This window comes from Pyrus communis, chromosome 14 (assembly GCF_041283825.1).
Source record: "Pyrus communis isolate YQ-2024b chromosome 14, ASM4128382v1, whole genome shotgun sequence".
Lineage (NCBI taxonomy): Eukaryota > Viridiplantae > Streptophyta > Magnoliopsida > Rosales > Rosaceae > Pyrus > Pyrus communis.
The window spans coordinates 23002109-23120240 of record NC_142578.1 but is presented as its reverse complement, the minus strand read 5'-3'; the positions used below and the strand labels follow the sequence as shown (position 1 = coordinate 23120240).

The following is a 118132-nucleotide window of genomic DNA, read 5'->3' as shown; positions in this document are numbered from 1 at the left end:
GATTTTATAGGATTTTGATGATTTGGAGGAATTTCATAATCCACTCTCCCTTGAGATTTTGAAGGATTTCTCTCAAGTTAACACATAATAAAGTTCACTAAATGTTGTGTATTCAATTTGGAGTTTAAATAGTTTTAAAAGAGTTTTACAAAATGTTGTGTAATCAAGATTTAGTTTTAAAGTTCACACTAAATGTTGTGTAATCAAGAATTTTTTTTTTGAGAAAAAAGTACGATATTCACTAATAATGAGGGAATGCGTCCAATGCTAAGAATATGGTGCATGTTAGAGCATCTTCAACCGATGATGTGTAACTGTGAAAAATGACATTTCATTTCATTCCAACCCATCACCCAAAAGTTGATGTGGATTGAAGGCTTGGTGGGATGTGTCAAAAGTGCTGCCACAAAATTCATATGGCAAATAATTATTTTGGTTTTTTTTTTTTTTTTTTTTTTTTTTTCATTAAATGCTTGGTCTAAGTGTAGCTATTTATATTTCTTTTAGCACTTATTATGATTTGAAAAATTAATATATTAAAATACAAAATAGTATATTAGACATATTGGTTGGAGACGTAATTTTACCATGATGTCAAACTACCATGTAGATCATCAAATTAAAATTTGGTGTTCAAGATTTGACGCCTCCTTTGGAGATGCTCTTAAGGGCCTCAATAAAAACCTTGTTGGGGATTTCAACCCGGTCTAAGGGAAAAAGAGCGTCCTGCACCAAATTACAAGATGGAGTTGCTATCCTCAAATAAAGAATCTAAGATAAAATCTGGCGGTTATTCAAACCACATCAAATGATTAGTTACTATCAAGCTATATCTTGCAAAGCAATGTGCAACATTGTTGGCCTTGAGATTGATAAACGAGACCTTCCCCTTAAGAAAAGTTCTTCAACATCAGACGAGTATCATCTATAACATGTCCAAACTGACCCATGTTTGTTGTGGAATCTTGTTGGAAAGCTGCAACCACCATTTAAATGTCTCCTTCTAGTTCCACTTACGAACCGACCCACAATTGCGCAAAGGCAGCAACCTCATGAGTAGTCATGCACTCTACCGACGTCAGGGATTTGATCCCTTCAGCGTTCAATGTTATTGCTGCCACAAAAGGACCACCACTCCAATCTCACCCTGATCATGTCGCTCGTCAAAAGCCTTATCAAAGTTGACCTTCAGCCACCCTATCATCAAGATTTTAAATGAATCTATGGAAGTCCATATGGCTATTCAATTGAGATTCTAAAGGAGTTCATAAATTCCAGAGAAATATGAGGGTATTCAATCAATTAGATTTTAAAGTAGTCTATAAAACTTTATGTGCAGTCAATTATGATTTTAATTTAAAAGTTAAGGAGTTTGATAAATTTGTAGGGATTATAATATGTTTTAGGCTTAGGAAATAAAGCCAAACCCCATCAAACTTCATGTATTTGCACATTGATATATTACATTGCATGTATTTATAACTATATTAAAAGAGTAATGCTAGGATTACCAATTATTTTTACCATATTTCTACTACCACCTTATGTGGCAACTGAGTTGGACATCTACGTCAATTATAATCTTTACTAATTAATAAAACACTTATTGTCAACCAAAATCCTATGAAATTACCAGTTTAACCCTCTAACAATATTAACAAACTCCACTACTCAGATAATGCCATGTGACATTTTTGTTATTACTCCCCCCCTCAAACGAAGCTTGGAGTATCCAAGTGAAGTTTGAATCAGTGAGTTGTCTGAAGTTAATCTGGAACTGCAAGGCCAAGATGCCTGCAATGCTTCAAAAATATTAGACTATGCAGCCCTTTTGTAAAGACATCTGCAATTTGATCTTCAGTGGATATATATTGAACAAGTAGATCTCCTATTTGTACCTTTTCTAGAACAAACTGGTAGTCAGTGTCGAGATGTTTGATTTTTTAATGAAAAACAGGATTTGAGCTCAAAGCTAATGCACTCAAGTTGTCACAATGAAGTAATGGAGGAGTTGAAATCCCTTGATGCATGTCTTTAAAAAGAGATCTAATCCAACATAAATCTGTTGCAGAGTAAGCTAAAGCCTTGTACTCGGCCTCTGTAGAACTTCGTGAAACTGTAGACTGCTTTTTAGATTTCCATGAGATCGGATTATCTCCCAACTAAATCACAAAACCAGTTATTGATCTTCGAGTGTTATTATCAACTGCCCAATCTGAGTCTGAGTAAGCAGTTAGACTGAAAGGGCAGTACCTTGTTGTTCAAGCAATTGTGTATGTGGTTTTGATGGTGTGGTGGTTGGTTTACATGTCTCCATAGCTGCATTTTTCAATAGATATCTTGCATACTTCTATTGATTGATGAATAAAGAACCATCTTCCTTGTATTATATATGTAATCCTAGAAAGAATGTTAATTTTCCCATATCTTTAAGATCAAATACTCCTGCAAGATCACTAATAACTTCTTGAACTTTTGTGGGATTAGAACCAGTGACTATGATATCATCTACATATAGTAGAAGAAGAATAATATCCTCATCATCCACTTTAACAAATAGGCTAGTATTAGATAAAGAGACTTTAAAACCAAAAGAAGGCATATAACTCGTGAATTTTGAATTCCAAGCTCTTGGTGCTTGCTTCAAGCCATAAAGAGATTTGATAAGTTTACACACATAACTTGGACAAGTAGGATCCACAAACCCTAGAGGCTACTTCATATAGACTTCTTCCTCAAGATCACCATGTAAAAATGCATTTTTAGCATCCAATTGTCTCATATTCCATCCATATTGGACAGCTAAAGCTAAGACAATTCTTACAGAAGTGTGTCACACAATCGGACTGAAAGTCTCAAAGTAATCCAAACCTTGTTCCTGAGTGAAACCTTGGGTTATTAACCTAGCCTTGTATCTGGACACTGATCCATCAGGATGCTTCTTAACTTTGTACACCCATTTACTCCCTACAATAGTTCTGTTAGGTGGAGGTGGAACCAAAACTCATGTCCCTTGTGTCTTCAATGCATCATACTCTTCTTACATAGCCAATTTCCATTCAACTTTAGAAGATGCAACTTTGAATGTCTTAGGTTCCTCAACTTCTGTTATATCAGCTAGAAAGGAAAAAAACCCTATAGATTGTACCAGCGAATTCACTTGGACAAGAATCAACTGAGTTAGCATCAAATAATTGTAGTGAACTCAATTCAGGTAAAGCAGCTAGATAAGTTGCATAATTCTTTCTTGAAATTGCACATGTTTGTAGCTTAGTTTGCATTCCATGATGTCTTTGTTGTTGAACAGGTGAGACAGAGATATCAGTACCAGAAGACATTTCAGAGATAGGTAATATTACCTGAAGTTGTGCTGAATCGAGGACATGAAGTAAAGGAGGTGTGAGTGGTGTATCACTAGAAGCTCAAAGAGTGGAATCATGATTTGCTGTTGATGCAGAACCAGAACTCTAAAGCTGGGGTGTATTACTAGCATGTGTGCATGAACTGGAAGATGATATCTCAACCTCTGACGTATCATACGCAAAATGATTTGTTGCAATTGTATTATTAGTCCCGGATGTAGAACTTGTATGATTTATCCAGATCGGAAATGATACAATCACAGAATTAAGTAGGAGTACATGGTTTCCTCACAAATTGATCCCTTATCTGAGACATTCCTGATTTTGCAGGAAAAAATGACTCTTCAAAAACATGTCTTGATGTAATACATTTCCTAGACTATGTATCATAACAAATAACTCTCTTATACCCCATTGCATAGCCTAGAAAAATGTACATCTTTGATCTTAACTGCAACTTATTAGTATTATAGGGTCTTATCCAAGGGAACACTAATGACCCAAAAATTATGAGGGATTGTAAGTCAAGTACCTTTTTATATAGAAGAAAGTATGGAGAGCTAAAGGACAAGATTTTACATGGCATCTTGTTTATCAGAAAAACTGCACGAGCACATGCAAAGTACCAGAACTCCCTATTTAAACCAGCAACATGTAATAAAGTACTTGCAGTATCCACAATATGTCTATGCTTCCTCTCAGATATGCCATTTTGTTGAGGAGTGTAGGGACATGAAATGAATTGCATAATACCCTTTGTAGCCAAAATGATGCAAATCTCTTGCGAGTATATTCTCCCCTACCATCTGTTTGCAATCCTTTAATTGATATCCCAAACTGAGTTTGAATCAAAGTGTAGAATTTGACAAAGATTTCATATACATCAGGTTTATTGCACATGGAAAATATCGAACTAAATCTTGTATATTCATCAACAAACAGTACATAGTATCAGTATCCTTCTAAGGATTTTACAGGTGTTGGACCACAAATGTCACTATGAACTTTCTCAAAATGAACATCTGTCATTTCTAACAAGAAAAGGTAACCTAGACATCTTTCCTTGAATACAAGAAATACAAATAGTATGTATATCATCTAACTTGTATACAACTCTAGACTCTTTTTGCATAACACTCATGGTATCATTAGCAGGATGTCCCAACCTTTGGTGCCAAATACTGGATTTCACCATTTTTCCCAAGTAAGCAACTGGACCTCTTGCAATAGACTGTAACCCTTTTGTCTTCTGCAGAACAGGTATCTGAAATAACTCTTATAGTTTACTATTTCCATGTCTTCTTGTCCTACACAAAAAATTCACATTTATTGCATATAACCATCTATTATTATCTGCACATAATTGTTTAACGGAAAGTAAACTTCTGGCAATATTTGGAATATGAAGTACTTTACTAAGAATAAGTGAATGATTATTGGTTTGAATAGTAGTAGAACCAATATTTTGAATTGCTAAACTAGAACCATTACCAATGGTTATATTCTCAGAACCTTGAAAATGAATAACTTGACTTAATGAAGTGACATCTGCAGTCATATGGTGAGAAGCACCTGAGTCTACAATCCACGAGTCCTGAGGTAGCACTTGGGTTGTTTGTTGTGCTTGCATGGAAGAGAAAGATGATGGTGGTGGCTAACCTTGAAAGGCATAATTCCCTCTATGAAAACAGTTTAGTGCAGAATGCCCCCTTCTTCCACAAATCTGACACTCCATAAGAAAACCAGCAGAAGGATTATTTGTGTTTCTGTGAAAACAGTTCACAACTGTGTGACCTTTTTTATTACAGATCTGACATTCAACAACAACATATGTTCTTGTTTCTATATTGCCTATCCATGAAGTAGTTCCATTATGTGCTTGTTTAGACCATGTAGAATAAGAATTGTTGCTGTCATAGGTATACCACCTTCCTCTGAAGTTATTACTCCTGTAATTGTTGTTGTGATGCTTGAATTGATTACCATTGTTAAACCTGGAACCAAAATTCTGAAATTTGAACCTTTGCTGATGTCCTGAGTTAGACCACCCCACAAAATCATAGCCATAAATGTCAAGAAATCCTGAACCAAATGACCGAGGCTCAAAAGAAGCAGTTCCTTGACCATGAGGGCTAGAAAAAGAATTCTGTGGTTGATGAAGGATTGTACCCTCTGTAGTAGCTGATATATGACCAGAATTAGAAGAAGATGCCCCATGTAAAGATCCAGATCCTTGACCATATGTAAGAAAACTCGAACCAGAAATCTGACCAGAATTAGGACCTTGCATTAAAAGAGCAAACATATTTTGAGACAACATATTCATTTCCCCTTCAATTTCTTTTTCAGCACCAAGTAATTGTGCCTAGAATTCTCTCAGAGTAATCGAAGACTTTCTAGCCAAGATAATAGTCTTAATAACAACATACTTTTTAGGTAACCCTGCTAACTCAGCAATCATTATATCATTATCAGAAATTGTTTCCCCTGCAACAATCAACTGATCCCTAATATTCTTCAATCTCAACTAATGCTTATCAATACTATCTGTGCCTTTTTGCATTGTATGCAATTCTATCTTTAAATGATTAATTCTGGACTTTGAAACAGACGCATATCTTTCAACAAGATTTGTCCATGCTTCAAAAACGGTCTTACAACCAAGAACATATTCCATCGCTTCATCTATTAAAGTAGCAAGTAACAAACTGATAAGGGCTAAATCAGTAGATTCCCATTCAAGAAATTCTGCAGAAACTTCCTTCGTGATCCCATTTTCTTGACTTACAACATATCTTGATGGACACACAACCGTACCATCAAAATGACCAAAAAGTTTATACCCTCTTAGCACAAACTGAAATTGAAACACCCATTTGGTGAAATTGTCATCCCTGAGTTTTATAGTCAACATACCCAACAAATTCTCTATTTTAAATGAAGAGGACGCCATTGATAAGTACTCAACATAAATCACAACAGAATACACTAATCCCAAAGATTGATACTCCAAGAAAGATACAAATCTCAGCAAAAATCCCCTTCTGAAATCTTAATTCATAATCTTTAGAGACTAATACTCCAAGATTCACAGAAAGAATGACATTTTCTTTCGTCGCATCCACAAATCGTAATCTTGAATCAAGAAATCCAACTCCTAGAGAATAAAACTTCGAGATCTACACAGAAAGAATGACACTTCCTGTCTTCATCTCTACAAATCGTAATCTTCAAATAATGCCATGTGACATTTCTGTTATTAAAACAGAACATGAATACGAAATATGGGGTAGAAATGTAATTTCATACAACCAAATTTTGTTGTTTTTTTTTTTCAAAACCTCACCTACATGTAATCCTATTATATCTCTAATTAAAAAATTGAAAAAATGAAAAATAAAAATAAAAAAACACTTCCCACTCCCACATTCTCTATCATTCTCTTCCTTTCTCCTTCTATTTCAAAAACAAAAATAAAAAATTTTCTCACACACTTGTATGCCCATATGCTAGTTTATTTAATTAAAACACTGAAAAAAAGAAAAAAAAAACCTATCAAACCCCAACCCAAATCTACGTCGGGGCCATTAATTGGTACTCGAATTGAAACCAACAGAACAATCGGGTTGGATTTGAGTGTCGAAGAGTCGTAAATGGGGTAAGATTTTTGCGTGTTGGAGAGAACGGCGGCCATAGTGGAGAGAGCAACGTAGGTAGTAAGGAGGATAGAGATGAAGATGCCAGTGGTGCTGGGTTTATGATAAGGGGAGGAAGATAGGATTGGAGAGGCGGAGTAGTCGGGTGTGAAAGAAAGCAGCACTGTCGCTGGTTTTGATAAGTCTTCGCCATGGGTTGGGACCATAATAGCTTCCTATTGTCTGCAAGTCTGAAATCATCTGATTGATTCTGGTTTATGGGTTTGGTGTATTGAAGGATTTGGGATGTTGGTTTTGGTGGCAAGGTGTGTGACATGTGTTGAGAGAGAGAAAGTTACTTAGGTTTTGCTTTTTTATTTTTTATTTTATTTTTTTTAATTGAACTAAAATTCAGAATTATCGTAGGGAAAGGGATTCTCTCTATATCCCTCTCTCATAATCCACCAAATCAAGAAATCCAAGCTATTGAAATTTAATCGAACGACTACAAATAGGGGCCCATTTTAAAAGTTATAATAACTTCAGCAGTTAGATCAATTTTCAATGGCACGGATTTCCTAATTTGGTGTCCTCTCGTATTAAATAGTCGTCAGATTAATTTAGTCAGTCTGCTTATTTAGTAGGTTATACACCTGCATAATAAACCCTTCCAAAATGAGTGGATTATTAGTCTGGTTCCCTTCCGTCTCTCTCGCACTTCATTCTCCACAACACCTCCTCTCGCCGTCGTCATTCTTGCCATCACCGTCAACGCCTACGGCCGCCACATCTTCCTCTGCTACAAGAGCCCCGAGGCTTAGCCCTCACGCGTCGAAGGCTCTGAGTCCGATCCACTGCCTAAGTTCTTCGCCTACACTCTCAAAGCTCGCAAGAACGACATCACCGTTAAGATCCCATCTTGCAACTCAATTCCCCTTCGGTTGTGTCGAAGACTCTTGCAGCTCAATTTCCCTTTCCCCCTTTTTTGTTTTCTAATAGTAATTAAGTTTCCTTATTTTTGGGTAATTTGGGATTCGTTTCAGATGTATAGAGGGGGAAAATTTGCTTGAATTGGTAAGGAGAAGGGAGTGAGGGTGTCTGGGGGCGGTATGGTGGAGAAGATTTGGGGAAGAAAAGATTTTTTATTTGTTTTTTTTATTTTTTATTTTTTATAAGTTGGTTTAAATAAAGGACAAATAGAAAATGGAATATCAAAGTTCAAAAATGACAAACAAGATTATTTTTATTTTATTTTTTAATTTGATGCATTTGGTTGTTGTGAATTTTTGTCAAAAAAAAAATAGAAAATCCCTTTTTGTCATTAGTCATCAAAATTTTTAATCCGATCTCTTATCTGGAACAGTACCAAACACATTATAAATAATATGGTCATTAGTATGTTATTGCACCAAACGCCGGACTAATTTAGTCAATACAATGCAATGGCAGATTATCTTATCCGATTGAAATAGTCAGTAAAGTTCGAATTGACAAATGAGACCTAAGAGTATAATTAGTCGTATTAAAAATCCCAATTAATTGAATGCTCATTTGCAAAAGATAAATGAACACTTCCAACTAAATACAGTATGAACCAAATAATGGAACGCTCATTCGTTTCCATCGTTGATTAAAATAAGTGAAGGCTACTATATTCGAACCCAAAACTTCAAACGCAAAATGTGAATACTCTTAAACATTTCTTTTACTCCTCAAAATAGTATAAATTAACCCAAACAAGATAACATTTTCAAATTCAAACCACTCCTAATCAAAATATGATCCTAACTCGCACTAACAGTTATATAATTAAATGATCTATTACTCCAGTCAGTGTAAGAGTGGGTGAGATTTCACCCTATCAGAAAGAAAACTGGTAGTCTTCTGTCTTGAGCCATATATATGGACAACCTATTAAGTTGATAGCAATAGTTTATACAGAATCCAAATTAACCAAAAAAAATAAGGCACCTGAACTTTGGGTAAATTTAAGCCACATTTAAAATTGCAAATCACTGTATTTTCCCTACCGCCCACCTAGGGCGGAGCTAGGATTTGTTTCTTGGGTTGGCTAGCTGAAATCAGTACCACAAAATTATATGTTCATTCTTTTTGCCTATATAAAATTATATAATAATCAATATGAAACAACAACGATCAAATATAAACTTTTCTCAAAATCGTAATCTAATCGACAAATTAAAGGACCATATAATAATTAGCCTACTAATTAGATCAAGAATAGTAAATAAAGAGATTAAGAACAGACCAAATGTGACATTCAATGGAAAATCTCAATGGAAAGTAAGGAAATTGCGGAGCTAGGGGTTTAATGGTTGATTAAAAAAATATTTTTCTTTTTTTGAGTAAGCACAATGGATAGATTGCATAGGGTAAAAAGTCTTTTTTTTTTTTTGGTCAAACGATAAATTTGTTAGATTACAGAGCCAACGGGGTTCAAATCCATGAGTATACATTAAATATTAACTTGTATTAAAATTGTGTGAGCTATATAATTAAACTACATGCATTAACATAAGCAATTAAAGCATGAATTTACAAAAAAAACCTTTCTAAGCTACAGCCCACCTAAATCTTGTGGGTGACTCTGCCACTGCCGCCCACGTGTAATAATGTTTAACATGGCATGATTAAATTAGGGTTTTGGTCTTCCCTCAACAAGTAGAAAAAAAATTACGCATCACTTTGACCGCAACCATGCAATGCAAGTTGCTGATCAATTGGAGTTAAAACTTAAATCTTTCTTCTTTGGCATGGACTGTTGTGATTGCAAAAGGAACAGATAATTAAGAAAACGGAAAATGGGGAATTAATGCATGCATGATGCTGATGGTGGCGGCTGTGATATGTAGTTGATGTATCTTCATCATGCATGATCGGTATACATGATGGTGATGGTGGTAGCCACGGATTAGTGGGAATCAGGATAAAAGTGGTAGCCACGGACGGATGCGATGCATCATCATGCATTACTTGACTCAAAGATAGAGTATTCTTCTTCTTACCTCAGTGTATTATCTTCTCATCCATTTTTTAATAAAAATTTTAATTATAAGTTTTCTTCTTTGTTAAATAATTGATAAGGATCTTAAAAAGTACATAATAGTAATAAATTGGGCACGAAAAGGTAGCATAAGCCATAAACTTCTATTGGGTTGTGAAAGGAATGGGCAATATGTAAGTCGAATTCACAAAAAAGACATAAATGGCGATGGTAAAAAGAATTTTGGAAAAGTGCATATGAGCTAGCAACTGATGATTTAAATTAATATTGATAATAGTTATTGGAGTGCATAATCTCACGACAGCAACAAAGTATTTGAAGCATCATTCATTTGCTAATAGATTATCGTCAGAGGATAGGGAAATAGCATTTCAATTTTCTAAGAATAATAGTGGATATGGAAATAGTATTTAGAGGTTATTAGGAATAATAGTGGGTGGGAAAATAACATTTCAATTTTTTGACTTTTTATGGTAGGTGGGATTATAATGTGGGTTTGAAAAAATGACATTGGGGTGGGTCTAGCAGCTCTCAAAATAAATACCACCCTCACTATGAGTTCATAAATTTCTTCTTATTATATTGTATTGTGTTTTATGTGTGAAAATTGAGTGTTGTTTCACATCGAAAAAAATATGGGATGTTACATGTGATTATAACAAATTAAATTATTATAACCAATTAATTTTATAATAAAACTTCAATTCATGATGATCAAAATTACGTCAATTCTAAATTCTAAGTAATTTTTTTTTGGCATAAAAACACTTTTATATAATAAAAAATGTATTTGACAATGATTGACCAAAAAAGTTAAACCTAATACTACTTCTCAATTATAAAAACATTGTTTTAGAGCTTTCAAGAAAACCACCTATCTAGTGGCGGAACCAAGATGACGAATTAAGTTGCTTGAAAACTTAGGCTGATCGGGCTATAGCTTATCCAGCCCTTCATGTTATTCCGCCTCTGCATCTAAATACTTTTCTAAGATTCAAAAGAGATTTTTGAACACTGTTTTTGTCTTTGTGAGCTCTTTTTTGTTTATGTACCTTAATTTTCTTTTAAATTTATTCAACTCAAAGGTCGAAAAAAATAAAAAATAAAAAACAGAAAGGAGTATATGTAAAGAAAAAAAAGATTATGAAAACCAGTAACTCCCTAAGTAGAGAATTCTATTTTACAATTACTAGTGTTAATTCAAATACTATATTAGCAACGCATGGTATATACGTGCATGCTTATGCTTCTAATAAGTCTAAGCAACGAGAAACTATTGTATAGTACAATACTGGAATGGTATTATACAATTGTACTATACTGGAATATAGCTATGTGATATAACAAATCCGCTCATACATATGAATTTGTAATTATTACTATAACCATAAAGCATAACCTCATCGTTCATCCGTATTAAACCATGGTTGCAAATAACCCAAAAGCCAGTGCTGAGTGCCTAACACATATTCCCTAGTTGGTTGAAGCTCTCGTGATGTCAAAGTAGCAAGGGTCGCCATTGTTCAAAGCTAGGCTCCGTACCCCAATTTGCAGGAGCAATCCTGCGTTTTGTTTGTGTGCTTTATGTATGCTGTCTATCACAATACTTAATGCCCAAATCATAGGTCGGCCACATTTTTCATCGCTTGCGTATGGATTGTGCATGACCTATGTTGACAGTGCATCGATAACATATCCTCACTTTATTAATAATATATAAATAAATATTAATTGTCAATTTACTGTCAATATGTTGTTGTGATATATTATCAATACGAATCATGAATAACTCATGCGCACAACCTGTGTGCACAGGAGATGCTTCGTCAAATTTTTATCTGCTTGTTTGGCTTGGAAAACTACAAGTGGACCCCATTTCAACATAATCCCTGGTTGAATGATGTTAACGAGAGGGATAAAATATTATGAGTAGGTAATTGCCTATTCCTTGTTGGGTAGTCTATGAAATTGAGAATCCTTGGATTCATTTGTTGTTTAGGATTTGATTGGAATAAATAACTAATTAGATTCAATGCATGTTAAAGGAAGAATGAAAACAAAGTGTGCAATGTTGATAGAAGATGAATTACTCATCAAAGAAACTTATTCCTTCCGATCCTTCCAAATTGGTAGGATTAAAACGAATAAGTTTCCTTCATGTCTACATGTTGTATTAACTTGGTGGACCGAGTTTTCCTCTTTAAACTACCGTATCCTAGATTCAAACATTTCCCCTTGCCTATTTTGGTTACGTAATTGCCTATTTTTTGTTGGGTAATTGCCTATTTGTTTAGAAGAGATCCAATGTCCAAACTTCCCTTCCCCAATTGATTAAAAGAAATATATCAATTAAAATTCTAAAAGAACAACTACATGATAATGTGCTACAACTACCCAAAGCTTTTTTTTTTTTTTTTTTTTTTCCTTCTAACCGAACTACTGTAGATCAATGTGTAGCCTAATTGAAAGCAGCATACTCTTTCTTTACAGTTTAAGTAGCCTTACATGCAGTCTCGATTAGATTGCAATATCGTTCGAGTACAGTAAGTTTTAGGTATAACATAGTGAGATAGTACAATCGTTGTACCTAAGGCCTAACTCCTCTAGGTGCTAGATTCTATCAATTATTGCCTCCAATTTAAGAGTCATGAGGATCATGAGGATCAAAAACTTTTTAAAGGAAAAAAACAAAACACTTTTATTCAAATCCCATACGAATCTTACCGAAGTTCTATTTTCCCCCACTCTTGTTTTGGCAGTTTCAAATATCTTCGTTAACTTCTAATCCATGTCTCCCGGCAAATGCATTGAACCATATTAGAAATTTATAGCCTACCCTAATCGAGCCATGAGACATCTATTCCATTGGCCATTCTTTCATAAAATTATATGGACAAGCCTAGCGACTGACTTTGAGTTTACAGTTAAAGATTGATTGTCTTTCCGCCCGAGATTCTGTGTTCAAATTCCCCTCCCCCTATATTGGTTGCACAAGAAAAGCAAAAGTTCGACATGAATTAAATAGTTTAATCGGAAGACATTATAGAAGGAACAAATGGAACAAAGAATAGAAGAATGAAACTTAGGGAAACAACATAAGTTTGTATCTCCAGTAAAAACAGAAAAAAAAAAAAAAAAAAAAAAAAAACAGGTTTCGACTTCAAAAAATGTGATCACATCACATCCCATCTAAACTTTCTTTACTACCAGCATACAACTTTCTTTACTACATGTTTGGATTAATATTTGAATATTGGGCTAGATCGAAAGAAGGCTCAAAGGTGTCAAAACAAGGTGAATCTACCCGAAGCTCAACATCAAGCCTAGAAGCAAACTGAAGCCTTCTCAACCAAAACATAAGCCACGTGTCTATGATGGAAGTGAACCACCAGTCCTGGTTGGTGGTTGCACTTACTGCGGCAGTGAGAAGCACATCCACGATAATTGCTTTCAGTTGCCCGGCTCTCCTGACTGGTGGGAATCATTAAAGCTTTAGAAACAAAGGAAACGAGACGAGCAAGCTAATCTTGCAACCTCAGTATCCCAACTATCTTTGATATCTAAGGATGATCCTCCTCCTGTTTCAAGTTCTTCTGATATGTCTTCGATGTCCTCAGGTAACTGTGGTTATGCTTTTAATATGAATAGTGATGATACTCAGTCTGGTTGGATCATTGACTCCGATGCCACGGACCATATGACCTATGACCCCTCTGATTTAGCATATGATATTGTTCCACTCAGATGTAATATTACCAATGCTAATGGTGTCACCTCATCGGTGACTGGCGATGGCACTGTATGCCTCACGCCTACTCTCTTTTTTACTTATACATTACTTGTACCCTCACTAAAGCTTAAATTGATGTCTCCTGGCCAAGCTACTGAGCAATTGAATTGTTGTGTACTAATGTATCTGAAGCTTTGACTTGTTCAGGATATTCTCACGAATGAGATAATTGGTCGTGGTACTAAAAAGGGGGATCTCTATTTTGTGGATTATGTCAGTACAGGATGGGTCAATCTCGCCCAAGGAGCTGTCAATCACAAGCGGCATCAGATATGGTCGTGGCATCACTGTTTCGATCATCCGTCTTTCAGTTACTTACAACATATATTTCCGAATTTATTTGTTGGTTGTTGTGTTTCAAACTTTAAATGTGACACTTGCGTACTTGCAAAGAGTCATCGTGTTTCTTATCCGTTGAATTCTAATAAAAGTGTTACTCTTTTTGGTCTTGTTCATTCGGATGTTTGGGGACTATCTCCGATTACTACTTTATCCGGTATTAGACGGTTTGTGACTTTAATAAATGATTGCACACGTATGACATGGTTATACCTTCTTAAGCATAAAAGTGATGTGTGTTTGGCTTTTAAGACATTCCACACCATGGTTTAGAAACAGTTTTCCACTAAAATCCATATTTTGCGTTCTGATAATGGCGATGAATATGTTAATAATGATTTTACACATTATTTTACTAATCACGGAATCCTCCACGTAACTACTTGTCCTTAAACTCCCAATGAAATAGGGTAGCTGAGCGCAAAAATCGCCATCTATTAGAAACGGCTCGATCTTTATTGATTGGGGTACAGATGAAACTTGACCCATGTGCTCTTTGTTGTATTTTTATAGGGTATGGACTACATCAGAAAAGGTATTGTTGCTACCACCCCCCTTCGCGACGGATGTAGGCATAACTGTGTCATCAACACCCACGACAACGGCGCTGCTACTTGCTGATTTTGGGACTTCTACTAATACTACTCCCCCTTCGTCTCCAAATATAGTACACTAGATAACCATACTCCTGATAATATTCCTAAGGTAAGCTCTACTATCCCTGTTGATGTATCCGATCTTTCGAATTATCAGTTACCTTTCAGGCACAACTAAGGAAATCCACCTAACCGATATTCACCGGAAACAACAAAAGGCTCTAAATATCCCATTGCCAACTATGTACTCACATAAATTATCAGAACCCGGCAAAACCTTTGTACAACAAATATCCAATGATAGCACACCAAGTTCATTGAAGAAGGCACTATCTGACTATCGATGGACCAAGGCAATGGTGGAAGAAATGGATGCACTTTAGAAAAATCAAACATGGAATTTGGTTTCGCTACCTTGAAGAAAGAAGAGAGTCGGATGTAGATAGGTTTACACCATCAAGTATAAAGTCAATGGTAAGAGTGTTACTTTTTTTGGTTTCGCTACCCCAAGGGATACACTTAGATGTATAATGTTGATTATACACCCCCAATAGCGAAGATTAATACGGTAAGAGTGTTACTTTTTTTGGCGGCTAACTTAGATTGGCCATTATAGCAATTCGATGTGAAAAATGCTTTCTTACATGGCAATCTTAAAGAATAAGTGTATATGGATATTCTAACACACCCCGACCTCGATATCCCTAAATATCAGGATAGGCACGTGCTAGCCGACACCCGAGGGTGACGAAGTCATTTTAAACTTGCATACAAATAAAATATGTAATTAAAAAGAAATATACCGATGCAGAACCGTGTTCAGAGCATACAACTAATCAAGAATAATTTGAAAGAATCAATATAAAATGATACGAACAAAGGAGTGGGTTCTACTCTGAAAAGAATCGAAGATACCTATGTGGAAGTGTCCTAACGTCGGGATCGTGTGCCTTGAGTCTAAATCCTGAAGGGGACGCAAAACCAAAAGAGTGAGTGGACTAAAGTTTATAATAATAGTACTAATAATAAGAAAACCATCTTCTTTATGAACATACTAACCCCTTGTTTTGAAAACACATATAATACTACATAATAGGTTTTCTGAAAACTCTAGCATGCCATGAAAAATGTTCGTAAAACATGTAGGTGTAAACCAGTGCTCAAAAATGGTAATATAGCCGTCTGAAGGCAAATTCGTAAATCTCCTCAGTGATGTACTCAACTAGGGGTATCATGGTGGCCCAAAGGCATAACATCACCAAAAGTGAAGTTGTACGACATTGGGTTACTCCAGTGAAGAAATCATGGTCTATCACCCAAAAGTGAAACTGTACGACTCTGGGTTACGCCAGAGAAGAGATATATATGTGTGTGTGGGTCCATCACCCGAAGGTGAAGCTGTATGACATATATATATATATATATATGTATATGCAGTGGGTCCATCACCCGAAGGTGAAGCTGTACGACTCCAGGTTACGCCAAAGAAGAAACATAAGGTTCATCACCCGAAGGTGAAGTTGTATGACTCTAGGTTACGCTAAAGAAGAAACATATACATATAACATATCACACCGACACTAGCCCTGGGCTATTGAAGCTAAGGGTATGTCATAAATGTCATCAACTGTGTCCTATGGCCATAGATGTCTACATACCCGATTGTGTGTATGTGTTGTATGATAACCCACTAGATAAGAACCGAAAATGTATCTCAAAAATCTCATATCAAATCCCCAGAGCTCAAAAGCTCAAAGCCTCTTCTCATAAATCCATGATAATTCATATTCATAAATCCATAAAATAAATCATATATGTAAATCCATAGAATTTCATATACAAAAATCCAATAATTCATAACCTTTTGTAAAATGCAAATTTGATAAATCATAAATAATGCATAAAACGTAAAATCATGAAATCATGCTTTTCGTGAATGCAATCCTAATATTTTATAATAAAAAATGCAAGTTAAGAAGGGGTCCACTCACAGTATTCCATTGTTGATGAGCCACTCGAACTAGAGAGGATGGTGTCGCTTCCCACCAACGCACATAAATGATAGGATTAAATGCACACCACAAAGTAGCACACAAATGTCCTATTGATTTTCCTTATTAACACTAAGATTTGTCAATTGTAGCATATGAAAATAAGGGTCTTTCCCGCAAAAGATTGTTTTCTCTAACTAGTTAAAATGTCACAAAAACTGGGCTACTGTTCCTATTGACCAGCCACCGAAAAATAATTATTAGACTGACTTACACTTATCTAAAGTCTACGAAATTTAATATGCAAATACTAAACACACAGAGCTACACTCATACAAATTTTTGGGATTTTTAGAGTTGATTTGCTATTTAAATTAAATCGAACAAAAACAGAACAGAAACAGATTTTAAGTAGTTCACAAATTAAGAAAAACGAGTTAGGGGAATTGCTATCCACCACCAAATAATCATGCAAACATGTTATGTTTCATTCAAATTCCTTTTATTTCTGGATGAAGATGCTTAAGTTGGCTCAATGTTAGAACTCAGCCTATTTCTCTTTCTTATGTAGTATGTTAAGAGAATGGCATTTTCAACTTAACTTAGTCCCTAGCATGCAACCTAGAATGGTGTTTTCATAGATTTAACAAGTAGATATCATTAAGAATGAAAAGAGTTTGAGTCATCACAAGGCATCGTAAGTACTAACGTTGTCTTACTTATCCTATAAATTGGTTCACATGTTAACCACAATTAACAAGTACTACTCTAGAACATATGTAAGTCCTCATTCAACAAGGGCAGGCACACACATATTCATAGCATTAGAATCCTAGATATGCTTACTAAGTATGCATCCGTAGAAAACATATAAATAATTCATCAATGAGACAAGTAGTGAACCAATTTTCATCCATTCATAAAGTAATTCAAACGAAATGTCATAACAAACTTGCAATCATATTCGGGGCTTCAAAACAGCCCCTAACTACTAAAAATTAGTTACACATAACCTTAAATAAAACCAAAAGAAAGACATGAGTTTGAGAAGATAAAACTGAAAGAAGAGAATGCCAAGATTTCCTCCTTCCTTTCCTTCCTTCCCAACGCTGCCTTCTCCTTTTTTCTTTCTTTCCACTACCACCTGCAGCCTTCTTTTTTTCTTTCTTTTCTTTTCTATCTTTTTTTTCCTATCTTTGCCGCTGGGCATTCTCTTCCTTTTCCATAACTCACCAAACTTAATAGCCACTTTATTGTCATAAAAGAGAAGAAATGGAAATACAATTTTAACTCCTTGCTAGCCTTTTAGTAGTTCACCTGCCATAGCCTTTATGTCAATTAATCCTCCACCTAATCCTCATCTTTATTTCCAATTTAACTTTGCTAAAACTTCTCTTTCTCTTGATTTGTGTGACCGGCCGACCATGGAAAATGGGAAAGAATTATGTAGCTTTTTCTTCCTTGTCGGTTCAATCACATAAGCTTGTAATTCTACAAATTGGCATGTGCTGGTGACTTCACCAAGTAATTCCAACAAGTTAAATGCAGGCAAGTTAAATGAAAATGATTTAAGCCACCTGTAACTTCTATAGTCAAGTAGTCTATACTTCAACCAAAGGCTATGGGCATAAAGATTTAAATTATAAGAAATCACCTGATTAAATTAGAACCAAGGAATTATAACATGATTTTTCTCCAACTCATTAATTTAATTATATAATCACCAAACCATGCAATTCCTTTTATTTAAATCCAAAATTTAACTAGAAAATGTAGCTTTCGGGATAAAAATATATTTGAAAATATGCACTCATCAATAAACACAATTTGAGACCATTTAGTAAAACTCTACCAAAATGATAGAATTTGGGAAAACGGACAACGGATTCAAATTCGGCACTTTAAAAAACCTAAGGAGGGACCTCAGTTTCCCCCATGCACCGCCACGAGGCGGCGGCCCAGGGGGCCACAGGCCACCGCACGCGTTGCCACGCATCGAGATAGGTTGCCGTCATGGACGATGGAGGTGCGTGTGCTCCATGTGCCAGCCATAACAGCCCCCTACACACACTGACCCATGGAACTAGGCTTAGGTGGTTATTGGATTGGATCCGGGTCGAATGGGCTTACTTGCTGGATTGGGCCAGGGGTTACTGGGTTGGATTTGGGTTAAGGTTAATAGGTTGGGCCAGTTTTGGGTCAGGTTTTTGGCTCATGGGTCGGGTCGATCCGGTTTCAGGTCGTGGGTCAGCCAGATTCCAAGAAAAAGAAAGCCGAAGCTTCCTAAACTACGATCATCCCGAAAACTCGACTAAAACCAATTATTCAATATACCAAATTGACGCCCAAAGAACAAGGAGTCGGAATATACCTTTGGTTTCCTCAACCATGGTCGGAGTTGGCTGGAAAATGACTCAAAAACTGTCGAACCTCGTCGGAAAATCTGGAAAACGCTTTTCCGAGTTATTTTCATGTTTAAACCTTCACCAAAACCATTTTTATTCAACAACTAAATAATCTAGACCACGAGGGAAGAAGATCGAAAGGTGGTTCATGACTTACCTTCGTCGAGGATGGCGATAACTCATTAGATTCGGTATTGCTCAAAGATAATACTGTGCAGCGAGGGAGGGAGGGAAAATAAGGGATTTCTCAGCCTGGCTTGTGTTCGTGAGTCCATCATTGATCGTCGGGGAAAGAGTCTGTGAAGTTTGGGTGCTCGCGGAACAGCGAATGGTGGTGGTGGTGGCGTGCCAGTTTAAAGAGAATGAGAGAAAGAGGTAGCTAAGAGAGTTAGAATGAGAGAGAGAACTGGGAGTTGAGGTAGTGGTCTGTGGGGTGGCTCGCCAGAGAAAGGTGTGTAGGTGCTGCTCGAAAATGAGAGAATGATCGAGAAAAATGAGGGAAATAGAGTTCCAGAGATTTAAGGACGGAAGACACATGGCATAATGAGAAGTGGGGTGTGGGCCCCAATGACAGAAATTATTAAAATAATAAAAATATCTAACCCTAATATCTAGAATAATGAATTGACTATTTTGCCCTTTTACTTCGTAGTTCCGTAAAACGTTTATTGCAGCTCCAAATTCAATTCTATTTGTGCCTATGCATCCATAACGTCAAGTACTAGAAGGATACACTAAGGAAACAAATCTTACGTGACACAACAAGGCAGTCAACAAAATTCAACGTTTTTGCCTCATAAGGCATTTTCATAAATTCACGCTTTAAAATTATAAAAACTGTAATATTTGGGGACGGGTCGTTATATATTCCACCTGGCTATGCATAGGTTTCACAACTCGAAGTAGTGTGCAAGTTGAATAGGGCATTGTATGGATTGAAACAATCACCTAGGGCATGGTTTGGTAAGTTCCGGACTGTTATGAGGAAGTATGGGTTCAGGCAGAGTAATTTTGATCATACACTTTTTTTGAAATGTCAAATGGGTAAATTGACGACACTCATTATCTATGTAGACGATATGATTGTTACAAGTGATGATAAAGAGGAAATCTCAAGGCTAAAAGATTATTCAACAACCGAGTTCAAGATGAAAGATCTTGGTGGATTGAAATATTTCTTGGGAATAAAAGTAGCTCGATCTAAACAAGGTATATTTCTATCTCAAAGAAAGTATGTTTTAGACTTGTTAGCAGAAATTGGAATGCTGGATTGTAAACCGACCAACACCCCTATAGTCCAAAATCATCATTTTGTCGTGCACCCTGATCAAGTTCCCACTAACAAAGATCGTTATCAAAGGCTAGTTGGAAGGCTAATTTATTTATCTTACACCAGGCCTATATTGCATATGCAATGAGTGTTGTTAGTCAGCTTATGCATTCCTCGAGTGATACTCATATAGGTGCGGTTGAACGCATCCTACAATACCTAAAGTCCTTTCCGGGTAGAGGTATCATGTTTTCCAAGAATGGTCATTGCTGGATAAAAGGTTATACTGATGCAGATTGGGTAGGGAATATTACTGATTGACAGTCCACATCTGGCTACTTTACATTTGTGGGAGGTAATTTAGTGACATGACGGAGTAAGAAACAGAAAGTGGTTGCTTTATCAAGTGTAGAGCGGAATACAGCGGTATGGCAAAAGGAGTATGTGAATTATTGTGGCTTTGGAGGTTACTCGCAAAACTCGGGTGTCCTTCAATGTCGGCGTCAGGTTTGTTCTGTGATAATAAAGCGACCATTGATATCTCACACAATCCATTACAGCATGATTGTACGAAACATGTGGAAGTTGACAGGCACTTCATTAAGGAAAAGCTGGATGGGAACATTATTCAATTCCCATTCGTAAAATCAGATAATCAATTAGCAGACATCTTAACTAAAGTTGTTGCGTCTCAAGCGTTCTACAACTCTCTCGTCAAGTTGGGCATAAACGACATTTATGGACCAACTTGAGGGGGAGTGTTGGAGAGAGTTGACCTTTGTAATTAGTTTAGTTGCCTGTTTGGGTCCTTGTAATCAGGATGTGATTAGGGTAGATATTATTTTATATTTCTTCCTTTGTAAAACAATATTGTACAATATATGTTTCCCTCCTTGGTGAGAAGAATAATAACATAGAAATTAAACAGCAAGATAAGTCCTAATTAGCACCATTAATGGAAGTGAATAAGCAGCCATATATTTTATGATGCATAAATAAAATAGCAAGGAGGACAAGAATGTACAAGCCAAGAACGTACAGCTATATGACAAGTTACTTGCTGTTTTTCTTTGTAATAAGTTCCCTAATTTTGATGCCAATTAAGTGATAGAAGTTCTAATTGCAAAAGGTGCGACCGTGCGACTTTGTATTAAGTAGAATTGAAACAAAAGAAAGTAGAATTGGAACAAAAGAAAATTGTAAGTGCCTATAAAGGATACCAGGAGATAATTTACCAACCACAAAACCACTACTCTACTACTACAAGATCGGGATGTTCTCCTCTCAATAAATGTAATTAGCCAAAATTAAATTTTAAAATAAAAAGCAAATGACAGTCAAGATGTAAAGAAGGGACCTAAACCTGTGCCTATAGATTCGAACATCAAAGTTGTAGTTTCAGGCAAATTCTTCCCATTCGCAACGTTGATAGCCCTCACTTGAACCTCATCCAGTAGTTCAACCCTTGAAACCTAATGGTTATGAAGAAGACATCTGTGAAGAAACTGAAAATATGAATTTAAATATGTAATATGCGGTTAAAGCTCTACCTGAATTCCCGACAGCATATAAGCTATAGAAACATCTGCTGCATCCTTGGTTGAAGGGAGATTACACATAGCAACCTACAATTTAAATTTTGATTAATAATATAATGAAATCACAAAAGTATACCCTGTAAACAGAACTGTGATTTGTGATCATAAACGGCTAGAAGTAATCAGCTGAAACAAAAATTATGCAAGAGTCCATAGAAGTAGACGTATCAACTTACCACAGAGTGTTACGGAATTTTCTGAAGCCGCAGAGTGACTTCTGTTATTACACCAAGCGTTCTTCACTTCCAATCACCAGGCGGGTCAAATCATACCAGTTACGTGCAAAGTTTTTAATGTTCACAACACGCCTAACTACCTAGAAGATTAACCACATAGTTCTAAAAGATAAAATAGAATAGGAAACAAACCCTGCAGCACTCTTTCTAGCACGAGAGATGCAATCTTAACAATATCTCCATTTGCAAGTACTACCTGGAAGATGAACAACATAAGAAATACAACATTACAAATTTGAGTCGAGTATCAATTAGAGATTGGTGACATTATCACGCATGGTTCCATACCTACATGCTAAAAACAAAATCATGAAAATCAATATTAAACTAGACCAACGAAACTAAAGTTTACATGAATATCGTTGATAGAATAAAAAACCAATAGTGCAACAAGATAATCAAACTATTAATTGTATATGAGTTTTAAATGCTACCAATTGGTGACAAACACTTAAACAACTAAAAATGAAAGGGTTTGGTTAGCCGGTCATGATTCCATTGAGCAAGGAAGAACAGACATGCAAGTCATCGTCTTGAAGAGGAGACCTCAAACGTTAAGAGGGAGAGAGATCTTAATGTGATCAAAACTAAGTGGTAAGCAGGATCAAGAAAGATTGGAAAACACGTGTAAAAATCTTTGATTCATCTTCACAACTTTCCAGGTCTTTTCGATATCATTCTGAGATTTCTTACGTATTGTGTGTTTATATTAAGAGAGTTGCTAAGGAAACTTTCTTAAAGTGAGACTCTTCATGGACCCTTACCTTACAGTTTAACATTAATTCTCATGCAAACACTATCAATCATCACATGTTGAAGAGTTTTCAATCTAAAGTTGGCAGTCATGAAGCATAAACAGATTAATTTTTTTTTTAAATTATATTTTAATTTATGCATAATTAATTGTCCCATCTTCTTCCCAAATCTGGAACCCATTAAAGTTATTTCATCGCCTCTGGCTTCCTCCGTCGTCATCCACACCCGCTCCCCTTCTCCTCCTCCCATGTCAGATTATCTCTACCCAGAAAAATGTCCACAGAGAGAGAGGGGTGGGACGGGGGAAGAAGAAAGAGAGGATAAAGGGAAGAAAATAGCCGGCGGCAAAGAGGTGATATTTGAAATTTTCTATTTTCATTTTTGAGATATCTGAAATGTTAACTAGAGAAATGTGGCGAGCATCCCCATCATTAATTGTAGGTCTAGCAAACGGGTCTATTTTGTCATTTTCATGTCATACTCGTTATCTTAACGGGTTCTTAAAATATGATTTGATAATGACATGATTAGTTAACGGGTCATTTCATGTCGGGTTAATGGGTCATACAAGAAATTGACACGCCTAATGTCTAGATTTAGCAAACAATATTTTTGTTAAGAATGAGTCTCACATTGATAGAGGTTGGGCTACTCCTCATATTGCCAATTGGTTTTATAGTGGGTTGTACCATGTGTGAAGCCAAACGGTCACACGACACGTGCTCCACGTTACCCCGTTGTGTTGTCCACGTGTTAAACTTGAAAATTCTGAGGGGGCATGTTGAGAATGAATCCCACATTGATGAGAGAATGAATCTCACATTGATGAGAGGGATCTTGCATGGGCTTATAAGTAAGTTGGACTACTCCCCATATTGTCAATTGGTTTTATGGTGGAACCTTAACTTTCTTCATAGTATTAGAGCAGATTGTCCCACGTGTAAAGCCAAACGGCCACACGTGCTCCACATCACCCTGTTGTGTTGTCCACGTGTTAGACTTGAAAATTCGTCACACGTAAAAGGGCGTGTGGAGAATGAGTCTCACATGGATGGGAGGAGGGACCTTTGCATGGACTTATAAGTAAGTTGGACTACTCCCTATATTGCCAATTGATTTTATGGTGGAACCTCAACTTTCTTCATGGTATCAAAGCAGGTTGTCTCATGTGTGAAGCCAAACGGCCACACGCACTCCATGTCACCCGGTTATGTTGTCCACGTGTTAGGCTTGAAAATTCGCCACACGTGAGGGGGCGTGTTAAGAACGAGTTCCACATTGATGGGAGGAGGGACATTGCATGGGCTTATAAGAGGTTGAGTTACTTCCCATATTGCCAATTGGTTTTAGGGTAGAACCCCAACTTTCTTCAATTTTATCGGAGTTCTTAAAGGGTGACCCATTAACGGCCCGACTAGTTAACAGATTGACCCGAAACCCATTATTTTGTATGATTTTGTGTTGGGTTAACAAGTCATGCAAAAAATTGCTAAGTCTAGTTAATGGTGGTGAGCAAAAATAATCTTTCAAAACAATTGCTAAGCCTAGTTACAAGCTTCAAAGAATGATCTTGTAAAGCGATGAATTTGCATCATTAAACAATTTATTGGCTAGATCACGGGAGATTCTCGGTTGTCTCCCAGATATACCATTCTCTCCCTATATTTCTCGTCACGTGATTATAGATATGGGGCCTCTGCCTCCTCTATCTATCAATCAATACACCGCGTATTTGGCTTGCATATCCCAGAACTCCTTAGTTTGCTTCACTATCTCTGTGCGTTCGGCGTTATACCTCTCTTTCCAATAGTCTTTGCACCTGGTAGGGTGTTAGGAGTCAGAAAAGGGTAGCTCTCTCACAATAAGTTAAAAACCATTGAAGACTTTCAATTTTCTGACCTTGTTTTCAAGAGCAGATCTAATTCCAACATGTGCACTGCTTTAGCAAACACTCCAGCCTGCATTCGAGGAGGATACGAACTTAGGATCAAACGATATATGATATGAAATTTTAATCTTTTCTTTCAAATTTTATATAAGATTATCACCAGTTTCTTCAAAAACTAGCTACATACCTCTCTGCATAGTGGGCACTTTGCATCCAGGCCTGCAGATTTAGGGCCTTGGAAAATAAACACAGAAGCAGCTGCGCAAGCACAAGGCTTGCAGAACAGGTGGCCGCAGCACAAAGCATATGGATTGAAAACAGTTTCCTGTGAGTCATACACATCAGAATTCAGAACAGTTACGTACAAATGCCAACATTTTCTCATTCTGAATGCAAGTGAAAGGACCTTACCAAGCATACAGCACAAGTCAGATCATATTCCATCTTTAAGTTGTCAGGAAGCATCAATGTCATTGTAGGTGGTGCCGCATCGAGATCACAGGAAAAGCGACCAGAAACCTCATTGAGCTCTTCATCATCTAATCCATCAAGATTCAAATAAAAAGCACCCAATTCTATAAGCCAAGGTGATTGTAAAATCTCAATATGTTGAGCCCGCATCTTGGATTTGAAAAGCTTGCCATTCTCAGAGCTATGTATCTGTAGTTTTAGATTTTGAACAAAAGAACACTGTTAGTTACAGAACACCCTCAACCAAGTTAGCAAGGAAAAAAAAATGACCAGTTGCGTGCATACTTTATCATATTTCTCAAGGATTTTTCTGATAGCAATTGCGTTCATTGTAACATACTCAATCAACATCCGCCCTTTTTCTACCATGGCTTGTTGATCATTCACGAAACACTGACGGAACCACAGCAAGTATCTTTGCGCTCCGGTAGCAACATGCAGATGGAGGAGATGTCTGACTCTCAAACTAAAACATAGGGCTATGTCCGAAACCTCCTTCATTAACTCTGTGAAAAAGGCCTGATCACACACTACAATATAGAAAATTGATAGCAGATGAGTGAGACAACGGAATATGGTTATAACTTATAAGTAAGCAACAATGCTAACACCGAGAAGAAATAACAAATAACTTTACAGATAAGCTCAGTCTACAGAAATATATTAGTCATGATATGTCACTTCTTTAACAAAATTCCCAAATGTCGACATCCTTCTAAGAAACAAGGAAAGTAGGAAAGCACGATTGGGGCAGCATCTCGCATTCGTTAGGAAAGTTGGAATAAGTCCTTTTTGTTATTTGAAAATACCTGCACACTCGGTTCTACAAAGTAAAACTAAACCCGAAAAGGGGCAAAAATGCTAAAACGGCATGGTTTATGCCTATGATTTCTTCAAATCCTTTGAGAAGAATGTAGCTTACCTGGAAACCAATTGGGTAAATCTTAATCTTAAACCCCGAAACCTTGATCATACCAAAAATCAAAACCCATGTTTCCCGGCTTCTTTAGAGATAGGCCCTTGTAACTCTTGTTTACTAAAATTAAACCTATCTATCTTTAAACATTTAAATAAAATCCAAAATTTAAGCTTGTTGACATGTGAAAAAATAAGTAACCTATTATTAATTTATGCCACAATACTGTAATTATGTTAATGAATTTTATTATTACCTATAATAATGATGAATTTTGTTGAGTATTAATAGACATGATTTGAGAGTTTTTTTTTTTTACTTTCCGTGAAATCCTTATTTCCATCTAGCTTTTTTTTAAGCAATCCAACCTTTTAAAATTCAAATGGTGGTGCAGTATTGTGTGCGTAAAATAATTTACCTACATTTATTTATAAAGCATAATTTTTGTGACATTCATTAAGCCAATATTATTACATATATCAGGCATATTTTATTGTTATTATACATTGCTATGAATTTATAACATTAATTTTTTTTTGTAAAACTACTAATTCTTTCTTACAACCCGCATGAAATTAATTGTGTACATTAAAACATTCAAATAATGGTATTTTAAGCATCCGAAAAATTTTAAATATGTAAAGTCAGACATAATTAATGAATTTACTTATGTGAAACCTAAGTCAATGAGCTTTATTAAAGTCAAAAACTTATGTCGAGTTTTATATGCAAAAGATTGAATTTCACGAGCTAAAGTTACATTTTCAGTAAAACACCAATTGATAACAAGCTTATTAAAATAAATTAAATGATTGGGGAGTAAATTCTTACAAGGGCAAGATTGGCATTGGCACAACTGCTGATTTTGATTAGAAGCACCTTCTTGTCCTTGAGCAGCCGAAGATTCCTGCAATGCCTTGCAACTCTGACAAGTCTTGAGAACGTTCTTCAGCCGCTTGTACTCGACATGCGAGCAATTCTCCGAGAATCGTATCTTTTCCTTGTGCAAAAACTCGGTGTAAGTCTCTCCAAATTTCATATTTCCCGATGAATCCAATGCAAATCAGTCCGGCTTCTGAAACCCTAGAAACCGGGGAAAGCCGGAGGAAAATGAAAAATGAACGATTTGGAGTGAGATGAGAATAAGGGGGAGGCGGCGGAGGTGGGAGAAGGTTTTCAGAGCCGAGCTCCCACCCAAGGCTCGATTCCTTCTCAATTTTCTCAGGAAACAAACGAAGGTTTTTAAAGGAAAATGAGTGGTGGCGACGGAGCACACGCGGAAGTCGAAGCGAGTTTAAACGGGAAAATAGCGCGCGCTTTTTAAGGGTTACCGTTACGCGTTTACTGAGTTCAACCAAGTTTAAGAGAATAGCTTAGGTTGAAAGACAAGACACAGACGTCGATGGTTAACGCATATTCTTGGAGTAATTTTAGGAAATAACTTAGGTGAAATGGGTAGACGCAGTCCCCGATAGTTGACGCATATACATCGAATTTCTTCCCAAAAAAAACAAATTATACGAAATATATTACCATATCACGTAAGTCATAAGGTAATTCTATTCTAAGCTTTTAACAACTACCTAATTTTTTGTTTATTTATTTATTTTGTTTTGAACAACAACAACTACGCAGTTTGAAGAAAGGTTTTACAAAAACAACTACGTATGACCCGTCACACAACATGCATATATGGTTTGAAGAAATTCAACCCCCCAAATATCGCTTGTCTTTTTCTTTTCTTTTCTCAACTTTTGCATATTCGCTGAGTTTCTTTTGGTCACCACAAACCACCAAATAATTTATTCAGAGTCATTTTTATGTATTTCGTGTACACGATAATCATTCCCTAAATTTGGACGCTAATTGTAAATTTTTTACTGATTTTAATATTTCGTTTAAATTTGTTTAATTACTTAGAATAATAAAATTGTGCTGGACTGTTTTTTTTTTTTTTTTCTTTGAGATGCAACGGTAGATATTCATTAGTGGCAAAAGTCAAGTCACTTCAAAAACCAGCAAAGGATTACAAAAATATGAGTGGTCTAAAAAAAGTACAACCAGTTACATAAGGTCCTCAAAAAGGAGGTCAGTGATTAAAGACGAAGGGCAATCGATTCATTCACTTTTATCCTCAATACTCAAACTATAACAAGGCATACGATGAGCCACGGTGTTGGCTTGACGACAAATATGGGTACAAAATCCTTCAGTGATTGTAGGAAGCCAAAACTTAGAATCTTCTATAATGTTGCCAATGGATAGTGATATTCAAGAGAAATTAGATTTTATTGTTGTGACTGATCCTTCAGTTTGTGATAATCCAAAACTCCTAGGTGGGTCTGATTATGCTCCCTCGCTCCCTTCAGTAAAGTCAAGCAACCCTTTTTCTATCTTGGCAGAGGAGGAACAATTTGACTCTAATCATTACTTGGCCAATACGGCAACTCAGGGCGTCCCAATGACCTCATTGAATTCAAGGTAAAAATATTGATGCTTTGCCAATGCTCAGTTTATCCTATTCAAAGAAAAAAAAAAAAAAAACCTCTTTGAACAATAAAGCTACAGATACCCAGGTCGACACGCCTATTGCCCCTATCCAATGATCAATATCCGGTGTTGGAAAATTCGGGGCCTAAATGGCCCCACTAAACATATGGAGGTTAGGAATTCGGTTGCTTTTCATAAACTCGATCTTTTGTATCTTATGGAAACTAAGATTAATTCTGGAAATGTTGAGGGTATCTCCAGTTCTTTTTTTGGAGAGTGGATTTTGATCAATAACTATTGCAGCCACTATTATGGAAGAATTTGGGTTAGTTGGAACCCTTCAAAGCTTTCAGTATCCAAGTTGGAAGCTACTGATCAAGTAATACATTGTAACATCAAGCTTTTAGAACTTGGACTAGTTCTTTTTGCCTCCTTCATCTATGCCTCTAATGACGTTGTTATGAGGAGTCTTTGGGTCTAATTTAGTTTCCTTTGCTAGTGTTTTTTCTATCTCCCCTTGGATTGTTTTAGGAGATTTTAATATCACTAGAAGGTGTAATGAGACTGCTGGTGGTTCTCAATGCTTCACCAGTGTAATGGAAGATTTTGCTTCTTGCCTCTTCAACACTAAATTTGACAATCTCAATGCCACTGGAATTTTCTACTCTTGGAGCAACAAGCAGTTGAGAAAATTAGATCGTGTTCTGATGAATGAAAGGTGGACTGAAACTTTGCCAAACTGCTCTGCTGAATTTTTTTCCCGATAGCATCTCTAATCATTCTCCCATGGTAGTCAACTTAGGGCTCCCTTTCTGAAACTGAAAATTTCTTTTTAAATTCTTTAACTTTATGGTTGACAGGGATGATTTTATTCCCACAATTTTTAATGTATGGTTTATTGTAGTGCAGGGCTCTAAACAATTTCAGGTTTGCAAAAAGCTCAAACTTATTAGGCAGCATCTCAAGCGCCTCAACAAGGATCATGTTGGAAATGTCTATAATGTTGTTGTTAAGCCCAAGGTTGATTTAGATATGTGCCAAAGGCTTCTTGACTCTAACCCTTTTGACAACTCTTTGCGAGCACAAGAAAAAATCATTTATGATGCCTATGTTTCAGCTTTGATTGTGGAGGAAATGTTCTTGAGGCAAAAATCTAGAGTTCAATGGCTAAAGGCAGGGGATAAAAATTCTTCATTTTTCTTCAAGTCTATATCAAAGAGCAGAAGTAGGAATCGTTTAGTTTCTATTACTAGCGTTGATGGGTATATTGTCAATTCGGAAGAGGAAGTCAAGTAGGACGCTATCAATTTCTTTCAATCCCTTGTCTCCCTACTTATTTGTCATTGCTATGGAGATGTTGTCTCGTCAATTTAATGTTGAAGTTAGATCCTTTCTTCTTTTTCGATGTCATTGGTATGTGAGAGAATTGGTTAACTCACCTTTGCCTTGAGGATGATCTTCTTATGGTCTGCTTTGGGGATGAAGAGTCTGCTCGGGTTCTCTATCAATCTCTATGTGATTTTCATTTGCCTTCTAGGGTTCGCACTAGTGCCTCTAAAAGCCAAATTTTTATTGCTGGAATGAATGACATCTCTAAACATCAAATTTTGCAATTGTTTAGTTTTCCCTTAGGATCTTTACTGGTTTGTTACTTAGGATTTCCCCTAATCACTTCCAAGCTTAAGCTTTGTGATTGCTCTCCTTTAATTGACAAAACTGAAGTAAGGATTAAAAGCTGGCAGAATAATATTCTCTCTTTTGTTGCGAGATTGCAACTCATCCAATCTGTGTTTTCCACTATCCAAGTTTTTTGGTGCTCACATCTAATACTCCCCAAAAAGTGCCTTTTAGGTGTTTAGAGAAGACTTCACTCTTTCTTATGGTCTGGTACTTGCTTAGGGCGTTATGCAGCTAAAGTGTCTTGGTCTGACAATTTTCTCCCTAAGGCTGTGGAGGGCTTTGGCTTAAAGAGATTACAGTGTTAGAATAAAGCTCTTATGATCCGCCATATTTGGAGCTTAATTTCTGGTGCTTCTAATTTATGTCTAATAGGTGGCTTATTTATTTCAAGGTAATTCTTTTTGGAATGCCCATTTTCCTTCCATTTGCTCTTGGAATTGGAGGAAATTTCTTCACCTCAGAGGGCTAGTTAGACTCTTCTTCTTTCATGTCATTGGTGATGGGCGCTCCACCTCTTTATGGTTTGACAATTGGCACCTGCTCAGGCCCCTTACCCTTAGATAACCTTCTAGTATCATTGATGAATCAGGGCTCTAACCAAATTCTTTGGTCAGTGAGATTATTAATGAGAATGGTTCCGGATGGAGGTGGAATTTTTCTTCCTCTAAAGATTTATTGGAAATTCGAGTTTCTATGTTCCACCTTTCTCCGAACCAGTTTAGGCGTGATTTTATTACTTGGACATTGTCACCCAATGGAAGCTACTCTGCCTCATCTACTTGGAATGTTATTAGGGAATCTCATTCGAAGGTCTCATGGGCTATTCTCTTATGGTTTGGTAAGCATGTCCCAAGGTGGAGCTTCATTCTTTGGCTTGCTATAAGGGGTAAGTTATATACTATGGATCGGGTGATGGTCTTTACCCCTCATGCCTCGCCTATTTGCTCTTTTTGCTTGATTGATAATGAGTCTCACAATCACTTGTTCTTTGAGTGTCCGTATAGTGTTAATATTGGGTCTCATGTGCTTTCTGAGTGTGGTTGTGATCCTCATCCTTTGGATTGACATGAGTTTATCACTTGGGCTACTAATAATTAGACGTGTAAGTCGTTGGATGTTAGCATTAAGAAGTTGTGCCTCCAAGTTGTTGTCTATGCTATTTGGAAAGAAAGGAATAACTGTAAGTTCAGAAATGAACACCTCCACTATATTGCTATCTTTGAAGCCATTATTATACGCTTATGGTTAAGTTCTTTGCATATTCCGGTTTTTATTGCAAATGTACCTATTTTTCAAGAATGGTGAATTCCTATGCAGTTCTCCTTTTGGTGTTGGTTGTTAGGTTTGGGTTGTCGCTGTTTTTTAAAGCCTCTTGTTTTTTTTGTTTTTTTTTATGGGTTGTTTTAGCTTGGCTTTTGTTGTGACATCCCACATCGCCTAGGGGAGTGATCCTTAAATATATATTCCCATCTCTACCTAGTACGAGGCCTTTTGGGAGCTCACTGGCTTCGGGTTCCGTAGGAACTCCGAAGTTAAGCGAGAAGGGGGCTAGAGCAATCCCATGATGGGTGACCCACTGGGAAGTTGCTTGTGAGTTCCCAAAAACAAAACCGTGAGGGCGTGGTCGACGCCCAAAGCGGACAATATCGTGCTACGGTGGTGGAGCGGGCCCAGGAAGTGGTCCGCCCCAGGCCGGGATGTGACAAATTGGTATCAGAGCCTATCCCTGGCCGGAAATGTGCCGACGAGGACGTCGGGCCCCTAAGGGGGGTGGATTGTGACATCCCACATCGCCCAGGGGAGTGATCCTTAAATATATATTCCCATCTTTACCTAGTACGAGGCCTTTTGGGAGTTCACTGGCTTCGGGTTCCGTAGGAACTCCGAAGTTAAGCGAGAAGGGGGCTAGAGCAATCCCATGATGGGTGACCCACTGGGAAGTTGCTCGTGAGTTCCCAAAAACAAAACCGTGAGGGCGTGGTCGGGGTCCAAAGCGGACAATATCGTGCTACGGTGGTGGAGCGGGCCCGGGAAGTGGTCCGCCCCAGGCGGGGATGTGACATTTGTTGCCATTGTTGTGTTGTAGTTTGTTGCTTCTTTTGGTTCTCTTTTAATATAATCATTCATTTACCCCAAAAAAATTTAAAAAATAATAAAAAAAATTTGGGACCCCGAACAAAAAAAAAAAAAAAGAAAAAAACTATTGTGGAACAAACCCCCTAACATATTGTTTGAATGAGGAAAAAAAACTTGGATTTAAGTCATAATTTATAAATTGACATGCATCAATTCCCTTATTTGAATTCATAATCATAGAAATTTAGAATGTCCTCGTAGAAAAAAATTGAAATTTGGGACCACCAAATTCAAATTCTATATAAACATGTGTCATTTCTAAATTTCTGTGAATGAAAGTTTAAAAATAACAAATTCAATAATAAAATTTCATTATTCTTTTAGGCTAACCAAACAAGAAATTTACAAATTCTAGAAAATAAAATTTCGTCATTCCAATTTCCGTCATTTTAAAATTCTTTAGTAATCTTCCACTTAGTACTATAGTCTAGTGGTATTTCTCTTCACTTGTAAGTGAGAGGTCTTAGGTTCAATTCTTGCTAAAAACGAATCTGAACCACATTATTGCTAGCCCATTATGAGGCTAAGTCTCATCATCCTCCCTTTAGTGCATATAATACCGTTTGTCCAAAAAAAAAAAAAAAAACCCTTAGTAATTTTAAATTTCTCATCCAAACAAAGTGTAATGTTCATGGAATCCTGGGGTAAATTTGTGATAAACCCTTTTTGACCAATTTTTATAAAAAAAAAAATAAATAAAAAAATAAATTATACTTATAGAATTTGACTCAATTGAGAAGGTGTAACAAAATTTGTGGCGTAATTGAGCAATAAACAATATGTGGGTTAAATATCAACAAAAACATATATGTGGGGTAAATTTGAACTGTTCAGTTGACAATTGTTCCTCCATCAACTCGATTCGATTAGCACCCGGTGTCCGTCGGCTGCAGTCGGCAGAGGATAGACAGCCTCTCTTCTCCTAAACCAAAAGATTCAGGTTTCAGCTGCGAACCCTACTGAAACCGATACCCACCCCCGCACCCGACCCAAACCCGTTTGATCTGAGATTCTGAGATCCACCGCCCAGAAGCCGTCCCCGAATCAACAACCACCGACCCATCACGCCTCCTCCTCCAGCAGCTTCCTACTGGTAAATTTCCCCATTTGGATTTTCTTGTTTGCTCTTTAATCTTTGCTTGTGTAAGCATGACTCTTTGCTTCATTAGCTTCTGGGATTGTTTGGGTTCTTGAAAATGCATGAATTTATTTGAAACTTTAATCCAGTTAAAATTATTCAGTTTTGTTTGATGTACAACAAGACTCTCTCTTTCATTCAATCCAAAATTATTAAATTTTGTATAATTTTGCACAAATAACCGTCCATTTGTTCGATCTCCAAATCCAATGAATTTTTGTAGATATGATATTTAGATGAACATAAAAATTTGGATGCTTTAATTCCATCTGAAAAGAAAAGTCCGTGCATATACCAAAAGTTTCGATTTTGTTTGTTGCACTCATTACTCATTAGTAGCTCAATAATCGCAGTGTTTTCGTCGGACTTCGTTTCTGAATTTTGATAGAAACCTACTGTAAAGTTTTTTACTGGGTAAAACCTTTGCATTCTGAAGTATTCGTTGTATCGTGTTAAATCGCTTAAGATACGGAGGCGAATTTCAAGTCGGCAATGATCTCATTGTTTCTGATCCAGTGAACATTTGATTTCACGAGCAGGTTCTCTGCTGATGGCAAAGAAAAGGCAAACGCAGCTTGGGGTTGCCCAGCACAAGAATAATACCTCCACTGGTGGTCTAATTGAGTCTTCAAACTCCGATAATGATCCTGATCTGCAAGATAATTGGGTGATAGTTAAGAAGCAGAGAGTCAAAATTCTGATACCTCCCCTGCCTGTTGCTAATAAATCTCCACCGCCAAATCCAGGACCAGTCCAGCTGCAACCTGTGGCCGGAGAAGCGGAAGGAAACAAATCACAGTTTCCTGTCGAGACTGAGACATGTCCTAAGACGACTTCAGTTCAGGAGCAAAAGAGGATTAAATCTATTGCTCATAAAAGGGTTGTTCAAGTTAGTAGAAAATCTCCTCCTGCTGACTACGTTTCAACATTTGGGAAGTCAATCAAGCGAGATGTAAGAATGGAATTACGAAATCCAGATCAGATTGCTACTTCACAGTCTCGTAGAACACCGGGGGTATTTAAAACATCAAAAGCCATCATTCAGCCAAGAAAATTACGACATGGCCCGAGTATTTTCCTTGATCAGGGAATGCTGCTGAATCAAAAGCTGAGAGCTCTGAATCTTGAGAGGAAGCTTCAGAAAGCTGGCGGGTTAAGCAGGTGGTTAGCATCACTAGGACTGGGGCAGTTTGTTAGGATTTTCCAGAGGAAAGGTCTGAGTAAGTTCCAGTTGGTGAATCTGACCATGAAGAAGCTCAAAGACATGGGTGCCAATGCAGTAGGGCCCCGGAGGAAACTGATGCATGCAATCGACTGCTTTTGCCAGCCGTGCTTCTTTTAAAAGCATTCCGGAATTCATTTAGGATCAAGTTGAGAAACAAAACCTAAAACCAACATCTTTTTCTGCGAGTAACATCAGAAGCAGCGAGGTACGTTGTTCCCATTTCGATGTGTGCAGTTTTCGGATTGGTGCATTTTATGAAAAGAAAATGTCTACAAACTACGGCAATGTCATGTGAATGCTGGTTGTATGGATAAGCCTTGTGTCAGTTTTCTACGAGCATTCAGAATGCTACATGAAGTATGGGTGTAAATAATTGTGTCCATTAGATCACACGCATTAGTGGATCTGTCAAATTATATGTTTCTGATCCACCGCATGATATTTTCATAAGAGGACATAATGTGGTGGCGATGCTCACCATTTTACGGTGATGGATAACGTATTATTTCGCCGGTGGTCGATGTTTGAGTGACACAAAAAGAGAAACGAACTTCTTACTCCTTCCTGTAAGTACTTCATTTCGGCATGGGAGAGAGGTTGGCCGGTACCACACTGATTCTAATTTCAAGTGAATCCATACAATAATAAACAATATTTCACACATTACCCATAAAAATTGAATTACTCATTTTGTTTGGGAGTTGGTAGTGTTTTTATATAAAACTAAAAATAAACCAATTACGAAATTTGGTTTAGAGTCTATCTGGCACTTTATTTGAATTTAACATTTTAGATGTAAAAATACTTTCTGCGTGTTACACTTTTGAATACTTGTTTAGTTGGACTATTTGAAAAAACTGAAGTCAAAATAACTTAAAAATTAGTCTACTTTAAAAAAACACAAAAAGTGAGTTTTAAAGGGTTTTTGAATTCCAAATCAGTATTTTCTCTCTCCTATCCTCTCTTCTCTCATTTATGATCTTCCTCGTTTTTATCTCTTTCATATCTTTCTCTTTCCTCTCCTAATCCCCTCTCCTTTCTTTCTATCTCCTCCCTTCCAAACCACTCTCTTATTTATCTCTCATCTCCTCTCCTCACTCATTTATGATATTTCTCATTTTTATCTCTTTCATATCTTTCTATTTCCTCTTCTGATCCCCTCTCTCCTTTCTTTCTATCTCCTCCCTTCCAAATCGCGCTCTTATTTCTCTCTCCTCTCCTTCATCTCTCTCTCCTTTGACGCTCTCTTTGGATATCTTTGTCTATCCAATTGGTACTAGTTTTTGAATTCACCCGCAGGGGGGGATAGGGTTTTTTTTTTCCTTTTAATTATTGAAATTAAAGACAATTTTGAGTATCAACAAGTTTTTAAATCTTAAATAAAATTCTTTTTAAAGAACTTTTTAAGAAATGTTTTGAAAAATTCTAAATTTTTTTAATACGCTATCAAACAGGTCCTTAGTTTTTAGAAATTCGAGAATAGTAACTCAATGGATCGAAAATAGGTCGAATCTTTATCTACAAAGTTGGGAAGTATAAAAAAAAATGATTGCAATTGTTGTCGGTATGACTTTTTCACGAGAGAGAGATTTGGATGCACCAAAGCTTAATGATGCGGCCACTCACCTTGGGTTGGCATGAACACTCAACCAACTCTGCTTTTGGTATGACATTATAAAGTGGGAAATGAAAGTGAAAGGAAACAAAATAGACACTCGGATTCTCATTCTTTTCCATTGTAAAAATCAAGCTAAAAGGAACATGTTTCGAATTTACAAAATGTTTTTTGCATGCAAGTGGTCGATCATTCTAGTAGATAGAGTATTCATTTTTAATTCGATGTGTTTCAGGTTTAAATATTTTCTCTTCTCTCTAGTCTAGTTTAGGCCTTTCGCATGGTGCACCGGAAAATCTGAGTTCTAAGAGAGTGATTCTAATTCTTGTAGTTCAATATAAGGTGGTAATCTTCATCCGTTTTACCTCTCACATATCTTTTCAATATAGAACTAGTAACAGTTTTTTAGGGTGTGTGCCAGTAAAATGCAATGTGTGAAAATCATCACCCTATATATTAATTACATTAACGTTATTAAACAATTGAAAAGTTACGTGTGAACTAAGATGAGATGTGTAAAAAGTATAAATTAGATAAGTCAAGTGTATCAATTGTCTTATAAGAATGAGAGGACATCCTAATTGACAAATAATAGTATGAATTTGTGAGGGTCCTACCTCAACAATCAATCATGCGGTCACACTCGATCATGCGACATTCGATTTGTCATTTCAACTACATTTATTGGGTTGTGAGGTTGTCCAATTTCAATTATGTGCCGCTTGCTGACATCTAGTTTCCATTGATAGTGTGAGGGATCAGTCTCAAGACATGATTCGTATATATATAAAATTAAAGTAGCAATATTGTTTATAATAATAATAAAAAAAATTATAACAAATCCTTTTATGAGAGTTTTAACGTAAAGTTTGCGGTACTGTTCAATTTAATAAAAAAATCATATTTTTACACTAAAAAGTCAAACTTAGTACTATTCATTTTATCTTTTATTTTACCTTTATCATTAAAACTCAAAGTTTTCAAAACCATTTTCATTAGTTTTCCTTAAAAATATGCATGGGAAGTAAAGTGCTCCACTTTTTCATGTCTCGTCTTCACTTTAAAACCCAATTATCAGCAGTATGGCTGTCTTGGTGCAACCCCTTTTTCGTTTAGGTGGAAAGGTATGGAATAGTTGGTTTTTGCTTCTATTTTTTATTTTTTATTTTTTTTTCTTTTGAATAAACGATATTATCTACATTAAAAAAAAAATAAATGATTTAGTTTCACAATAAGCTAGAATCAAACCTAAGATTTCTCACTTACAAGTGAAGAAATACCATTAGATGGTAATACTAACTGACAGTTCGTGCATCAACTTTTTAAAGAGGGATAGAGGTAGTGTTTTCTTTGGGAATGATAAATACTTTTTTTTTTCTTCTTACAAATTTGTTTTTATTTGATTTATTTAATTTGAGGAAAAAATTGTATATGAGGCCAAAAAAAATGTGAAAATTTGATTTTTTTTTTTCTTCATCTATATAGGTATCAGATTGTGATTTGTAATTAAAAAAATAATTTCTTTATGTAATGTCGTCACTCTTTCTTTTCTTTTCTTTTTTAAAAAAAGGGACTGGTAAATGACACACCCCGACCGAGATCAGGGCGTGCTGGCCGTCACACGAAGGTGACGTAGCCATGTGCGCGTGCGGAAGCTATGAAGATAGTAATATAAAAGTACGAATAATTAAAAACCTACTAGCATACAAAGGACTAGTGTATGTGAGACACAATTTCAGAGCAAGTCTATAGCAGTCAAAAAGGAAAATGCGACATATATACACCCGAAGGTGACCCTACAATGGTGAATGTCTGTCAGAAATGCCAGGACGCCCTCTGGGATAAACCACCGAACTTGCTAGACCACTAGAACCTGGAGGGGCGCAAAAACAAAAGCGTGAGTGGGCAAAAACAAAGTTCTTTGAAAACTCTTTAGCAAAATACATTTTAACCCCTCGCCGTAAAACCTGTATACTTCCCAGAAAATGAACATATATACGTATGTATAGGTATGCCAATCATGCTCCACCATATGCCATTCATGCTCACAATATGCCATTCATGCTCACAATATGCCATTCATGCTCGAGAATATGCCACAACAGAATCTCATAATCAAATGTAAATGCTCAAGTATAATTCACATCAATAACATATAATCTGGCAGCCGGGAGTCACCTAACGTGACATGTACCGCTGCATATAGAGCTCCAATCTCAACTCAACATCTGAATCTGCACACGAGTCGGAACCACCTAACGTGGTCTGTACGACAGGACTGGGTGTGATATATACGCTCTAGTGCTACGATCACGTGAAGACTATGCGAATAATCGCGGGTCACCTACGAGTTGGAACCACCTAATGTGGTCTGCACGACAAGGCTTGCACCTAACTTGGATCCAAGGCGAGCGTGTGGTGCGGGTGAACATCACGTGAAGGACTATGCCCTGGCCCTGGGCGGGAGCACTAACACCGGGGGTGCAGATTATGAGCTCTCTAAGCATTTCAAACTACTATTACATAACAACATGAATACCGCTTACCTGGCACTTACCTGTGCGTCCACAGCACCAATACACATATATAAATGTATGCCACTACCAATGCATGTGATGATGCGTAAACGTCATTCATATGATGCATGGCATAAAACAAATAACCTTTTCTATTTAATTTATGGGAATATAAATGTATATAGGTATATACGGAAAACAAAAGCCCACTCACTGGTAATTAGAAGGGTCGTAGCCCCCCTGCCTCGAGTGTGTACGTTCGTCCTCGGAATACGAATCACCTATACGCGACAAAGTTACGAAAACGTTAATTTAAAAGCACCTAAGCAACTTCTCGTAATAACTTCTCATACATTGCTCAAATTGGACAATTGAATATACCAACGTGACCTACACAACCTCAGGATCACACTCATATTTTTAGAATAATTTTTTGGACCCCGCACGCGCCCCCACCCGCCGGCCAAGGCACGGCCCTACGCGCCCCCCACGCGCGGCCACGTGCCATGCACACTGACGGTGTCAACAGACGCCGTCAGGAATATTCCGTCAACTAACGGAATATTCCGTTAAATCTAACCAGATGTCGTTAACGGCGTCAGGAATATTCCGTCTCCTTCTCCAGTCTATCCCCGACGCCAGCGCCGTCGCCGTCGCCGGAAAACCTGCAACTCACTATATCTCTCTCGTTTTTCCACCTTTTTCCACGTTTCTTGCACCAAAATCAACCTTAAAGCTAGTAGAACATGACCCAACGAATTTTAAGGCCTAAAAACCATGGAATCTCACCTGCAACAACGATCCAAGTTCGGCCAACTTCGAACCTAGCCTTCCCGACGTCCAAATTCGTCCAACGAACTACTCCCAAGCTCCTGGGAACCTCACAAACACAACTACAAGCTTAGAATCTCCTAAAACAAGCTAGATTAGGTTTGCATGAACAGTGCATAATTCGGCCATTGTTGAAACGACGTGAAAACGTTCGAATTCTTACCTGGAATTGATATGGTTGTGCTCCTCACAACCTCACGAGTTCAATGGTGTAATTGGTTCCTTGATTGGTGAAGGTTTGAGTTGGTTTGTGTGTGTGTCCGTATGTAGAATGAAGAAGAAGAAGAAGATGAACTCGGGGAGGAAGAGAGAGAGAGAGAGAGAGAGAGACAGAGTGACAGAAAGTGAGGGAAAGAGAGAGGGAATCCCGGGAAGAAAAAGAAAATGTATGAGTGTGTGTGGTCCCACAACCCACACAACACAACACTAAGCGTAAACGAACAAATTAGGGGTAAAATCGTAAATTCACACGTACGTTAAAATGAAATTTGGGACGGGATGTTACAGTAAATGTGAAACAAGTTACCACATATGCTATTATGTGTACGAGGCCTCATACCTTATACTCAAAACTTATACGCGTACCTTGAACTCTAAACGTAAAAACCAACTAACAATCATATGCACAAACCCCGTGTGACATCCCACATCGCCCAGGTGAGTGATCCTTAAATGTATATTCCCATCCCTACCTAGCACGAGGCCTTTTGGGAGCTCACTGGCTTCGGGTTTCGTAGGAACTCCGAAGTTAAGCGAGAAGGGGGCTAGAGCAATCCCATGATGGGTGACCCACTGGGAAGTTACTCGTGAGTTCCCAAAAACAAAACCGTGAGGGAATGGTAAGCCCAAAGCGGACAATATCGTGCTACGGTGGTGGAACGGGCCCGGGAAGTGATCCGCCCCGGGCTGGGATGTGACACCCCGAGTTTCATACTTGAACTTAAAAATCAAAACCTAGATTGGAGGTAAACTAGTGCTAGTCCAAAGACTCCAAAACCCTAAAGCAATTAGACACATATGAATCTATGATATTGGACTAAACTTTTCCAATCACATTCATTAATCCACATTTAAGTTTTTTTTTATTAGGGAAGAAATTTGTAAATTATGATAAAATTGCAATTTAATAAAAATTTGTAATTCAAGTAATTAAAAATATCCACTCTTATTTTAACGTCTATTTTTATTTAAAAAAATCTAAATAAAAAGTCCCTATTATAGTTTTCAAGTAGAAACTTTTTGGGTGCTTTGAAACATAAAATATTTTGTACTTTTTTTAATAGATCGATATAATTTTACATTAAGACGAGGGAAAATTCGGATAAGTCACATAATGAGCAATCTAGTTTGGTATCGAATTCGTAATTCACAAGGTTTAAACCTAAGACTTTTCAATTCTAAATGAAAAAGAATATCACAATATCATAATACTAAGTGATAATATTCCGTACTTTTTTAACTGTGACATACGCACACACTGCCACCATACACATTCCCCTCACTCAGTTGCCCGAGAAAAAGAAGGATTCCCTTCCTTTTTAACTGTGACATATTCTAATCTCAACACTTTTGCTTTTACTTTTGCTTGTTCTAGGAAAAATCGGTGGGCCATGAACCCAAATTATATTAAAAGATTTAGTGGGCCAACATCACATCTCCAATCGCCTCGACAGCGTCTCTCCTTGATTTGCACATCTCAAACCCATCTTGTCGACACCCTTTCGGTCCTTGGCTTGTCTTCGACTGTCGTTGCCATGAAATAATTTGGTTTATAGATTTTCAGAGTTGTAGTATAATGTTGTGCATCAAAATGTTGATTCTACTCTGCATTACTCGTGTTAGAAATATAAATTCATCAGATATAGGTTGCTGAAGTATTGGACATTTTGATACATCAACATGTTTTGGACATGTTCTGAACACAATTTAAAGACAATCAACGATTTAGACACAATTAAGACATAACAAGAGTTTTTTTTTTTTTTTTTTAATTAAAAAACATTTTGAGGCTGTTTTGGAAATATTGAAGCTAAAATTTAAAAAAGTTACCGATCTCAACTTAACTTAAATCCTCATTTTTTCTATAAGTTGTGCCTCCCTCTTTAATTCTCTTTCTTTCTACAGTTCTTGAGTCACTTAGTTCCACATCCTATGCGCAACAATTAACATCTAGCACGAGTATTTTGTTTTATGAAAAAAAGAAAACTATTCCATTTTAATATGAAATAGTAACTCCCACCGAAACTCATAACTGTTAGGCCAGCAGCCTAAAAGTCCCAAACCCCCCATTGAAACTACCACCCTCATCTCTCTCTCCTCCTAGGCTCCTCCCCCCAACTCTCTCTCTCTCTCTCCCCTAAACGTAACTTTCTCTCTCCTCTCCATAACCAGTATAGACTGTGAAAAAGTCAAAATGGGTCAGCTCCTCCCCAGCTCCACCACTCTCTTCGCTTCAAAGCCATCACCCACGTGCACCTTCCTCTCCCTCCTCATCATCGGCATTCTGGGTTTTTATACCCTGCATTTCCCCCACCCTCTACTCTCCTCCTCAAATTCCCATTCTGCCCTCCGATTCCGCCAGATTTTCCTCTCCCATGCCACCAACGCCACCCTCTCCTCCTACCTCCGCGCCCTTACCCTCCATCCCCACCTAGCCGGCACCCCGCCATCCTTGGACACCGCCAGCTTCGTCCAGGCCCATTTCCTGGGCCTGGGCCTTGTCACCCGCTCGGCCCACTATAACGCCCTCCTCTCCTACCCACTCCACTCCTCACTCTCTGCACATTTTATCAACGGCTCCCGCGTGGACATCCCCTTAACCGAACCCGGCCTCAACAGTAATCGCGACGGCGTCGTTCCACCGTACCACGCGTACTCCCCCTCCGGGTCGGCGCACGCCAAGCTCGCCTTCGCCAACCACGGCACGGACGAGGACTATCGTGCGCTGGGGGAGCTCGGGGTGAACGTTAGCGGGTGCGTGGTGATTATTAGAAGAGGCGATGACGTGTCCAGAGGCGAAGTCGTTAGGAAGGCCGAGAAAAACGGTGCGCTGGCTGTGCTATTGTACACCGAGGGGGCCGGTGGTCAAGCGAATGGGGGGTTTAAGAAGGGTTTTGAGAGAGGGTTTGTTATGAACGGCGTGGGGGACCCACTGAGCCCCGGGTGGGCCGGGGTCGACGGAGCCGAGAGGCTGGACCTGGACGACCCTGAGGTACTGAAAAGGTTTCCGAAAATTCCATCCATGCCCCTGTCCGCGGAAGCTGCCGAAACCCTTCTGGGGTGGCTCGGCGGCGCTACTGTGCCGCCAGCGTGGCGGGAATCGCTGCCCGCCGCAGTGCGCGGGGTGGGGCCCGGCCCGACAGTGGTGAATTTCACTTACAAGGTCGGTTTTTGTTGGTGCCCATTTTTCTCTGTTGCATGGATTTTAGTCAAATGTTGTGTGAAAGGTGGTGGCTTGGAAATTTGGCAATGCGTGGTTTTTTGACTTTGGTGTTTTCTGTTATTTCTGTTATGTAATCCGAACTGGTGGTTGTGTAAAGTTTAGCCAAAATTGGATGTGGGCAGTGGGGAGGTGTTATAATTTAAAGCTCTACATTGGAGATTTTTGCCAATTTGGGGAGGAGTGCATGTGTCTCTTGCATTGTGCTTCTAAGAGCAGAGCTTGTCTTTTAGTCTCTCTGTTAGAAACCTGTTGTTTTGTCACTTTCTGTTGCAACATTTACTTTGTAATCGATATCATTTTTGCAGCTATAGCCGTAATCTATCTTTTATATCATCGTCTTTTGCTTTTAAATATTTTGCTTACCTACCTATAAATCTTCCCTGCTCCCTCTCTCCTCGTATATATATATATATATATTCTCTCTTATATTTTCTGTGTCATAATTTTAGGGGGAGAAAAAGGTGGTGAAGATTCATAATGTTTTTGCTGTCATAAGGGGTTCACAAGAGCCCGACCGCTATGTGCTGCTTGGAAACCATAGAGATGCGTGGACGTATGGGGCTGTTGACCCCAATAGTGGAACTGCAGCATTACTTGACATTGCTCGTAGATATTCTCTTTTGATGCGTTCGGGTTGGAATCCTAGGAGGACGATTATTCTCTGTAGTTGGGACGCAGAAGAGTTTGGAATGGTAGGTGATTCTGCGTCTTCATTACCAAAAGACTCTGGCCAGTCACAGTCATTGTTTTGCATCAGATATTTAAGTGACTTTATTATATAATACTTAGGTTTATTAATCAGAATACTTGAATTTATTGATCTCTCAAGGTTTGGTGTTCCCAGGTAGGATCTACTGAGTGGGTTGAACAAAACATTGCCAATTTGGGCTCCAAAGCCATTGCCTACCTTAATGTAGATTGTGCGGTTCAAGGGCCAGGATTCTTTGTCCGCTCGACTCCTCAGCTGGACAATCTCATTCTTGAGGTCACAAAGAAGGTAAACAAAATAATCATAACCAGTAACTACAAATAGAAGAAAGTTATTTTCTTTGGGTGTGAGTCAGTGTTGCACCTCGTATTTGAGTGATATATCCTTGACTACTATTCAATGTGACCTCAGGTTAAAGATCCAGACTCGGTGGGTGCCACTGTATATGAGAAATGGATGACAGCAAATAGAAGGGTTGATGTAAGTGATTATCTGCAATTCCCGTTCTTGCTCCATACTTTCATGTATTATCCTGCCATGACAGTTTTGGTCACATGTTCTGTCATGGGTTTTCAGGTCCAAAGACTCAGTGCAGTGGATTCTGATTTTGCCCCATTTTTGCAACATGCAGGGATTCCTTCCATGGATATGTACTATGGAATTGGTACATCTTTTATTTTCCTTCTAGTAAATCGGATGGAAAAATTGAGTTTTATATTAATACTGCAGTAGTGTGATGACTCTTGATTCGTGTTCAGATTTTTCTGTTTATCACACTGCATATGATGCTTATGAGTGGATGATAAACTTTGGAGATCCTTTCTTTCAGAGACATGTGGCTGGTAAGCATACTTTTTACAGACTTGTCCACAAAACTATCTGTTGTTGACTTTTTTATATATTTGAAGACGATTCCTTTACTGTTAAAAGTTCAATGGAACTTCTCCTCAGTTGCTGGAATGTGGGGACTTCTTGCCCTTCACCTGGCTGACGATTCAGTTCTACCTTTCAATTTCCTCTCTTATGCGCATCAGTTAAAGGTGTGAATCTTCTCCAAATTTTGTTATTAACTTCTTTTGTTAAATTATTTTGTGAAATACTGATATTATCATTTTTACTTGTGGCTTTCGTTTTGGTTGAATCAATAAACGTAAGAGAGAAACAGGTTGCAAGAATTAAAATTTTTATCATGGATAGAAGGAAACGATGTAATAGGAAAATTATTTAAAGGCGAATCTTCATCAGTTTAACAAATGTGTCAAGAATACTATTGTATTTTTATTGTACGTGTGGGTAAAAAGATGGGCGGTCTAAGCTTTTTTTTCATGCATATGGTTGGTCCTTTTTAAACTAAATTCTAAACCGACATCTTTATGAATTTTGGGCAGCATTATGAAGATGTTTTGAGCAACTTGTTGGACGGGGGTGTATCTCTACATCCCCTCACAACAGCAATTCAGGAGTTTGCCTATGCTGCCAAAGAAGCTGAAGATGAAGCACAGGTAAAATCTTCAAAATAGACATATTGACACTTCGTTGTTGCCGTCTATTAGTCAAATAATGTCAAAGGTCAACAATGTCATTTTTGATATCGTGTTGAAACTAAACAAGTGAAATTATAATGACATGCATATAGCACTGCATTGGTTTATTTTCTATTCTTGTTCTGAAGCAGAACAAGCATAAACGTTTCTGGAAATTCTGTGAAATTTATCCCTGTAATTTTTTGAAGTGCAGGAGCTGAGAGAGCAAGAAAATACAAGTGAGCTTGTAATTTTGAAGAAGCGGGCACTGAATGATCGGCTGATGCTTGCTGAAAGAGGCTTCCTGGATTCAGATGGACTCGAAGGAAGACAGTGGTTCAAGCATCTTGTAAGTAGTTTTCTTTTTACTTGACTTCCTAAAGCTGATTGAGAATCAGTAGGTATTGATTATGGTAGTTAAAAAGAAAAGAGAGACGAAGAAGGGTACATACAAACGCATTGCGTGATCACTTTGCCCCTCTTGTAGGTTTATGGGCCTCCTGGTGAGCATGGAAGCAAACTATCCTTCTTTCCCGGAGTGGGCGATGCAATGCTTCGAGCAAAGAGAATGAGTAGCAGAGAAGGGCAGGCCAAAATTCAGCACGAGATCTGGAGAGTTGCCAGAGCCATACAGAGGGCTGCAAATTCCCTGAGAGGAGACGTTTTCTGAATCGTGTACACAGAATGAACAAGAAAACCTCGAAAACATTCCGGCGCTGGCGTATATTTATGAGCATTGAGTAGAAGAAGATGCAACTTTTTTGCCCTGTAATACGGACATCGCAGTGTTTGTAAATAGTAACTTAGTTATTCTCTGTAAAGTGTAAACTCAATTTTCCGAGTGAAGATTTTGATGTACTATCCTTATCAGAGTATATTTGGTTTTTTATTTTTATTTTTTGGCAAGTGAGTCGGATATAGTAAGGTAATTATTTGGTTCGAAAATGTTAATATGTGGCCAATTCGCATCCAACGGACTTAAAGGCTGCGATGGGATTTGCATTTTCATTTTTTTTATTCCGATAAACGATGGGTACATGTAATAAACTCATGTAAACTATAGAGACGGGGAGGGTTGAACTTTGAGATGTTTGGGAAGTGCTTTTAAATGATGAAATGGCTTTTTGAGAAAGTGTTTTTGATATTAATCATTTGTAAAAATGCAAATTAATCGTGGAAAAGTATTTGATGTGTTTTCTGGTGCTTTGTACATGAAACACTTCAAGTACTTTTGGAGTCTAAAAATAATTTCTCTACAAATGCTTTCAGTCATTTAAAAGTACTTCCAAGATGAGGTTCAAGAGGAAAACACTAATCAGTATAGCAAATATAATCCAATTACTTATTTCTAAATTTAAGCAATAGATTAGAGAGATTTTTCGGTCTGTTCGAATGCTTGTAAATGGGCAACAAACACAAGGGATGCGTGTTTTAGTGTGTGCGTGTGGTCGGATGACCACGTTGTATCACTGCACGACTTAAATTGTTTGTAAAAAATTACATAAAAAAGCAACAAAAAAGGAAATTTTTTTGTAAAAAAGTCACATAAAAAAAGCAACGAAAAATGAAAATAAAAATCAGTTCGCGCCAGGTAGGGGTCGAACCTACGGCCTTCTGCTTAGGAAACAGACGCTCTATCCACTGAGCTACAGGCGCTTGTTAGTATGACATGCCCTATGTATATTTATAACTGCTACTACATTTACTTCCCGCCCATGTAATTCGAAATGAAATAAAAAGGAGCCCAACAGAAGAGTTCAGAACTAGAGAGAGAGAGATGGAGGAATCGATTGGGAGCTTGTGCAAGGGCGTAGCGTCCTTCTGCAACCACCTCCAGAGCAGCTGCGACGCCCTCAAAACTTCCCTCGACCGCCGCCCCATCCCTCTCGATACGGCGTCGTCCACCTTCCTCCAATCCCTCAACCGCCGAGTCTCCGCCGCTAGCACCCAACTCAACCTCCTCGATACGATGTCGTTCGGCACCGTGTCCTTCGAGGAGCTCTTGGGCCACTGCTCCGAGGTCTACAAGGACAACCAAACCCGCCTTCTCCACCTCCAACATCGTCTCTCCCCCTCCTCCGTCGCCGGTACTAATTTTCTAGCCAGCCAAACACGCCTTGAGATTGTAATTATTCATAATTTCTCATTAGTTATGGTTTTATTGCAGAACTTGAGATTGACGACGATGAAGATTTTACATCGACGACGGTTGATCAGGAGCACGGATTCGATGCATCTGTCATTGATGAAGAAGAAGATTTGTATCCTTATTTAAGAATTGAAAATTTAAATTTATAAAATTGGGAATTGGAATTTCGATTTGTGTTTTCTTAGTGTTTCGATTAGATTGGACGAGTCTCTGAGTTTGAAGAAGCTCGGGCTTTCGGATGCATCTCTTGCATCTTTAGGTGAGAAAATTGAAGTCAAAACCCTAAATCTCTGTTTGTTTGTGATTTCTAGTTCAATGCTTGAATTTCGGTTTCTTTTTCTTTGTAGTTTCTGTTTAATATTCGTCTTTGCAATTGATATTTTTGGTTCTATCACTCATTCTCTTGCAGCAAATGATAAAAATGAGGACACTGATGTATCTATGCATGAGTTGAAATCCTTAAAGGGGTCATATGATCCTTCCACGAAGACCTCAGGAGCTTCCGGAGATAGATTGCTATCTGATTTTGGTATTTAACGCTGTGTTTTATAGTATGTTTCCGTTGAAAATCATCGGTTTAGCTACGAACAAAATCTTGCGAATATTGCCCATTGATGTTGGGCATTGCTAAATGTAGGTGAAGTTGAGGATAAGCCAAAGCTAGCTGAAGTTCATTTGCCTCTTGTAAAGGTGTCCCCGGATGATTACGAGAGTCTTCCTTCCTACATGAAAAGTTTAGCACCTTGGGAGGTATGAAATTGCTACATGTTTCTTGTGATTGCATTCTTGTTTGCAAGCAATGCATGCTTTAGTCAAGATAATGCTTAAATCATATGCATCACGATTCATGAAGGAACTTGCTCTTGTACCGGCATTTGGAATCCTTATGTTGATAAAATATAGAGAGGTGTATCTATCTGAGAAATGGACTAAATTATGTTTTCTAAGAAAAGGCGAGAAGATTGCGTGAGGAATTTATATTATACTGAAAGCTGTAAGATGTTGGATATCGAAATTAACAGTTTCAGCTCATAATACTAACTAGTGATAGAGTTTCCATGTCAATTGTGCTTGAGTGTTAAGAATGACATCCTGAAGGTTTCCAATTTAGCAACCCAAAAGGTGATAGAGCATGATATATCTCAGTTTTGTCATTGTTCATCGTCAGGTGTTGAAACATTATTTGAGGATGTTGCATAGCAGATTTAGGCATGGTTCATGGAGTTCATGAATATGTATGATGCACTGTGTAACCCAGATGATTTCGATATAGTGTCTTCATATATTCGTATAGCTCTTGCTATGTCTTCATCGAGCAAGAAAAATGAAAGGAAATAAGAATGACATTAGGGTAGAATAAGATCGATGGTGAGTTGCTGACAAACTGACCGTGCTTTCATGTGCATGTAGAAACTTACGAGTTTTGGTCTGAAATGAATACATCAATCCTCATCAAAATATCGCAATTTGCTTTATAGTTTATGCATAATGTCAACTTTGCTGTTCATTTTGTTTCCAATTTCTGAGAATTTGTGTTGTGTTGAACTCGACTTTAAGGACCTGCTTGCCGCTGTCGAGAAGATTAACTCAAGCCTGAAACAGAAAGCGAGGGGGACTAATTTCTTCCATCAAGATGAAATTTCATCCTTGGGCTTAGGCAAGTTCTTTCTTTCACTTCTTCGTAGACTGATTTCACGCAAGAATAATGGTATTCCTTCTGTGCATCCATACTTGTTGGCATATGCGCACATATTTCATTTGAAATCTCTTTACCACCAAACTTTCATGAGGCAATCCGACTACTTTTCGTAACTCCAAAAAATAGATTTTTACAGATGTCAAATTCAATGGCCTGATTTGGTGCTGTTTCATTGATATAGGGCCGAAAGCGAGATCTTACTTGCTGCTGCTTGTACGCATGAATCGATTGGTTGTTGAGACCGTAAGTGGTTTAATCTCATACCGAGTTTTGTAATGAGATGTATATTAATATCAGATGGAGTTCATGCACACGAATATAGTCCAATGGAAAGGGGAAAAAAATGGCCAAAAATCTTGCTGGCAGAACTGGGTGAGCCGTTTACGCAATTATGCAAGGAATCGACGAATTACTTGTTTAATTTCTTTTTAAGGCCTGTCTGAGAACTGTTTCGTTTTTAGTTTTTGGTTTTCACTTTTTGTGTTAGTGATGGTGAGAGTATTTATATACTAGTGCATTTTACTTACTGGTCCTGCCCCCGCATTTCTTTAACGAGTGCTTCTGTTTACTCCCAATTCTCGTCTTTGAACACTCCTGGAAACTCACTCAATTAAATTAATTTGCTTTGGACATCCATCTTCTCATCTCCTTTCTTCGGGTTATTCCACATATGGGCATGTAGGGATGGGCATTGGGTATGGTAGTGGGCAACCGCAGTTAATTACTTATAACCGTTAAGAGCTATAACCATGTATGTACCCATATATCCGTTAAGTAATCGTATCCTTAACCGCACATAACCGTACCTGTAACCATTTACGCACAAGTCTTCACTTTCGACAAAATTGAAGAGTCAGGAGACAGATTGCGTGTGTAAACAGAGCCACTCTTCTTTAATTCAATGCTGAGGCTGGGAGCAGCAGCCCCAGAGGCATTGCTTGCTATGACTAGTGGATTCATCCTAACCTGATATAAATTTGTTCTGGCATTGTATAAAGTATGAAATATAACAAAATAAATGCAAAACGAGTGCTCATTTACTTCGGTATGTAAATCAACATGTCACACACTGGATAGATGGAACTGTAAAGCGGAAAATAAACAGATCGATACATACAAACATGCCAATGTGATATCGTATATCTTATACAATCTGAGAGCCAGAATTCTGAATATGCCAACCATGCTAATACAAACCCGTTTCGCAGTTTTTTGTTTTCCAAGGCCTTCACGAAAATGAGAGAAAATTAATTGAACACGAAAAATAATATTACGGAACAATCCTACATGCAAATGTAGCCAACCGTACCCGATATACATGCCCTCAAAATCTCCTTATGTACTGCTAAACTACAATGGAGCTGTATAAGGAAAGCAACCAACCTCCGAAAGCAAGGCGGCGCCTTCAATAAGGAGGTAAAGAAAACAAACAACAGAAACAGAGCACATCTCTAGCAGGGGGAGATGATCTTCCCCTTCCCCGACCACGTGAATGAATATTTGATCCCAAACGACAACAATCAATTGCTTGACCAAATCACCCCTATATGAGCTACATCTCGTTTGCATCCTGGCTATTTTCCGACTGCCTCCGTGGCACTGAGGGATGCTAAGTACAAGCTGATGCACCAGTCGAGGACCATCAGCTCTTATTAGTTGTATATTTTAACCGGCTTCTCATAAGTGTGACGGTTCTGCAAAATATTGTGAGGTGAATCAAAACCAAGAAACGGGAGGTATCCATTTATTTGATAACACTATTTTGGCATAAGAATGTGAAATTTGTATAACACCAAGCAGCATTTACCTGATTTGCTGCATAAGCTCTCTTAGGAGCATTATCAGAGTGCTCCAACCCAAGGTACTGCTCCCATGCACCATAAACATCTCTTCTCTGAGAAAAACAAAAACCATAATAGTGGAATTAAAGAACCGGCAACGCAATAACGGCTATATCCATAAGCACAAAATTACAATAGACCATAGACATACCTGAAAACGGCTGGAAACAACATCAGAATCCTGCAAATACTCTGGACGACCAAGTGACAAGAATGCAAACTTCCACTGCACAACCACAAGGGAAATAGATGAGGAACAAAGTAAAGAACTATTAATTCTAGCGGTAATACAAATCTTTTCCTCCAGCAATGTTTGAATGTATTTAAGGTGTGGATCAAGTACCTTTGCGAACTCCTCATCGGGGACCTGCAGTTTCTTTTGTATCCGTTCTTTAACTTCAGCTAAAGTTTCACCTTCATGGATGACCAACAAGAAAGGTTCCCCAAAATTTTGTACTTGCTGTTGAAATGTACAAAGAACAACATTGCTACTAAAATCTTAAAAGTGTTTGAATGAATCACTCTTCATCTTTAACTGAAACAGTAATCAAATGGTTCTACCAAGAAAATATCAATTAATAAGCAAAAATTCCACTTTCAAAAAATTTTATTAAAATTTCCCATACCATCTGGTTCTGTGCAGTGTCTTTTGTAAAGTGGTAAACATGAATCAGGCGATCATGGAGACCCAAGTTTTTCTCTTCTTCTGGAATCTGATGCACGAGGAACAAAGGAAAACAAAAGGTCAGCTGCATAAAGAGCACGGGTAAAAAAATATCAATCCAATTCAGTCCTATAAAGTAGTAAGGATGCTAATCCAGAAAGGGAAAACCAACTAATTACAGATCATGCCCATAAAACTACATCCGCAGTCTAAAAAATTTCAATTGAATAAAGAAACTTCCCAAAATAAAACTAAATAAAGAAAAGGGGGCGAAAGGAACTTGCCTCCTCTGCACGCAAAGTCCAGTACTGGTCATTTATATTCTCAATTTTCTCACCATGTGGGAAGATCTGAAATCAAACAGAAGGAACTGAGTGCAACGACAGACTAAACTATATACATTAAATTGGAGGAAATAATTTCTGATACAATAATATCCTTTAAAACATGCCAAACATTACAAATGGGGCCAAGCTAGATGCATATCATTTCTGGGAAAAGTGACCCAAAAATAATTTACCTACACGCCGATACAGCTGATAGACAAGTAATTACCTTGTAGATCTTGTGATAGAAAACCTCAAGCAGTCGGAGTTCTGCCTTTGGATGAGACAGTTCTACCTGTTTCAAGTGCACCATTGAGTAAAATCTATTATACTGAACTTTTAAAGGAGGCAGAGATAATTATTTGAGCATCTAATTATTTTTTCAAGTTATGATTATCAGTGGAAACTGAGTGAAATCCATTATAGACAGCCTTAAGGACTTAAAGTACAAAAACCTGTAGGAAAAAGGACACAGATTTTTAATTAAACGTAATATAATATGTAGTGCACTGCATCGGTGTTACACATACATCAGGCTAGTAACTCTAAAACGAAAAGAAAATGCACATAAAATTTCCAATATGATTGACAGAAACCATACCTTCGTTTTAAGTACATTAATCACGTCCCCTACAGTGCTCTGTTTGGGCAATCTAATATTGTGAATCACCACCTGTAAACATATCACTCAAGATTATGATCTGCACAATGATGTAATCGCCGTCCATTGCCAGAAGACGTTGAAAAAAAGTCTCACTCATACCTCATCTTTTGTAGCATGATGAAAAGCAACTTTTAGATTTTTTAGGCCTTGCAATTCTGGCAGGGGGATGTCCAAGACTTCATAATACAGGATATCAGAGCTCTGAAAAAGGAAACAAGCATAATAAGTAGCCACACCACATGATGCTTATGAGAGTGAAAATCAAACAGAGGAAGGTCAACAAAGTGCCACTTACTTGATTGTAATGAACTAACATATCAGTTAAATGCTCTACGCCCCGAAATTTAATTGGTTGGGGCTTAGGTTGCTGAGAATAGCAGTTATGTGCAGTGAGTCTTATTTTGGTGGGATCATCCAAACCAATTTGGCGAGCCAACTTCTCCACCACATCATCGTAAGTGTGTTGCTTTGACCTAAAAAATAACAAGAAAAAAACAATTAGAGCACTGAATAATAGAACGATGATGGGCTGTTCAACTATGAGGGACAATGGTTCAGGAGGTACTTACAATTCTAAACTGAAATCCTCCTCCTTAGGTTTCTCCAAAGAACGGAAATGAACAACCTGTAAAGTATCAAATCATTCAACATAGTTAGGTTTAACATTCAACAAAATACAGCTATAAACAAATTAAATGTTTCGACAGCTTTTACCTGGCGATTGTGTACGTATTCCAAAAACGAAGGAACATCAGGATATTTACATTCTTCTTCACTTTTAAGAGGAGTAGACTTCTGAAAGCAAATAATATCACCATCTTCAATCTGGAAAAGGAAAGCAACCGATGGTTAACTAAAAAATACCTAGAAAAGCATCAAAATGTTAATTCCTATACCACACACATACTTACAATAGACCAAGCATGCAATATAGCAACAGTTACCTGACTTAATCGAAATGAGGTCTTCTTGTCAAGGTGTTCGCACATGATACAAGGCTCAAACTTAATTTCCTGAATTTTAGCACAAATACATATATAAAGTTTGCTTAAAGTTCGATAGCAAAAGAATGCAACAAATTATATAGTAAATGTAAACATACATATATAGTCTACATGTATATGTGTGTGTGTGTGTGTGTGTGTGTGTGTGTGTGAGTTAGGACACAACGATGCTACAAAATTAAGTGAAACAAACCTCATAAAGTTCAATTTCTTCCTCAGGGGCAAAACCAGCCAGTTGATTTAATTTTCCTAAAATCTCTGCTGGTTTACTAGAACTCTTCACGAAAAACCTACCAACAAAACTGGAAACAGAAAAGAAACTTAAGTTAGCAAACAAAAGTCAACAGAGAAAAAAAAAATTTAGCTAAGCAGAAAGGGCAGGAGGTACCGTAGTTCTCGTTTCTCAGGCTCATAAAGCTTAAAGAAAAGAAGAATATCTTCCTTGGTTTTGTCAGGCGGAGGAATAGGACGTAGATCCTGGAGAATTTATAGAAATAATAAAATGGAAGAAAAAATCCCTTTCATACACAATTAGAACTGCAATAAGCCTCACTACACAGGTAGTAACAAGAATAGAGTAAGACTGGTTACCGGCCCAAATGCTACTTCCAAAAACAGCTTTAGCTCTGCATTGTTTGTTTTATTTGATACCTCTCTCAATTGTCCAACCTGAAAAACGCAAGCCGTCATCAATAACTTGGCATAAGGCACCTAGACCAAGCTCTTCTTGGAACCGAAGTGCAGTTAAAAACACTCCAATCAATGGTTTATCACTGACCAACAGAATTTATTTTTATAGTTGAATAACTTCATTTGAAACTGCCTCAAACAATACTGAAATAAGAATTATTATCCGAATTCCAAAAACCCCATACATTAAGCACTTAAGTAAATTACAATTTCACAAAAGAGAGAACAATTATAATCATGCACCATTCGTTCATAAACTTGAGCAGTTCAGTGTTAGACTCTACAAAGACAACATTTGCCAATAAATCCAAGTGGGAGAAAAGTAAGAATAATAAGAAATTAAGAATTTTGAATTACAAGTCGGAAAAAAAAAAAAAAAAGAATTGGGAATTACGAAGAAAACAAAAAATAAAGCATGCAGGCAAGGAGCAAGGCATCTTGTATTGAAAATCTATTCAAAGGTCGGAAGTGCAAAATACATACCGATTGTGTTTCTTCCTGAGGTGTCAATGGTCGATTGGGGCGATAAGTGTGGTTTTGTCTCTTGGCCCAAATCCAGAAACGCTGAAACTGCACTGGTATGCCAAACTCTTTTGCAACATCCTCCTGTTAACCATGTCAAATTTAGGAATTCCCATACTATACATAACCCCAAATAGGTAGAAAAGAATAAAGAAGACGTAAATGCACAAAGGTCAGCCTGTACCGGTGTACCTTGAAAAGATTAAAGGGCGTTTGTTTCTCAATACGGAAACTACGAACTTTGTCATGGTCCACAAGGTCAAAATAAATATCCCTTCCAATTTGTTCTGTCAGATCCTCATCTCGAGCAACCTAAACACATCATTAGACTTTGCTATACTTTTTTTGTTCCACACCAAATATCTGTACTACCACACCTGAACAAGCAATGGTGAAAACAGGGATAAATTAGAAATCTTTACCTTAATAATTGTAAAGAGGTGTGCTTGTGCCTTATATCTCCTTTTGTCCTCTTTCTCTTCTTGTTCTTTCTTCAACCTTATCTGAAATGAAACTAGAATGTCAGTTTAGTTTCTTAGTTGGAAACTGGAATCCAGAATTATGTTTGATGTTACCCTTAGATGTTCGGCTATGTCTTTCTCATCCACGTTACATATTATTTTGTCCTTATCACTATCCCGTATATACACAAGCATGTATGCATTTGAGTACTTTGTAAATTTGAAAGGAGTATTATTGAAGCCAGGATTGGTATGTGGCAACTGTTGGAAAGAAACAACAATAGGTCAGTTGACAATTAAGAACTCCGAAGTTAAGGAGAATTATAGCAGTTGAGATACAGCCAAAAATAAACTACCTCTTCCTCACCACCATACTGCTCTTCTAAAGCCCTCTTCACATCCTCTTTTGTCACACGTTCATCATCAAATTTGTACCTAAAACAAGACATGACAAATTACATCAACATATATGAAATGCATGCACAAGAACACTCAGTCATGCATAAAAATCCAAATAAAGAAATACTAACATCAAAGTAATAGTTGAAAAAAAGAATGCGTATAAGTTATAGCAAAACAGTTGCTTTCTTTAAAGTTCTCAATCAGGCAGTCAGGTAACCAAGTTATGGTGCCAGAATCCTTTGGAAAAGCAATGTAAGAAATATAGATTCCAATAAAACCTACTTATTTGATCAAAGAGTAACCAAAAAAAGTAAGAAGCAAAGCAAAAGAGAAGTGTGAGAGAATGTCTGTCTGTGCATGTGCTCATATGTGTTTTTCTATGTGAGAAACTGTAAACAATTACTGAGAGAAACAATTCCAGGAGATCAGTACCACTGGTCAGAGAGGGTTGGTCTGATGAAAGCATAGTAATGTCCACCATGCACCCCACCACTATGAACCAAGACACTGCAACAGTAGATAATAATCATAGTAAGTAACCAATTACAAAGTAAAAATTACGAAGCTCCACATAACATGAAGAGCACCTAACACGCAGATGCAAAAGCAGGTTCGAATAACTGTCTTCATATATGTCATTAGGATTTTTTTTCAATTCTATAACCACTACTGGGCACAATTGACGAATTAAACCTGAAGCTTTTCTCATAATCCCACCCAATCAACTAATAGTACAGAGGCACAATGCCTCAATAGTCGTAGGCATGAAAGAACTTTGGTAAATAAGGAGACTCCTAGACATCATGAATGACCATGGATCAGATAGTTATTCAACGCAGCTTCAACTTCAATGGAAAAGATTTGATTTATCCACTGGGGGATTATATGTCAAGGTGAAGTAAAATTGAGTATGCTACACTCGGTTAAAAAAAAAAAAAAAAAAAAAAACATGCAGAGTGCATGCAAAGGTCTGGAAAATAAAATTCATTGAAATAACATGCCAATTTTAGGAAACAGACGAACTATATTATATCAATAGTACATGACAAAATAGATACCTATGAAGGGTGTAGAGGTTGCGAACACTCTTATCTGAGTCAGGTGATAGATATTTTCCATTCTCCCTATCAAGGTCAAGTTGGAGAGGAAATTCATAGCGATCATTTATCTGCCAAAAACAAATAATACAACATTCTTACCATGATAATTTATTTGCTTTCCATTTAAAAAATGTTATTATCACACCAAACAAACATAACCCAAGGGGTAAAACGAATTTCATTAGCATATAACTTCGAAATGCACTAGATTGAGAAAGTTCAACTAAATGGGGGGGATCACTTCTTTTCCAAAAAGAAAGGCAAAAAAAAAAAAAAAAAAAAAAAAACCAGTTAGTGGGATAAGACTTGGTTGTTGTTGCTGTTAAAATGGCAAAAAAAGAACCATATAGATTAGGTTTAATCGATCTTTCAGCATTCAGTCATAAAACAAAAAATTAAAATCAACATTAGAACCATTAGGCAAAGGCAAGTCGTTCACCTGAACTTATACAAAATTTGAAGATACATATTTGACATGCTACAGTTTTGTTTTCAACTAAGAAGCTGTTCATTACAATTCCAATGCTTCATGTAATAAAACAAATAGATGAAGCCGAAGGAGGAAGATAAACTTCCAGTACAAACCTTAACCATTGTGTCCCGCATAAAATCATACTCAAATCGCTTTAGCTGAAGTTGAAGAACGGGAGGGAAGTCAATAAATAGGACACCCTTCTTAGCATCCTGGAATAACATCCAAAATATTTGTTGAGAACAACATTTAGAATAAATAAGAATACTGCCTTCAGCAAGTGATTTAATGGAAAGAATAAACTAAGGACGGCATCCAATCAGAATTTAGAATAGAACATGCATGATGCCACCCACAAATGTTTTGAGAACCACATTAAAAATTTCACTGGCAACAGGAAATAATGTAAACCACTAGTTTTAGAAAGAGGTTTGTCAAAGGAAGCAACTAAGAGCAGCCTCAGATTATAATTACAGCATAAATGCAGTCACTGATAGTGATTCAGTAATTAACCTGCAAACCATGTTCTTCGGCATGGTATTTATTGTCACCCTCTAGACGTTCAACTTCCACATACTTGTCAAATGATGCATAAACATCCCGGCAGCCTTTCACATCAAGCTGGAGGTCTACAAAGTAAAAAGAAGAAAGCAGTGGCATACACTGACATTCACAAAATATTTCCAACTCTTAACAATTGAAATTTGTGCAAGAAAATATTACCATAAAATGATTCTTTTCTTGTGGATTTGTAGTCCACGTTGATGCATTCAATGTAATTCATGTGATGTCCTTCAAACAACTGCTGTATTGTACCCTCCACAACAGTTCCCTGGACCCATGGAACAATTTTCACAATGAAAAGGAAACAAAAACTACAACCATCGTCAAAACGCAAAACTTCGCATACCTTCATTTTATCTTCAAGCTTTTCACAAAGAACTCTATTAAGTTCCTGCACATCATGTTGCATAAAAGAATCATATGTATCCCATCCAAAGGACTTGGTCAATTCTTTGGTTGCAACACTGCTGTCATTGTATTGAAGCTTATAGAACAAACTTTGTAGCGCCAAAGGAATGCTTCCTGAAGGCATGTCATTCTCAGTTGTTGGCATATGATACACGGCCTGGTCAGTAAGTCCAAAATTGAGGTAATTCTTTTCATATAAAATTCACAAGAAAATTCATGTTTAGCTTACAATGAAAACAGGAGATCACGTAAACGACCTTTCTGAAGTACGGTATATGGTACAAAGTCTGGAGAAGAGAATTCATATAACAAGTTGCTCCCTGATTCTTGAGCCCAACATAACCAGTTTCCTTTTTCGAGTCATATGACCAGTAATCAAGAACCTTACGGACAGCAACCTCAGCTTCAACCACAACTGTATCATTCACCAGATATCCCCTACTCAGGTCATAGAGATCACCAAGAAGCATGAAGGAAGTGAATCCCCAGTCACTTTCTCTTGCATTGAACTGGTGTTGTGTGTCTGCACCATCATACAACAATTAAGGACAAAAGTCTTCAAAAGGTCTAGAATATGATTAAAGTTCGTTCAGTTCTGGTTAAATGCATTTCATATCATTGTTCTGCAATATAGGCCACACCAACAAAATACAATTCGTTATCATTTTTGAACTTCACTGCTCCAATTTAATAAGGTCAACAGACCACCTCAAGCTCATCTCTTAAGAAATGGAAACCCTTGATTTAGTTAGCATTTTCATCCTAGAATTCTTGCTTAATTGCACACAGTTTCCAAGTGAATTCTTCCTGTTTTTACTTTTACTGTTAATCTATATTTGACAGCCAGATACCTAAAAGGTCCAATCTATTTGGTTTTCAAATAACTTCGAACATCTGCTGGTACGTTGTACTCCATAATTTTTCTTTTCCCTTTTTCTCGGAACTTAAAAAATCCCAAAACAAAATCACCATGGGGAATGGGGTGGAAGAATTTTCTGTACTCTATAGTTCTGATATTTCGAGGACTAAAATTGGAATTTAAAGTTCACAATATCTAGATTAGGGGTGATCAACAAGATATTGAATGCGTTTAAATGACATCACCTCAGAAAAATGAAGTTGAAAACCAGCACAACCAGTTCAAAGATAAAAAGTTCTAATTAAAAGCCTTGGGTGTCCATGACTACCCAACGAAAAGCACAAACTTGAATGCTAAAAGGAAATAAGACTAGTAAAGGAATATACCCTTTCTTATTGAGTACTTGGTATGGATATGATTAACTACAGCCAAGCTGAAGTGCGCATATCTACTCCACCCATATGGCAATGTCCCAGAATCTGCCACATCCAAATACATTGACAAGTAATCCACATTGTTTCCCTTGGGAAATATCAATATCCGCCTGATCAAACAAACCAAAAGCAAGTCAAAATCCATACAAATATAAGCCAAACTTAAGCTGTAATATCAGTTTTTGACATCTGGTAGACAGGTGAAAAATACCATTTATAGCCGCCAACAACAAACGTGTCAGAGTAGTGCTTCTTGGTGTTCAACCTAGTAAAATTCTCAATTGTCCAAGTGAATTTCATCGTTGGAGGATCCTCCACCGGCTGACTATCAACTGTACTAGCCGGCTCCACTTGGGCTACTACCAACACACCAAATACCATAAATTTCAAAGAACATAACCAAAAGCCTACAGAAAATGCAATCACTTGCACTCTAATCACACCCCGTGACGTCAAATTCGCACAAAAATCAATTCTTTCAGATCAATTACGAAACACATAACACTTCGAAACCACACCAAAAAACACAAACTCAAGAAATTCAAACAGTAAATCGTCGAAAAATTGCTAAAAAAAATTAAACCTTCCATAGGCTGAGGGCCTTCGACCACATCCGAGTGCGGCACAAGCATCTCTTCGTCCTCTTGCTGCTGCTGCTAACAAAAGACACAAAAATCAGAGCTCTGATCGACAAAAACCTAACCCTATCCTACTGAATCATAACCCTAGCAGCAAATCAATAAGTCGGTGAATTCCCAAAACTCAACCAATTCGATACCGACGATCGAGCCAAGAACCCTAGGCGATCAGAAACGAAGAACGAAGCCGAAACCGAACGAAATTAAACCGAGAGTGGAAATGTAGAGGAGGAGTCGGTACTCACATCTAATGGTGCAGGAGTCATCATAGTCATTGCTGCCGCGCAATGAACCGTCCGATCGACGAATCAGAGAGACGAACGATAACAGTAGAGAGAGAGAGAGAGAGAGAGAGAGAGAGGGAGAAGCGGGGCTTCGTTTGAGAGGATTCCCGAAAGAAACTGGCTCCGAGACAAGCCGCTCGCTGAATGCAAACTCCAGGGAGAGGAGGGGTGTATCGGGGATTTCGTGAAAGTACGGGGTTAGTTTGGGAAATGACGGACGGAGTGCGGTGGGTTTATGTGTGAGAGGCGTGAGATCTTGAGCGTGTGAGAGGACCAGTGGGAAGCCGACAGCTGGGGTGGGATGGGTTGGGTGGGGTACAAAATGGATGACGTGGCAGTATCCAGAGGGTCACGTGCGTGCGCACAGGCAAATGGCGGTGTGTGATCTTTCCTCGTACACTGGTATTTTCAAGCCTTTGTTCAAGTGGTGATGTCATAAATTCATAAACAATTGGAAACTTTACACAATTGGCACTGGACTTCTCCACTTTTATACAATCCGCCAACTTTAATTTTTTTGTTCAAAAATGTTTTTAGAAAAATTGTTTCTAAATTCCAAAAGCACTTTAAGTGCTTTCTACAAGAAAAACCAATTATGTACTTTCTAGAAAAAGCACCAATTATGTACTTCTTCCGGGGAAGCACTTGAAATGTTTTTTCATGATTTATTATCATTTTTACTAAAGATTATTTCTATTTTAAAAGTATATTCAAACGATCTTTAAATTTATTTAAATTTAAATTATAGAAACGAGGATACAAACTTTGATGCCGGGGGTGATGCATACTACTGAACTTAGCTGATGATTATTTTGAAGAATAAAGTTGCCCCTCGCTTTGCCCGCCTAACCTTTCGATTAGCTGATGATTGTATTTAGTTCGAGGAACATCCTTTTGTAATACGTGATTTGATTAAGGAGATCTCCCTCTCTTATACTTCTTAGCCTTTGAGCATTTTCAATGAAATTATGCCGCTTTATTAAAAAGAAAAAAAAAAACTTCTATGTTATTTATGACCTTTCACGTTTAGTTTTAATGAAAATTAGGTAAAACTTTAACCATGTTAGCTAGTAAACAGGTTATTCGGGTCATCTAGTGCTATACACGTAATAATCACATTACGTTCAGCTTTTAGAATTGAAATTCTCGTGTTTGTTTTTTACCTTTATCGTGTTTCCTATGTGTATCATACAATACTAATTACATTAGTTATAACCATTTGAGTATTTCATACTTTAGCTTCCAAATTCTATGTTTGATTCAATATCATTTCGCTTTGATAATAAACTTAGTCTAGTAATAGAATAGCGGAGGAAGGATGGCGATGGAAAGATATGTAGAAGAAATGTATAAGGAAATACGCACAAATGAAAGCAAATTGAATGGTTAGTAATCTACGTTGAGTACCAAGCAAGCAAAGCTACCTTAGGACAAAATCCAAAGTTTCTAATCAAAGTTTTATTCACACTTAAAAGCAATTTTTCAGTATATCTATAGAACAAGCCTGCTAGTGAAGCTTTCAAATTTGGAAAAGCTATCTGCAAAGCTTTGTTAAGAGGCTCCATTTCATCCGTTGCAGTTTTTGGATTCGCCGTTGCCTCTGCTTGCTTTCCTCAACTCGGGCCAGTTCAGCCTCGAGTCTTGCAACCTCGGCATCATAACAAGATTTTACCACGGCCGTGGCCTTAGGGAGATTACTTGCCTACGTAAAGGCGGATGGTTAGCACGAGAAGTTGGTTTCATAGAAGGGATAACTTCACAATACAGGAGACTTTTACCACGACATTCTCGGCTGTTCTAGGGACCGAGAATGCCGAGGTTAACAACTGAGAAGCACTTCAGTAATACTTGTAAAGCAGAACTTACCTGGCAGAGTTACTGCAGAAGCCCTCTTAGGAGCATTATCTGAGTGCTCCAACCCAAGATACTGCTGCCAAGCACCATAGGCATCCCGTCTCTAAGGAAAACAAAATTCATATACTGGAGTTACGAAAAACCCACGTACGCAATATCCATAACCGCAGTTCAGATTTACCCTCGGACATATAATATGAAAGCAAGGAGACTGGAATTATGATAGACCATAAACATACCTGCAATCGACTCCATACGATGTCTGGATCCTGCAAGCACTTTGGACAGCCACGTGACAATAATGCAAACTTCCACTGCACAACCGAAAGGGAAATAAACGAGGAAGCAAAATAAGAATCGATATTCATCTAATCGAAGAACCTGCAATATATATAAGGTTTGAGTGAAGCACCTTCGAAAATTCCTCATCGGGGACCTGCAATTTCCTTTGTACGTGTACCTTAACTTCAGTTAAAGTTTCACCTTCGTGGATGACGAGGAAGAAAGGTTCCCCGAAATTTTTTACTTGCTATTTGAAATGTATAAAGAGCAGTGAAGAAGATCATTAAGAAGAATAACAAGTATTTTCGTGCAACCATTCTTCATATTTAATTGAGATAGTAAGCCAATTTCTGATTCGAAAAAGAAAAACTCGCATTAAAATTATCCAAATTTCATTCATAGAAAAATGAATTCGAATACCATCTGATTCTTCTGTGCAGTCTCTTTCGTGAAGTTTTTTGGACAAATCAAGCGATCATAAAGACCCGAGTTTCTCTCCCCTTCTGCAAAGTGGTAAACTTGAATCAAGCGATCACAAACACCCAAGTTTTTCTCTTCTTCTGAAATCTGATACGCACAAAAATAGAAACAATTGACACTGGCATCAAGCCAATTCAGTCTGACACAATAAGCACGTTTGGTATGTAGGATCGGATTGGAATGGATGAGATTTCTTCATGAGTAATCCATCTTCTGCGATCTATCCAATCCTACGTACCAAACAAAACCTAAAGAAATGCAAACCCAAAGTGGAAAACCATCCTAAAGAAATGCAAATCCAAAGTGGAAAACCAAGTAAATATTACAATTCTTGCCCACAAGACTAGACTCTTACAGTCTATAAAGTGTTCAACTGAATAAAAGAAGAAAACTGTACAAGTGAGAAAAGGAACTTGCCTCCTCTGCATGCAAAGTCCAGAACTGGTTATTTATATTCTCAATTTTTTCATTGCATGGTATGGTCTGAAAAGTGAACACGAAATTATGAACGCTCCAGATTAAAACACATCAATTAGACAACGAAGTTTCTGATACAATCGCTGGAATCATGCATAATCAACACTAACAGGAAAAACATCCACTTCTGGCCATGGGGAAAATATGAACAGAAAAAATGGCTTACATGCTGATACATCTGACATACAAGAACAAGCAAATTACCTTGTAGATCTTGTGTTTGAAAACCTCAAGCAGTCTGAGCTCTGCATTTGGATGTGATAACTGTACCTATTTCAGGTACATCACACATTGACAAAGTCAGTTATACTAATATGCAAGTATAACAGAAAAAAATGGGGAGAGGGTGAGCCGCTGAGGGGTGTGTGGACGATTTTTTGTTGAGGATCTATCGTATATTGTTGACATATGATTATCATAGCCACATTGTTACAGATATATCGTGCTAGTAGGTCTTCACTCTTAGAGCATGTCAAAGCGATCACACTGTTCCATAAGAATTGTGTCATAAAAAAAAAAAAAAATTCAAAACACGAATGGGACTGATCGTATCATATGGTTGGCAAATATATTTAGATGAATATTGATGGATAGTCAAAAGTAACAATGCCGAAATAAAGAGACATCTAACCTTCCTTTTAAGTTCGTTAATCACATCCCCAACAGTACTCCATTTGGGCAATCTAATACTGTGAATCTCCAACTATGAACAAATTACAAAAGATTATGATGGACAATAGCGTAATACTCCATTTGGGCAATCTAATACTGTGAATCTCCAACTGTGAACAAATTACAAATGATTATGATAGACAAAATAGCGTAACAACGGTCCATGAGCAGGGAATCTGACCAAATATTTCTCTCAGACCTCATCTTTTGTAGCATTAAGAAAAGAAACTTTCAGACTTTTTAGGGCTTGCATTTCTGGCAGCGGGATGTCCAAGACTTCATAATACAGTACATCAGATCCCTGAATAGGGAACGACAATCATAATGAGCACCAATGATTCATGACGCTTATACAATTGACAGATGACAGAGGAAACTCAATATAACGGCACCTACTCGATCTTGAGGGATGAGCATTTCTTGTAAATACTTCACTCCCCGATAATTGATTGGTTGGGGCTTAGGTTGTTGAGAATACCAGCAATGAGCAGTGAGTCTGATTATGGTAGGATCTTCTAAACCAATTTGGCAAACCACGTTCTTCACCACATCATCTTATGTGTCTAGCTTTGACCTAGAAAACACGAAAAAAAGTTATAGCACTGAAGAACACAACAATGGACACTCCAACTACAACTATGAGAGACAGTGGTTCAAGGCAGAACTACTTACATCTCTAAAATAAATCCTCCTCCTTCGGTTTCTCCAAAGAACGGAAATGAACAATCTATAGAGTGTCAAATTGTTTAACATAGTTAGGTTTTTCTTTAAAAAAAGAACCTACGCTTACTCTTAAAGTAACAGAATAATGACCGTCGACAGTAAAACCAAATAAAAGGAGGGCCAAAAACCATTCAAAAGCTTCCATAGCCTGTACCTTGAAACTGTTTATATACTCCATAAACGAGGGGACATCAAAATATTTACGTTCTTCTTCGCATTCAAGTAGTGTGGATTTCTGAAAGCATAGGATGTCCCCATCTTTAATCTGGAAAACAAAGCATCAAATATTGTTGTGCTAGGATAGCACTAAACCACGCGGAACCAAATCAAGCTAACCCACAGAAAATATATCAAATGAAATGCAAGAACAATATAGAAAATAACACCAAGATTTTAACGAGGTTCCTCCACAGTCAGTGTAACTGGAGTACGTCCTCGGAGCAGTAGGAGCTCACCCAATAATCCACTATCAACCAAATGGGAGTTTACAAAGTGTTGGCAATCTCACAACCCAATTAACCCAATACACCCAAAAGCTCTCACACACCAAAGAAACAAATAGAGGAAGAAATATAATGAATAATTTATTCTCTATACATATAGCTCAAAGCTATTACAACAACAACTACTTTGGTAGATGATTACTAACCAAAGAGATGAGCTCTTTTCAAATGGGGAATGCGGCACCCCTTATGCTCTATGCCTCTGCAAATCAGAAAGTGCTCTCTGTTTTCTGCTCTCTCAACTCTCCCTTGCTCTCTACCACTCTTCCTTGCTCTCTCCCACTCTTCCTTCTTTCGGCCGCACTAATCAACACAAGGCCACTCACATTTTCTTCCCCAACATCATAATTGCTGCCATAATCATAAAAGCCACATTCAACGGAGCCGAATAAAAACAACCACCTTTACTTTTTTCTTACAACCATCATCATTCTGTCTCTACTCATAATGATGTCCACCAAACTTTTCTTTGTTTAATCACCTAAAGTTTTCTTGGACATTTGTCCACTTGGCCACTTGGCCAATTATTCAACAATCTCCACCCTGGCCAAGTTCCGAAAAACGCCATGATAAGCCAAACAACACAATTAACACACAACATCACTCCCAATCACTAGCAAGAGAACAACTCATGCCGAGCCAAATGCTCCAAAACTCCTACTGCTCAACGCCTTCTTTATATAGGCAAAATGTGAGCCAAGTTCAAGCAATGAACAAACTTGGCTACACCAACAACCTTAGTCAACATATCAGCGGGGTTGTCTTTAGTTGGAATCTTCTGGAGAATGATCTCCCCTTCACCAACTACTTCACGAACAAAGTGATGACACACATCTATGTGCTTGGTCCTCGGATGATGAACCTGATACTTAGCCAAATAAATGGCACTCTGACTATCACAATGTACCTCCACTGCTTCTGATCAACCCCCAAATCTCTAATCAGTCCATGTATCCAAATGGCTTCCTTTATAGCTTCAGCAACTGCCATATATTCAGCCTCTGTAGTAGACAAGGCAACAGACGACTGCAAAATGGACCTCCAACAAACTGGCCCTTTAGCCATAGTAAACACATAGCCTGTAGTAGACTTCCTTCCATCCAGATCACCTGCATAATCTGAATCAACATAACCAACAGCAAAATGACTAATACCAGAGTCATCCCTCTCAAAGCATAAACCAACATCTTGAGTACCATGGAGATACCTCAATATCCACTTAGCTGCTTGCCATTGCTCTTTACCAGGATTATGCATGTATCGACTCACTATGCCAACTGCATGAGCAATATTTGGTCTAGAGCATACCATTGCATACATCAAACTACCAACCAAATTTGCATATGGTATATTTTTCATTTGCAGCTTCTCCTTATCAGCTTTAGGACATTGTAGAGAACTCAATTTAAAATGAGGAGCCAAAGGGGTACTAACCGGTTTAGTTGAATCATGAACTCCAAACTTCCGAATCAACTTCTCAAGGTATTGTCTTTGATTCAAACAAACCAAACCCTTCTCTCTGTCTCTAGTGATCTCCATGCCAAGGATCTTCTTTGCTTCACCAAGATCCTTCATCTCGAACTCATTCTTCATTTGATTCTTCAATTTATCAATCTCTTCGACATTATTTGAGGCAATCAACATATCATCAACATATATCAACAAATAAATGAAAAACCCATCTTGCAACTTCTTGAAGTACACACAATGATCATATTGACTTCTAGAATAATTTTGGCCTCTCATAAATTTATCAAACCTCAAATACCATTGTCTTGGAGATTGCTTCAAACCATAAAGTGATTTCTTCAACTTGCAAAACAAATTCTCTTTCCCTTTCACTTTATACCCATCCGGTTGACACATATAGATCTCTTCATTCAAATCACCATGTAGGAAAGCCATCTTCACATCGAGTTGCACAAGCTCAAGATCATATTGTGCAACAAGAGCTAACATAATGCGAATTGAGGAGTGCTTCACAACTGGAGAAAAAATTTCATTGTAGTCAATGCCTTCCTTTTGTGCATACCCTTTAGCAACTAATCTTGCTTTGAATCTTACATTGCTTTTCTCATCAGCATTTTCTTTCTTGGCATACACTCATTTACAACCAATAGCTTTCTTACCCTTAGGCAATTTAGCTAACTCCCAAGTCTTGTTCTTCAAGAGAGAATTCATCTCATCACCCATGACATTGCACCACTTCTCCTTTTCCTCACTCTCAATGGCTTCCTCAAAATTGGATGGAATCTCATCAGTGAGCAAAAGCAACATAGTCACTATACCGAGCTGGCTTGGTAATTTGTCTTTTTCCTCTGTTCTTGGCAATAGACTCATGAGGTGAAACTTGCTCTTCAACTTGAATAGAATCTTCAAGTTCAACTTCTTCAACATCCTCATGGTCTCCTACTTCTTCACTTGTAGTGGCTTCGACATCAGCGGAAATAGGATTTGAAGTACTAGAGGCAACTTTCTCAAGCTCCACCTATTGGACATCTTTCACATTCTTTTCAGAGTCTCTAAACATATTTTCTTCATCAAATGTCACATCTCTGCTGATTACAAGTTTCTTCATCTCCGGGCACCATAACCTGTAACCTTTGACACCACTACTAAAACCAAGAAAGATAGCCTTTTTGGCTCTAGGATCAAGTTTATTTTCAGTTACATGAAAATAAGCAGGTGAACCAAAAATACGAATATAATCATAATCATTAGAAGGTTTTTCAGTCCATACCTCCATTGGCGTCTTACCCTGAACAGCAGCTGAGGGTAATCGGTTGATGATGTGACATGCATAAGTAACTGCCTCTGCCCAAAACGACTTGCTCAAACCCGATTGAGACAACATGCATCTAACCTTCTCAAGCAAGGTTCGATTCAATCTTTCTGCAACTCCATTTTGTTGTGGAGTTCCCCGGACACTAAAATGTCTCACAATGCCTTCCTCTTTGCAAACTTTAAAGAAAGGGTCGGATGTGTATTCACTACCATTATCCGATCTCAAAATCTTAATCTTTCTCCCAGTCTGGTTCTCAACCATTTTCTTCCAACCCAAGAAAATGCTCAACACGTCACTCTTGTGCTTCATAGTGTAGACCCAAGACCTTCTTGAATAATCATCAACAAAGGTCACGAACCAATGTCTACCACTCAAAGAGGGAGTCTTTGTAGGACCCCAAACATCCGAATGCACATAATCAAGAATGCCCTTCGTCTGATGTACAGCAGTACCAAACTTCACTCTAGTTTGCTTCCCCAAGACACAATGCTCACAGAAATCAAGCTTACAAGTCGTGGCACCTTTTAGAAGACCTTGTTTCACAAGCCCTTGTAGAGCTTTCTCACCGGCATGGCCTAATCTCATATGCCACAATCTAGTAGTATCAGAATCGGATGTGCCCATATTTTCTGAGACTACAGATGCTTCACCTGTCACAGTGCTTCCTTGCAATAAATACAAATGGCCACATCGAGGAGCTTTCATCACAACAAGTGCACCATAAGTCACCTTCAATGTCTGCGCATCTGAATGAAACCTGAAGCCCTTGGCTTCCAAAGTTCCCAAAGAAATAAGATTTTTCTTCAAATTCGGTACATACCGAACACCTGTCAACTCTTTAACCATGCCATCATGCAACTTCAAACGAACTGTACCAATCCCTTTTGTTGTGCAAGGATTGTCATCTCCCATGAACACAACACCGCCATCAAACTCTTTCAAGCTTGAAAACCAATCCTTGTGAGGAGTCATATGATGAGTACAACCCGTATCCAACACCCACTTAGTAGCACAATCAAATGATGAGGAAGTGGTTAAAGCAAAATCAGGAAAATCTGTTTCAACTTCAGCAACATTAGCTTCAGAACTTTCTTTACCTTTGGTCTTCAATTTAGGACAATCTTTCTTCCAATGGCCCTTATTACGACAAAATGCACATTCATCCCTTTCCAAAGGTTTTCTACCTTTAGAGTTTCCTCTAGGTCAAGACTGTGATTTTTTCCTACTAGAAGATGATCTTCTCTCCGATGATCTACCTCTAACAAATAAAGCTTCCGATGTACTATCATGATTTTTATCTCTATGCCTCATTTCATAATTCATCAAGGCATTTGACACATCTTCAAATTTTACAGTTTCTTTACCATGTATAATAGTGGTAACAAAATGCTCATAAGAGTCCGGCAAGGAATTCAACAATATTAAGGCCTTATCTTCATCCTTAATATCCTCATCTAAATTTAACAAGTCGGCAATCAACTTATTAAAAGCATCAAGGTGTCTAATCATTTTTGTACCTTCCTTGTATTGGAAGCGGTAGAGCTTTTTCTTCAAGTGTAGCCGGTTCTCTGCACTCTTCGTCATATACTTGTCTTCCAATTTTTGCCACAACACACTTGCCAATGTCTCCCGCATCACAAAATACTTCTGAGTTTTTGCAAGGCACAACCGAATTGAAGAGCAAGCCACAAATTTAATTTCTCCCATTCCGGCTTCGACATAGCTTCCGGCTTCTCTTCCAAAGCGGCAAGTAGATCTTGTTGAGCCAACACATCTTTGACCTCACATTGCCACATCCCAAAGTTGTTTGTGCCATCAAACTTTTCAACTTCGAACTTTGCATTTTGCACCGTAGTTCTTGCAAATCCGGAGCTGCTTCCAAAAGGATTCTCATCTTGCCCGTCTGACATTTTTGGCAATTAGACAGTACCCAAGAGCAACCAGTGCTCTAATACCAATTGTTGTGCTAGGATAACACTAAACCACGCAGAACCAAATCAAGCTAACCCACAGAAAATATATCAAATGAAATGCAAGAACAATATAGAAAATAACACCAAGATTTTAACGAGGTTCCTCCACAGTCAGTGTAACTGGAGTACGTCCTCGGAGCAGTAGGAGCTCACCCAATAATCCACTATCAACCAAATGGGAGTTTACAAAGTGTTGGCAATCTCACAACCCAATTAACCCAATACACCCAAAAGCTCACACACCCCAAAGAAACAAATAGAGGAAGAAATATAATGAATAATTTCTTCTCTATACATATAGCTCAAAACTATTATAACAACAACTACTTTGGTAGATGATTACTAACCAAAGAAATGAGCTCTTTTCAAATGGGGAATGCGGCACCCCTTATGCTTTCTGCCTCTGCAAATCAGAAAGTGCTCTCTGTTTTATGCTCTCTCAACTCTCCCTTGCTCTCTACCACTCTTCCTTGCTCTCTCCCACTCTTCCTTCTTTTGGCCGCACTAATCAACACAAGGCCACTCACATTTTCTTCCCCAACATCATAATTGCTGCCATAATCATAAAAGCCACATTCAACGGAGCCGAATAAAAACAACCACCTTTACTTTTTTTCTTACAACCATCATCATTTTGTCTCTACTCATAATGATGTCCACCAAACTTTTCTTTGTTTAATCACCTAAAGTTTTCTTGGACATTTGTCCACTTGGCCACTTGGCCAATTATTCAACAAATATATAGTATACTAGCGATAAGCAAAGCATCAAAACGGTTAATTCCTGTTATCGACACTTGTTTGCAATATGCAAGCATACAATTTAAATTTATATAGCAACAATTACCTGACTTAATTGCAACGAGGTCCTCTTGTTAACATTGACACAACTGACACTTGGATAAAACTGTATTTCCTGAATGTATCATTACAAGTAAATTTTTCTACTTAAGAATGCTACAACAGAACGTGCATCAAATAGTTATATGCATGCATACATACAGCGGACAATGTCTATGTAATGTATGTTATGGCACAGCTGATGCTAAAAAATTAATGTGAAACGAACCTGATAAAGTTCAATTTCTTCCTCAGGGGAAAACCCAGCCAGTTGATTTAACTTTACCAAAATTTCTATTGGCTCACTAGACCTCCTCACGTAAAGCCTACCAACAAAACTGGTAGCACAGAAGAAGCTTAAATCAGGTGGAGAATTATAGCTCTACTGATCGAGAGCATTTAACCCTACACCTAAGAACGGAGTTCGAATCCCCCCTCTCCCCTTCCCGTGTAAGTTGCAACAAAAGACTAAATCAGCGAACGAAAATGAGATGGAGAAAATATGTTAACTGAGCAGAAAGAGCCAGAGCCACCATAGTCCTTGTTTCTCTGGTTCATACAGCTTAAAGAAAAGAAGGATATCTTCGTTGGTCTTGTCAGGCACAGGAATTGCGAGTGGATCCTGGAGAAATTCAAAGAAGCACAAAAATCATGAGAAAGATGTATTTTCATAAAGCAATTGCAACTACAATGAGCCAAAAACCATGTCTAACAACAAGATAGAGTAAGATTGGATTACCGGCCCAAAATCTACTTCCAAAAATAAATTTAGCTTGGAATTTTTATGACTTTCACTTGATACTGCTGCGAGTTGTTCAACCTACGAAACACAAGTAGCCATCATTCTTTTTGCAGATGACACTGATGGGCTCCAATGTCAACCTCAAAACACAATTAACAAATCCATTCTTTAAGCACTACGCTAAATTTCTTATTCACAAAATAAATCAGCGGTCACAATCCTTCATAATTCGATGATAAACTCGAGTACCTCAGTCTCAGAGGCAACAAACAGTATATAACCCCATCCCTTGAAAAGAAAAAGGTAGCACTGAAAAGAGGAAATAGCGGGTTACCACTAAAACCAGGTGACGAAATAAAAACCATGAATTAAGAGAAAGACAATTAACAAATCCAGAGATAAAGCAGATAGGGTAGGAGCAAAGCCTCCAAGTAAAAGTCTTCTGTAACATTGAGATTTTTGAAAAAGTATGAAGTATGAAGTTTGAAGTACATACTGAATGTGATGCCTCCTGAAGTGTCAATGGACGATGGGGGCGATATGTGCAGTGTAATCTCTTGTGCCAAATCCAGAAACGCTGAAATTGCACTGGTATACCAAACACTTTTGCAAAATACTCCTGTGAACCATTTCATAATTAGAAATCTAAATATAAAGAGAAAAATACAGAATCCGCTCCAAAAGAAGAGAAAGGGGGAGGGGGGCGGGTGAAGGAAGAAGACATGAATACACAAAAGTAAGCATTTACCACGGTACCTTAAAAAGAAAAACGGAGTCTTTTGCTGAATACGAAAACTATAAACCTTTTCATGGTCTACTAGGTCAAAATGGAATTCCCTTCCAATCTGTTTTGCTAGGTCCTCATCTCGAGCAACCTAACCATACAAACAAATTTCTTCTGCCATTATTTTTTACGTACACCAGCTTCCTGCACTAATACGTCTGAACAAGCAGTGGTAAGAGCGTGGATAGACAGAAGCTTTTACCTTAACAATAGTATAAAGCCGCATTTTTGCCTCGTCTCCCCTTTTGCCCTCCTCCTCATGTTCTTCCTTCAACCGTATCTGAAATGAAACAAACAATGTCAGATCAGGTTTTCAGGTGGATACTACTTGAATGCAAAACTCAAAAATGATTTAATAGTATTGATTAGATGTAAGACAACCTCAGCTTCAATAACGACTGTATCATTCACCAAATAACCCGCATTTGGGTCATAAAGCTCACTAAGAGACATGAATGATGTACGTCCCTTGCAATTCTCTCTTGCATTGAACTGGTGTTGTGCGTCTACTGCGTCATACAAAGAATTAAGAATATGTAAGAACTGCACACGAAAATCAAGTTGCTTCTGACGAAACAGACTTCAAATAATAGTTTTGCTGCATCAGTGAAGCTCTTTACAATTTATATCAATAACTTTTCCTTAACTTGTTCCTGTTGCTTAATGGTTTTCCCATATGCAAACCAGGAAAAAAAAAAAAACATGGACCATTAAAATGAGAGATTTTTCTGAGTGCCCGGATCACAACACTTGAAAAAAAAAACCTTTCTTCTGCTTGTATAATAACATATGGCGTACCGTGTTTCTGACATGTTGAAAAATCTCTTCATTAAAATAAAGGAAAGATAACTAGGGTAACATTTTTTAAATCCACTTAGCCATTTTAATTTTGTTGGTTATATCCTTAATTTTTGTACTTTTTTCAACCTTCGAGAAATACAATGGCGTCTATAGAGAAAAGGGTGCAATATTTTTTATTTTTTATTTTTTATTTTCTTTATCTCCTCCTATTTTTAAAAGGTAAAAAATGGAAGTGAATGCTTCCAAACAAAATCACAACAAACCTTAGGGGTTGTTTGCGTAAATGACTCAAATGTTTATTTTCTGCGATGCCCCATGAACATCAATTTTGTCTCACTTTCTCCAACTTAATTTGTTCCACTTTGCCCCTGAAAATCAATGCCATAGAATATTAGTTAAGTCCTCTTATGTAGTTTGAGTGGATTCAAATATTTGTTAAGTCCTTTTACTAAATATATTTTTGATAATCCACGCGGTTGCTTATCATTGTAGCGGTGGGTCTCACACGTGTCACCACATACGCAAAATTATAGTTATTTCAGACTTTTTGATTAAAAGATAAAATTTACGAACTTCACAAAATTTAAAGAATGTGAGATAAAAATGGAGTTTCAAATGCCAAAAGAAAATAAGGCCGATAAAAAGAAATATACCTCTTTTCTTTGAGTACTTGCTATCGATACGATTGACTACAGCCAACGTGTAGTGCACATATCTACTCCACCCATATGGCAATGTCACAAAATCCGGTTCTCTACATTTTAAATACACGGCCAAGTAGTCCCCATTGTAGTCTCCGTTTGGATATATTATTAGTATCTGCCTGATCAAATAACCCAACAAATTCAATTACAATCAGCCAACTTCACGAGAACGAAAATTTGTCTTATTATCGGTTTTATGCAATCACGTGTCGATCTCTCGTTACGGAATAAACGACACAATATACACAAAAGTAAAATGAATTTTTGACTTGTTGATGGATGGAAAATACCATTTATAACCGCCAAAAATGATGTCATCAGAGTAGAGCTTGTTGGTCTGCAGACAAGTAAAGTTGTCAATTTTGCAATTGGGAAGATCCTCCACTTCAGCTGCTACCTTACCGACACACAATGAATACCATGAATTTTCAAAACCAAGACAAGTTCATACTGTAGCGGTCGTTTGATGACTATTTTATTTTAGTTTTTCAGTTCTCAATTTATATCACAAATATGAAAATGAAAAACTAAAAGCGAAACGGTTGTCTAATGAGTTAAAAAAAATTCAATAAATGACGAAAATGTTAGCTTCCTTACAGTGAGGCCTTCGACCACATCCGAGTGCGGCACGAAGCATTGTTGGTCCTCCTCTTTGCTGTGAGGAAATTGCTAAAATCAGACCTTTATTCGAGCAAAACCCTATCCCTATCCTACTGCAACACGAACTCCAGCCAGGAATGACCAATCGGGTCACGTTTCCGGCACCGGCGACCCCACACCCGGCATCCCGCATGAATATACCTTCCTCCTGCTTGGCCCATACCCGAATTTAATCCTATCCTACCCCGTGGTTTAGTGGGTTACCCGAGTCCGACCTCCCACCTTAAAAAATAAAAAAGATTTCTCTCAAACAAAATAATAATTTTTTTTTTACCTGAGTGTATAATAACTCTCACATATTATTGCTGTTAATTGGAGGTTTTAGATTTGATTTCGTTTATAGCAAGTTGAATACTAAATTAGCTTGATATAGCTAAAAGACTTATTGTGTGTGACTGAGTGTGAAATATCATGATTGTGTGTGACTGAGTGTGAAATATCATGATTAACTCTCTGCATCCAAAAGTTACAGTGAAAATAATTTATATAAGTATTTACGCTTACTATGTGTAAAAGAGATGCATACTATTCGCATTTCTACGCAACTATAGCTAAATGCTTCCATGCAATACATTTTTTTATCCACAAATTCGTAAATCAAGGAGCCAGTAAAGCCTTAGAGTTTTGCAACCATGAAATTGTAACTATTGAGAATGATTCATACGTTGATGGAAGGAGAGACCTTGCATGGATTTATAAGAGATTGAGCTACTCTTCATATTACTAATTGATTTTATGACAGACCCCAACTTTCTTCCAGCACAGATCTGCATGGCCAGTTCCATTCGAGCTTTGATCTGTTCGTGTTGGGCTGCAAACTCTTCGCCGCCTTGGGCAAATTCTTTCTCGGCAGCCACATACTTTGGGATTTCTCGCTCCAAAGACTCGATAAGTTCCTTGAGCCTTGAAGTGATCTTCAAAGGGATGCCACCTTGTTCAACCAAAGGTTTCAAGGCTGCAGTTAACTCGTCATGGGAACCATCCACGCAAAGTGTGTCTAGGTTGCTCCTTGCATGGAGTCTTGCAGTGCCGAATGCAGCCAAAGCCTCAGCTGATGGTGCACTGGTTGAAGTGTACTTCAATAGTTCATCCGCAGCAGACGATTGTCCCACTTCGATCTTTCTATGGAGAAGAAGGGCCAACCAGTACTTAGTGGGCATTATTTTTGGTTTCTATATCGCTGCTGGCATTTTCCGAAGTAAAACGAATTTTTTTATGTACACCGATACTTATATACTAGCATTTTCGGAAGGAAAAAAGATAGCGAAAATAAAGATGGAGAAGAAGTCTTTACCTCAACAATAGTATAAAGGTCCGGTTTTCCCATATCTGCTTTTGTCCTCCTTCAACCTTATCTGAATTCAAACAAAGCATGTCAATCATAGCTAGAACTCCAGCCTTTGGCATCTCATGTATCGGAATAACCATCAGACCAACAGAAAAATTAGAAAAATACCTGCTAGAAATTTGACCATTAGTAGAAAAAATATGGTCATTCTAACATCACTCCGTGTAAACTTTATTCTATTTATTAAAATCGCTCCTGCTAAAATTGCTGGGTCCTTCCATGTTTATACATATAAAATTCTTTATATACGACACAAGTTTTTTTTCTTCTCCTTTTGGAATAAGAAAAGATAAATTACAAAAAGAAGCCCTTGGGCAACTACTGTACTATTCCACAATCAAGCTGACTGACCATCGAATGTAAGATTGAACATCCAAACATGAGAATTTGAGGATCTCTAACCAATCTTAGCAAGAGCATCAACAGTGAAGTTGGCTTCACGGAAGCACATGTTTAAACTCCTTGCCTTGAAACTGGCAAGCAATCTTTTGGAAATTATGAGACTAGTTAAAGTTTGTCAAAATAGGGTTATTGCATTTGACACTAATTTAATCCGTTCATTATTCATTCGCTAACTGAATACACGACTTGCTAGGATTCTAAGCGTTGCCTTGCATACTCATAAAAGTTGATTTTGGAAAGGAAGTTTCTAGCTTAGAAGTAATTTTTCAGCACATCTTTAAGAGCCGTCCATGTTCCAAAAGAGGCACCCTTTTGTGCTGTCAACTTAGCCCGCTTGACAATTAATCTTTCTGATTTCGGTAAACTATCTTCGAAGCTTCGTTTAAGAGGCTGCATTTCATCCACAGCACTTCTTAAATTTGTCATTGCCTCTGCCCGTTTGGCCCTAACTTGAGCCAGTTCAGCCTCGAGTTCTGTAACCATGGCATCGTAATTGGCCACAATGTCTGTTCTTCCTTCACATTTCGGCATGGCCAGTTCCATACGAGCTTTGATCTCTTCATGTTGGGCTGCATACTCTTCACCACCTTGAGAAAATTCTTTCTCGGCAGCCACATACTATGGGATTTCACGCTCCAAATACTTGATAAGTTCCTTCAACTCTGAAGTTATCTTCGAAGGGATGCCCCCTTGTTCAACTAAAAGTTTTAAGGCTGCAGTTAGCTCGTCGTATGAACCATCCATGCAGAGAGTGGCTAGGTTACTCCTTGCATAGAGGCTTACAGTGCCAAATGCAGCCAAAGCCTCAGCTGATGGTGCACTGGCTGAAATGTACTTCAATACTATTGGTATTCACAAGAGTTTACTAACTCAATACCAAAATATGTGGGTGATAAGTTTACAAACTCTATCACACCTCTCACTTTCACTCTCAATAAAATTGGACAAAGAAATAGAGAAAGGAGGGAAGCAACAAGCTTTGGTAAAACACTTGGACTTTGATATATGAAAGAAGTAGCAAGCTTGGTGATAACAAACACTTTGAAATATTAGAAGAGTTTACAACTCTTAAAGCTTACAAGCTGAAAATGAGAATGGAAATGGGATTTGGATGGGATGCTATAAAGCTTAGCAAGATGGCCTATTTATACAAAAAAAAAATGATAAACAATGCAACAACACATGAATGAATGGGGTGTTTAACATCTTTACACCCTTTAAAACACATGCAAGAACTTTGGACAGTCTAGCACACATATGCAGCTATCTTTCCAGCTTGCAATCAACACTCTTTCGGCTAATACACAGCAGCACACTGCTGTCTTCCTGCTAGCACATCACATGGCAGCACACTTGCTGTCTTTCATCACCATTTCAGCTAGCACATGGAGGAAACTTTAGTCTTTGTAGTTGCAGCATGTGTGGATACAACCTGTAAAGAAACTAACAGCTAGAAGCAACCTTTTACAGCCTGTTTTTATTTGAATTTCCAACACGCCCCCTCAAATCAAAATGCCTTCATGCCTAGCATTTCACGCAATAACCGGAATGATTCAACTGGTAGTGGCTTAGTGAAGATGTCAGCCACTTGTTCCTTTGTGTGACAATAGACAAGCTCAATTGTCTTTTGCTTCACATGGTCCCTTAGAAAATGGAACCTGGTATCAATGTGCTTGCTCCTTCCATGTTGAACAGGATTCTTTGCAAGTTTGATTGCAGACACGTTATCCACATGAATCACAGTCGATTCCACTTGTGGATGACACACTGACTTCAACAGATTTCTTAACCAAATTGCCTCACACACGGTTGAGGTTACAGCAACATACTCGGCTTCACATGATGACAAAGCAACAATTGATTGCTTCTTTGAAGTCCATGAGAAAGCTGTTGATCCTAGAAAAAACACATAGCCAGTTGTGCTTTTCCTTTCATCTTGGTCACCTCCCCAATCACTATCTGAATAACCAAATAATTTTGCATCTTCACCAAAATTATAAAATAGACCATAGTTTAGAGTACCTCTTATGTACCTCAAAATTCTCTTGGCGGCCAGCCAATGAGACTCCCTTGGTGTTTCCATGTATCGACTCACGAGTCCAACACCATAAACTATATCAGGTCTTGTGATTGTAAGGTACCTTAGGCTTCCAACCAAGCTTTTGTACACGGTTGAGTTTACAAACTCACCTTCTCCTTCCTTGGACAGCTTCAATCCAGTTGCAACTGGAGTGTTGACAATATTGCACTTGTCCATATTGAATTTCTCCAATATATCTCTCATGTACTTTTGTAGAGAGATGTAGATACCGTCACTTCCTTGCTTCACTTCTATGCCAAGAAAGTATGACATTAATCCATTGTCAGTCATCTTGAATTCACTGAACATGGATTGCTTGAACTCACAGAACATTGCTTCATTGTTTCCTGTAAACAACAAGTCATCTACATAGAGACAAATAATTAAGAACTCCCCTTTTGCACCATTCTTCATGTAAACTGAATGCTCGTATGGACATTTCTGAAATCCATTTTGGTGAAGGTAGTTATCAATCCTTGAGTTCCAAGCTCGTGGTGCTTGCTTGAGGCCATACAAAGCCTTCTTCAAACGATACACCTTTTCTTCTTCTCCTTGTACTTGGAAGCCTTCCGGTTGTTCCACGTACACTTCTTCCTCAAGAACTCCATTAAGGAAGGCTGACTTGACATCTAATTGATAAATTTTCCATTTATGCTGAGCGGCAAGAGAGATTAGTAATCTTACCGTGTCAAGTCTTGCAACTGGAGCATAGACTTCATCATAGTCCACTCCATACTTCTGTTTGTAGCCCTTTGCTACAAGCCTTGATTTGTACCGATCTACACTCCCATCTGCAGTGCGTTTGATCTTGTACACCCACTTAACACCAATAGCCTTCTGATTTGGTGGAAGCTTTGTCAACTCCCAAGTGTTATTCTTCTTGATGGCATGGATCTCTTCTTCCATGGCTTTCTTCCAACAATTTTCTTCCACAACTTCATTGAATGAGAGAGGCTCATGGTCTGCATAGAAGCAGAAAAAATTGGTTTCTTCTTCTTCTTGTCCATAAATCTCTGTGAGACTCCTTAACCTCACTGGAGTTGAGGAGCTGCTTTCCTCACTAGATGTAGGACCACTCCTTGCAATTCTGTGCACTGGAGTTGTTGTGATTGTTTGAGCATGCTGTTGCTCAATAGGTGGTACAACTTCTGGTTCTTCAAAATCAGTGGAGACGATCTTCTCTTTACTGACTTCTTTGTTGTTCCACTTCCATGTCTCTTCCTCACTGAAGATGACATCTCTACTAACCACTAGTTTGCCAGTTAGTGGGTTGTAGAGCTTGTATGCCTTGGACTCTTCACTATAGCCCACAAACACACACTTCTCACCTCTATCATCAAGTTTCCTCCTCTTGGCTTCTGGAACTTGAGCATATGCAAAACACCCAAAAATTCTTAGGTGTGTAACATTCGGCTTGTATCCACTCCAAGCCTCTTGTGGTGTCATCCTCTTGACACTCTTTGTTGGACATCGATTCAACAAATAAATCGAACAAGCTACAGCTTCTGCCCATAACTCTTTTGGCAAATTCTTCTCCTTAAGCATGGACCTTGTCATGTCAAGGATGGTTCGATTCTTCCTTTCGGCTATCCCATTTTGCTGTGGGGTATAGGCAGCAGTAAGTTGATGCCTAATTCCTTGCTCCTTGTAGTATGCTTGGAAAGCATTGGAGGTGTACTCTCCACCTCTATTTGATCTCACAGCCACAAGCTTGTGGTTACTTTCAGCCTCTGTGAGTGCCTTGAACTCCTTGAAAATTTTTAGGGCAGCTGACTTCTCCTTGAGAAAATAGACCCAAGTCTTTCTACTGAAATCATCAATGAAGGTAATAAAATACCTATTACCTCCATAAGACATGGGATCCAATGGACCACATATATCTGTGTGCACCAACTGCAGTGGTGCCTTTGCTCTCCATGTATCACCAACAGGGAACGATAGTCGTGCTTGCTTGCCAAGCACACAACCTTCACATACTTGGCATGTGGCTTCAATCTGGGGTAAACCACGAACCATTCCTCCACTTGACAACAACTTTAGGCCATTGAAATGAAGATGGCCAAATCGAAGATGCCATTTCCATGACTCATCTTCCATCACACCGATGTTGCAACTCCCAATCTTTGTGTTTAACTTCAACGGGAACATTCGGTTCTTTGACATTTGAACACGTGCAATAAGTTTTCTCCTTGCATTTCTGAGAGTGAGAAACATATTCTCTATATGTATAATGTACCCTTTCTGGAGCAGTTGACCAATGCTTAGAATGTTGCTCTTCATACCTGGTATGTAGTAGGTATCGGAGATGTATTCTTCTTTACCATCCTTTTGGATGATCTTGATCTTCCCTTTGCCTTCAACTGGCAACTTTGAGGAGTCACCAAGACTTACAGATCCATAGGCCCCATCTTTTAGTTCGGCAAAAAACTCATTCTTTCCACACATGTGATTGCTTGCACCAGAGTCCAAATACCAAACATCTTGTTGGCTACTAGAATCATGTTGTGCTAGCAAGACTGTAAGTTCTTCATCAGTATTTCCACTTGATTCTGCCATGTTGACATGCTCACCATTTTTATGTGAACATTCATTGGCATAATGTCCATAATGCTTGCAATTGTGACATTGGATATGCGCATTTCCTCAAGTAGATCTCCACTCTTGAGACTGACCTCGATTTTGTGCATAGCCTCTACCTCTTCCTCGAGCTCGTCCTCGGCTACGGTTAGATGAACTCCCACGACGTGAGTTCCACTGCCCACGACCTCCATTTGGTTTGTCAATATTCAACTTTGACTCCAAAGCTTGCTCTAGTGTTGTAGGGTTTGCATTCTTCTGAATGCGTTGCTCGTGAACTAGGAGGGATCCTAGTAGCTCCTCTGCGCTCATCACCTCCAAATCCTTGGATTCCTCAATGGCAGTCACCACATGCTCAAACTTAGATGTGAGTGACCGGAGTATCTTCTCCACAACTCGTACTTCATCGAGTCTCTCGCCATTTCTCCTCATCTGATTTACTATCACAATGAGCCTTGAGTGATAGTCGGAGATGCTCTCCCCTTCATTCATGTGAGCAGTTTCAAAATCTGCTCGAAGTGACTGTAACCTCACTTTCTTGACTCGATCTACTCCTTTGTAGATTATACTGAGTGTATCCCATACTTGCTTGCTCGTTGTTGCTTCTGCAACCTTCTCGAACGTTGAATCTTCCAAACCCTGGTATAGAAGATACATCGCCTTTTGGTCCTTCTTTCGTAAGTCCTTGAGAGTGTTCCTTTGATCCGCAGTATATACGGTTTCTTGCTCGGCAGTGGGTACAACATACCCACTACTGACAACTTCCCATAGCTCCTGTGATCCAAACAATGCTTTGAATTGGATGCACAATCTTTCATAATTTTCTTTCTTCAATGTGGGAACTTGGAGTTGCACTAAATTGGACGTCATAGCTACTGCACTTGCCAGAATGGTATTCTGGCTCTGATACCAATTGTTGGTATTCACAAGAGTTTACTAACTCAATACCAAAATATGTGGGTGATAAGTTTACAAACTCTATCACACCTCTCACTTTCACTCTCAATAAAATTGGACAAAGAAATAGAGAAAGGAGGGAAGCAACAAGCTTTGGTAAAACACTTGGACTTTGATATATGAAAGAAGTAGCAAGCTTGGTGATAACAAACACTTTGAAATATTAGAAGAGTTTACAACTCTTAAAGCTTACAAGCTGAAAATGAGAATGGAAATGGGATTTGGATGGGATGCTATAAAGCTTAGCAAGATGGCCTATTTATACAAAACAGAAATTGATAAACAATGCAACAACACATGAATGAATGGGGTGTTTAACATCTTTACACCCTTTAAAACACATGCAAGAACTTTGGACAGTCTAGCACACATATGCAGCTATCTTTCCAGCTTGCAATCAACACTCTTTCGGCTAATACACAGCAGCACATTGCTGTCTTCCTGCTAGCACATCACATGGCAGCACACTTGCTGTCTTTCATCACCATTTCAGCTAGCACATGGAGGAAACTTTAGTCTTTGTAGTTGCAGCATGTGTGGATACAACCTGTAAAGAAACTAACAGCTAGAAGCAACCTTTTACAGCCTGTTTTTATTTGAATTTCCAACAAATACTTCATCCGCAGCAGACAGTCGTCCCATATCATTTTGGCCTGTCACATGGCTAGAATCAGTAGTGGCCGAGGACTCCATGTTCACTCCCGCATCCTGCATAAGAGTACATAAATCAGTACAGAGACTTATCTAAAATCATGCATGTGAACTCGTCAGTTTCTTGCCTCTTCTGTTGGATTTGGCTCAGCTAGCACCCGAGTTGTAGGTAAAGAGCCAACTAAATCAAAAGAGGCACGAAACTTAGCGGTCTTTGCTATTTCATCCATCTCAGCCTTAGGACGAACAGTTACCTGAATAAAGGCAGAAGGTTAGCACAAAATTATAGAAATGACCGATCTAAAAAGTATCAAATCATTCACTCTAGTTACATTTAAAAATTACGTCTAATGTTAAGATAGAATAACTGAATAATGACCATCCCGAACCTGGTGACTCTGTATATATTCCAAAAATGAAGGGACATCAGGATATTCATATTCTTCGTTGCTTTCAATTGGAGTTATTTTCTGAATGTATATAATGTCCCCATCTTGAATCTGGAAAAAAAGCATCGAACAGTAAACTAACGTAGACACTTGTTCACAATACACCAAACATACAATATAGCAAGTTACCTGATTTAATTGAAACGCTTTACCCTTGTCAAGGTGTTTGCATATGATGCAAGGATCAAACCCTATTTCCTGAATGTAGCAAACAAAATGATGAAACTTTAATTTGCTCCAGAATGCTATACCGAAGCTTGCATCCAAGAGTTTTGAATTAACAAGATTAAGCAAAGGCATATCAGGTGCCAAATAGTAAACGTGAAACAGACCTTGTAAAATTCAAAATCTACATCAGGGGCAAAACCAGCCAGTTGATTTAACTCTGACAAAATCCATGGTGTACAGTAAGTTTTCTTCACAGAAAGCCTACCAGCAAAACTAGCAACACAACAAAACTTAAATCAGTAAGCGCAAATCAAAAGAAAAAAAAATATTGATCTCAGCGTAAAGGGAGAGAGTTAACCGTATTTCTCGTTTCTCAGGTTCATAAAGCTTAAAGAAAGCAAGAAATCATTCTCCATTTTGTTAGGCAGAGGAATAGGGCATCGATCCTGGAGCATTTCATCAAAGCAATATAATAGTAAGAAAAAAAAATGTTTAATACAGCAACTGTAACTGAAATAAGCCTCAAATGACGGGTCTTAACAACGATAGAGTAAGACTGATTACCGGCCCAAACTCAACTTCCAAAAACAACTTTAGCTTGGCAATGCAGTGTGCATCATTAAATAAACCCCTCAATTTGCCTACCTACAAAACAAAAAACACCAATTTATTGCATAGACTCAAATCATTCGGTCTCTAAGGTAACAAGGAAGACATTCACAGCTAAAACAAGGCGGAAAAAATAAATAAATAAAAAAACTCGAAAAACAAGAGGATTACAAATTAAGAAAGGAACAAGTGATGATTTTAGACAAATAATCCAAGTTCAAAAGTAGGAAGTGTAAAGTAGATACTGATTGTAATTCTTCATAGGGTGTCAATCAATGTTCTAAAAGACGCTAGGCGCTAGGCGCTAGTCGGGCGACGGGTTGGGCCTAGCGCCTAGGCAGACTAAGCGGATTTATGTAAATCTATTATATTTCGTGTGAAAAAGTGTTAGTTTATACTTAAAATATAAATAATTTCATCATAAACTACAAAATAGAATGACATATATATATATATATATTATGATGTATTGGAACATAGTGAAAACATAGAGAACAAGCACATAATGTGTGTTCATTTAAGTTTACAACAAGCATTTTACAATTTATTGAAAACAATAAAATGCAAAATGAAAGTTATCTATTTTCTGTCTAAGTGAGTCGCAACTTAGGTAGGTGCCTAGACGGGTATGGGCCGGCTAGGCGGGTACCTAGGCGGTCTAGGCGGATGCCTAAGCAGGTCTAGGCCCCATTTCTTAATTTTCAAATGCCTAAGCATTAATCGGGGTGGTGGCCAACCTTCTAGCGCCTAGGCGGCGCTAGGCAGGAATTTTTAGAACAATGGTGTTAATGGTCGACTAGGGCTATAAGACTTGCTTTCTCTCTGAAGACAAATCCAAAACAGCTGAAATTGTACTGGTATGCCAAACTCTTTTGCAACCACCTCCTGTGGACCATTTCAAAATTAAGGATTCTCAGTATAATTAAAAACCAAATTAAGAACTTGGAGGGAGGAAAACGAAAAGGTGGACATGAATGCATCGAATTGAACCCATACTGGCATACCTTGAAAAGATTAAAGGGTGTCTCTTCTTAATAGGGAAACTACGAACTTTGTCATAATCCACAAGGCCAAAAAATATATCCCTTCCAATTTGTTCCTTCATGTCCTCATCTCGAGCAACCTAAGCATACCTATATATTGGCATTTTTTTTAAAAAAAAATAGCGAAAATAGAGATAGAGAATGTAACGACCCGTTTCGAAAATTCCATTTTAATTAGTTAAAATTACAAAAATACCCCTAATGATGGAAAGGTTGACCTTTGTTGACTTTAGTTCGTTGACGTATTAGAATTTTTCATTTATTTTATTTCCGTAATTCACGTCGATAGGAAGGCATAGGCGTGATCAGAATTGACTTCGGAGCTAAAACGAAGCTTCTACGATTTATGAACATCAAGGGCATTTCAATAATTTCACAAGTGGAGATATTTCCCCACCTTAGACCTCTACATGGCAGACACGTGGCATTTCCCCACCCCATTTCTAGGGTATTTTCTTCCTTACCCGTGAAGCCTCTCTCTAGAACACTTTCACTTTCTCCTTGTCTATCTCTCACCTAAACCTCAAACCCTCTTTGATAACACCTATTGAGACCGCCCTTACTGGCCTTTCTCCCTCTGGTGACCCTCACACCACCACCATTTCCTCACCTACAAGTTCTACGAGCCCAGAATGAGAAGAAACCCTCACTTCTCTCTCTCATTCGTTGCACATTACCTTCACTATGTAAAAAGTAAATATGGCGAGTTCTCACCATTTTATTGACGAGGTAAGCTTGATAACAACTCTAAATATTCGTAGATCATGTTTAGGAGTAAGTTTAGGTAGTTTTTGAAACATGGGTGACATTTGATGCAAAAACCAACTCGGGAATCATTCTCCAAGTTTTTCAGCAAAGGATCGTGAGTTGCAGGCCATTTTTCGGTCAATCTCGACCTCGACTCGATCTCATCTTGGTATACTCTTATTCCTTATCTTTGTATCGTCATTTTGACTTTTGAATCAATGCAAATGGTGTAGAATGGAGCTCGAATGGAGCTCGGGAAGTTCTGCCCAGATTTTGGCCGAACCCATAGTCTGAAACCAGGGCGACATAACCCATGACCCATAACCCAACTCTAAACCTAGCCCAAAACCTTGGGCCTATGTAACACAGGCCCAAACCAGAAATAGGCCCAACCTATTTACTATCACCTAGACCCAATCCAGTTACCTAGAACCTAGGCCCAAACACATATCCGACCCGACCTAAGTTTGAAACCCAGTCTCACGATCGGCAAATAGGACATACGTGGGTGTGTGTGGGCACGCATGGAACACACGCGCCTCCACTAAAGGTATTGTGCTCTGCTGTCGTACATAATGGCAACCACGACGACGCCAACGAATTTTCCGGCAAACTTTCTGGCGACTCAACTCAGCACGTGGAGGTTCGTGGCCTTCCGGTGGCGGTGCGTGTAGTGGCACGTAGGGGAACCCGAGGTCCCTTTTTGGGTTTTTCGATGTGTCGAATCCGAATTTGCTGTCCGTTTTTTGAAATTTCATTGTTGTAGTAGAGTTTTATTAAATGTATTATCTTTGTGTTTAGATGCATCGGTTAGAAATGATCCAGTCCTCCCTAGTTTGAACGGCTATCCGATAGAGGAGTACTTGTGAGTGAACCCCTTCTAAACTTGCATGTTTTTATAAAATATTAGGCTTGCATGCATTGCATATTTCATGAATGGAGCATGATTTATAATATGTTTTTACGGATTTTCTATATTTATGATTTACGAAGAAATTATGACTTATTTAAATTGTTTTTACGAGATATTTATGATTTATCGAATTTACATTTTACTAAAGGTTATGACATATGGGATTTTCATATATGAAATTCTATGGCTTTTGAATACAATTTGTTTATGGTTTACGAATAAGATTTTTCCTGGATTTATGTGATGAAGCTTTGAGCTTTCGAGCCCTGGATTTGATATGAATTTTGAGGAATGTTTTTTGTGCTTATCTAGTGGGTTATCATACAACATATCCACACAACACAGGTATGTAGATTTCTATGGCCATATGACACAATTGGGGATATGTGATGTATATATTTCTTCTCCAGCGTAATTCAGAGTCATACAGCTTCACCTTCGGGTGATGAGGCCTACAATGTTTCTTCACTGGCGTAACCCAGTGTCGTACAACTTCACCTTCGGGTGATGGACATGTACTACCTTCGGGCGACTATGATACCCCTAGAGAGTACAGTATTGATAAGATTTATGGATTTGCCTTTGGGTGGCGATAGCACCATTATCGAGCATTGTTTTACACGTACATGTTTTACAATGCATGTTAGAGTTTTCAGAAAATCTATTATGTAGTATTATATTTGTTTTCAAAACAGGGGGTTAATATGTTCATAAAGAAAACAGTTTTCTTATTATTAGTACTATTTATTATAAACTTTGGTCTACTCATCTTTTCTGTTTTGCGCCCCCTCAGGAGTTAGAATCGAGGCATGCGATCCCCAGCGTCAGGGCATTTCCGCTTAGGTATCTTCTAACCTCCTCTGTGTAGGTCCCATTTCTCGGTTCGTACCTTTCGATAGTAATTCTTTCACATTATTCTTGATTAGTTGTATGCTTTGAACATGGTTCTGCATTAGTATATTCCTTCCTAATCACATATTTTAATTCAGATGCATGTTTAAAATGGTTTTGTCACCCTCGGGTGTCGGCTAGCACGTGCCTACCCTGATATTTGGGGATATCAAGTTTGGGCCATGTCAGAGAAGAACTCTTTACCTCAACAATAGTATAAAGGTTCGGTTTTCCCATGTCTCCTTTTGTCCTCCTCTTCTTGTTCTTTCTTCAACCTCATCTGTAAGTGTGTAACGAAACAAAGAATGTTAATCCAATCACATAGCAAATACTCTAGCCTCACACCATCACTAACACATCGAGAGATTAGAAAAGTACTTGCAATGCTCCAAGTTAACACTTGCTTCAAGCACAAGCAATAAGTAACAAGAATTTCATATGCAACTTTTTCTTAGGTCAAAAAGTTAGCTCCTTGTATGGGGCCACAAAGTAGAAATTTTGAAAGACATAATTTTGGGGTTGTGATATGTAGAGGTGTTAAACGGGCGAGGCAATGCCATTTAATAAAACATTAAGACTTGGGTCATCATGGGTCGTGCTTTTGCTGAATTAATATAAAAATTGTGCTTGGGTCAACCACCTTAATAAAACATTAAAACTTGGGCCATATTGAGCCGTGCTTAGATCAACTTCAGCATAACAAACTTTAGTTATTTTAAAATATTAAACAAATTTATTTAAACATATTTTTAAGCTAAATATCATTAATATTAAATCTTATTAACCTTAAAACGTATATTTATAATTGAAAGATAACGAATAAATGGGATCGTCATAATTGGCCCAGGTTGGCCTGGCCCACCTACCTCTTAAGAATCATGTCGTGTCGTGCCTTATTCAAATGGACTTGGGTCATAGTGCCTTGTTTAAATGGGTCGTGCCTACGTCGTGCTCGTATCGGCCCACTTGTTTGACACCTCTAGTGATACGTAGGGAGAGACCCTAAAATACTCTTTCTTCTTTATACTTTATATGCTTTATTTACAATGTAAAAAAAAAATGGAAAGACTCTTTAGTAAACATTGAGCTTGATTCCTGCATTCATTACATTAGGAGCATCTCCAATGTAAAAGCCATAATTACATCTCATTTTAAATTTTCGGAAAATATCTATTGTAGTTCTTTTCCAATGGAAGAGACGTGACATGCCCGACCCTGATATCCTCCAAACACCAGGGTAGGCACGTGCTGGGCGACACCTGAAGGTGACGAAGCCACACTAATATGCATGAGAACCAATGAATATAAATAGGATTTATAAATTTAAATATAATTAATATGTAAATGAGGAACGTGTTCAGAGCATACAACTAATCTTGAACACTAAAAAGAAATAATATAAAATTGAATTAACAAAGGAATGGGTCTTACATCGAGAGGACTAGAAGATGCCGATGCGAAAGTGCCTTGACGCCGGGATTGTACACCTCGATTCTAAGTCCTGAGGGGGCGCAAAACAAAACATAAGTGGACTAAGTTGATGTATAAGTAGTACAAACATAGTTATTCCACAACATACTAACCCCCAAAGTTTATGAAAACTAATAGCATAATATGTGATAGGTTTTTCGAAAACCCTAGCATGCCATTAAACCTTTCATAAAACATATATCATATATAGTGTGCTAAATGGTGGTATCATACTCACCCGAAGGCAAGACATACGCCTGTAGACCAAACATACGCCCGTAGGCAGAACAGTGACCGCTAGATAAGCGAAAAACATTGTATATAATCTTTCCAACATAAGTACATATATCTCAATAGAGCTCAGTAGCTCAAACATCATGTCTCAAAACATCTTCTTAGTATATAGTCATCCATCATATATACTATAAAGAACATGAAATCGATATAGCATGGTATTCCAAAATATTCTCAGTAAAACATGATATCTCATAAAAAGTAAAATCTAATTTACTCATAAAATGTTTCATAAAACGTAACCATTAAATCATGCTTTTCATGTATGCATTTCTAATAGCAAAATTATGCATTTTGGAAAAGGTCCACTCACATATACTTTGCTGTCGAAAAGCCATGCAAACTAGGGAAGACGGAAATGCCACAATAAATGCACCTAAGCACATAAAGGGTCCAATTAATAAAACTTTACTCAAACGATTGAATTTCGGGAAACGGACGCATAACGGATTCAGGACGTCAAAATTAGCCTTGGAAGGGTCCCGATTGAAACCCGAAAAAGTCAACCCAAAAAGTCAACGATCAACGCTGACCGAAGTCAACGGTTAGATCGGGTCAACGGTCTAGAGGGTTTGGATTGGGTTTTAGGTTGGGCCGAGATAAGGCTAAAGGGCTGGGTAGTGGTTTGGGTTTAGGCCTAGAGTTTGGGTCCCATGGGTCAAGGGTTTTGGGTTACTTACTTGGGTTTGGGCTAGAGTTAATGAGCCTATGGTTTGGGCCTAATAGGTTGGGCTGACTGTTTGTGCCTGGGTTGGTTTGGGCTCAGATTGAATTTGGGCTTGGGATTGGGTTGGTCTAAGTTTGGGTTTGGGCTTGGGCCTGGGAACAGGATTGGGCGCGGCCTAGTTTCCTTCGCAGGTCGCCAGAGTTCAACTGAAGGGAAGGCCATGAAGTTTCCCCAGCTCCGTTTAGGGTCAAATATCAACTATTTTCAATGATTTTTGAACCAAAATGAAGCTAGAAACATGGAGAATAAATCCGTACCAAAACGAAGTTGAGTTATCGTTGGAGTGGGTCGGAAATACCTTGCAAAACTCATGATTTCCGTTGGAAAACTGAGGATGTGTTTTCCCGAGTTGTTTTATGTTTATAATCCACCCAAAACTCGCGTTTAAGCTCAAGATCGAGTTAGGAATTGAAAAACTACAATGAAATGATGTGGTTGACATGAATGAGAGAAAGGAAATAATGTAGTGATCTTGCTGTGATCGTAAGGGTTGAGTGTGTGTGTATGTGTATGTTTGTTCTTAGAAAGGAGATAGTACAAAGAGCGTGAAGAGAAGAAAGAGACAGAGACAAAGAGAGTTGTAGAGAATAGAGGTGAGGGACAAGAAAGAGAGAGAGGTCCATGAGTTGTGTGAGGGGGAAAGGAAAGGCACGGGGAAGTGGGACAAAAGAGGAAAGGGGGCCCTACTTGGCACACCATTTAAGACTCAAATAGTAACCCTTTCAAAATATCTTACAATCCAAAGTGGATTGAAATACGAAAATGCTCTTCCGTTCCGTCAATTCCAAGACGGGTTGTTACAAGATGTAAGGTTTGAGTCCCATTTCTGGCGGGATTCACCTCCAAAAGATGTCAAAAAAAAAAAAAAAAAACATAAAATTTTTATTTTTATTTACATATTCCGCCCAAGATGGGTGTTTTACATATCCTTACTCGAGAGTTTTATGGCCAACCAAAAAAAAATATAAAATGCCCATTTCAAAGCATCATGAATCTCCCATTGGAGATGCTCCAACTAAATTTAGAAGTAAAGACTATAATTCACCAGATAAACCCAACTAGGGTCACATAATAATACTTGGGTTACTGATACATGCAGTAAATATTGTTTGAACATAACAGAGAAGAACGGCATCGTTTCTATGTATATGCTTTGCACACTCATACAAACATTTGAGCCAAGAATGGCTACTCACAGAAGCAAAAGTTCATAAAACTTAAAAAGTACTTTTTCAGAACATATTGTACAACAACGCAGGTTCCAACTAAGACACCCATTTTGTTCTGTCAACATGGCCTGCCTGACTGGAGCTTTCGGATTGTCATGAGGTATCTGCAAACCTTTGCTTAACAGGTTCTATTCATCTACTTCAGTATTTTGATTCGTCAATGGCTCTGCTGGATTTGCCTTAACTTGGGCCAGTTCCAGCGTCGAGTTCTGCATCATGATGGCCAAGATATCTTCTCTTTTGACATTTCTGCACGGCCACTCCCATCTGAGCATTGATGTCTTCGTGTTGGCCAAGCTCTTTTCCCGCACCGCTTAGCTGAGCCCTCTTAGTTGCATTCTCAGAGTGCTCCAGCCCAAGGCACTGCTCCCATGCACGGCCATAAACGTCTCTTCTCTATGGAAAACAAAAACCATAACATTGGAATTAAAGAACTGACAACGCAATACCCATAGCAAAAAAGAATTGTAATCAGCCATAGACAAACCTGAAGACGGCTGGAAACAACATCAGAATCATGCAAGTACTCTATAAAACCAAATGACACAAATAAAAACTTCCACTGCACAATCAAAAGGGAAATAGATGAGGAAGCAAACTTAAGAGACATTAATTCCAGCTAGTGATCCTCCAATAAATATAAGGTGTGGTTCACGTACCTCCAAGAACTCATTATCGGGGACCTGCAATTTCCTTTGTAAGTGTACTTTAACTTCAGCTAAAGTTTCACCTTCACGGATGATCAGGAAGAAAGGTTCCCCGAAGTTGTTTACTTGCTATTTGAAATGTACAAAGAATGTTGAAGAAAATCGTTACAAATAACCACAAAGTACTTGGTGCAAGTGAAACCATTCTCCGTGTTTAATTAAAATAGTAACACAATATTTTGATTCTGGGAAGAAAAAATTGCATTTAAAATTATCCAAATTTCACTCTCAGATTAAAAAAAAAAAAAAAAAAAAAAAAAAAATCGAATACCGTTAGCTGGCCCTCTGCAGTCTCTTTTGTGAAGTGGTAAACTTGAATCAAGCCATCATGAGGACCCAAGTTTTTCTCTTCTTCTGGAATCTGATACAGAAAAGGTAGAAACAACTCAGCTTCAAAAAGACACTGGGGCAAATCCAGTCCGATAGTAAAGGAATGCGAATAAAAAAACCAAATAAATGGTACAGTTTCTTGCCCATAAAACCAGATTCTTGCAGTCCAAATGTTCAAGTGAATCAAAGAAGAAAATTCTCTGTAAAAGAAAAAAAAACTAAAAATAGAGAAGCCAGAAAGGAACTCACCTCCTCGGCATGCAAAGTCCAGCACCGCTCATTTATATTGTCAATTTTTTCACTACATGGGATGACCTGAAAAGTGAACACGAGAAGTTATGAATGCGCCATCACGTTGAAACACATAACTCAAATAAGAGAACGAAGTATCTCATACAAGCACTGGAATCATACATAATCAACATCACAAGCGCGCAAGCCACAATTTCTGGGAAAAATATGAAAAGAAAGAAAAGAAGCTAAAACGCTGATACACTAGACATACAAGCACAAGTAGTTACCCTATATATCTTGTGATAGTAAACCTGAAGCAATCTGATCTCTGCATTTGGATGAGACAACTGGACCTTTTTCAGGTACATCATACATTGAGTAGAATCAGTTATACACAACTATAAGAGGAAAATGGAAAATCACGGATAATAACAAGTAATAGCGACATATTAGCAATGCCAAAATAAAGGGACATCTAACCTTCCTTTTAAGTATATTGATCACATTCCCAACAGTGCTGTGTTTGGGCAATCTAATATTGTGAATCTCCAACTGCAAACAAATTACAAAAGATTATGATGAGTAGATAAACGTAATAATGGTGCGTAAGCAGGAAAGCTGACCAAATATTTCACACGGACCTCATCTCTTGTAGCATGATGAAAAACAACTTTCAAACTTTTTAGGGCTTGCACTTCTGGCAGCGGGATGTCTAGGACTTCATAATACAGAATATCACATACCTGTAAAGAGATCGACAATAATAATGAGCATCAATAATACATGATACTTATACAAGTGAGAGTTAAATAACAGTGACAACTTAATACAATGGCACCTACTAGATAGTAATGGATGAGCATATATTTTAATTGCTCTACTCCCCGATAATTGATCGGTAGAGACTTAGGTTGTTGAGAATAGCAGCTATGAGCAGTGAGTCTGATTTTGGTAGGATCTTCTAAACCAATTTTGCCAGCCACCTTCTTCACCACATCATCGTAAGTGTCTAGCCTTGACCTAGAAAACAAGGAAAAAAAAAACAAAAAAACAACAGTTATACCACTGACTAACACAACAATGATGGACTCCAACAATGAGGGACAATGGTTCCTGACAGAGTTACTTACAACTCCAAAATAAAATCATCCTCTGTCGGTTTATCCAAAGAACGGAAATGGACGATCTATAGAGCACCAAATCATTCAATATAGTTATGTTAAAAAAACCAGGCTTACTCTTATAACCAAGTAAAAGGAGGTGAAATAACCGTGAAAGCTTCCATTGCATGTACCTGGCGAAAGCGTACATATTCCAAAAATGAAGGGACATCAAAATATTTATAATCTTGATTAAATTCATGTGTAGTGGATTTCTGAAAGCATATAATGTCCCCGTCTTGAAACTGGATAGGAAGACCACAAAACAGTTAACCAGCAATACACCTATAGAGGCGTCGAGACAGTAAATTCCTATAGCACTCGTTTACAATACGCCATGCATGAAAATAAAAACACTTACCTGACTTAATCGAAATGAGGTCCTCTTGTCAATATGATCACCGATTACACTTGGCTCGAATTTTACTTCCTGAATGTAGGCATAAAAACAGATGCATTTTTTTACATAAGAACGCATACATACATCATACTTATATGTATATAATGTAAGTTATGGCACAGTTGATGCTAAAAAATTAATGTGAAGCAAACCTCATAAAGTTCAATCTCTTCCTCAGGAGAAAAACCGACTATTTGATTTAGTTTTGATAAAATTTGTATTGGCTCACTATCCAGCTTCACAAAAAGCCTACCAACAAAACTAGTGACACAAACAAAAAGCTTTAATCAGGTGGAGGTTTATAGGTCTAGTGATAGAGAGCATTTGCCCCTACACGTATGGCCAGAGTTTAAATCCCACCTCCCTGGATTTCGTGAAAAAAGTAATAAATTAATGAACAAAAATGAAAGGGAGAAAATACTATAACCAAGCAACAAGAGCCAGAGGGATCAGTACCGTAGTTCTTGTTTCTCTGGTTCATAAAGCTTAAAGAAAAGAAGGATATCTTCGTTGGTTTTGTCAGGCAGAGGAATAGGACGTAGATCCTGGAGCAATGTATAGAAGCAGTAGAATCATAAAAAAGATCTATTTCATGTAATTATAACTGCAATAAGCCAAAAATCATGGCTGAAAATAACAAAGCAAGAATGGATTACCAGCCCAAAATCTGCTTCCAAAAACAATCTTAGCTCTGAATAGTCCCCTAACCGCAGGTGAAATTCACGCGGTACATTTACCAGTTGTCCAACCTACGAAGCACAAGTCGACATCATAAAACACTATTAATCATTTAAAATCTAGAGACAAAGAGAGAGGGAGAGAGTCCCATTGACAATTAATTAATACTGAAATGAAGAATCGTTACATGAAATTACAACAAACAAGACTCACTGTTAAAACCAGGTGGGGGAAAAATAGAAAGTCAGACACAACTAGAATCATGAATTAACAAAGGAACAAGTAACAAATCCAGGGATAAATCAGATAGGGTAGGAGCAGGGAGTATGAAGTGTAAGTAAATACTGTTCGTGATTCTTCCTCAGGTGTCAATGGTCGATGGAGGCGATATGTGAAGTTTTGTCTAGTAGTCCAAAACCAGAAGCGCTGAAATTGCACTGGAATTCCAAACTCTTTAGCCACCACCTCCTGTGAACCATTTTGAAAGTAGAAATCAGTTGCACTTACCGTCACCAGTCCCATAACCCCAAACGAGGGAGAAAGGAAAAACAAGAAATGAAAGCACAAAAGTGAGTTTGGACTACTGTACCTTGAAAACAAAAAAGGGATGCTTTTTCGGAATGAAGAAACCTTGGACTTTGTCATGGTCTACAAGGTCAAAATGGAAATCCCTTCCAATCTGTTCTGCGAGGTCCTCATCTCGAGCAACCTAACCATATAATTCTTCCATGAATTTGATGTATACCTAGCGCATGAACTAGCACTTTTGAATAGAAATACTAAAAACGCGGATAGACAGGAAGCTTTTACCTTAACAAGAGTATAAAGGTTTGCTAAAACCTTTTCTCTTCTTTCCTCTTCCTCTTTTTGTTCGTTATTCAACCGTATCTGAAGTGAAACAAGCAATGGCAGTTCAGTTTCTTAGCTGGACACTTGAATGCAATAGTTATACTTGATTTAATATTAATGAAAAAAATTGCACATACACAATATTTATTTAGGGGGTTGGGCTGCGCACACATGCCGCCCAAGAAAAAAATCTTGTCAAGTTACAACACAGCAGACTCATGTTTTAGCATGCATGTACCACCTCCATTAATTTTTGTTAAACATTTAGTCAAACATATAATCTATAGCGCATTTGGGCACTTTGTAAAGGGTAACTTTGCTATTTATTGACCTCAAGAGACTGCAAAAATTCAATTGACCGAAGCTCGTGGGATATATCTTCTACTTCCTCGGAGACAAGCTGTAGTCAATGAAATTCTTATCTCAAGTCGTCTAGGGGTCTGTAAGTGTTTGAAATACCCATCAAAAAGTGCTCAAAAAGTGTGCAATACTTGATATTAATAGCAGAAAAGACAACCTCAGCTTCAATCACGACTGTATCATTCACCAGATAGCCCATGCTAGGCTCATAAAGCTCATCAAGAGGCATGAAAAATAAATATCCCCACTCACTGTCTCTTGCATTGAACATGTGTTTTGTGCCTGCAGCATCATACAAAGAATGAATAACGGGTAAGATGCACACAAAAATCAAGATCCTTCTGATTAGATTAAACACATTTCAAATTATAGTTCTGTTGCGTGAGTAAGGTTCTTTAACTTTTCCATGTTGCCTCAATGCTTTCCTCATAAGCGAATAATCGAAACAATAGCATGAACCATTCAAATTCCAATCTAGTACACATGCTAGTAACAGCTAGGTAATTAAGCATTCATTCAAATGTATACTAACCTTGCACAGAAAAAGGTAACTCTATTCAACCCAAGAATTTTCTTAGTTTGCCCTTCCAATTTTGTTGGCGAACTACATTATCTATCCTCAATTTTCTTATACTTTTTTCAACCTTCAAACATTAAATTTTTTTGGTACCACCATTGGATAGATGGCCAGGCCATCATGCTTCCCAAATGTGAAGGTGTTATAGAGAGGGGTGAAAGTTCTTTGTCCCATTTTTGTTTTGGTTTTTAAGGGATAAATTCGGAAGTTCATGCTTCCAAATGAAAACATAAAAACCTCGAGGGGTGATTGTGTAAATAAACGAAGCGAGAACACAAATTCAAAATGCCAAAAGGAAATAAGGATGATAAAAATGAAATATACCCCGTTCTATTGAGTATGTGCTATCGATTTGATTAACTACAGTCAAGCTGAACGTCGCACATTTACACCACTTGTGTGGCAATGTCTCAGAATACGCCACATCTAAAAACAGGGACAACCCCTTCACATTGTTTCCCCTTGGAAACATTTGTATCCGCCTGTTCAAACATTCCAAAACAATCAATATTCCATCAGTAACATATAAAATAAGCCAACTTAATGAGAAAATCTGCCATATCACCCATCATATACAATCATGTGCCCATCACTCCCATCACGTGATGATTGTAAATAACGGATGATAACAAAAGATCTCACCAACTTAGCGCGCATATAGATATTTGGCCCCAAATAGAAAAGAAATACCGGCGCAATACACTAAAAGACCCCTAACCAAACTGAAGGCACATACACCAACTTTTGGACTAGTGGTTGAAAAGGGGAAATTTACCATTTATAATCACCAGCAGTGAAGACAGGAGAGTAGATCTTCTCTGCGCTCAGGCTAGTAAAGTTGAAAATTTTCCAAGTGAAATCTACGGGTGGAGGATCCAGGTCCTCCATTTCCGCTGCTAACAACACACACAAACACCATAAATTTTAAAAATAAAAAATTGCAAAGAAAAATTCGATAATCATTTCATTTTTTATTTTTATTATTTATAAAAATAATACAATTAATTAAGGTTTGTTTAGTAACTACTTTTCGTGTGATACAAGAAAATCAACATATATTTGATTTTATAAAAATTGAAATCAAATAAAAAAACAAAATGGTTATTAAACGTGTCCAATAAAAAATTATTGCACCAAACTAACACAAAAATCAAATCTTTTTAGATGAATTATGCAATTTTAAATAGAAAATGTGAAAATTGTAAAATTGATGAAATTTTAAACCTTCAATTGGCAGAGAGCCTCCGACCAAATCCGAGTGCGGTGCAAGCATTGGTTCGTCCGCTTCCATCAGAAGATCTAATCGAGCAAAGAAATGCCAGTCGAGTCGGTTTACGTTACGGATTCCTTACCCGACCCGCTTTGATGGTATTACTCACACCCGGCCCCGTTAGACTGCTACAATTTCATTTTTCGCTTGGCGAATTAATTTTAATTTGTGGTTATTTTGATTTAGAAAGATTTTAAAGGATTTCCTAAAGTGATAGATTTGATAAAATTTGAAAAATCCTACTGTTTTTATATGGTAGCTCAGCTGTTTAGAGCAAAGGACTGAAAATCTGAACTTTTGAGGATTTTACTGGACTTTGCTTATAGATTTTGATGCTTATAGATTTTGATGTGTTTTTGTATTTTGTTTAGATATTTCTTATCATTTATCCATTTATTTATTTTTAAATACAAAATATAAGAGAGAAAAATAGAGAAAGAAGAAAAGGATACCAAATTTGCTCTTAACTAACGTTTTGGACAACACGGACATATGTTGATATTTGAATTTAATCAGTTTTGTAACTGAGATTTGATTAGTTTATTTTAGCCAAAAGTCTATTTATTAATACAACGATTACACTATCACGTACCTAAGATCACACTATCACATACATGCCATGTTAACCCATTTGTGATACATTCAACCATGTTCAAGTAATCTGACATACTGCCAACAACAAAAAATATTAAACCCTTTGATGCTAAAAATCAAGAAACATAAACTGAAAACGATAAAAGCAGACGTTGCCAAAACAAGTGCCATTAACCAACAAAAATAACAATCGTCCACGAGTAAACGCAATAAGGAGAGGTAGAAGCGTAAAACGTAAAGAGCTGCCTCACTTCTAGTAACTTTTGTTAGACTACATTTGAATGACAATGTGAAAACAATTAGGTTTCTTGAATTACTTGTAACTCATTGTACGAGTTGTGTGGTTGAATGAATCTCAGATCCTTTATATTGACACATTCCGACCGAAATCAAGGTGTGCAGGCCGTCACGTAAGGGTGACGTAGCCATGTGCACAGTGCATAAGCAATAATAATAATAATAAAAATACGAATAAATAAAAACCAACTGCTAGCAGTACTAGCTAAGATAACATGCTAGTGCGAGATTAAGTGTGAATTCACAACCAGAGCATAAGTAGCCTAAGTGCAGTCCAGCAGGACAAATACTAATTATACAACACCCAAGGGTGACTATACAATGGTGATAATCTGTCAGAGCTGCCGTGGATTTCTCGCAAGCCACCAAAAAGCACTCCTAACTAGAACCTAGAGGGGCGCAAAACAGAAAGTGTGAGTGGTAAAAAACAAAGCTTTTCAAAATCATTTCATTTCTCAAAAGTTCTAACCCCTCGCCGTAAAACCTGTATAATTTCCCAGAAAATAGAATATATACATATATTGAAACCATACCCGAATTAGCAAAATCCACATATATGTCATGTCAAATATCTCAGCATAAAAATATATGTAAGTCAGGTGATATAAATCAATGCAAATGATATATCAGCCGGAGTCACCTAACGTGACTTGTACGGCTCAATCTAGAGCTCATCCATCTAGCTGGAGTCACTTAACGTGACCTGTACGGCTTAAATCCACATCTCAACAAATATATCTGCACACGAGTCGGAACACCTAAAGTGGTTTGTACGACAAGACTGGATGTAAATAAATACACTCAAGTGCTACGATCAAGTGAAGATTGTGCGAATAATCGCGGGTCACCTACGAGTCAGAACCACCTATAGTGGTCTGTGCGACAGGACTGTGCACCTAAGTTGGATCCAAGGTGAGTGTATGGTGTGGGAGGTGAACATCACGTGAAAGACTGTGCCCTAACTTTGGGCGGGAACACTAACATCGGGGTGCAGGTTTATGAGCTCTCAACACATCTCACATAATCATCAATTACATTAACAATCTACAACTCATCTGGTACTTACGTGAGCGTCCACAACGTCAAATCAAAATATGCACACTATATTAATTCAATGATCTACGTATAAATCAATATACATGGCATTTCTAAACATAATTTCATTTAAATCGATTTTTTGGGAAAAATCTCAAGTATATAGGTATATATGGAAAACCAAAAGCCCACTCACTGGTATGTGGAAGGGTCGTAGCCCCCAAGCCTCGATTGACTGCGCTCATCCTGAGGATAGGTCTCACCTATATGCGAAACAACTATATAAACATTAATTTAAAGTACAAACCAAAACTAGGTAATAACTTCTCAAACATTGCTCAAATGGGGTGTTTGAATATACCAACGTGATCTACTCAACACCACGAACATCCCCATATTTTTAGAAAATTTTTCCAACCATCCAGGCACCGCCACGCGCCGGCCAAGGCACTGGCAGACGCACCGGCCACTCGCAGGCACGTGCCTGGCACACGTAAGGAAAACCTAACGAAGTTAGAGAATATTCCGTCCAAAAATGGAATATACCGTTATATATACCTGACGCCTTTAGTATATTCCCTCAAAGTTGACGGAATATTCTTCGTCTTCTCCGGTGATCCTTACCGGAGCCGTTGCCGACTGCTGTCTGCGTCGTCGGAAACTGGAAAAACTTAAAACTTTAATATCTTCTTTATTTCTCAACCAAAAACCATGAAATTTGTACCAAAATGAAGCTGACAACGAGTAGAACAAAACCTTATCACTTTTAGGACTTAAATACAACGGAATCTTTCCGGGAAAACCCACGATAATCCAGCCAAACTTGAAACTCACCAAACTCAACTTCCCAACTTCCAAAACACTTCATTTTTTCTTCTCCGAGCTTCGTGAAGAGGTTCTAAAGCTCCCTAGAAGCTTAAAAACTTCCAAAAACTTCACGATCACGATTGCATGAATAATACCCAAATCGGAGCTCACGAGAAACTAGGGTTTTTGAAGGTTTTAAGTCTAAACAAAGGTATGGATCAACTCCTAGGCTTGCAAGGAGTTTGAATGTTAACTTTAAAACCTCGATCCGTGCCTGAAATGGTTGGTTGAAGGTTTGTCCGTACAGTTGTACGGAAATGGAAGAAAATCCGAGAGAGAGAAGAGAGAGGTCTAAGTGTTGGTGTGTATGGTATGTGGGAGTGTGTGTGTGTGTGTGTGTGGTCCAGCTTGATCACCAACCAAAAACCACAACGCCACAACCGTTCAAGGGTACTTTAGTAATTTCACGCCATCGATACAAATATTTCGGGACGGGCTGTGACATATATAATAGGAGTTGTGGAGTTTAATAATTGTGCAGCCAATTAACTGAGGCTCTTATAAAGTATATATTGAAATATGAGAGTCACGATGAGATTAAACTTATTAAGGAAATAGAGTTCATCATTACTACTAATAATAGGCTAGTATGAGTGAAACTCTAAGATGATAATTTGATACACACACACACGTATTGAAGAAGTTCCTGCTTCCACACAACAAGACTCTCGAGAACCAAACCCTATTCACTAGTAGAGATCATCATTGTGTGCTGGAAGTAGAAGACTGATTCTCTTGATCATTCGATGGTAGCTTTGCCAGGTAAGTCATTTATGTAGACTACATGGTATTGTGTTTTGAGGTTGTTATATCAGGTTGCTTATGGCTGTAATCCTATTACTACGTTGAATTTATTGTTGACTTATTTATAAATGTTAATCCCAACATGTGGTATTAGAGCCACTCAACCTGATGAGGGTTCTTAACTTTTATTAAAGACTATGATAGAGTTTTGACACATACAAAACTATACATAATCCTGGACAAAATATTGCTTCCGCTATATGTTCTTACCTTACCAATCTGCGACTTACCAATCAATCAAAACATGATAATAGGCTACTTGGTATTCCTCGAGCTATGTTTGCTATATTTTGCAGGTAATCCATTTTAATGGAGATGACGACAATGCTGGAAAAACTAGCAATATCAGAAGACCTTTTGGGTTCATAATATGTTTGTCAATAATGAACTGACAAACATAGTGGGAATTATAAATAAGAATTACAACACCTAATCTGCTCAAAAGTGTTTGGATTGTTGTTTTTGCCTTGCTGTTCAACTGATTGGATATGAGGTTTATTTGTATTAAGTGAATAATAATTTGCTCAAAAGTGTTATTTATTCAAGTCAAACAAGTAAATCAATGTATAATGAGTCATTAAATTGACAAGATTGCACCCTTCATCTGCTCAAAAGTGTTGGAGTTGTGCAAATTGCCCTTGTGCTTAATGACTTAGTTATGCAAACCTAGTATAAATGGTTTCTATCCGAAGATGATACCATGTTTATATGATTATGATTGGGAAAATATTGAAACAATAGTTTTCCTTGTTTGATTAACTAACTAATGAATAATATTGTTTTCATGTTTTGCATCCAGCACCCCATATGACGTCTCTTAACTTCACTAATATAGAGACCCTGACTGGCTCCAACTTTAAGAAGTGGAAGGAGGACGTCAAGATTGTGCTTGGACTTATGGATCTTGATTTGGCATTAAGGGAGGAAAAACCTGTAGCCATCACTACTGAGAGTACTGTTGACCAAAAGGTGAAGTTTGAAAAATGGGAGAGGGCAAATCGAATGTCCATGATGATCATGAAAAAGGCAATGACTCAGTCGGTTAAAAGGGGCATTCCTAAGAATGACAATGCAAAGGATTTCTTGGCTGTAGTAGGAGAGAAATTTAAGGAGTCATAAAAGGAAGAAACTGGGACCTTCCTTACACAAATCACATCAATGAAGTACGATGGTGTGGGAAGTGTCAGAGAGCACATCTTGAAGATGGTTGATCTTGCCCAGAAACTAAAGGATCTTGTGCTACCTATGGCTGATCAATTTTTAGTCCACATGGCTTTGAATTCTTTACCAACTAAATATGGGCAACTTAAAGTTTCGTATAACACTCAAAAGGAGAAATAAGGTATCGATGAACTGATTTCAATGTGTGCTCAAGAGGAAGATCGACTCAAAAAGGACAAGGATGTGGATGTGAATTTTTTGCAAGATGAAAAACGCAAAAGGGACTCTACTTTTGGTTCAACTACGCTTGCTGGTAAGAAGAAGAAGAAAGAAATTTGTTCTTCATTTAAAAATGCTAACAGCTCTAAGGGGTCTCATAAAATTAAATGTGTTAATGTTGAGATTGAGAAAGAAAAATAGTGTTACTTTTGCAAAGAGACAGGTCATTTAAGATAGAATTGCAGTGGATTCAAAAATTGGCTTGTTACGAAAGGTAATATTATAATTGTTTTTGTGTGTGTTGAGTCAAATTTAGTTTTTATTCCTCCTCAAAGTTGGTGGTTTGACACTGGGTGTTCCATTCATATAACTAATTCCTTGTAGGGATCCTCAAAAAACAAGAGAGATAAACAATGAAGTCTACAATGTCTATGTAGGAAATGGGAGCAAAGTAGTTGTTGAATCCATAGGAAGTGTCAAATTAGTTTTATCATCTGGATTTGTTTTAGAATTGAGTCCAATACTTTATGTACCTTCCATGAGAAGGAATTTGATTTCTGCATCTAATTTAGTTAAGTCGGGCTTTACCTTTGTTGGTGACAATCATTGTGTAAGTTTTACCATTCAAATGATAATAATAAATTGCTTGGCAATGCTTATCTTGAAATCAATATGTGGCAACTGGATTGTTCGTACAAAAATGAATGCTTTAATGTTCAAACTGTTGGTTCAAAAGCAATGTCCACTTCTGAAAAATCCTCCATGCTTTGGCATAAAAGGTTAGGACATATATCGAAAGAAAGAATCATCATCTTGACAAAACAAAATATGTTGCCACATCTTGATTTAGTGACTTCAAAGAATGTGTCAATTGTTTCAAAGGACAATTCACCAACACTAGAAAATTAGGTTCAAACCGTAGTCCATCCCTACTAGAAATCATACACACTGATATATGTAGACATTTTCCAAACAAAACCATTTATGGAAAATCTTATCACATATCTTTTATCGATGATTTTTTCACGTTATGCATATGTTTATCTCATCTCGGAAAAATCTGAAGCTTTGGATTGTTTTAAATCTTTTCATTTAGAAGTTGAAAAACAACTTGAAAGACAAATTAAAATTGTGAGATTCGATAGAGGTGGTGACTATTTTGGCTGGTACACTGAGGTTGGACAACACAAAGGGCCTTTTGCAACTTATCTTGAACAAAACGGCATCATAGCACAACATACCACTCCTGGGACCCCTCAATAGAACGGGGTGGCAGAAAGAAGAAATCGCACCCTCAAAGATATGATAAGGTCTATGTTTGCACACTCACAACTTTCTATTTTCCTTTGGGGAAAGGCATTAAAAACAGCAACATATATCTTGAACCAAGTGCCAAGTAAGTCTTAATTTGGTACCATTCGAAACATGGACTAGAAGAAAACCGAGCTTTAACCATTTCCATGTTTGGGGATGTAAGGCCGAGGCAAGATTCTACAATCCAACCGAGAAGAAGCTTGATCCAAGAACTATAAGTTGTAGGTTTATTGGTTACTCAGAAAAATAAAAAGGGTTTACATTTTATTGTCCTATAGCCATTCGAGAATCATGGAGACACACAATGCTAAATTCCTCGAAAATTTGGGTGAGAATGTTGATTGCTACCAGCATATCATATCATCAGATTTTGAAGAATTACCACAACAAAGTGAATTGCTTGAGCAGCAAGCAATTGCAGTAAGTATTCCTTTCGAGCTACAAACTGATGTAGCCAAGAACAAGCCAGCTGACACCTATTCAAATATCAAAGGAAATGTAAAATTAAGTGGGAGTAATGGGCATAAAGGCTACCTAAGGAGTTACAATTGTTTTACCATTTCCTCTCACTTATTGTAATTACTAAATGGTTGTTAGTGGGGTGAGTTATGAACGAAAAACTGTGGCAGCAAGCAAGAATAAAAATGTTGTAGGTTGCAGCGGCAAAGATAGGAAAAAAAGAAAGGAAAGGAAGAAAAAAAAGGCAAGGCTGCTACGTTGGGGAAGGAAGGAAAGGAAGGAGGAAATCTTGGCATTCTGTTCTTTCAGTTTTATCTTCTCAAACTCATGTATTTCTTTGGGTTTTATTTAAGGATTATGTGTAACTAATTTTTAGTAGTTAGGGGCTGTTTTGAAGCCCCGAATATGATTACAATTCGTTTGAATTACTTTTATGAATGGATGAAAATTGGTTCACTACTTGTCTCATTGATGAATTCTTTATGTATTTTCTATAGATGCATAGTAAGCATATCGAGGATTCTAATGCTATGAATATGTGTGTGCCTGCCCTTGTCGAATGAGGACCTACATATGTTTTAGAGTAGTACTTGTTAATTGCGATTAACATGTGAACCAATTTCTAGGATAAGTAAGACAACGCTAGTACTTACGATGCCTTGTGATGACTCAAACTCTTTTCGTTCTTAATGATTTCTACTTATTAAATCTATGAACACGCCATTCTAGATTGCACGTTAGGGACTAAGTTAAGTTGAAAACACCATTCTCTTAACATACTACATAAGAAAGTAATAGGTTGAGTTCTAATATTGAGCCAACTTGAGCATCTTCATCCGGAAATAGAAGGAATTTGAATGAAACATAATATGTTTGCATGATTATTTGGTGGTGGATAGCAATTCCCCTAACTCGTTTTTCTTAATTTGTGAACTACTTAAAATCTGTTTTTGTCCTGTTTTTATTCGATTTAATTTAAATAGCAAATCAACTCCAAAAATCCCAAAAATTTGTGTGAGTGTAGCTCTTTGTGTCTAGTGTCTTCATATAAAATTTCGTAGGCTTTAGATAAATGTAAGTTGGTCTAATAATTATTTTTCGGTGGCTGGTCAGTAGGGACAGCAACCCAGTTTTTGTGACATTTTAAGTAGTTAGATAAAACAATATTCTGTGGGAAAGACCCTTATTTTCATATGCTACAATTGACAAATCTTAGTGTTAATAAGGAAAATCAATAGGACATTTGTGTGCTACTTTGTGGTGTGCTTTTAATCCTATCAAGTACATCATTCACAACGATCCATGATCCGAGAGAGGCACCTTTTTGTACTTACAATTCTAAACTAAAATCCCCCTCTCTCAGTTTCCCCAAAGAACGGAAGTGTACGATCTGGAAAGCATCAAATCCTTCAACATATAGTTAGATTTAACATTTAACAAAATACAGGAAGCACTAGAAACACAGGAAAAGTGGGCGAAAAATTCATGCCTTACTGTGATGATAAATAGCGCTCTGAACTTAAAACCAAGCAAAACTTTGCGCAGCCGGTACCTGGAGATTGTGTACATATTGGAGAGGAGTAGATATCTGACTCACTCCAGCCTTTGGCATCTCATGTATGGTAATTACAACAGCAGAGACATTTAGATAAAAACCAAAATTTTTTCGAAGCTTAAAACGTAGCACCTTTTATAGGGTTCGTACATGAATCTGAAAAGAGCCAACTTAATACACATTAGATCTTTTAAGAGGCATAATTTACGGCAACTAATACATAAATCATTAAGGGGCCAGCTTTACTTAATATGCTTTTGATCTGGTTCCTGCATTGCATTAACTATAGTTCAAGACAACGTTGGACTATCAAAGTTGTGCAAGAGTATTGTTTGGATCAAAGCATCGAATGGCTAGGTTTCATTTATTTGAACACTTATACATAATTTCGAGCCAAGATTGGCCATTCACATAAGCAAAAGTTACTAAAACTTAAAGAGCTGTTCAAAGGTTACTAAAACTGTAAGTACTTTTTCAGTACATCTTGTACGACGACCCAGGTTCCAACAGGGCCACACTTTTGTAATGTCAAGGTGGCATGCCTGACAGTGAAGTTTTCGGATTCTGAAGAGCTATCTGCGAAGCTTTGCTCAAGAGGCTCCATTTCATCCACTGCCCTTTTTAGACTTTCCATTGCCCCCGCTCGTTCTGCCTTTACTCGGGCAAGTTCAGCCTCGAGTTCTTCAACCTTGGCATCATAATTGGACACAATGTCTTTGCTCTCTCTCTGCATTTCTGCATGGCCAGTTCCATTCGAGTTTTGATCTCTTCATGTTGGGCTGCAAACACTTCGCCACCTTGGGAAAATTCCTTTTCTGCAGCCACAAACTTAGACATGTCACCCTCCAAAGACGCAAGAAGATCCTTAAGCATGGAAGTGATCCTCGAAGGGATCGTCCCTTGTTCAGTCAAGAGTTGGAAGGCTGCTTTGAACTCCTCATAAGCCCCATCTTTGCAAGGACTGGCTAGACTGTTCCTTGCATGGCAGGTCACCGTGTTTAATGCAGCCAAAGCCTCAGCTGATGGTTCACTGGCTGAAGTGGACTTCAATTGTTCCTCAGCAGCAGACAGTCTGCGCAGAGTTAGGTCATCATCCTTTGGAGAAGAAGACCAGCTAGGTCTTGGACGCTTCACACAGGTATTTGGTGGCCATCATTTTGTGTATCAATTTTTCTGCTGGCTGTCCCATGGCCAAAATTTGTGGCCATGGACTCTAAGGTCACTTGGGCGGCCTGCATCACAGTCCGTAACTAAGTACAAATTACAGAGATTAATTTTACATCTTGAATGTGGACCAGTTGGATTCTTACCTCTCCTTGTGGAGTTGCTGGTGAGGTCCAAGTGGTTGGTAAAGACATGGTTAACGCTGGGATCTCATCCACCCTTGCCTCAAGGAGAAGAGCTTCCTACATAAAGGCACAAAATTAGCACGAGAAGCTGGTTTCATACAATGATCAGTTTAAGAATTTAGCAAACTTTTACCTCAGCTTGTTCTTGGGTCTGAGAAGTGTCCATGGTGGCTGGAATGAGTGCGGTAGAGATTGGAATGGGATTGAGCTGATCAGAATCCTAGAAAAGCCAAGACGACCCAAGGGATAATTGCTCAAAGCCTCAAACAGTAAGTTTTTGTAAATAACCATATGCACGGAAGTTACAGGCAGTGTATAAGTTGAGTGGACTTGCCCCTCACCCCTCATTTTGCCGAGTTTGTTATTAGGAAAACTCTGATAACGAGGTAGCTTTGAGTAAATTAGACGCCATTAAGAACTAGAGTAATACAGCGGCACTTACCTGATTTACTGCACTAGAATCCACCTCCTTTAGATTCTCCAAATAACGAACGGTATCAATCTAAAGAGCATCAAAATCATTCAATCTAGTTAGTTTACAAAACTATGCCTAATGTTAGAATACAGTAATCGAATAAAGACCATCCTGTACCTGGCGATTGTGTACATCATCCAAAAATGAAGGCACATCCGCATATTCATATTCTATTTCACTTTCAAGTGGAGTAGATTTCTGAAAGCACTTAATGTCCCCATCTTCAATCTGGAAAACAAAGCATAACAGCGAATGAAAAATATGCATAGAAGCTACAAAAGTTAATACCTATTGTAACAGTTACCTGACTTAGACGAAATGACGTCAACTTGTGAATGTGCTAGCACATGATACAAGGATCAAACTTTATTTCCTGATAGTACACAGACAGATAAAACTTTTACTCCAGAATGCTAGACCGAACCGAAGCATGCAAATTATACAAATATGTAAATAGAGTAATGACAATTAGTTATGACAGAACTGTTGCTAAAAGAACGTGAAGTAGACCTAATAAAGCTCAATTTCTTCATCAGGGGAAAAACCAGCCAGTTGATTTTATTTTGCTAAAATCTCTATTGGCTTGCTAAACTCTTCACCAAAAACCTACCAACAAAACTGGTAACGAAATGAAACTTAAATCAGCAAGCAACAAATCAAAAGGAAAAACTATTTAGCTCAGCAGAAAGAGCCAGAGGTACCCTAGTTTTCGTTTCTCAGGTTCATAAAGGTTAAAGAAAAGCAGGATATCTTCCTTGGTTTTGTTAGGCAGAGGAATAGGATGTTGATCCTGGAGCATTTCATCGGAGCAATAAAATCATAAGAAATGTTCTTTCATACAGCAAGTGTAGCAGCACTAAGCATAAAACCATGGGTCGTAACAATGATAGAGTTAGACTGGATTACCGGCCCAAGATCTAATTCCAAAAATAACTTTAGCTTGCAGTTTTTGTGTTCTTTATTTGGTAGACCTTCCCAATGTTTTGACCTGCAAAACAAAAGGTCATGATTGGAATGCATAAGGAACCTATACCAAACTCTGACGAACACCAATGAGCACGTCACAACACTACTAGTCTCATAAGCATTTCAAATCTGGACTTACAACAAGTCCATGCATTAAGCACTTAAAAAGTAGAAAGTGTAAAGTAATTACTGATTCTAATTGTTCCTCGGGTGTCAATGGTCGAATGGGGCGATATGTGTGGTTTTGTCTCTTGGCCCAAATCCAAAACCGCTGAAATTGCATTGGTATGCCAAACTCTTGTGCAACCAGACCCTGCAAAACTTTGCTTTATCAGAGACTCTCGTAATAACATAACTGAATGAAGAATCTGATGCCCTCAATAATCATAAATCACACACAAACCTCAAAGGAGGAAAAGAATAAAGCAGACAGAAATAAAAGTGAACCTGTACTGCCATACCTTGAAAAGATTAAAGGGCGTTTGTTTCTTAATGGTGAAACTACGAACTTTGTCATGGTCCAAAAGGTCAAAATATATATCCCTTCCAATTTGTTTGATCAGGACCTCATCTCGAGCAACCTAAGCATATGAATAATAAATCGCTCTCTTATAATTCTTTGACGTGCACCAAATATATACATGTACTAGCACTGTGAAAAAAGGAACGGTGAAAACGGGGACAGAGAAACTCTTTACCTTAATAGTAGTATAAAGGTGAGCTTGTTCCTTGTTTCTCTTTTTGTCCTCCTCCTCTTGTTCTTTTTTCAACCTTGTCTTAAATTATACAAAGAATGAAAGCTCAGTGAGAGACACTTGAACGTAGAACTTATGCTTCAAAGAATGAAAGCTCAGTGAGAGACACTTGAACGCAGAACTTATGCCCTATGTAACATTAACTACCACAATAACCATCTTCCAGAAATGAAGGGACATTGGAATATTGGCGTTCTTCTTCACTTCCGAGTGGAGTAGATTTCTGAAAGCATGTGATATCCCCATCTTCAATCTGGAAAACATAACATCAAACAGTTAACAAGCTGTAAATAGACAGCATCAAATTGAGTTAGTTCCTATAGCAGACACTTATTCACATATACCAAGAATGCAATATATAAGCATTTTACCTGACTTAATTGAAATGAGGCTGTCCTATCAATGCGGTCGCACAAAATACGAAGCTCAAACCATACTTCCTGAATGCAGCACAAAAGCGGATATAATTAGTTTTTAAGGACGCTATACAAAAGCATGCTTCAATTAGTCATAACATGCATACACACATGATAACAAGCATAAATATATACATGATACATTATACATATATGTGTGCACGGCTGATGCCAAAAAAAAAAAAAAAGGTGAAACATACCTCATAAAGGTCAATCTCTTCCTCTGGGGCAAAACCAGATTTAGTTTTGCTAAAATTTCTATTGGCTTGTTATAACTCTTCACAAAAAGCCTACCAACGAAATTGGCAACACAAAAGAAACCTTAAATCAGCAAATGTGTACCAAAAGCAGATGGTAACCGAGCAGAAAGATCGAGAGGTACCCTAGCTTTTGTTTCTCAGGTTCATAAAGCTTAAAGAAAAGCATGATATCTTTCTTGGTTTTGCGAGGGAGAGGAATAGGACGTAGATCCTAGAGCATTTTATAGAGGCAATAAAATTGTCAGATACGATCTCTTTCGAAGTTGTAAAAGCTTCGGACCAGGGGTCACAACAATAGATAAGAGGGACTTACCGGCCCAAACTCTACTTCAAAAAACAAATTTAGGTCCCCCTTACTGTGTAATTTATCTTGTACCCCTCTCAATTGTTCAACGTACGAAACACAAGTGGCCGCCATTAGCTTGCAAAAATCACATTGACCAGTCTTGACATCAACCACGCTGTGATGTGCACTTCCAAACTATCAATCATTTCAAAATAAGATATCAAAGTTTTATGGGTGACCAACACATTTTTTTCTAGTAAAATAACTTCATTGTTTCCCATGAGCGTTTATACGAGGGAGGGAGGGCGGGATGAGGAGCGAGCAAGGCCTGCGACGATTCTCTCTCGCAGTATGAGCGACAACTCTCTCTCTCTCAGGATGGACGGTCTTTGGAATCCTTTCAAATTTGGGTGTTCTCGCTAAGAACTCGTAGCGAAGGAGGTAATCCAAGCGAGTCCGGCGTTAGGGAAGCATTTAAACCCAGCCTTAATTTTCATTTAATAATTACTCTGCAACGTGTCATGTACTTGTTGGTGGGTAATACCAACTATCAATGTCACGTGATGGTACTGTACTATCTAATAATTTTCATTTTTTAGATGCTTTTTCGGCAAGTGCTATAAAAAAACTCTTTGCAGCAACTAATTCTTTTGTGCTATGATCTGTATTCCTACAAATTTATGGTGCTTTCATCTATCCATTGTGGAAAGAAAGCACTATGTGTTAAAGTTCTAATTGAAGTGTTTTTAGTTGAACGAGAAGTAGGAATAAGGATAAGCTCAAAACTCAGAAACAATGGAGAGAAGATTATGATGGTGGTGCTCTCTCTGTTAAAACTTGCACAGAGAGTAAACTGCATATAGTATTGCTTCACACGCACACACTTTGCACAACGGTTGGGTTACAAAACATAATAGAAAGAGGATGATCTCTGCCACACATCTAGATGGACACAAGGAGATCTTTACACCTGTTACAAAACCCTTTTTACAATATGACCTCTACACTTGGTTTAATTACCAAAGTGAATACACAATTAGACACAAGACTTATTTACTCCTAATATTCATGTAAGCTCAATAGCTTATACACTAACACTATGATCCTGGGGCACCATCGATCACAGGTTCGGAAGGGGTTTACTTTGCTGCCTTGTGCAGTTTGGGTAAGGAAGTAAACGTAGTCGTTTGAGATTAACGAGGACACAATGAGAAAGTTAGAGATGAGGGTTTGAATTCAAGAATTGGTTGAAGAACACCTTCGGAGAGAGATTTTGTGGAATGGGAACCAGTTTACTTCTTTAAGACCAACTTCAATGGTTGAATGGTTGAGTTAAAACTCAAAATTTAAGTTTTATATTTGTCCAAAGCTTCTCCAATTACTGGGTTAAAAATAGTTTTGGAGTTTTCTAATAATTTCTTCCCCCGTTCCTCGTATTCCCTCATTTCCACCAAAACCAAAAATTCCCTCCGCCGCTCCTTTCGCTTTTATCTCATCCCTAAACATTAAAATCCAAACTGCGAAAACCAGATATCTCACGCTACAGGTTCTGGAATTTTTTGCTTGAATCTAATGCAACTTTTGCTTGAATTTTGTTTTATTCTTTTGGATTCCAGCTTGCGCAAATTTTGGGGTTCTGAGTTTTCTTAGACAAAGAGAACGGATGCGATTCGATATGATGAGTGAGTTTTTAAAGCTTGGAGGAAACATCTGCAAATGAAAAAATTGTTGTCCTTGCTTCATCTGCAGATGGATGGCAACGTGATGAGTGAGTTTTAAGCTTGGAGGAACAAGATGTGGCGGCCCTGCGGAGGCAGAGAGTTTTGTGACAGAAGGCAAGAAGGAGATGGAGGATGTAGGAGATGAAGTTAAAAGATTTTCCTTAAACGAAATGGAATTCACACCTCAAAGAGTGCAGTAGATAATGGTAGATCGAACCTACAAGGAGACTGATGAGTCAATTTCACTTTATATATTTTACCCTATTCTTAGTATATTTTAGTTAATATTTTGGAAGAATTTTGATACTTTGAATTGTATTTTCAATATAGGACTTTCGACTTCCTCTGGAAAAAAACATGGTCAAATGGACGAATTTTGGAGTAATTCTAGTTGGAGGACGTTCGTGAGTCACTTGGCTTAATCGTGTCAAAATATCAGATTTTTCTACCAAGCGATGATTTTCTGGCAATAAATAAAGGAGCAATGCGCAATGCTGGAATAATGACGTTTTGGGCTTGACTTGCGTTTTTGGAGCCTAAGATGACCTCGGATGGGTTTATGGCCTTCTGGAGATGTGTTTAGAACGTCATGATCTTCAAAACAAGCTATTATGGGCCGGATTTAATTGGAGGAGATTTGAGGCTAAAACGTGGCTGGACAGTTTTTGCGCAATTTCTTCTAGTTTAATTAGGACTTTATTTTCTAAGATATTTTGCTATTATTTAGTTTCCTAGTTGGAAAAAAGAACCTATGTTTTTAGGGGTTGTGCGATGACTTAGCAAATATATTGCTTTGCCGTTTTTAGTCTTTTCTACGCTTTTTTTTTATGCTACTTTGGAGACAGAGAGTAATTGCTAGGGTTCTTGGAGATTTTCTACTTTAAGGTGTTTTCAATCCTTTTCTTAATAATATTTTGTATGATTTCAATTATGAATATGTGTAACTAATTCCTTTTGCTAGGACGAAGCCTTGAGCTTTAGCATGAATATGTGATTTTTATTTAATTGCTTATGATCGATTGCATGCATACTTTGAATTCTTGATCAACATGATTGAAACTATCTAATTGTCTTAATGCCTGATCACCATTAGGATCTTTAGAAAATTAATTTGATGCAGTTTTGGTTGGAAGGTTCCCTGAAATTGATGCTGGCTTCTTGTGATTAATAATTGTAATTTCACTTAAGATGAACACCACATCTTAAGAGTTGCATGGTTTTTCAAAGGGTTTTCATAAAGCATAATGAGTCTCTCATGTTCAGATTTGATCCGAATGTCCGGACGGGTTGCATGTTAGATATACATTCTATGTTGGAGGTTCCAATTAAAATATAAATTAGGAAAACCTAACCTTCAAAGTGGCATATGTAGATCATAAGTAATTGGTAAAAATACATAGGATTGCTAGGTGATGGTGGAGCCCTAGTACTTTTATAAATTGGTTTTTAAAACTCTTTTCTTTTGTGTTTTTAATTAAATTTTTTTTTTAATATTACTTAAGTTTAAAATCTCTTTTCTTAACTTTCAATTTTAAGTATTTAATTAGGAATTGTTTCTACATAAATTATCCAAATAGTTCTTGAGGAGAACGACCTTGCATGAGCATCCATACTACAACATCCTTGTATTCTTACAAGTATTTCATGTATTTTTATCCCTACTTTTGTAGATGATAAAAATCCTATCAGAGACTCAAACAATTTCACACCTCAAAGAGCAAGACAATCGAAATGGAATTCAAAGTCAACCAAAATATTATTCCATATATCGACATAGAATCCAAAACAGAATGTAACATCCACCATGTTCAACTACAAATTAGACATACTAAGAAATTTCATCCCGAATTTTCAAGTCTGATGCTCGATCCATCAATTCATCAGCTAATAACATCAAGAAACATAACTGAAAATACTAGAGGATGCATTCGCAGAGCAAATGGCATTCACTGACACATGTAACAAAAGTCCTACGGAGTGAGCTAAACAGGAAGAGTCATGATAGCCAGCACAGATGACCCATCAACGCAACCTTCTTGCTTCCCTCTCAGACTCGAGCAAGGTAAGGATATCACCCTCCCTGACTGGGCCCTTGACGTTCCTCATGATGAAACGGTTCTCGTCATCCAGAAACTTCACTCTCACTTGAGTCACCTGCCCACGAGATCCAGTCCGTCCCATAACCTTGATCACAATAGCATGCTTGATCGTGTTTTCCATTCTTCACAGAAAAAAAAAAAAAAATAGTGAACTGTTATTAGCACTTCAAAAATCTCATTCTACACTCTTCACAAATGTATTTTTCTTTCTAATTATAGAAAATTTGGAGTACCAAATGAGATTTTTGGAGTGCTAATAATGATTCCCAAAAAATAGAAAAGAAAATTGTAGTAAACACAAAATCGTCAATAACCCTACAATCTAGTAAACCGAGCTAGCTGAATTGTAGAATAACATATTGAAATACAACATGTATGCAACAAGACAGCAGGTAAAGAAAAACAACAATGCAAAATGATGCCTTGTTTTAGGACAAGAAAAAAGAAAATGTGGACGAGAAACAATCGAATCGCCAATTTATAAGATGACGAACGAAACGATGGCTCGGCCTTTTCACTATACCTCGATGTTCTTCTCAACCAAGAGACACCAAAATTGTCCATCATTTTTTTACAAAGAACCAAGGCTTTTTTACTTTTCCAAATCAAATTCAACAAACGAATATAAACCGGCATCAAGTTCAAACAAATGAAGTATAAAACGCATATAGACTACATAACTAAAAAAAGAAAATGAAATTGTTATTGGCATTCCAAATTTCTCATTCTACACTCCAAATTTTCTATATTCAGAAAGGAAAATACACTTGTGAGGAATATGAAATGAGATTTTTTGAGTGTCAATAACACTTCCTAAAGAAAAGTGGGGCAAATAACTCACCGTTAAATTGGAAAATCAAGAGGAAAGACCATTATACTAAAACCACCATTAAACATAGAACAAACATTAACCCCAGAAAAATAAAATCATGGAAAAATATCATGACGCAAGAAAATTGCATAGAAGCAACTTAAAATGCTACAACACAAATATAAATTCAACAAAAAAATTTATCCAAAAAAAGGCCAAATCTATCTACAAAAATCCAACTACAGCTACTAAAGAAAGGCGATCCCAAGAAAACAAGGCTTCCCGCTTTGTGAGGGTGGGGGAACATTTATTGTACACAGTTTTACCCTTACTTTGCAAAGAGGTTATTTCCACTAATCAAACCCATAACCTCTCGGTCATAAAGGAGCAACCTTTCCGTTGTCCAAGGCTACCAAAGTAACTCTTTTTTTTTTTTTTTATCTCTGCTACAAAAAGGTTCCCATGTTTTAAAAATTATCCTTTCCATAGGTTTTATCGATCATCATCAGAGAAAAGTGAGCAGGGCATCATAAATTAATGGTCTTTTACAAAAATAAAATCATTGAGAAATATTGTGGATACAAATTTCTTCCTCCTTGATCTTGGACAAAATTGCACCTACAAAACAAATAACACCTTAGGTCAAGGCCAAGAGCCTCACGCGCCCACGATGAATCTTGGGGGGGGGGGGCGGCTTTGGCTGAAGAACCTCCAATGCCAAAGTTAGAATTTTGAGAGAAAAGTGTTTGAGAGTTTTGGACAATTTTAGCAAGAGTGAAGACCTAGGTTTTTAGAGGAAATGAGGTTGAATATATAGTGCATGGCCGGTCCCTTTGGGAGAGAAGGTGACCGGCTTTTTGTGTATTTTTTGGGTATAATTGGTGATTTAATTGGCCATTAATAGATTAATTAGGTAATAAATCTATTAATTAGCCAATTAACATAATTTAAAAGAAATGTTTTGGGGGTTACCTTGTGGAGAGGATTTGATTTGGATGAATGAAATAAGTTTAAAAATAAATACCTATTTGGGAACTTTTGACTTGATTGTGGAATGTTTGGCCACTGCTCGCGTGTAGGAATTCTGATGCTCCTCAAGGGTAATTTTGTCCTTTTTGTCCAAAAATCCACGTGTCGCCTCTTGATTATTTTTGGCTCCACAAATATCATGATCCATTAAAATTTCACAACATATGCAAATTCAATAAAATATCAACTAAAAAGGCCAAATTTATTAGGAAGTTGCTACTTGCTACAACAAAACAAGAAGCAAAATATAGGAAGATGAACCTTAAAGCACAAACACTGAAAACAATCAGAGAGGGAAACTAGGGGTAGAATGGGTATACCTCAATTTCTCGAACGGGCTCTGCAATTCTTGGCCGCGGCAACGAAACGATGAGTGAGACACGCAGAGACAAGGGAGAGTTAGGGTAGACTTAGAGAGCAACTTATAGGAGGAACGAATTAGGGCTTTTACTTGATGACTATATTACGATAGTACCCTTTTTCGGGTTGCTCATAATTGAGGTCCATTAACTGGTTGCTCATGGATGAGGCCTATTAACTTGCCCCATAATATTTTACCTGCTAATTTGGATAATCCTTCATTATTATAAGAACATTGAATAATACGAGAAATAATGATGATTGAGATTGAAAACATGCACGTGACGCCAATTAGTACTACGGTTTAGTAGTATTTCTCTTAACTTCTAAATTAAAGGTTTTAGGTTCGATTCTCACCAAAGGCGAATTTGAACCATATTATTGTTAACACATTGTGAGACTAAAGCTACATCTCTCCTTTAGTGTAAATAATATCGTTTAACGAAAAAAATGATAAGTTGGAAAAAAGGAAGAATATAGGGAATAGATATGGTTTATCAAAATTTAAAGTCAAGAAATAAATTCGCATTTTAGAAAAGAGACGAAAGGTCTCTTATTGTAATACTCCTCTCTTCCCATCTCTCATTATTATCGAAGACATACATTTCACTCTTTGAAAAGACTAACAGATTGTTTGTTTTCAATTTTCATTTTCTAGACACTGAAAACTTGCTTGATAACTAAGGGCTTGTTTGGTAAGTGTTTTTAAACGACTAAAAGCACTTTTAGAGAAAATATTTTTAGGTTCCAAAAGCACTTGAAATGCAAGTGTTTTTCCATGATTAACTTACATTTTTAATAAGAATTGGTTTCAAACTATTTTCTCTAAAAGCATTTTTGGTCTAAGATTTGTTATTTTGCTAGTCTAATGCTCTAGTAAACCTTAGTTCCCATTGCTGAAGCATATGTTGCAAAACATTTGTTTGATATCATTTTAATAGATGTTAGACACGACAAGAATTCCTTTTAATTTGCATGTATTAACCTTGCACATAATTCCCAATGTACATGTGCCTCGGTATTATTTTTTTCACAAAACACGATAAACACGAGACATGAAATTAGTGAAAAAGAAAAAGACTAACATAAAACATGGTATATAGGTTGCGAATGTCAAAGTGAGTGTATATATCTGGA

The 118132-nt window shown here is 37.7% G+C and overlaps 7 protein-coding genes, 2 non-coding genes and 3 pseudogenes across 16 annotated transcripts; 4 read left to right on the top strand and 8 right to left on the bottom strand.

Moving 5' to 3' along the window:
- Positions 1 to 24506: 24506 nt before the first annotated feature.
- On the bottom strand, positions 24507 to 27492 carry LOC137713774 (putative E3 ubiquitin-protein ligase BAH1-like 1). Of its 2 annotated transcripts, none has more exons than XM_068453125.2 (6): positions 27110 to 27492; positions 25648 to 25892; positions 25303 to 25551; positions 25079 to 25216; positions 24903 to 24961; positions 24507 to 24822 (listed from the first exon to the last, which is right to left on the bottom strand). In XM_068453125.2, the coding sequence occupies exons 1-6, from the start codon at positions 27315 to 27317 to the stop codon at positions 24720 to 24722; spliced, it is 1002 nt and encodes a 333-aa protein (XP_068309226.2). In that variant the 5' UTR covers positions 27318 to 27492; the 3' UTR covers positions 24507 to 24719. The 2 variants fall into 2 exon arrangements, with proteins under 2 accessions (XP_068309226.2, XP_068309227.2); XM_068453126.2 differs by having other exon boundaries at positions 27158 to 27492.
- Positions 27493 to 33400: 5908 nt separating this feature from the next.
- On the top strand, positions 33401 to 35438 carry LOC137713612 (Sterile alpha motif (SAM) domain-containing protein). 2 transcript variants are annotated; one of them, XM_068452933.2, is made up of 2 exons: positions 33401 to 33677; positions 34262 to 35438. In XM_068452933.2, the coding sequence occupies exon 2, from the start codon at positions 34273 to 34275 to the stop codon at positions 35062 to 35064; it is 792 nt and encodes a 263-aa protein (XP_068309034.2). In that variant the 5' UTR covers positions 33401 to 33677; positions 34262 to 34272; the 3' UTR covers positions 35065 to 35438. The 2 variants fall into 2 exon arrangements, with proteins under 2 accessions (XP_068309034.2, XP_088539855.1); XM_088683729.1 differs by having other exon boundaries at positions 33411 to 33677; positions 34239 to 35438.
- A 6669-nt stretch (positions 35439 to 42107) lies between these two features.
- On the top strand, positions 42108 to 46478 carry LOC137713063 (putative glutamate carboxypeptidase AMP1). 2 transcript variants are annotated; one of them, XM_088684785.1, is made up of 10 exons: positions 42108 to 43291; positions 43801 to 44047; positions 44200 to 44348; positions 44472 to 44540; positions 44637 to 44724; positions 44819 to 44902; positions 45012 to 45100; positions 45449 to 45562; positions 45798 to 45932; positions 46071 to 46478. In XM_088684785.1, the coding sequence occupies exons 1-10, from the start codon at positions 42323 to 42325 to the stop codon at positions 46251 to 46253; spliced, it is 2127 nt and encodes a 708-aa protein (XP_088540911.1). In that variant the 5' UTR covers positions 42108 to 42322; the 3' UTR covers positions 46254 to 46478. The 2 variants fall into 2 exon arrangements, with proteins under 2 accessions (XP_088540911.1, XP_088540910.1); XM_088684784.1 differs by having other exon boundaries at positions 44991 to 45100.
- Positions 46479 to 47166: 688 nt separating this feature from the next.
- TRNAR-CCU (transfer RNA arginine (anticodon CCU)) lies at positions 47167 to 47239 on the bottom strand. The gene has a single exon. It is a non-coding gene; the product is annotated as a tRNA-Arg (tRNA).
- A 68-nt stretch (positions 47240 to 47307) lies between these two features.
- LOC137713418 (uncharacterized) lies at positions 47308 to 49957 on the top strand. Of its 2 annotated transcripts, none has more exons than XM_068452709.2 (7): positions 47308 to 47670; positions 47751 to 47844; positions 47930 to 47991; positions 48142 to 48261; positions 48370 to 48482; positions 49290 to 49389; positions 49613 to 49957. In XM_068452709.2, the coding sequence occupies exons 1-7, from the start codon at positions 47361 to 47363 to the stop codon at positions 49705 to 49707; spliced, it is 894 nt and encodes a 297-aa protein (XP_068308810.2). In that variant the 5' UTR covers positions 47308 to 47360; the 3' UTR covers positions 49708 to 49957. The 2 variants fall into 2 exon arrangements, with proteins under 2 accessions (XP_068308810.2, XP_088540943.1); XM_088684817.1 differs by having other exon boundaries at positions 47332 to 47670; positions 49290 to 49440.
- A 596-nt stretch (positions 49958 to 50553) lies between these two features.
- On the bottom strand, positions 50554 to 60964 carry LOC137713598 (ubiquitin C-terminal hydrolase 12). Of its 4 annotated transcripts, none has more exons than XM_068452921.2 (32): positions 60726 to 60964; positions 60426 to 60498; positions 60054 to 60201; positions 59795 to 59952; positions 58807 to 59072; positions 58488 to 58706; positions 58301 to 58409; positions 58091 to 58206; positions 57691 to 57789; positions 57064 to 57173; positions 56438 to 56512; positions 55960 to 56038; positions 55718 to 55864; positions 55565 to 55645; positions 55335 to 55454; positions 55104 to 55226; positions 54522 to 54599; positions 54319 to 54407; positions 54124 to 54232; positions 53871 to 53939; positions 53641 to 53751; positions 53496 to 53551; positions 53222 to 53399; positions 53026 to 53127; positions 52864 to 52935; positions 52492 to 52557; positions 52221 to 52286; positions 51899 to 51985; positions 51616 to 51732; positions 51424 to 51498; positions 51239 to 51325; positions 50554 to 51125 (listed from the first exon to the last, which is right to left on the bottom strand). In XM_068452921.2, exons 1-32 carry the CDS (start codon positions 60753 to 60755, stop codon positions 51084 to 51086), a joined length of 3357 nt encoding a protein of 1118 aa, XP_068309022.2. In that variant the 5' UTR covers positions 60756 to 60964; the 3' UTR covers positions 50554 to 51083. The 4 variants fall into 4 exon arrangements, with proteins under 4 accessions (XP_068309022.2, XP_088540941.1, XP_088540940.1 ...); XM_088684815.1 differs by having other exon boundaries at positions 60054 to 60198; XM_088684814.1 differs by having other exon boundaries at positions 60426 to 60495.
- A 1240-nt stretch (positions 60965 to 62204) lies between these two features.
- LOC148691426 (ubiquitin C-terminal hydrolase 13-like) lies at positions 62205 to 76518 on the bottom strand (annotated as a pseudogene).
- A 14871-nt stretch (positions 76519 to 91389) lies between these two features.
- LOC137713420 (ubiquitin C-terminal hydrolase 12-like) lies at positions 91390 to 97781 on the bottom strand. The gene is made up of 22 exons (XM_088684020.1): positions 97669 to 97781; positions 97218 to 97375; positions 96474 to 96598; positions 96288 to 96356; positions 95918 to 95995; positions 95697 to 95816; positions 95453 to 95575; positions 95086 to 95178; positions 94886 to 94974; positions 94582 to 94690; positions 94391 to 94459; positions 94164 to 94274; positions 94000 to 94055; positions 93712 to 93889; positions 93505 to 93612; positions 93350 to 93415; positions 93157 to 93222; positions 92885 to 92950; positions 92577 to 92666; positions 92258 to 92374; positions 92086 to 92160; positions 91390 to 91994 (listed from the first exon to the last, which is right to left on the bottom strand). Exons 1-22 carry the CDS (start codon positions 97779 to 97781, stop codon positions 91779 to 91781), a joined length of 2295 nt encoding a protein of 764 aa, XP_088540146.1. The 3' UTR covers positions 91390 to 91778.
- Positions 97782 to 102567: 4786 nt separating this feature from the next.
- On the top strand, positions 102568 to 103117 carry LOC148691425 (uncharacterized; annotated as a pseudogene).
- Positions 103118 to 108516: 5399 nt separating this feature from the next.
- On the bottom strand, positions 108517 to 111256 carry LOC148691424 (uncharacterized). Its single transcript, XM_088684019.1, has 12 exons — positions 111242 to 111256; positions 111003 to 111170; positions 110772 to 110900; positions 110385 to 110453; positions 110178 to 110266; positions 109957 to 110035; positions 109720 to 109839; positions 109449 to 109571; positions 109199 to 109280; positions 108994 to 109082; positions 108803 to 108910; positions 108517 to 108665 (listed from the first exon to the last, which is right to left on the bottom strand). Exons 1-9 carry the CDS (start codon positions 111254 to 111256, stop codon positions 109251 to 109253), a joined length of 822 nt encoding a protein of 273 aa, XP_088540145.1. The 3' UTR covers positions 108517 to 108665; positions 108803 to 108910; positions 108994 to 109082; positions 109199 to 109250.
- Positions 111257 to 114718: 3462 nt separating this feature from the next.
- LOC148691423 (small ribosomal subunit protein eS28x pseudogene) lies at positions 114719 to 114923 on the bottom strand (annotated as a pseudogene).
- Positions 114924 to 115243: 320 nt separating this feature from the next.
- Positions 115244 to 115368, bottom strand: LOC148691422 (small nucleolar RNA snoR111). The gene has a single exon (XR_015956056.1). It is a non-coding gene; the product is annotated as a small nucleolar RNA snoR111 (small nucleolar RNA).
- Between the last annotated feature and the right edge of the window lie 2764 nt (positions 115369 to 118132).

What these genes read in the sequence shown, in the direction of transcription:
- LOC137713774 (XM_068453125.2), bottom strand. Translation starts at nt 27,317, where the DNA reads ATGAAATTTGGAGAGACTTACACCGAGTTTTTGCACAAGGAAAAGATA. An exon ending in CCAATGCCAATCTTGCCCTT is followed by an intron (nt 25,893 to 27,109) that starts GTAAGAATTTAC and finishes TCTATATTGTAG; the next exon opens with TGTGTGATCAGGCCTTTTTC. An exon ending in AGTGCCCACTATGCAGAGAG is followed by an intron (nt 24,962 to 25,078) that starts GTATGTAGCTAG and finishes CCTCGAATGCAG; the next exon opens with GCTGGAGTGTTTGCTAAAGC.
- LOC137713598 (XM_068452921.2), bottom strand. Translation starts at nt 60,755, where the DNA reads ATGACTATGATGACTCCTGCACCATTAGAT. An exon ending in CTCAGGAAGAAACACAATCG is followed by an intron (nt 54,600 to 55,103) that starts GTATGTATTTTG and finishes TGCGTTTTTCAG; the next exon opens with GTTGGACAATTGAGAGAGGT. An exon ending in TCTATCACAAGATCTACAAG is followed by an intron (nt 52,287 to 52,491) that starts GTAATTACTTGT and finishes GTTTGATTTCAG; the next exon opens with ATCTTCCCACATGGTGAGAA.
- LOC148691424 (XM_088684019.1), bottom strand. An exon ending in TCGGTTACCATCTGCTTTTG is followed by an intron (nt 110,454 to 110,771) that starts GTACACATTTGC and finishes TGCTGCATTCAG; the next exon opens with GAAGTATGGTTTGAGCTTCG. An exon ending in ACCTTTATACTACTATTAAG is followed by an intron (nt 109,840 to 109,956) that starts GTAAAGAGTTTC and finishes TCATATGCTTAG; the next exon opens with GTTGCTCGAGATGAGGTCCT.
- LOC137713418 (XM_088684817.1), top strand. Translation starts at nt 47,361, where the DNA reads ATGGAGGAATCGATTGGGAGCTTGTGCAAGGGCGTAGCGTCCTTCTGC. An exon ending in CTCCCCCTCCTCCGTCGCCG is followed by an intron (nt 47,671 to 47,750) that starts GTACTAATTTTC and finishes GTTTTATTGCAG; the next exon opens with AACTTGAGATTGACGACGAT. An exon ending in GATTTCACGCAAGAATAATG is followed by an intron (nt 49,441 to 49,612) that starts GTATTCCTTCTG and finishes TCATTGATATAG; the next exon opens with GGCCGAAAGCGAGATCTTAC.
- LOC137713612 (XM_068452933.2), top strand. Translation starts at nt 34,273, where the DNA reads ATGGCAAAGAAAAGGCAAACGCAGCTTGGGGTTGCCCAGCACAAGAAT.
- LOC137713063 (XM_088684784.1), top strand. Translation starts at nt 42,323, where the DNA reads ATGGGTCAGCTCCTCCCCAGCTCCACCACTCTCTTCGCTTCAAAGCCA. An exon ending in TGGTGAATTTCACTTACAAG is followed by an intron (nt 43,292 to 43,800) that starts GTCGGTTTTTGT and finishes TCATAATTTTAG; the next exon opens with GGGGAGAAAAAGGTGGTGAA. An exon ending in CTTATGCGCATCAGTTAAAG is followed by an intron (nt 45,101 to 45,448) that starts GTGTGAATCTTC and finishes AATTTTGGGCAG; the next exon opens with CATTATGAAGATGTTTTGAG.
- LOC137713420 (XM_088684020.1), bottom strand. Translation starts at nt 97,781, where the DNA reads ATGGAGGACCTGGATCCTCCACCCGTAGATTTCACTTGGAAAATTTTC. An exon ending in ACTGCTGGTGATTATAAATG is followed by an intron (nt 97,376 to 97,668) that starts GTAAATTTCCCC and finishes ATGTTTGAACAG; the next exon opens with GCGGATACAAATGTTTCCAA. An exon ending in CTGCAGAGGGCCAGCTAACG is followed by an intron (nt 92,375 to 92,576) that starts GTATTCGATTTT and finishes CATTTCAAATAG; the next exon opens with CAAGTAAACAACTTCGGGGA.